Below are 121,896 nucleotides of genomic sequence, written 5' to 3' on the forward strand. Positions count from 1 at the left end.
AATTTGGCCTGTTGGCTTAACAGTTATTGAGAACCCTGTATGTGATTATGCAATCACAATTTCAGGGGAGTCAACTTTGAAAAGGCTGCGATATAGGAAACGCGAGTTGTCTTTCTCAATTCAAATTCGCCCTCTGGCGATATATAGAAAATATGAGTTGTCTTTCTTAATCTAAAACATGCCCTCTTGCGTCGTTTTGTTTACTTACGCGCACAGCATCTGAATCAGATTGGCCTTCTGTGGGGCCAGGTTTGGTGGCAGACGTCCGCTCGTTTCATTGGTTACCAGGGAGAAAACTATGTCAAGCTCAAAGCCCCCGAGATCCCTGAAGCACTTCCGGAATCCCTGGTCAAACATCTGGACGCATCGCGAAGGTGTCTGCGCATGCGAAGGGACGCTTATCGCAAGTACTACAAATGATAAGACCATTTTTTTAACAAGTGAATTGTGCGATTCCGAATTTATAACATTCAGAAAACGTTGTTTACAACTTTATATAGAGTTTATGATGCCCGTCTTACACGTGGCTCGTGTTCGCCCCCATCACCACCCACAACCACTTCAGGAGCATGTTCTAAATCTTCATCAAAACACCTGATACTTGTTGTCATTTTTCCATGAAATAGACCACCAACCTAAGAGGGTTGCTATCTGAGCGATTGTTTCGTAGTAAATAATTAGAATAAAAAGTTGTATCAGTTTTTGTGCTTTGATAAAAGTTTATGCTTAAATCAATCAAATGTGTTATTTTTAACATGAAACAATTCTTGAAGTTGCATTTGTGAATAGCAGCAAGGTCTATACTTTTGACAAATGTAGTGCATGTATAAGTAGACTGTAATGAATATGTTGATGTTTATTCCATCAATATTTACAAGGTTTTTTCCTTTTCTTTTCATACGAATTTTATAGTCAGCCTTACACGTGAGCGTTTTTTTTCTAATAAAGAATCATCATTATCAAACACTCATTCGAAGCTTATTATTACTGTTTATTCTAAGGCGGAAATCGGAAATATCCCGAAGGCAAGCACGTGGTTATCCGCGCATGCGCTTATACGTCATTAACTCTTTGCCAAACTGAATTTGACGCCATTTTGAAATCTTATTGGGTTTTTATTAGTTTTGCAAAATGTATACGAAAACTAAGAAACGCTCATTAAACAGTACCTATACTAAATAAAAACGTTTTAGTCCAAATCTAACTGTTTATGGTTGATTTTTTAAAAAGACAACACATCACACCCATTCAAAATTTATCTATATCAATGAGAAATGGTTGGAAAGGAAGCCTTTAAAACTTGAATTTAGTATGAAAGGTATTAAATTTAACTTTCCAAGGGACTACAAATGCGTCCAAATACGTATCTAAATGGTAAAGGGTTATACAATATAAAATAAAGAACTAAACTCGTTCAGTGCTGGAACCGAATTTTGAAGGTCTTTGCAAACAGTTTGGATCCAGATGAGACGCAACAGAACGTGGCGTCTCATCAGGATCCAAACTGTTTGCTATTCTGATAGTATTCTTTGAAAAAAAATCGAAGAAAATGCTAATTTTAGAAAATCAGCAGACGACATTTTAGCAGACGACAAATTTCCCAGCATGCAAAGGGTTAACAAATGTGAAGACTTACCGACTATTACGGCTCCTACGATCCACATTTCTTTTACGTTGTTTGTTATTTTACGTGTACGTTTTCTCAAATTGTTGATGTTATTTTAACACGATAATTCTTTGAGTAGTTTTTGTTATTCCCTGTTCTTAAAGAAAATATGTTATGATGTTGACTGGTCGAAATTTATGTTCTTTCTGATTCCCTCTGGAAAGGATTCGCCCCTTTTAAACAAAGGATGGCGACTTCGCAATGTTTCTAACACGCCACGCCTTTTGCTGTCAACGCAAGCAAATGGTGTACGTATGGATGACTAGTAAACGTTGTCTTATGATACGTTCGAAAGTCGGAAGTTAATTTTGAAAATTAAAATACAAAATTGCCTCCGGGTTTCAAAATTTTCATTTACATCGGCTTGTGTTGAAACTTCGATCTGTCAACATGTCAAGAAAGGTAGCATGTATCTTATATCGGGCAAACATGAACATGTATACAGCAAAATAAATTTTAATCTATTAGAATTTAGAAGAAGTGAGCTGGACATTTTGACGGACATTCATAACAAGTTACGCAACATCGTGTATTCCCTAATTTGTATGTATACGCAATTTGAACAGCAATTAATAACGAACGCTCAAACATGTCCGTAATAAATGCCAATGTTGTACATAGTCTTATGTGTATGGGTGTAACACCCCACCTTCAAAGAATACACCTTCAATTTGGGTGTTTATTAATAAATTAATGTTTAGACATTGTTCACACGTTTATATTTTTAAAATTTGTTTGTCTGATTAATTGACAAATCTACAGCTATAACGTTTTAAACAACAACAAAAAAACAATTCATAAATACGTTGCCTTGGTCGAATCACGATGGTTTCCTAATATCATATATATTCGCAAATTACTTAACGTTCTACTATAATTATGTTTTTATTAGTATAACCCGTTATACTGTATATATTGTAATCCTTTCTGTAAGTAATAAAGTGTTGTTTCAATTAAGAAAATATCATAACAAAAAAACATATATTACAAATGTCTATAACAATGTATGTTAAACTATTTTGAGAATACCGAACAAAACTTTTCGAAGATTCATGGTTAGGGAAATTCTGTGAATATAAATCGTCACGAATTACATTAATTGAGAGATGCTCCAAAAAGAACCCAGTCATGTGAACTGAATGGAATCAGAGAAATTATAACAACACCAACATAACAAGATCATTAAGATAGATGCTATAAATACGGGTGAGATTTACAACACATACGAACAAGAGCTATCCAATAATTCATAAGTTCATAATAATTGCATAGCATTGCCAGGGTACAGCACAGTAAAGACATGTGCACTATTCACTACATCCATAGTAATTAGAGTAATCTCTGAACGACAGTGAATCTAAAAAAGCAGTGGATGTGGGGCGTTTTGATCTTTTACAAATGCAAACAATTGGTTTGAAATTCGCAAATTTTTTGCTGATGACCGTAATGGCAAATTTCCTCCCTATACATGATTTGTCGAAAATGCTCAGATGTCATTAACTTATTTATGCCTAGCGTCTAGAAAAAAAAGGCCTTTGCAAACAGCGTAGACCCAGATTAAACGCCGCATATTGCAGCGTCTCATCTGGGTCTGCGCTGTTTGCTTAAAGGAATTCTTGTAAGAAATATTCTAAATATAGAAATTAATATACTAGACATCCCTAATTTTGGAAATAAATTGATGCAATTAAGAAGGATGGGAGAGTCCACTAGGCATAAATGGGTTAAATAACCATTTGCTTTAGACATGTTATTGCAGATGTTCAATTGCCTGCACATATTAATGGTAAAACTGTCCACAGGGATTCTTTGAACTAAGACATGTACATGTACATATGAGTCGTGTTCTGAGAAAACTGGGCTTAATGCATGTGCGTAAAGTGCCGTCCCAGATTGGCCTGTGAAGTCCGCAAGGTTTATCAGGAACGACACTTTCCGCTTGTATGGCAATTATAGTTTCAAGGAAGTCCTTCCTTACCGAAAATCAAGTTTAGGCGGAAAGTGTCGTCCCTGATTAGCCTGTGCGGACTACATAAGCTAATCTGGGATGACAATTTACGCACATGCATTAAGCCCAGTTTTCTCAGAACAAGGCTCAGAAAAGCTCTCAGAAAAGCAGTTTACTGCACCGGATTATTGCACAGATTCTCTAGGTACTTAAGATTCGAATAAAGTATTGAACACCGACAAGTAATGCCTGGACCATAATCTGTTATGTAATCGGATCTGTAGGTAATCGGATCAGGTGGATGAACGGAAGGACGGACAGACAATTAGACCGCTGTATACCGCCCTTTAGGGCATAATAAACGGATGTGAAACAATAGTTTCCTTAGAATTATGATGTGAATTATATGTGCCATATTCGCAATGATCATTTTAGAAGGTATTAATTTAAGATTTCTATCATAAAACATGTATTTAACTTAGTTCAACAGACATTAAATAATATATGAGAAGTGCTCTGTGAAAATGGGGTTTAATGCATGTTCGTAAAGTGTCGTCCCAGATTAGCCTGTGCAGTCCGCAGAGCTCGGCTCATATGTGTTCCATTCGTTCAATAATTGAATTAAGTTGTTCATACAATCCTCATTCCATCCACTAATTAATTTACTTCGCTTGACTACCTGGTAAAATATAATCGATTTTATTGAATGACTCATACTCATGTGTTGGGAAATAAGGAGTGATCATGGCGTTTACGTACACGCATGTGTGAGTCAAACGTTAATATCATAGCTTTGAACATCAATAGGATTGTCGAGTTATATTTAACTTCAAAACATATAACGATAGTTGAACAATGTTGTGTTCGCAAGTTGTGGGTGCGACGTTGTATATTTAGTTAAATCATCACTTCGCTTAGATAGACAAGTTTGAAATCCCTTTGTGCTGTAAATGAAATATATTCTCACTGACTGACATTCCCTGACAGTCTTAAGCTTTATTTTGCAGTGATATTTTTTCATGAAGATCATTATGTGTCAAACGATGTTCTAGAGGAATACTGACTGCACTTTTTACTCTATGAATTTAGAACAGATTTTACATGTTTCTTTAAATATTCAGGGTATTCCGATCACAACTTAGCCTTTAAAATTACCGGTAGGTTCAGTATGCGACGTTAGAAATAGAAGGTGGGAGTCTGGATAGCCTGAGTAATATTAATATGTTTGGTTATGGCTGGAAATGTTAATATTAAAACAGATAACGTTTAACATCAGCGACATTATCGTAAATAATAGTTTTAAAGAGCAGGTATAGAAGACATACAACATACTCATAAACATGATTATTATACCTGCGTTGCCTATTTTTAAAGGGATCTTTTCATGTTTTGGTAAATTGGCAAAATTGAAAAAAGTTGTTTCAGATTAGCAAATTTTCGTTTAGTTATGATATTTGTGAGGAAACAGTAATACTGAACATTTACCATGGTCTAATGTACCCATTTTATGCATCTTTTGGCAATTACAAAAAACCTGAAAATTATAAAGCGTTGCAACGCGAAACGATCGAATAATTTGGAGAGTTCTGTCATTGTCTTTTAGTTTTGTGAAACCAAGAAGATTGCTTATATAAAGTACAAAATACGACATTCACATGCTTGGCGGGATTGCCGAGCGGTCTAATTGGTTTTTACTCCAGGACTCCGGGGGTCACTGGTTCGAGCCCTGATGCGCGCTAATTTTTTTCCTTTTTTTAATTTTATTCTTGATTTTTTGCTTTTTAGATCCAATGTTTACATTTATCAATATAAAGCATTTAATGACAAACTTCAAAACATATCAAAATTTGTGAAAAGGCCCCTTTAAGGCCAATAACAATAATAATAAATAATTATAACAATAATAAATAATAATTTATTTCCCTGCAATGAATTTCCGTTGTTAGAACTTTTTATGGTCGGAAACGGTTGGTGCATATGGAATATATACTTTAAAGTACCTTTTTACAATTAATTTACTCAATAGGACATATTGTATCTATAGAAACAAAAATAAATTCTGACCAAATCAATATTGTTTAACCCATTCAATTCCTTTTTGAATTTAGTCGACGAGATTTACATAAGAAAAATTTATGCAAGGTATTTTTTAAGTAATTAAGTGCTAATTAATAACGAATAAAATTACCACACATTGAATTTGAAACACTCTAAGTACTATAAAATTATCAAATAAAATTAAATATTAACTATTATGATAATGATATTATTATATGTCATCATATCAGGTTTCATTGGAAACATGTTAAATATAACAAAACGTATCACTAATAATAAAAACGAATATTTATATATGTATTACTAATTACATAAATGTATTAATATAAACATCGCTAGTTCGTCATTAAGCCTAGTTTTGAACAAAATATGTGGAACGTTATTATTAAATGAAATAGTTTATCGATAACTGCCAAAAATTGGGATTGTCTTAGTGAAAATAAGAAACACGGGGAACTAACTATTCTAATAACAAAATAGTTTCGATTACCTTCTCATATAATGTGCAATATTGCTTTAAGCGTAGTCTTTACCGAATGCATTATGGGAATTATACAAATCCGCAGTTATATATTTCTCTGAATCTGTTAGTGTTAGTTCTTTTCTTAATTTGTGTTCCTTTTATTCAGTTTTATTTGCATGCACATACATTTCACACAAAGTGCTCAGCATATGCAAATTATTAATGTGTTAAAACTTTGGTATAGGGCCTATTAATAGACCACAAAATAACAAATAGTTTGGTATGGTCAAAAGATACCCTTTCTGCGAATGAGAAACGAAACCACGCGAACCTTTATAGCGAACAGGAAAGCCCCTGACTAGACTGTGCGAGTGCATGTTGCTTAAGACCCATTTTCGCATGACGCGGTTCATTTATCTTATTAAAGATCAGCACACCAATACTTAAAAGAAATAAGTTTGAATGAATCAGTTAAAAAGGATATCATTACACAAAGTTATTGAATTCGAACAAATAAATACATTTTGATGTCACTAAATGGATATGTTTTTTAAGCAGCGATTGCGTGTAAATTGATTAATTGCACTACGTTTCATTCGCAGCAAAACGAATTTAAAACGTGTTTATTGAATTATGACATGATACATTCAATAATGTTTGCCTAGAGGTATTCCAAATACTTAAGGCTAACTTTTGTTTCCTTTAATTGACAAATGACTGAACAAATTAGGTCATTGTTCATACGAGAGATCTTATCGCGATATAATGACTATTATTAATACAGTGGTAGTTAAAACAGATAAATACGGAAATAAATTACGCAATATATTGTTAACAAAATGTCAATTGATTTCTCAAGATGTTTCCCGCATTTATTGTTGGATGTTCGATATGATAGAATTCACGTTATTGTTCGGGAATTCATGATTAAACAAAAATGTTGTTGTTCCGACCTCATTATTCGAACAGAATTGGACAAATATTTTCACGAAAAGATTTATAAAATACAACAATACCATCATAATGGACGCATCTAACTGTTTTTCTTATTTCTGTGTTCATTTATGTGTATATTGTACATACGTTTTAATTCGCACCATACAAGGATATACAATAATAATAATCATCATAATAATCATAATAATCATAATAATCATAAAAATAATATTTATTATTATTATTATTATTTATTTATTTATTTATTATTATTATTATTATTATTATTATTAGTAGTAGTAGTAGTAGTAGTAGTAGTAGTAGTAGTAGTAGTAGTAGTAGTAGTAGTAGTAGTAGTAGTAGTAGTAGTAGTAGTAGTAGTAGTAGTAGTAGTAGTAGTAGTAGTAGTAGTAGTAGTAGTAGTAGTAGTAGTAGTAGTAGTAGTAGTAGTAGTAGTAGTAGTAGTAGTAGTAGTAGTAGTAGTAGTAGTAGTAGTAGTAGTAGTAGTAGTAGTAGTAGTAGTAGTAGTAGTAGTAGATGTAGTAGTAGTAGTAGTAGTAGTAGTAGTAGTAGTAGTAGTAGTATTATAACAGTAATTAAGCTATCTCCTATTTTGTAGGAAGAATAATTATTTCCACTATTACAGTTGTATTCTTAGGGTCTTGTTTCAACATAATGTACAATCGTAGTAGCGGTTTATCTCAATGTGGTCATGGATTTATAGTATATAGGATTAGCTAAGAGGTCATCGTTGTTTTTAAATAAAACCTTATTTCTTTGTCGGTTGGCTTCTCGGCAATGCCCAGTATTGTGAATTTCGTGTTAAATCCCTTGCGAACTCATTTTGTGTGGTGGCGTTATGGTCGGTTACGACCCTTTCAAGCAAACTGGCATTTTTCAATGTTGAACTTATGTCGCGCTTTACTCAAACACTATTGGTGCTAAAGTGCTTAAAACTTTATAAGCATTTGAAATTGTGCTAATGTGGACTTTTTGGACAAAATTAATATATCCACTGCATATCTTTTGAATTATTTGTACTAAGCTATGTTAAAAAAAATGACTATATAAAAGTGAGGGGGTGTATTTGTTCGACACAAACTGCGTTACGGCCCCTTTTCAATCAATGACATTTTGAACGTAAGCAGTATATAGCTTATTAGGTTTAACTAATTGAAAATTGAACTTTATATTCCTATTAATCACTATGTAAATATTGACAGCTGGACATGTTAATGAATTTGTATGCGAAATATATTGACTTCAGTGGCAAACGAGGATGGGGGGGGGGGGGTTCATCTGTGTCCTTCAAACATACGTAAAATTATATGTAATATATTTTATCTGCTTAGCAGGATCTCAAATCCGCCTAACTTTTCACTAGGATATGAGTCCATACCAATTTAAGCAATGGTGAAAAATAGGCCGATATTCCATGTCTCCGCGTTCCGTGTCCGTGTCCGCGAAAAAACGAAATGGTTGAAATCTGTTGGAGCTATTCCGCGTTCCGCGTCGGCATTTTTCGTCCGCGTATTACGTCCGTGAAAAATCGCTAGGTGAGCGATTTTCACGGACGCGGACGCAGTACACGGACTGCAGTCAACATGAAAGGTCGACTTTCAAGCATAGATATTAGTGAAAAAATAATAAATTTAGTAAGCAATCACCCTGAAATATACAACCAAGGTATGAAAGCATACATTTAGACAAAGACATTGCATCAAACATCTGGTAAAGCATAGCCAAAGAGATGTCAATTGATAGCGTTTCAGGTAAGTGAGAATAGTAATATGCGAATTTATATTGTATGCATATTGTACAGTCAATAATCGCTTTTCAAAAGACACATTATATAGTTCAAACAAGACATAACGCTACAATAAGTCGCTATTTATGTTCTTTTTTAGTATGCGAGTTCAAGGTTTGAAGCCTGCCTTATACGAATACATCAGTAATGTCTATCAATACAGTTATGCTAATTGTCATTAATTAAGCCTGTCCAGACTGGCTTATCAGCTAGTTTCGGCTTTCTGTTCTGTGGTATTGGAGAAATTAGCTTGACGCGGTACCTATGTCTGCGTTTCCGTCTATTAACATGCAGTACTGCCGCAGCAGTCATCATAAAAAAATGTGTGCTCTTCTAATAAAGACATCTAAGTTCAAGTACCACCACGTTTGGAATGAGCCTTTTACATCAAATGGTAAAACAATAAGCGAACGCATGGATTATATATTCCGTGCCAGTATACGGCACGCGGACACGGAACGCGGACGCGGAGCGCGGAAACGGATGCATGGAATACCGGTACGGTAAGGCCGGGTTTCCATGCATCCGTGTCCGCGCTCCGCGTCCGAGTTCCGTGTCCGCGTTCCGTATACGGACACGGAGTATCGATTCCATGCATCCGCTTATTTTATCCTTTCCGTGCAAAAAGCTCATTCCAAACGTGGTGGTACTAGGTTAGGATGTCGTTATTAAAATAGTACACATTTTTTTATGACTGCTGCGACAGTACTGCGTGTTAGTATACGGAAACGCAGACATAGGTACTGGAAAGGCTGAATTAATGACAATTAGCATAGTTATTTTGATAAACATTACTGATTATTCGCATTACAGACTTTAAAACATGTATGTAAACTCGCATAGACAAAAAACAACATAAATAGCGACTTCTTATAGCGTTAAATCTTGTTTGAAATATATACTGTGTCTTTTGAAAGCGCTTATAGAGTGTACAATATGCAGATGATATATATTCGCATATTACTATTCTCACTTACCTGAAACGCCATCAATTGACATTTCGTTGGCTATGTGTTTCCAGATGTTTTGTTGCAACGTCTTTGTCTTTGTATTCTTTCATACATTTGTATGTTTCAGGGCTATCCCTTACTAAATGTATTATTTGTTTACTAATATCTATGCTTGAAAGTGGACCTTTCATGTTGACTGACGTCCGTATACTGAGTCCGTGTCCGTGCAAAATCGCTCACCGAGCGATTTTTCACGGACGCAATACGCGGACGAAAAATGCGGACGCGGAACGCGGATACATGGAATAGCTCCAACGGATTTCAACCAATTCGTTTTTTCGCGGACACGGACACACGGACACGGAACGCGGAGACATGGAAACCCGGCCTAACAGCGACTTAACAAAATGCCCGTTTAATAGTATGTTATATAAGGATTATTAAAATAAGTGAGAAATGTATTTCGTTCAATTATGTGTGTTGTTATGATGTTGTGTATTTCATATAACCTTAAGTTTCTGTTTGTATAGATAGGTTTTCAATATTTTGTTACACCACTCGCAAACACATGCAAACTTAAATACATATTCACAGATGGGAGGTTGCTTTATATATCAACCAAATCCTGTGTTAGTGCTCTTAAAGAAAGAAAGAATATTATATTTTCAAAACGAATTGTATATACTTAATTGTTATGCTGTACATTTGTAAAATAGTTTATAGAATAGTCTAGCTTTTGAAAAGCAAATGGTATTTTAATGTATTAACAATATTGACAAGGGTAAATAATACCACATAGTCTTAGCTTCAGTAACTTATTTTAATAGAAGTAAGTTTTAACCATGTGGCATTAATCTGTTAGTCAATCATTGTTAAAGTATATACTTATATAGTCTTTTATAAATCATACTATGATTGGTCGCATACATGTAACTGTGCTTTTATATGTATTTTAATTGTATATGTATTGCGAATGAGACTTTAATAAAACATAGAATTGAATTGAATTGAAATTGCGTTAGGTTGCATAAAAAGCCATGTGATAACCATGTAATCTTTGAGGAGCAGTATATGTTGGCCTATTAAACAAAAATCGTGTTACTTAATACGAATCGCAAACGCCGCGGTCCCAATATTTTGAGACGTAGCCTTAAGTATTAAAGGGGACGTCCAACAGATTAATAAATTGACAAAATTAAAAAAAAAAGTTGTTTCGTATTCGCAAATTTTCGTTTTTGTTATGATATTTTGGAGGAAATAGTAATACTGACCATTTACAATGCTCTTAAATATCCATTATATGCATCTTTTGACGATTTGAAAACCTGAAATTTAGAAAACGTCATGCGACGCGAAACGATTGAATAATTTGGAAAGTTCTATTGTTGTCGTTATTTTTTGAGAAACTACGAGGATTGCTTATATAGGTAAAATTACACTCACAGTAAGCATGAGCATGGATTGACGAGTGGTCTAGGCGGGAGACTTTTAACTTCAGGACTCCAGGGGTCAGTGGTTCGAGCCCAGTCGAGGGTTACATTTTTTCCTTTTTTTAAATTGTATTCTTGTGTTTTTTACTGGAGATGTTTGGGTCAAATGTTTAAATTGAGCAATATAAAGCATTTAATGACATGCTTCAATACATAACAAAATCTGTTGGACGGCCCCTTTAACAAGCTGCTGTAAAATGCCAACGTATTCAGTTCGTTTGTTTTGTTTATTGAGATTTTCCGTAGTTTTTATAGTCTTTTTACCAGCATAAAATGCGAGCACTTACGCCATGAATGTACACCTTTCCTTGGGGCAGAATGTAGAATGTGAAACGAAACTGGCCATGAACATAATTCCATGTGTCATGTAGCCGAACCGCGCGATGTTCAAATGTACATGTTTATTTTAACTTCATCGACCACTCACAACTATCCAAGATTGGTAACAACAAGACCACTCACGGTGACATTGCCTGTAAAGTCTTTTGCGATACTGCTACCTTGCCTTCTTTTTTACACGATTTTGTAAGAGGCCTCCTGCATTATTTATATCAAAGTCATACAGCTATCACAGCGAATGATCGTAACTCTACGAGTTTTTTTAAAGTGATTAGTCAAGTGGACACTTGTTTACGATCAACTATAACCGTGGCGTATACCTGTTGCTATTGCCCTAGTCACATATAGATGCCGGATCAACACGGCAGATAAACGGATAGTACAGGATAAACACGGATCAACACGTCATCTACACGGGCCATCCCGTATCACTGCGCTGTTGGTATTGGAAAGTCTGTGTGTGCGCCGTGTTGATTGTGTGCTGATTCAGGAACTATCCGTATCAGCACGAGTTTGTCCGTAATGTCACCGTGTTGTCAATGGGGTGATGGTCTTTGACCAATGACGCTAAAATATCCAAACAGTCCACGGATAGTACCAGTGCTTGATCCGGGGGGGGGGGGGGAAATCCGGCTTCCATATATTTCCATATGCTGCTTTCAGCTCGTTTTCCGTTCTGATACAATTCGACAAGACGTCCGACGATTGTTACATTTATTTTAAACTTCCCATAAATGATTTACGTTATATAAGATTGCCACTAATGACCTTACGATATTATAAGACCTGATTACAAAAAGGTATGCTTTAGTTGGTCGGTTCCAAGCCCCACTTTTTGTTAACTTAAAACGTTTACGCTAGAACTTGGAATTTTCAAGGGCAGTCGTTTTATATCAATAAATTTGACCTGTATACAAAGTGCTATAGATAAAGATTAATCGTACGTAAGATACTGTTATACAATATAATATCATGCAAATATATGTAAATCAATAAAAGGTAGTAAGGTAAACAAACTCAATAAGACACTATTAACACAGTATCCGTGCCATATATTTAACTCTAGCTTATTGTTGTTATACTTTTTAGATTTATATATTCCGAACCCTAATTAAAAATTGCTTATTCAAGTAGAACTGGTTTTGGTATTTTTCTATAAAAAAATAAGATTTCGTAGAGACGTTCATTATATTTTAAGAACTCTGCACAAAATAACGACCAATAACAATCCAGCAAACGGCCCTTGACTTCTTCTAGCCAATGAAACCCCTTCGATGTGTTCGCCGAAAATCGCAAGGATTCGGCAAGGTCCGCCGCTTCCGTCGCGCATTTTCATTGGTCCTATAAAAATTGTAGAGTCATTAATCGGCATTCTGTCCAAATTCGCTACGAATTCAAGTAGAATGACTCCATTGGGCAGGAATTCCTCGTGACAAAGATTTCGGTTGTTGTTCTGACCTGGATCGCAGCTGTGAGCATCTGTTCCAAAGGCTGTAATAAATAAAGCATGATATTAAAGTATTTCCCGCAATACGAAGTTATGTCATACCGCTGCATTGGCATCTGTCTGATATAACACTGCCTGATATATTTGTATTTCCGTTCAACAGGAAGTTCTTATATCAGTCGATGATTGGAGGTATGTCATATTATTCGGAATCAACTATAAAGAAATCATCTTTTAATAAAATCGAATCAGAATCGAGTAAACATTCAGTTTGATACCAAAATGTAATATATTTTAAACACAAAATGCAACTCAAACAGCAAAACAGCATGTTTTACAAATATAAAGAGCAAGTGCTCATGGCGTCATTATTAACACGTTAAACGACAAAAATAATATTCTTTCCCGCTAAAAATGCAGCTTTTTAGCGATGTTTTCATTATTTCTTAAAAATCGGGAACGTAGAGGTATGATTAACAGAAAAAAGCAGGTTACTGTCTGATATTTTTAGTAATATATCAGGCTCGGCACGAATAATATATATGAGGAGCGTCGTGAGAAAACCGGGCTTAATGACAAATTTTCGATTTTTTGATTTTTACAGTTTCTAAAAGTGCAGTCCTTTCTGAGCGTAACGGTATGTTTGTTTTGAGTATCCGATGCAAAACGGCGGAATAATGGGCATTTAATGACGTCACATAATCCGTTGTTTTTATTTGCTTACGTTATGACGTTATATTTATGACGTCGTGTAATTTTCTTGTAGCACATACCTTTCACTATTTATAAATACTTTTTTATCACTTAACCGGTAACAACTTACAAAGTTATGATCAAAATATTTATATTTTATATTTTTATTATTCGTAACTACATTTTGTCTCCTAGCAACGATAGAATGTCGGCGATAAGACAAGCGTAAAATATCGCGATTGTATACGGCTTGTGGCTAAGTTTGATCCTAAACCAGTCATAATTTGTAAAATCTTACCGGCATAATTATAAATAAATGTATCAATTTCATGCAACGTTTAAGCCAAATATTATTTTCTAAATCGTTTTCCTTCATTTTACGACAAACTAAATATAGAGCTACCTAAAAAACTCTTAAATTTGCGATTTCTACTTGACGTCGAGGGCAGATTGTAGGGTTTGTTTTGTTTAACTTTCATTGTTCCTTTAATGCATAATTCTTCAAAGGGCTTATATATTATTATATATCATAATTATCATCATTATTATATTATAACACAACCAATACTATACTTTATGAATGTATTGACGTGCAAAGTATCAGATACAGAGATAATTGAAAACAATGAAATAGCCTCATAATAGTACACAATATGCAGAACAGTAAGTCATATCTGTTTCTGGTACGTACAGTCGCGTAATGTTCATTAAATACATTAACAATATGCACGTCGTCACAAGAGTCAATTTCCAGAGAAATAATCCTTCGACGCTGGTCGGACAAATCGGCTCACGGATAGGCGCAAGTATTGCCGGCGGTCTGCACTCAATCCAGCAGAGGGAACTGAGTGTGGACGCTCCACATTCTGGAACCGAAATGTCGGGTTTTCCACGATCTGCAATTCCTTCTCTTCTCCGTCATTTTGATTTTTGCAGTCACAATACCCGGCTTACTTTGGTCAAATCTAAGGTACTGGTACTGCCTGAAAGGTTTAACAAATAAATTAATTTATGCAAGTAAGCATGACAAAATAATGTAAACAAAATATGTCGACAAAAAATTCTGGGTTAGTAACCGTTACGACATCAATTGTTAAAGCGGGTATATACGATCTTGTCAAATATTTATTTATTAATATAAAATGTGTAAAAACTTATTATACATATATTTCAATATAAACTAAAATAAAAGTTAAGAAGAACATGTGTCGAAAAATGCTAAATAAGCCAGAAATTTAATTCTGAAATCGAAAAAGGATGTACAGCCGAATTCGCCAGCATGTATATCATGCATGTACGATGTGAATCTAAATTTAGTTTAACGGTTCATTTGAAATTCCTGCAGCGATATCGATTCATACGACACACGAACACTTACTAAAAAGACGAATGCATCGGTTATTGTAGGAAAATAATTACGAATTATCTTCGTCACAATCGGCTCGGGGCGCTAATTTGTATTTGCTGTGCTTTATGAAATTCATCTTAAATGTATCATTTTTCTTGCATATTGTGTGTTATTATAACATATTTGTATCAATATTTTACAATTCAGCACATATAAAAATCGTATATACCCGCTTTCAATTTTTACTTAACATTTGAACATTCAAGTCTGTAACACGTACTTACATTATTCCTGTAACAGGTTTGAAGTACTATTCCATTGACGCCATGTCCAGGTCGGGTACGAGACTGCCGTGTTGGTAACAGACGATTGGTCAAAAGGCGCAGTTAATTGTGCGATGTTGGTCGGTCATCACTCGCCACATAAAATAATCCAGAACGTTTATCGGTTCTTGTTCTGCCCTACAATGTATATGCCCTGTGTGAAATCTTTATATTTGCACTGCTTATATAATATACATGTATAAACAGGTGAAAAAGCTGCTGAATGATTCACTGTAAAAGTTCTCGTGCGCAAGCGATATCAGCGAGACAACCGCGCGCGCACAAACACATGCACACGTTATACATGCACATACATACGTTCAAATATAAAATGTACATACCGGGGCGATTGTCTGCATGAATGGAACACGTGTCAGCATCAGACCCGCAATTCTGCAGGGCCCAATCAAGCATAGAAAGGACAGCGTCCGGGCGATGTGAAGTCTTTCCGTCCATGCCTATCGTTTGGTCCTCGTCAATCAGGAAGTTCAGCTGGCGGGTAATACTGTCTACTCGAACGCCAAAGATCTTGACCTTCCTTAAAGTGAGGAAATATAGCGGTCCTATCTGGCGAGAATAGTGAGGTAGACTCACGTTCTGGCTAAAATCGAACGTGAAATGCACAAATCTGTCTGGACCTTCATTCGCCTCCTTACTTTTCCTGATGCAATCGTTGTATGCATCTCTTTCCTGAAAAATAACAATTATTTTTCATATGTTGAACAACTGAACAACGGCTGCAAAGTAAACAATTAAACAAGAGCAACACAATTGATGAAGCAATTATTTTGATACATATGATAATACAAATGTATCAGATATATGTTGTTTAGAAGACGTTTGGACACGACGAACTTTAAAAAATATTTTGTAAATTCTATAATTATTTCTCATTTACAAAATGCAAAACTATATAATAGTTATATGTCAAACATTATTACATTGTGTGCCAAAATAATGTGATTCCTGAGCGAGTCTGTAGCTGTCAATTTTTCTTCTTCCATCACAGCATCCATGACACCCCTCCTGAGTTTTTCGCACTTGGCTAAAACGTCATCACGTGTGCCAGCGATCCGGATGTGCGGTAAACTCGTGCGCCATATTTCCTTTAAGGCGGTAATTTATATGACCCTGGAACCAGCTTCCGTGCATAATGTCTGGTACTTTTGATGCAGGTCGGTCTTCGTTGTGTCAGATGTTTAGTACACAGTCGGAACGTTGTCTACACCTCTCGGGTCGGCTGGCTGTGGTAGACCCCGTTCATCCGCATAATTACGTATGAAGTGCACAACGTGCATGGCATCGTCATAACAATTAGCATGCTTTGGCTTTCTTCCACGGTTGCCATGAACTCTAGGCGTAAAACCATGTTCTCTGACATGTTGCTGTAATGCTAAAAGCTGGTGCTTACTGATGCCCAAGAACAGCATAAATGTTTTGTTTTACATACGGCACTCCCCTCTACCCTTAACTCCCTTGCTTCCCTCTTTTAGTTGTTTCCCCATCAACGTCTTTCAACAAGGACATTACGTTAAGTTCCTTCTCCCCTTTGGCCAACGCCCTGATATCTAACAAATGGTTAACAACCGTATAAAAATTAAAAAGTTTAACACACTCATGTTTACAACCGCATCCGTCCGACAGAAGCTTACGCACTTTAAGAAATGCGTCATCGTGAGCGTCGCCGGTTTTTTTTTAACATCCTCACATTGGTCGCTTTCATCTGCATATTCGTTGCGGACCAGGTAATCCCGGACCCTGGAAGCAATAAATACTTCGGGCTCTTCGGTATCAACTAAGGGCGTTTCATCACACAGCACTTCCTGTGAGTTGGCCGGTGTCCGACCAAAATGGTCCGACACTAAAGATTCTAGTTCCTGAATTTAAGAAAAAATAGAAATGTGTATATTATAGGCCTAATATCATACGTGTTGAAAATAACTTCATATGCATGTCAGTAAATTTAATATTAATTTTACTAACTTTCACCATACTGTATGCATAGAAGATTAACTACAGTCTTGAATTAAAATAATAGCGAATGAGCGATATTATAACGAACTTATTAATCCTAACAAATAAATGCATGTCATTTAAATATTAAAAATTGTAGTCACAACTGTTAATCTAGATCTTAATTGCATTTTGGTTTATACTGCGTACATAACAGCTAACTTTAAATGGACATCGCACGGTATTAAGTCACTTAAAAATCATTTAAAAAAGAATCATTTTAGCATGTTGCACTTTGCTTTTAGGTGATATTGTAGCGCTTACATTTTTATTAAATCACATTAAATCTAGGTAAGGTAGCGTGATTAAAATTCAAAAATATTTAAATAAGAAATAACATGCATGCAACTATCTGCAAATGATTAATACTACGAGTTAATAAAAACGTTCCGGTGCTGGGAATCGTACTACCGAATTTCAATTTCTTAGCGCTTCAATGCATCCATTACACCATAGGCTCAGCTGACCTTCACAAAAAAAATAAGGTTCATATATAAACAATAATTATAAATTGAAAACAAAAAACAATAATTATTAAATGAAAACAAAGAAACGACCATTTTGAAATGTCAAAACTAATGATAATCATATTTTTCTTCTAACAACGTACACTAATATTCGTTGCTCGTTTAAGCAATGTTAGTATTTATTTAATTGTCTATCATAACACCACTATTCGTTGCTCGTTTACGCAATGTTTGTATTTATTTAAATATGCTTGCAAACTACAAATGTACAGAAATAATACAGTTTTATAACGCATTTAAAAACTATCATGGCTTTCAATTTGGCTAAAGCAGTTTACTAATTTCTTAGCGCTATTGAACAAAACTGCAACATAATGTTTTACTTTCACTTCAGACGGTTCGTGTTATTGAAGCGATAGAAATTAACATATTTCAAACAGAAACTTTCATACGTGTAACACTACAATCATGAGCTACCAAATACTAACCTCCATTTATTCATCCATCATGTTATTCCGAAAATCACAACAATTCCGCGAATAACTATTTTTAAACCAAACACTAAAATATTTCCCGGGTAAAACAATGACGTCGGTCAAAGCGGGTTTTCCCCATAACGTCATCAATGTCATTTAGCCCGGTTTTCTCACGGCGCGCCTCATATATTATTTTAAGCCTTGTCTGATATATAACAAAAGATCAGGCAGTAACCTCTTATTCTCTATGTACGGGGGGATAGGATGGTTTCAGGAATGTTCGTCAAGCCGTCGGATTTATTGTCCGGGGCATATCTTCAAAACCATTAGAGCTAACCAGCTCAAACTTTAAATATAGATACAAACTCCAGGCAGCTACTATCGATAACCACTGCCATTACAATAAAGTCCTTCAATATCTGGATGAATCATTTTATGATTTACAAAACAAAGCATAATTGCAATTAAAAAAGTTTCATTGTTCATAAGCATATTTTTAGTGCTTATACTTGTTGAGCATATTAGTATATTTTCATCAAATTAATATTTGAGTTAGGTTTATGCATTATTGCCCCGAATATTAAAAAAACTGAAATACTAACAATATGAGTCGCGTTATGGGAAAAGGGGGCTTAATGCATGTCCGCACATGCTAATCATGGCCTACAGGTAAACTCACAATAAAAGCTGAAAGTGTCGTCCCTGATTAGCCTGTCTTTACTGGATCGGCTAATCTGGGCTAATATTTACGCATATGCATTAAGCCCAGTTTTCTCAAAACGAAGCGCAACTCACCTTTGATTTGTCGGTTATGCATGAGCCAACGAGCGGCCATGGGCTCCACGCCAGCGTTGTGGTAGCTGCTCATATTACTAGGCGTCTCGGTGCCGTAGAAGAGCTTCGCGTCCGGGTAGAGCTTATGCTTCCCAGTGTTCATCATCACGATGCCACCTTGCGGTACCTTGCCGTATTGCTTCTCCCAGACCTATTGACAGTGAGACGGAAAACGGCTATAAAAGCTTGTAAAATGCTAGTACCGCAATTCTGTAAAACACAATTTCGGCGTACCGTATGCATTATAGTACAAAAGCCTATCCCTCGTCATTTAATGATCATTTATCATCAACAGCAACATCATCATCCCCTTCGTCTTCGTAGTCTAGGACGTCATCACCATTATTATCAACAACAAAATCAGTATTCATCTGAGCATCATCTTTATTCTCATCATCATCAAACTCGTCGTCGTCGTCGTCGTCGTACGATTATCACATACAACAACATTTTGGTCACCATACTAATTGTCATCACCGTATTAAGCATTATTAAACTCATGCACCACTGCATGATCATGCACACTAAAAATGGAACACACTATGATACCATACTAAAGTAAGGTTGACACAAATGCTTTCCTATGTTATTTCGTACCGCAGTTTGGTGTTCAACTAAAATGCATCATCAATAATGACTTTTCTTATTCGCATACTCGTCAAAACTGTATTTTCATCTCTAAAAAAGTGTTGCGTTTAAAAAATTACATTAAACTGCATCCGTCGATGCATGCATATACTTCATTCATAAGTATTTACGTTCTCAGACGAAAAGATTTTCAAATAAAAACACGTACAAGAATGTCTTCAATGGTCAGCAGGTAGTCTGGGATCTTGGATGCTTTGTTCTTGATGTCAATCATTACGCCGGGACCCACTAGCTGCTCCGGCGGAATCTCATGCAGGTGCGCGCGGCCCTGGCTGTAGTGCGCAGGCGCGTCGACATGCGTACTTCCGTGCTCGAACACGCCGAACCAGTTGATTTCCACCCTGATGAAATATAAACGAACATTTCTTCAAATAAGGAGAGATTATTCAGGGATTATTGGATTACACGTAGCCATTTTTTTTTTGTATTTGGCTCGGTCACAACTCAATGTAAATAACTTCGCCAGTATTGGCAGATCTATCAATATGGCACTTAGTAGATTTCATGTTTACGTACATGTAAATTAAATTAGGGCCTACATTGGATAACACTTTGTCAGTGTGTTGTTTACATCCCCATACATTCTACCCTAGTCAACCCTACACAAAAGGCACACACATATCACGCCAAATTGATCGATATCGGAAATATCAGATTAATAATTTCTGCAGCCATTACGAAATATTTACTCAAAGTTGGAAAAACACGAGTTAGAAATTGAGAATTTTTTTTATTTCACACATTTTGGCGGTAGAAACAATCCGAAAGAGAATCACTTGTGTGTCATTCAATTTCGTGTAGTAAGCCATAATTTTACGTCATTGCAAAAGTGTCGTCCATTCTGTTGTGGAAAAAATATTATTTGAGTGCAGAATCGTTGTCATAAATACTAACAATTAATATATGTTTAATGTGTTTTATTGTTTGATTTATTTTTTTATAATTTAGTTGACACAGATCCATATAAACGAGAGTGACATTATTAAACAAATTAAGATTTAATCGAACTTCATTGAAATGATAAAGTTGTCAGTGGTACTCTACATAATTCAACATCTTGATTGAAAATAATTTAACCTTTAAATGGTGATTGAGGCACTTAAACCCATGTAAGCGTATAACTAAGCGTATCGAATGGCAAGCGTTTCGACGCATAATCCAAAGAAACTAGGTTTGTCATGAAAATCTAGGTTCTCAGAATGAGAACCTAGGTTCTCGCTTGAAGATTGCACATGGCTGCCAGAACCCAAGTTTTTATTCGATATCCTAGGTTTTCACGAGAACCTAGGTTCTCATGAGAAACTGGGTTTTTCATGAGAACCTAGGTTCTCATTTGAAAACCAAGGCTCTGGTAAGAACCTAGGTTCTCAGAATGAGAATTTAGGTTCTCATGAAAAACCTAGTTTCTTGGGATTATGCGTCGAACCGCTTGCCATAGTATCGTCCATTTGACTGCACGGATATAGGCCAATACAGTGACAATACGTTCTCTTCTTGATCAATAAACGAGTTATAAGACGAGAATGCGCGATGTGTTTATCCAAGTATCTTAAGAAATACATATCAGTAACATTTCAAGAGACCATTAAGCAATGTTTTTTCTTTCGGCAATGTTTTTAACTCAATTTGTTTATCTTCATCAACACTCAAATGAAAGTGATCCTTCGAACAAAAACGTAGACTTTAATTCCAAATATTGCAATTTTAATCACACGTGAGTCTCCTTCTGTGAAAACTTGGCTTAATAAATGTGTGTAAGCCGTCGTCCGAGATTAGCGTGTGCAGTACGCACAGGCTCATCTTGTGCGACACGTTAAGCACGTGATTTATGTAAAGTTTTAACAGAACGCGAGCCATATTATCAGCATTCCTATTTCGAAACCACTTACCAGGCTTTCAGTGATGGATCGTACCCGCGATGCATGATGGTAAAATTAAACACGGGAAACGTGCCTCCAGGCCCAACGGGTGGGTACAGCACATCCGGGCCGTAAATGTGGGTCAGGTCAACCACCTTTGCGTATGCGCTATTCGAATACAACACCACCATCAGCAGCGGTAACAACAGCAACATGATCACTTTGACGTCGATTGCGCAGCTCAGATTGGGTACTCACGGCTTCGTATGCGACGCGAAAAAACTCCGCTTGCGTTTACAGCTTATTCAGATTCACACTTCAAAGTAATATTATCTCTTGCTTTTTAATAATAATGTGAGCAAATGAATTTGAAAGCATGCAGCCTCAGTTTTTTATCCGTGCATATACATTTTCACCCAGATGTGCCTTCTTCAATACTAAAAAATAACTGATGTCGACCGAAAATGCAAATCATGATTTAAAGCCTTAAAGCTTCTCTCTCAGTCTACATTCAGATGCGTTAATTTTTTTTTTTAAAGTATATACACATGTACTATTCAAACAATGTTGGTGCGGGAGCGACTCAACAAGCCGTAGGCTTTAAATGAAATCGAGCTCGAATAAATAGGCTTAACCCTTTGCATGCTGGGAAATTTTTCGTCTGCTAAAATGGTGTCTGCTAAATTTCAAAAATTAGCATTTTCTCCGATTTTTTTCAAAGAATACTATCAGAATAGCAAACAGTTTGGATCCTGATGAGACGCCACGTTCTGTGGCGTCTCATCTGGATCCAAACTGTTTGCACAGGCCTTCAAAATTCGGTTCCCGCACTGAAAGGGTTAAACAAAAACATTAAATTTCTCGTTGTCATCTTCGCCATACCGTTTGTTATTAAACGAGTGAAGAATATGTTTAGCGGACAAAGCCCTCTAAATGTTCAGACCATAATTAAATAATCAAATTTATATAGAAATTACCATGTCATGCTTAAAACCGGATTAACGCCCTCGTTTCGCTCATGTGTTATATATGCAGAGAATAGCGCCAGTACCATACCCCTGTCACGATTTCTCAAACACATGGGAATAACATATATGTGAACACACAATAAATATTAATTAAGTGCTTACTTTTATATCGCTGTTTTCGCTGAATTAAATTGTTTTCAGTATTTTAGTAAAACATACATATTTTTTAATGTTATCGGTGTTTAAATTGCGTCTTATTTGCATTACCCGAAATGTATAAAAAATATGTGTGAACTTTACCACATAAATTTAAGTTTTTAATAATACGAATTATTAACATACGCGACGTCAGTCATTTATTTTTAAAGCAGAATGTTTACGCTGGCGGTCAATAGCATTTTAAGTGATGCAGCAACACTAAGCCTTTCCATGTAAATTCTTTAAAAGACAACTTTTTACAGAATGAAAACAATACAAATCAGTAAACCACGCTGCTTTAACAAACAATTTTAATCCCAACCAACGTGCGAAGTTAAGTAACTAAACGACGATATTTGATAACGTGTTTGTATTGACGGGCAAAGAAAGTGTGACATGTAAATGTTCAGACATACAACTTAAGATCAGTTAAAAGAACAACCATGTTTCAACCAGGTGAACGTGTATGTTTCAACATTAGGTATTCATGACTTAGCTTGTGCGATTTTGGTTCCAGAAGATTTGTGCAAACAAACGAATATTTACTCGTATTACTTTGTCTTGTTTTGATTCATCTTTAAACGAAACATTGTGTACCTATTCGTAAGAGGTCGATTGTTAAATACTATGGTTTGGGTTACAAGTTTGCTTTTCTTAACCAAATAGAATCTAGGTATTAATATTTACTATTTATGTTTAACAGTCTCGTACATGAGGCCGACTAGTAGATCATGCGCATTATGTAATGGAATTTTGAACCCGGGACCCGTATTGAAAATATCTATTTTCTTTTCAGAAAATATAACGGCCCCTTGAAATAACAGCCATATCTTATAGTATATTAATCAAACATTACAGAAAATGTGTTGGATTCATGGTTGATGTTATCAACAATCAACTTTCTATTTGTGAAATCTACACGGGGTCTGTGTATATGACTCCGCCGTCGTACCGTTTGTCTTATAGAAAGTGTCCAAATGCGAACCAAGGGAGATGACAGAAGTGATAACAAAGAATGTTTTCGCAAAGCGAGTAAGTTCTCTTTTATGTTTTATATTCCATTACATTTTATGACATACATAAATTGTTTATCATCTAACCATTTAGAATAAAAACAAACACATTTGTTTAGGTGTCATGACAAGCAGGGTATTTTATTTCTTGAAACACACGCACGGAGTGGGTGTTTGTATCTGACAGGGCTTTCTACACATAAATGCAAGAAACAGATCTTCTGACGATCGTATGTGTTCAATGAGCAACAGATATCGACCCCAATGGCACCGCTCAGTTGAAAAGTCTCGAGACGTCAGTAAACGTTGCGACATCCTTCTCATATATTTAAGAACTGAAACGATACTAAATCCATTCTGTAGAACACGTCGTTATACTTATCATTAAACATGCTCATGCGTTACATGTGAATAATTGAATATTATTAATACCCATCAGACGTCAAGCCTAAACTCAAAATCATACAATTGCACAATTTAACTACACAATTCAAAATCACAAGCCCAAACAAGGACGCCACGGCCCTAACAACCGCCCGTCCACCGCCGATGCCCAAAGCGCACCGAGGACGCCCCCTATGCCCATCCACAACGCCTATTTGCGAAAAGTACATAAAGTGAAGCATTAGTTTTGATAAAACAGCTGCGATAATTACAAGATTTATTCATTACCATCAATTAAGAGAAGTGCACAAGACTTCACGTACACCCCAAACAATAATCGGTGGTAACGAACGATTCAGGTGTAACCGCGAGCGGGATACGCAACCCTACTGCTCATTTTTCATTTTTCTTTTAATGGCAGGGGGACGTATGAGGACCCATGGCTCAAGACCGGTGTCTAGGTGCCTTCATCACCTCCTGAAACCTCTAATTTTAGAGAAATCTACAAATAATCAGCTGTTACTATATCGTAAACGTTAAGTGTTCTTTTTAGAAAACTATGTAAATCCCATGGTAAAATGTCCGGAACCAATGGCCCTTTCTATCTCAAGTCAGTCATCCGTCTGCTCTCATAAAACTCACTGAAACACATAAAACATAATATTAACATCAACACACAAACAGAGCATAAATAAATAAAACGATTTAAATCAAGTCTTCGCTCTACCCTGCTTGCCTGTCGAATGACTAAACCTACAAATCTGTGCACGAGGAAATCTTGATTTCCGCACCATTGGACATATATCACCTTCAAAAACCTGTATAACCAGTTTATTCATTCACACAACGATAATAAATACATTTATATTTTATATTCCATTACATTTTATGACAAACATAAATTATTTATCATCTAACCATTTAGAATAAAAACAAACACATTTGTTTAGGTGTCATGACAAGCAGGGTATTTTATCGACAGAAAAAGAACGGGGCAAAAAAAACAACGCACAACTAACAACATACAACACCAAGTACCATATATATTTACAAATCCAAACGAGAAGAAACAATTGTTTGTGTTTCATCCGAATCTCTCACGCAGTGATCCTAAGCTCCAACAGTCTTCCACTGCCCATGCTTTTTTAACACTATCAGATACACCGCTATTTGCAACAGCAGTTGCTTCCCCTGACCGAAATTAATGCAACCCGTAAACATTAGGTTTAAGTCAAATTTCACGAAAGATGTGGTGCAAAATATCCAATTGTCTACTGTAACTCATCTGCTTTGAGCCAACTAAAATGTATTTATTCATTTTCTTACCATTTGTTATGTTTCTAAACGAAACATATATTGCAATATCTAGAATAGTTTCAACCAAGATACATTTTTTCAAGTAGAAGACAGGGCATAAAACTGCATTTGTTTTACAAAATGTCAAAACTTGTTCGCCCTTGCACAATTGAACCATTTTACTATTGAAAATAATAATTATAGCACAATCCTCAAAAATCTTGTATCGCATCCTTTCAATTCAAAGTCCCCAAACCGCCAAACCCCCCAAAAAACGCACCAAACACACCGTTACACATCTAACATCAAAGAATCAAAGCCTCTACACATCCGCTTTAGTCACTAAGCACCTCCGAACCAGCGGCCCAGAATTGGTCCTTTTCAATCCATCATCAGAAAACACAACCAGACCAGAATTACAACGACCACACGATCCCACAACCCCATGAGCCCACGAAATGCCACACACAATCGCGTCTACCCCAGAGGCAGACAGACACGAAACACACACACCAACATTTTAAATTGACTTTCTGTAACAAAACCGTTTCCCTTGCTTTCTTTTTTGCAAGTATTTTCCAATTTGAAATAAATATTACCCTTGCTATCTTTTTTGCAAGTATTATACTTTTAAAACTATTATTTTTAACCCTTGCTTTCTTTTTTGCAAGTACTGTTTTTGCTTTCTTTTTTGCAAATATTCCATTCCTCGTGTACTGTACACGACTTCGTAAGCACCAGGTGCAAACGGACATACACCAACATGGTTTCTATACATACTTAATGGCTATACAAAAACAACATCCATTGAATCATTTCTACACATATAAACGTGAAAAATCCCAACTATACCATTAGTATAGCAAAACAGTCAAACCATTCATATCACTGATTCACATATAAACGACATATAGTATAGTTAAATTCGAATAGCAAGAACATTTCTTGAAAAAGGTCTTGAACTGAAACAGAGTGGTTATTACTCATACAAATAGTTTGCCCTTTGTCAAACACAATAATATCATTCTCAAAGTGCATTTGTACATTACCAGCCTCAAATAAGAATGGCCAAAATGCTGCACTAGGCCATCTGTGTACCACCAAAACGCCATATGCGTTGCATTCTAGAAAGTGCAAAATTGTTTTTCCTACGAGATAAATAGAGGCATCAACCAACTCAAATCGGCACCCCAAAACTGTGTAAAGCAATCTGCTTCTGTTTCAAAATCAAAGAATTTTGAATTATATCTTTAAGTATTTCCATTTTTAACAGTAGCCAAGCGATCAATCAAAATCGGACCCGAGCTACCATTTAAATACTCAAAGAAATCTCGTGAGATTTACCATTCATCTGTATTGCTCATTTTACTTATACTGGCAATGGAGTTTAATTCTCTTGCAATCCATTGCATTTCTAGTCCTATATTCATCTTCAAACACATACTAAAATGCTTAGTGCTAGATCATGTTACTCAATTTTAGAACTTCCTACCTTTACCAACTTTACACGTGATTCAGAGTCAGAAAACCTCTTAACAGCCCCCCACCCTTAAAAAAAATCCCATAGGCACGTAAAACTAGAACTACTCCATTAAGTATTCTATAAGTAGAACTTGTATTGCAATCGTCATTTGACCATATATCGTGAAAAATAAAACCTGACATATCAACAATATAAGCCCCACCGGCAAACCCACTTGCATCACTGTAAACTTTTAAAACTTCGACACATGTAGTTTTACTAAAATGTCTTGATTGTATGCCATCTATGCGACCTAACCAAAATCTAAATTCGGAAATAAATAAGCTATCTGGTTCAAGGGCTATAACTCTATGCATTGACGGTCTAGAAACGATTTCAGAATAAAGATATCTAGTCTTTACCTAGCCAGACTACCAATAACAGGCATCATTGAAACAATTTTCCCCGTACATCTAGCTAAATCCCTTGCCGAAACCATTGGCATGGAAGAAAATACATTTAAAAGAGTATTTTTAAAATCAGTTATTCTTCTATCGAGAATTTCAAAAGAAAACATTTGGATATCCCAGATTAATCCTACCCATTCTAGCCTCTGAACTGGTACTTATTTTGACTTGTCCTCATTGATCACAAATCCAGCTTCCGGCTTCATTCACGGCTACACTTGATTGACTAACAACATGAGGGATGTCTTTTAATTCTTCAATACAGCCAGTATTTTACATATCCTACAGCGACTCGTTAATATCTGCTAATCTATCTGCTTTAAAGCTGATTGGTTATTTACAGATACACATTTTTCAGGTAATTATAAGAATGGTAATGCGTAAGCGCCGACAATACAGTCAATTATATTAGGATTGGCACCAATGATTTTCCGAAAAAAGGACATGCCTCTTTAAACTACATTTTACAAGAGAGAAACGTGAGAAATGATACTTTTCTTCACAATGTGCGTATTATATGTAAACCAAACACGTCAAACAATTCTCCTCTATCCCCGAGGGCCTACCTTCTTGACCGCTACCACGTGGTCGCTACGTGTGTCCATTTACTGTGCCAGCCCTGTCCCCGCCGGCGAAGCGATCTCTCCTCTCATCCTGACTGTCCATATTAATAAATTACCAACGCCAATACGACACAAAAATAAATCAAATTTCACAATGAAATGTGGTTGAGAAAATAAATAAAACGATTTAAATCAAGTCTTCGCTCTACCCTGCTTGCCTGTCGAATGACTAAACCTACAAATCTGTGCACGAGGAAATCTTGATTTCCGCACCATTTGACATATATCACATTCAAAAACCTGTATAACCAGTTTATTCATTCACACAACGATAATAAATACATTTATTCTTATTACAGCTTTTTGCCAGCATATTGCATGTGTACACATACAGCGGATGATATTAAACAATAAAATACTAATAATAAAAATATATAAAGCTGAAAAGATAAATACCGGTACAAACTATCAGAGTATTAAAAAAAGCAGAAATAAACATATAGTTAATATTTCATCCGAAACATACACGTTGAAGTAAGCGTTATCCTGACAAAATGTCAATAACCACTTTACAGCAATACAACACGTTTTTAGTTCGATAAACATTACCTTTAATTTTCTCAAGAGATGACAAGAATAATATCAATAAGATTATATACCACGCTCGAGGACATTGTTTTCCGGAAAATAACGTTGTCCTAGTGTGGATTGATTTGTGAATACATTCGCTGAATTTATAAGAATGATAATGTGCCGAGTCGAGCTATAAAAAAACGGCAAGACAATAAATTGTGAAAATTAAAAAGTATGATATCATTGGTCGGTTGCAAGCCCTACTTTGTGTTTACGCTATAACTTGGACTTTTTAAGGGCAGTCTTTTAAGTCAAATAAAGTTGATTCACATACAAAGTGTAATAGACAAATATAAATCATACGAAAGATACAACAATTCAATATAATATCGTGCAAATACATGTAAATCAATAAAAAGCAAACTACAAAAACATAAATAAAACTTCAATATACGGTAGTGAAGTAAACAAACTCAATAAAACACTATTAACATAGTGTACGTGCCATATACTTAAATCTAGCCTATTGTTCTTATAAGATTTTAGCTCTTTATCTTTTGAGCCCTAATTAAAAATTGGTTATTAAATGCGAAATGCTTTTGTTTTTGTGTTTAAGTTTTAAAGATTCCGTATAGACGTTCATTATATTTCAAGAACTATGCTTAAAATAACGACCAATAACAATCCAGCAAACGACCCTTGAGTTCTTCTAGCCAATGAAACCCCTTCGACGTGTTCGCCGAAAATCGCAAGGATTCGGCAAGGTCCGCCGCTTCCGTCGCGCATTTTCATTGGTCCAATAAAAATTGTAGAATCCTTAATCGGCAGTCTGTCCAAATTCGCTACGAATTCAAGTAGAATGACTCCATTGGGCAGGAATTCCTCGTGACAAGGGTTTCTGTTGTTGTTCTGACCTGGATCGCAGCTGTGAGCATCCGTTCCAAAGGCTGTAATACATAAAGCAGACATCGATGTATTTCCCGCATTTCGAAGTTGTGCGGCGCAATATTACAATTTCAGGAAAGGTCGTTCGGTCGGCCGTCGAATTTATTGTCCGGAGAATATCTTGAAAACTATTGGAGCTAACCAACCTCAAACTTTTAATGTAGATACAAAATCAACGCTCCTACTAGCGATAACCACCGCCATCACAATAAAAATCCTTCAATATCTAAATATTTTTTTCCGTATTATATAATGAAAAGTAGATTCATTTTCATTATATTTTCAAAATAGTGTGTTAAAGTTTAAAGTCATACTTCAAAATTACCTCAATAAAAAATAAATGTAAAAATAACAACGGGAAAATGAGTGTACCACGTGGCTAAGCTATCATCACGTGGTTGGATATCACAGCAGTGATTTGGTATCGAACTATGCTCGGAACCAGTCAAATCTCTGCGCGGAGGTCGATATAGATAACTTTCACTGTGGGGAAATGACGTGCACAAGAGATATTTTTCTTGCTTTAACATTTTTACTATTTTTTTTTAGTGATTGCCCTCTCTTCATTGTATACTAAAAGTTTGTTTGGAGCATTTCTCTAAAAAGAGGTACATTCTTAAAAAAATACTGGTAGAAATACTTCGTACAGTGCATGAAACTTACAAGTCTTGCTTCTAACCTTTTGGAGTTGTTGAACTTAATTCATTTTTCAAATGCTCATATTTAAAAGAATTATTGTTCTTTGATCACATTTGCACTAACATTTTGTCTGGATAATGTTTTGTATATTGTCATCTTACAAGGCAAGTTTTTCATGCAGATATCAGAACAGTGTTGTGATGTATCCAGTACGGTACGGGCGGGTATGGTAAGTACGGATTTTACCCTTACTCTTTCGGAAGTGGGGTTTACAAACTGCGTTTCACGCGCTTTTCCGATCCAGTCGTAGACCGAACACGACGTGCTTTTAGGAGTAGGTATTTTCCCAGTCCCTGGCCAATTTATACAGTGTTATATTAAGATTACCACTAGGTTTACTTTAACATGTATGCTTTGAGTAGTTCGTGAACATTTTATTCCATACAGCAAATTACAATCACATATTCTCTTACAACGAATTCAAAGCGATATGTTGAGCATCCAGTTGAAACAGTATAAAGAACAACGGCAGCAACTAGCACAACAAAATTGAATCTTCGGAGCATGTTGGACAAAATACAACGTCAATGTTTTAACCATCATGTATACAAAATAGCATGGTATGCAACAATTTATTACATCAATTTATTTGGAACGACATTACATTAAAAATGGGCTCTCCTTAGAACACGTCTTTTAGTTATTCGAAAGTGGAAGTTTTAATAGTGATAATGAGCTTGAAAAATTGAAAAGAAGCCAACTGGCGACATTTTCAAAACTAATCACAATTGCATTAAAAAAAATTACATTGTTCATAAGCATATTTTTTGGACATATACTCGTTGAATTTTTTTATTTGTATATTTTCTTCAGTCAAACTCAAATTTCCATTTGTAATAGGTATATAATTCCCCGAATATTGAAAATACCTGAACTACTAACAATATGAGTCGCAATCTGGGAAAATGGTGCTTAATGCATGTCCGCATATAATTATCAAGGACGATAGTTTCCGCTTAAAGTAAAACCTACAATCAAAGTGGAAAGTGTCGTCCCTGCTTAGCATGTGTTGACTGGACAGGCTTATCTGGGGCGATATTTACGCATATGCATTAAGCCCAGTGTTCCCAAAACGAAGCTCAACTCACCTTTGATTTGTCGGTTATGCATGAGCCAACGAGCGGCCATGGGCTCCACGCCAGCGTTGTGGTAGCTGCTCATATTACTAGGCGTCTCGGTGCCGTAGAAACGCTTTGCGTCCGGATAGAGCTTATGCTTCCCAGTGTTCATCATCACGATGCAACCCTGGGGAATCGTGCCGTGTTGCTTCTCCCAGGCCTATAAAGTTTTAGGCAGCAAACGGTTATTAAAGCTATGTAAAATTCTAGTACCGTAATATTTGTTTATGCATCCGTCGATGCATGCATATACTACATTCATAAACGTTACGTTATCAGACGCAAAGATTTTCAAGTAAAAACACGTACAAGAATGTCGTCAATGGTCAGCAGGTAGTCTGGGCTTTTTGATGCCTTGTCCTTTATGTCAATCATTACGCCGGGGCCCACCAGCTGCTCCGGAGGAATCTCGTGCAGGTGCGCGCGGCCCTGGCTGTAGTGCGCAGGCGCGTCGACATGCGTACTGCCGTGCTCGAACACGCCGAACCAGTTGATTTCCAGCCTGATGAAATACAAACGAACATTTCTTTAATGAAGCAGATCTTATTCAGGGATTTTTGGAGTACACTTAGTCATATTTGTTAGTTTAAAGTAACGATCATGCCAAAAAAATATCGAATATTTCGTACAATGAAGCTAACTCATACAAAAATCATTGTTCCTTTTAGCAAAATACAAAATTTCAACGTTAGATGTTGTCTAGTAATTTTGATTTAACGAGATACAAAATGCTCGTTATTTTTTTTGTGTCACTAATAATTCCATTTTTATTTCCCGCGAAATATCCGAACATTTACGGGCGAACGCGAGATTGGATTCGGTTAGCGTCGGAAGCATGACGGCAGCAGATAGCTTGTATAAATTATGCAAATGAACGCAACCCGAATGATTCCGATCCTGACTCGATATCATCCACTAAACGAAAGTACATTACATCGTGGATCGATATTAAGATGCTTAAAAGTTGCCGAATGTTTGTATTTTAACTTTTTTACACCAATGTTATTCGTTTTTAGTGTCTTCCTATTGTAAATAACCATCGTATGGTACTGTTTGTTGTTGATTTTTTTTATATCGCATAATACAGTATGTATGTAGTATTGGTGAGCGTGATAGTGGCTTTAAGGCTCGGTCACAAGTCAATGTAAATTACTTGGCCATTTTGGCAGAACTATCGATATGGCACTTAAGTTATTCATGTTTGCGTACATGTAGGGCCTACATTGTTTTCGCAACAGAACAGTTCGTCATGGTATTATTTTACTACCTTATACATTTTTATCCTGGTCAACCCAACACAAAAAGCACCTCCAAAACACGGTCAACTGACCGAAATCGGAAATATCTGATTAACAATGCTTGCAGCCGTTACAAAATATGTTTTCATAGTTGGAAAAACATGAGTTAGAAATTGAGCAAATTTCTGTATATTTCAGGCTTTTTGGTGATACAAAAAAATGCGCGTGAAATTCACTTGAATGTCATTCAAGTTCGTGTATTAAGCCATAATTTTACGTCGCGTTTTTGCAAAATTGTCATCCATTCTGTTGCGGAAAAATATTATTTGGGTGCAGCATCGTTGTCATGTATACTAACAATTATTATATGCTTTATTTGTTTGTATTGTTTGATTTACTTTTTTAAAAATTAGTCAACACAGTTCTATATAAACACGAGTGACTTTAATAAACAATTAAGATTTAATCGAGCTTCATTCAAATTCAAAGTTGTCGGTTGTAGTCTGCATGATTCAACATCATGATTGAAAACAATTCAACCTTCAAATGATTAATGACGCACTTAAAGCGGGTATATACGATTTTTATATGTGCTGAATTGTAAAATATTGATACAAATATGTTATAATAACACACAATATGCAAGAAAAATGATACATTTAAGACGAATTTCATAAAATACAGCAAATACAAATTAGGGCCCTGAGCCGATTGTGACGAAGATAATTCGTAATTATTTTCCTACAATAACCGATGCATTCGTCTTTTTAGTAAGTGTTTGTGTGTCGTATGAATCGATATCGCTGCAGGAATTTCAAATGAACCGTTAAACTAAATTTAGATTCACATCGTACATGCATGATATACATGCTGGCGAATTCGGCTGTACAGCCTTTTTCGATTTCAGAATTAAATATCTGGCTTATTTAGCATTTTTCGACACATGTTCTTCTTAACTTTTATTTTAGTTCATATTGAAATATATGTATAATAAGTTTTTACACATTTTATATTAATAAATAAATATTTGACAAGATCGTATATATCCGCTTTAAAGCCATGTTAGCTAAAGAAACTTCAGCGTACAGTTTATATAGTATTGACAGACCTGTACGCTGAAGCTAACCCCGTATCGAAAGTCAACCAGAGTCGTAACATATTTATGTCACGCTATAAATCAAAGAAAGCTCATTTTCTTGGATACATTTCTACATATATTAGTGAATGAATATAAATTACTGCATCGAGGAATGTTTTAAGGTTCAGATGTTTCAAATGCATCTTACATTAGATGAAAATAACTCTCATCAGTCTGAAATTCACAATTTTGACGCCATTGTTGCTTTGTCACGTGACGAGTTTTCATTTGGATACTTTCGAATCAGTATCATTGCTCGACACCATGATGTCATGCTTTTTCTTTCGGCAATTTGTTAAAAGTCAACTTGTTTATCTTCATCAACACTCATATGATAGTGATGAACTTAATCCTAGTAGAACATACATTTATATTGATTATAACATCGAATTCCGCATTTACGAAGCAATCAACATAAAAAATACACTTATAAAAATAGATACAATAGTAATTTATACATTATTTAAAGCAATTTTAGGACAACACACTCCGCAATTACAAACCATTCTTGTTGATTAATAATTTTTATTACTTTCACGAAAAAATACTATACGGTAAATATGACATTGTAATATTTGGTCGTTTTTTTCACGTGCAGACAATGTCGCGATTCATGCTTTTTACAATAGACTTTAATTCCAAATATTGCAATTTTAATATTATGTGAGTCTCCTTTTGTGAAAACTGGGATTAATGAATGTGAGTAAACCGTCGTCCCAAATAAGCATGTGCAGTACGCACAGGCTCATCTGGGACGACACGTTAAGCACTTGAAATATTTTAAGTTTTTACAGAACGCGTCATATTATCAGCACTCATTTTTCGATTTCACTTACCATGCGTTCAGCGCTGGTTCGTACCCGCGATGCATGATGGTAAAATTAAACATGTTAGACGTGCCTCCGGGCCCAACGGGTGGGTACAGCACATCCGGGCCGTAAATGTGGGTCAGGTCAACCACCTTTGCGTACACGCTATCCGAATACAACACCCCCATCAGCAACGGAAAAAACAACATGTTTACTTTAATGTCCATTGCGCAACTTAGTTTGTGCATTCACGGCTTCGTATGCTTCACGACAAAACTCCGTTTACGTTAATAGCTTATATAGATTCACGCTTCAAAGGAATAGAGCTGTTCGCTTAGTAATAATCAAGTGCGTATAGATTCACGCTTCAAAGGAATAGAGCTGTTCGCTTAGTAATAATCAAGTGCGTATAGATTCACGCTTCAAAGGAATAGAGCTGTTCGCTTAGTAATAATCAAGTGCGTATAGATTCACGCTTCAAAGGAATAGAGCTGTTCGCTTAGTAATAATCAAGTGCGTATAGATTCACGCTTCAAAGGAATAGAGCTGTTCGCTTAGTAATAATCAAGTGCGTATAGATTCACGCTTCAAAGGAATAGAGCTGTTCTCTTAGTAAAAATCAAGTGCGAAGTTTTAAAGCATGTAACCTCAGTTAAAAATCTGTGCTAATAGTTTAAACCAGGATGTGCATTTTCCGATTACTAAAAAATAACTGATGTCGGCAGAAAATCTGCATTATGATTGAATTTCTTAACGCTACTCGTTCAATCTATATTCTGATGCATTCGACTATGATAAAGCCTATACTATTCAAACAATTTTCTCGTGAGCGATTCTACAAGCCGTAGGCTTTCGATGACATCGAGCTAACATAAATGCATATTTTTTAATTATTTCGGTATTTGAACTGTTTGGGAAAATTGCGTATTATTTGCATTACCCGAAATGTATGAAAATAATGTGTGAACCTACCCACACAAATACAAGTTTTAAAAATATTTATTTAATCCATGTAATTTAAAAACAAAATGTTTTCGATGGCGTTAATAACGATTGCTTAGTGATATTTTTACACACACTAAGCCTTTCTATGTATTGTTATCGTTAAACTATTCATTAATTTGAAAAAATACAATTATAAAATTAACCAAATCGCTTTAACAAACAATTGTAATGTCGGAAACGGGCTAGGTTTAGTAACTAGATGAGTATAATTGATAACGTGTTTGTATTGACAGCAAAAGAAAATATGAAATACTTATGTTCAGACATAAAACCTAAGGTCAGTTCGGAGAACAACCCTGCTTCAATAAGGTGGACGTGTATGTTTCAACATTAGGTATGCATGCTCTAGCTTGTACAATTTTTATTCAAAAATATATGTGCAAACAAACGAACATTTACTCGTATTAGTTTTGTCATGTTTGCATTCATAACTCATACGTAGTATGTCGACCGCCTGCGTGCCTTAGTCATGCTTTCGCTTACGGAGCGGGTTGTCCAAGGTTCTAGCCTCATTCGGGGAAAGTTCCTATATGACCGGCTGCCTACTTAGCTCTAGAGTTTCGATTGTTATAAAAAGTGACGAGTAAAGATGTTCATCAGTGAAGCTTTCCCATAAGTCAAAATTGACTGCATCGTGGCATGAATGACACTAACATACAAAAACACTCTACTAATTTTAAGTAGTCACTGTAAATGACTTACTCGTGTAAACGTTTTACTGCGTCCTCAATCCGAGATAACATATTAGTGGTACCGACTAATTAAGCTGTGATAACGAGATAAACGCCTCGTTGTAACGACTTATTTATTCGTTTTTAGTATATCATCATCCTATATAATATGATCATTGATGAAAACGAGGAATGTAATGCGTTGCAACGGAACCAATCATTAAAAAACGCAATTTACGGCACACACTCGTGAAAACGAAATACAATTGAACACACACATACCACATATGTGTCACATAAGTTAAGACATCCGTTTCACAATGACGTAATATGGTAAGTATTTGTTAACACAACTAGATAGTACATAAATGATAGAGTCGCTTTAAACGGACTAACTAGTTTAGGTAGCCGGAATTTGGTGCGTGAAAACATTATCCAGAGTTCGAATCCCAAAGGCTGACTATACGTTAAGAACTAGCAAACATGCAATAGACAGTCAATTTCTTGCAGTAGTAATCTCCTTTATCAGAACCAAAGACAAACAATAAAAAATACCTTTATTGACAACTTAAAACAATCAGTAATGTTCGATAGTTTTATGTGTGGGCCTACTTTAACCCGATACATATGAAACAATTTCATTCATTTAACCCTTTTATTCCTAGCGTCTAGAAAAAAAGGCCTTGGCAAACAGCGTAGACCCAGATGAGAAGCCGCATGATGCTGCGTCTCATCAGGCGCTGCGCTGTTTGCTTAAATAAATGAATTTCTGTAAGAAATATTCTTAATATAGAAATAAATATACTAGACATCCCTAATTTAGGAAATTAATTGATCCAATTTACAAGGATGGGAGAGTCCACTAGGCATAAATGGGTTAAAATAATGTTTTATAACTATTGATCTCAGTTCTTATCTTGGTTATGTTTGGTAAGGAAGCCAACTGTGCAATTTAGTTCTAGAGGCCACTCGTTAAATAAGTAAAATGCGTACCAAGATTGCTGTATTACAAAAATATTTTAGCCGCGTTCTGAGAAAACTGGGCTTATTGCATGTGCGTAAAGTGTCATCCCATATTAGTCTGTGCAGTCCGCACAGGCTAATCAGGGGCGACAATTTCCGCTTGTATTGTATTTTTAGTTTCAACGAAGTCCCTCCTTACCGAAAATCAAGTTTAGGCGGAAAGCGTCGTCTCTGATTAGCCTGTGCGAACTGCACAGGCTAATCTGGGATGACGCTTTGCGCACATGCATTCAGCCCAGTTTTTCTCGGAACAATGTTTATATGTACAAACGTTCACAAAATTATTGACAAGGATATATCACGTCGTTATATTTTAACATTAAATCTTGTTTTTCATATTTAAACATGATTGTTGATTAAGTAAGTAAGTTTATTGTAAACAAAGGCCTCCGGTCCATAATACATCATGTATACGTAATATAAATATACAGTTAAAACAGATTGTTGATTGAAATCCGGGGAAACATGAGTTAAGCATTACTAGGTCACGTTTTGCAACACTGCATTCGTGTCAGTCGTGTCTTGGCTTAATAAGTTTAACCCATTTATGTCTAGTGGACTCTCCCATCCTTCTTAATCAGATCAATTTATGTCCAAAATAAGGAATGTCTAGTATATTTATTTCTATATTTAGAATATTTCTTACAGAAATTCCTTTAAGCAAACAGCGCAGACCCGGATGAGACGCCGCATGGGGCCTTTTTTCTGTACGCTAGGCATAAATGGGTAAATTAAAGTTTACAGGCGAATGAATTTTCAAGTTTTTTTTATACAGTCTGTGCGTTTGAGTTACCGTTTTTTCTGGGGGGAGGAGTTGGGGTGGGGGGGGGGGGGGTCAACGAGCCTTTCAACTAGCGAATGCTTTAAACAATTGATTTAGAAAACCCAAAAGGATTTATTTCATGTATTTATTTGAAGCTAAAAGAACGTAGTCTGTATTGTCGTATTAACTTAACGAACGATTTAAATGTTTGTGAATAACAAAGTAGAAAAAAAGGTTGTAGGACTTTGTACCGGAACATTAACGAAATCAGTATATATGCAAAATCAATAAGTGTGTGTACAGTCAAAAAAAACGTTTTTCATGTACAATTGACATGCATGTTGTTATGAATGTCCCACAAAACAATTTCCGGATTTGCATCATACACTTTAAACTTGTCAATATATCGATGTCGCCAAAAGTGTGTCTTACTGCGGTATAAAGTAAGCTAGTTTGTATTTTTTTATATATGAAATTTAATACATAGAAAAATACTCCTTGGAACGAAATAAATTGGATTTTTTATCACGATAAAGTATAGTTTGCATTAACATGGAATAATTGACAGCTTTTCGAAATTATTTTTACTAATTAATCGGCAGTGTTTGAATAGCCTTAACTAATTACACCAGCAGAAAAGGGTTGGCCAACCAATTTAACCTCCTCTGGGACCTCAAAATCATTAGCAACAGAGCTAACAAGCCAAGCATGCTTTTTATAATGCTCTTATTTTACAAATTATTTAGGTGAAGCGTTCCAACCGAGGTATTATTTTACCGATTTCAAATGATTATTGTCAATTCATGGACCAATAATTTTAATATCGTACTTTGTCAGGGTGGTTTGGTTCTTTTTAAACGTAATGTTTTGAAATTTAGTTTTCAAAATCTCATATTTTCAAACTGTACACAAGTCTCTCTTAGTAGCTAGTGTGTGTTTCCTTTTAACGACATTAAGTACAGTAAATGGAGGAGTATATATAACGGGATTAGTTCTTGTTTGCATAGCTGGTAAGTTCATTGATTGTTTTGCATAGCTGGTAAGTTCATTTATCGTTTTGCTCATTTGACTTACTTAATGTTGTTTTGTTTTGTTTTTTATGCGATAAGCACATATAACCGAAAATATTAAGCTTTGCGTACGATTGGTTTCAACTTAAATCTAAAACCAGTCAAGCAGAGCCGGGTACGTCGTTCTGTAATACTTAAATCTAAAACCAGTCAAGCAGAGCCGGGTACGTCGTTCTGTAATACTTAAATCTAAAACCAGTCAAGCAGAGCCGGGTACGTCGTTCTGTAATACTTAAATCTAAAACCAGTCAAGCAGAGCCGGGTACGTCGTTCTGTAATATTTAGTGCCTTGCATAGCCGTATGTGTAATCAAGTTGTATACGATCGATATGTTATAATTTCTAGCACAGCTGTGTATGCCGAAAGTTGCATACGCTGTAACACCATTTTATATCGACACGATATAGGGACGATTTGCATATCTTCTTGATATCGGTATTTTAATTTGGTCCGACATGGGACATGTAACACGACATCCTGCGGTCTTTACATCGCAATCATACATAGATTTAAAATCACGACCCGTCATAGCGCCGCAGGTTCATTCCCCGTTCCTGTCGCATGTGAGCGTGGTAAGCCGTCGCCGTAGATGAAAGATGCGGATTCCTGCGGGTACTTCGGTGTCTCTCCATAGCATAAGACTACTCCAAAAATTCAATGCCTTTCATTGTTTCATTAATTTTTAAACTAAAATATCCATAATAACGAATACAGTTGTAACTAGTCATTCTGCTCAAAGTTTAATAGTAGAGTAAGTCAAATGCTGTTTACTTCAATGAAATTAATGAACAGCTTTTTCTGACTTGTTAACTTGTATTTGTTTTTTAACCAAACATTGTGTCAAGTTAACGAATGAAAACATCGGCATAGGCTCGTGGGTTATTCGCAACACTTATAACGATGTTTACTTACACTTGTGACATTATCAGATTAATATAACTCTTATGGGGAAAAATACTTCACTTTTTTTAAAATATCATCAGGTAAAATAGGAAAATAACATTAGGTAAATAATGAATGGGTTGCTTATACACCGAATATCTATATGTAACAGGGTAATCACACATACTAATCTTGATATGACGATGATTATGACGTCACGTCCGGATAAACAAGTTTTTAAATAGACGTTCAATTAATAATGGAAAATAATTAATATTTCGGTCATAAATAAACTAAATTAAACAATAATAGTGCCGAAGAAAGCTTGAAAAATTCTCGGGACGATTGAACTTTTCCGGTACGCAACACTTAACATCAAACAGCGTACCCTAACCCTAACCCTTAACACCTAACACATAACAACTTACGCAACATCTTATAATCTTTTTTATCCTATATATTTCCTTAGTATCGGGGGCTACTGCCCCAAACCCACGCTTTGTCAATAGTGGTAAACAATTGCGTACCGGTAAAGTTCAATCTAGCCATATTCTCTACATTTACATGTTAAAAATATTTTCGTAAGTTATTGTTGACGGCAAAAAATGGACAACGAAGATTCAGCGTTCACTCAAGACCAACCGGAAGTTCTTTCAAAAATCAAAATATTTGACATTAACGAAGCTCGCCTGTTGAGAAAAAAACTAAAAATGGACGAGAAAGAAAGGAAAAATAAATAATTACGAACATGCGCCAGTGAAAATCAATTCCGGCGGGGGCGAACAAGAAGATGTTGAAGTGCGAGATTACAGTTTGAATGAAAATGTAAATATGAAGAAGAAATTGAGATCTACTGAAAAGGAACCGTTAGAGATAGTAAAAACAAACGGAGGAACAAAACTTGTACTTAACACAGGTACTTAAGAACTGTAAAAATTTGCTAGCAATAAGTATTTTTCAGACAATTCACTTAATTATAAGTACTTATGTTAATCAGCAAATGGCAGAACATCAAATGTAGTGGAGCTTAGTTATAAAGTCTCGGATGAGAATAACCACGTGTACACGTTTAACATGTACCACATGAGTTCCTCATGCTTTATAAATGGTAGAAACGTGGCTCACTTCTTTGACACAGACCTTCCAAACATTCTCCAAATAATGAAAACTGACATTCAGTCAAATAATAAATCGATATGTGAATTAAATGAATACATGAAACAGCAAATATTGTCGAACTTGGGGCGTAAAAATCCCGAGCGCCAATCACCGAAAATATCTGTAACGTATGGAGTTGATAAACCTGACACGCTTCTAAACAGCAGTATTGAACAGGACCCCGAACAGTAGAGAATGCCTCCCGTGTAATTAACAATGACTCCCGAATAGTAGAGAATGAAGCGGTCACGGATATCGAGATAGAGACAGATTTACAAGCAAAAAGGGACACAAGTTTTGATATTGTTTGTGCCACCCAAACAGACTCGGTAGAAAATGCCATTCTTAAGGAAATGAAGATCATGAATGAACTACTGATAGATACAAAATTCCGATTAAACAATTTTCAACAGGAGACTACATTGCAACTTTCACAATTAAGAGATGAAATCGCAAGTGTTAAAAATACAAACTCTTTAGCTAACCAGCAATCATCAGATAAAGTAGAAACAATTAGTCAGAGTACGGAAAAACTCAGTAAAGGCATGAAACAAGCCAACGACGCCCTTCACAGGAAATTACAATCAGTGCATGATAATATCAAGAATGTAATACCATCTACAGCGAATACAGTATGGCGGAACAGTTGTTACAAAAATGAACGCAGTGAAAAGCTACAACGGAAACACTTCAATCAGAAAAAAGTAATAATTACGGAAGCGGACTTGAAAGAAAAGAAAGAGAACAGTCTCCAACGGAACAAATACTCGAAGTAAATACTGATATTGTGGACACGGCGGATAGAGCAGATACAACTTAAATAATAGATGACTCAATTCTAAATGGCATTAACAAGCGTGGATTGAATACAAATACACACATTAAAACTCTACCAGGACGGAAAATTAAAGACATTCGTGCGACACTGGATTCATGTGACATGACAAAATACAAAAAAGTGATTATATATATATTGGTGGGAATGACATGGCGGAAGGAGGCGACGCAACAAAAGCATACCGTGAGATAAATCAACTGCTACATGAACTTAATGGACATAACTGCACTGTATACTTGTGCACAGTTGCCCCAAAACGAGATGCAGATGTAGTTCCGCTGAATAACATTATTAAACAAATATGCGAAGAAACAGATGCCCAATATATCGAAGTGTATACATCATTTATTTATGGAAATGGTAACATGGCTAAACATATGTATGGCAGCGATGGGATACATCTGCACGCTAGAGGCTGCAGTACGCTAGTGGCTAACATAAACAAAGCCGTGAACATCATTAAACAGAAGACGTGCGGGCAACAAGATCGACAAGCTAATCGTAACGTAACCCCTCACTCAACTCAATCCGGAAGTAATCGATACGTTAGTTATGCTCCTGACCGAGCCAGTTCGAGAAACGGCGACTCACGTGACTATCAGTTGCAAACCGGAAGTTATGGCTACAAAAAATACGCATCCGGACGAGGCTCAAGGAATGGCTATTCACGTGACGGAAGAGGCAGTTTTCAGACGCAACCCGGCATTTACGGCTACAGATATCATGCACCAGGTCATGGCTTGAGGAATGGCAACTCACGTGACGGGTGCGATAACTCTCAGACGCAAACAGGAAGTAACATTCTCCGCAGTTACGCATCTGATCAAGACTCAAGAAATGGCGATTCACGTGACGGTAGCGATGGCCAAAAGAATAATCTACATTTATATAAGAGCAGTACTAATTATAGACAACAACAAAGACATTGTGAATACTGTCATTACAATAATCACAACACTTGTGAATGCAGACGATTGAGATCGGCTCAGTAGGAACGCGTAGACAGACACAAACATGTACTGATACACAACAAATTTAAAGCTCTTAACAAGATTTGTGAAAATTGTAATTTTAAGATTTGTATATGTAATGAATCCGAAATAGTGCTACAATATGGTGATATAGACCGTGTCGTTGGTGCCAGTTTTAAAGTTTCTGATTACTCACAACAATGTCATAATATGTCATGTAATAATGATGATGTTTCATTCTCAAGCCCTATTGCAAATAAAGGATTAAATTTTTGCGAGAATAAAGATGATTCAGCAGGGTCTACCTTGAAATTTTCAACTAACGGACTTCATATCGTAAGTTTAAATATTCAACACTTTTTGCCCAAACTTGATGAAATTAAGTACCTATTTGTTGTCTGAAAAATGTATTGTGGATGTCATTGGTTTTTGTGAATCATTTTTTAACGAAAATTTATATGATGCAAATTTAAATATTCAAAATTGTACATACATTCGTAAAGACAGAAGTCAGAAAAAGGGTGGCGGAATCTTGCTTTATAATACATTTAGGTAACCATATACCATTTAAACACAGGCCAGACTTAGAGCCTGAAGCGCTTGAATCTGTATGTATTGAGATATGCTTTATAAACTCAAAATCTTTTCTGTTAAAGTTTATCTATCGTCCACCTAATGAGACGCAAAAATGGATAGACAAATTTGATGCGTTTCTTGATAAGTTTGAGGGTTTAAACTTTGAGTATCACATATTAGGTGATTTCAATTTTAAATACTTTGCATACAGCAAGTCTTATGAATGCAAAATGTGGTCAAAAACTGTATTAAAGCATGGCCTCTTGCAACTGATTTACACACCAACCAAAATCACAGATAACTCGTCTTCAATAATTGATCATATATATACTAATCGAACTGACAGAGTAAGTACTACTTATGTCCCACAAATATCTATAAGCGACCACTATCCGGTATGCATGACAAGGAAAATTAACTATAAAATCTCGAAACAAGGCACTCACTCAAATATTAGATATATATACTTTAAAAAGATTGCAAAATCTGATTTCCAATTTAATCTATCGATTTCGCAACTAAATTTAATTGAAACTGTTCACGATCCAAATATGTCCCTTCAATCTTAATATAAACTTTTTAAATAGCGTTTTAGAAAAGCACGCCCCTTACAAGCAAAAGAGAATAAAAAGCACACATATGCCAAAATGGATAATCAAAGAAGTTATTAAAAGTATGTAAGATAGAGATCACTTCCGCAAAATTAAAGACTGGGACAATTATAAACTGTAACGAAATACAACTACGGCATTAATTCGAAAAAGCAAGAAAGAATATTACAACAATGCTGTTAAAAATGGTACTAGTACGGCACATATTTGGAAAAATTTGAAAATTATATCTAATAATGACAATGATCAGAACTGCAGAGTAAATTTTCCAAATAAACTTTTAGTGAATGGTGTACCATGTGTATGTTGAGGACAAAAGTAGGATCCTAATTGCCTTAAATGAGCATTTTACAAACATATCAAATTTTTCTGATAAGCTTAATTTTCATGAAGAAAACTTTGCTTATTTAATGTTATATTTCGTAAAATCCTTAAAACAGCATGACTTTTCTTTAAATTACATTACCCCTCCTGAAGTAAGTAAAATAATTGGCAATTTAAATGTTAACAAGGCTACGGGAATCGACGGGATCGGTGCAAATATTATAAAATACTGTGGAGAGCATATTGTTTTACCAATTACCTCGATAATTAATAATTGTATTCGTACAGGAATTTTCCCCGATTTGTTAAAAGAAGCGTATTTATTTAATGCTTTCCGGTGGTTTATAGAGAAATATCAGTGTATAAAAAATGATAATTTCACTGTTTCAAACAGTGAAAATTATCAGTGAAAATTATCGATAATTTTCACTGTTTACTGTGAGATGACGTCATTTTTTTTTGACGAAATGACGACATTATCCCAGCGAAATCCTTTAGCTAAACTCTTTAACAATGTATATAAACTGTGAAAAAAGCATAAAATAACAAGAAAATTTATTGGATTCGGTGGAATATCGATTTTAATTCAATCGTGATCATAGAAAAAAATATATTCACTCGTGGGAGCGCCACTCGTGACAATATTATTTTCTATGATCATTCGTGAATTAAAATCGATAATTCACCGAATCCAACAAATATCCTCTATGTTAAACCAATATAAAAAGACTCGGACAGAGAGGACTGTAATAGCTATCGTCCGATTTCAATTTTGCCAACTATATCCAAAATATTCGAAAGACATCTTTCAAATGAATTGAGAGAATTCTTTCAAATAACAAGAAAATCATTCTTGCCAAACAGCACTGATTCGACTCATTGATGAGTGGCTAAATGATGTAGATAATGGTAATTGTATTGGTTCTGTTTTTATTGACATGAAAAAAGCTTTTGATTTAGTAGATCATGAAATTCTGTTGTACAAACTTAAACTTCATCACTTGTTGAATGTTAACTTGTCCCTTTTGCATTCTTATCTGAGTCAAAGAAAACAATGCGTTAAACTAGAGACTAGTTTTTCTACCCCTCGAACTATTAAGAGTGGTGTCCCTCAAGGTTCTATTTTAGGCCCTCTCTTGTTTCTTATTTATATAAATGATATTGGGTTATTACTAAACCAATCAGACATAGACTTGTATGCTGATGACTCGACACTATATGCAACAGGGGGCCAATCCTTCAGAAATTCAAACTAACTTACAAAATGATATTTATTCCATTCAACAATTGGTGCAGCCTCAATAACATGATGATAAACCCTAGTAAATCAAAATGCATGCTTATTGGATCAAAACAGAAGATTAAGAAAATAAACTTTGACCTAAAAATAGATAATAATGCTATTGAAAATGTCACTAGCCATAACATTTTAGGACTTTATATTGACAAACATCTGCAATGGAAAGTACACATTGATAAAACATGCTCATAAATAAGCAGTAATATAACTCTACTTAAAAAGATATCAAATTATCTCACTTTTGATATGAAGAAATTATTTCATAATTCATATATTCTAACCTGTTTCGATTACTGTTTTACGATCTGGGGCAACGCTAATAAAACCAATTTAACAAAAGTTAATAGTATTTTACAAAAACGTGCAGCGAAAGTCATTCTACAAAAGCCAAATAGAACACCATCCAAAGAATTGTTTTTACAGCTTTATTGGCTTTCATTTAATAATAGATTTAAATACCACACGGCAATCTTAATATATAAATGTGTCAACAATCAGACTCAAGAATATTTAAATAATATCATAACTTTTTTTCAAAATCAAAAATATAGCTTAAGATCTGCCACCCATAACGATATTGTTTATACCAAAGCGAATACAGGTTATAAGAAACGAGCTTTTTCATACCATAGCATGGAAATTTGGAACAGTATACCGATTGGAATAAGAATGGCATGCTCTATCTCTGCTTTTAAAAGGCAATATAAAGCTCATTTATTTTCTAATCAATAATATGTAATGTATTGTTGTTGTTGTTTTTTCTAATCAATGATATTTCATGTGTGTCTGTCTAAAAGGCAAAATGTGTGTTATGTATTGGTGTATGAAAATATTGTTTGAATGTTGTACTTGTTATAGACCTATTTGTGTTTGTTATTTTAAGAAGGCCACATTGTAAAAAAGTATTGATTCATCTGCATAATATGTATAAGGTGTCATTGTCTTTATGTGTAACCTTCTGTAAATAAAGCTTTTATTATTATTATTATTATTATTATTATTATTATTATTATTATTATTATCATTATTATTATTATTCTTATTCTTATTATTATTATTATTATTACTATATGAGTACTTATCAAATCAAGATTATGCGAGAGATGCAGCATAGGGTGATGACGCTGTGCGAGAGATGCAGCATGGGTGATGACGCGTGATAAATTACAAACATTGCATTTTTTATGTGAGATATTTTCAGAAGCATCCATATCATTTTAAAATGTTCCGAAACATTGGATCTTTTCTTTATAACCACGTAAGAGTTAGTGGGCATTTTCAATTTGCCACACAACATAATCATGTACATAACATTCTGAATAGAGGTCTATTTCTGGTCATTGGTGAGTCAATTTTGCTGTATAGTATTGAATTGCTTTCTTGAAATATATACTTGTTTTATCTGTGATAATATTATTGTGATTTACTATGATATAACCTAAAGTGTTATTATAATTGTAATGTGTTAATTATAAAATGTTTCATACCATTATTTATATAATTAAACTACCGGTAAACTTGAACATAACCCACTTGTGTTATAACTACTCAAAACGGTTATATGTACGTATAGTAATAAAACATATATAAACATGTTTTACCTCTACTGAATCCGTAGTTGGACCGTATCTCACTAGACTTTGTCCAAGTGCTCACCAAGGGAGAAGACAGTAGAGATAACAAAGAAAGTTTTCGCAAAGCGAGTAAACTCCCTTCTATCCTCATGACAGCTTTTTTCAGCATATAGCGTATTTAGCGTGTTTAAGGTCACAATATACTAAAAGAATTCCTTAAAAAATTCAATGTAAAAGCAATAACTTTAACAAAAAATAAAGTCAAACTTTTGCGCATAGAGACTCAAATAACCATACCTTTTCTCGAAGAGCATTCCAAACCGAATAAAAATGATAGGTCACGCGACATGTAAGAAAGAACACGAATCAAAAGTCATTGTTTTACGGTCGTCTATTTACCGGCTTCTCGCCAGTTCATTTGGGTTTCCCGCCATCTGTCAAAGTCTTATGTAGTCTCCAACCTTCAGATAAAATAATGAATGTATATACTCATATGTACACATACTGCGGAGGATAGTAAACAATTAAACACTAATCATTAAAATAACTGAAGCTGTGTTTTCCGCGTTGAAAAGGTCGATACCAAATAACGAGTGTTTTAACACAAGCCGAACGGAACATATAGCCAAGAATTCATCAAACACATAAACGTTGAAGTAAGCGTGATGCGCATAAAATGTCAATGACCATTTCGCAGCAATTCAACACGTTTTTAATTCAATAAACAATGCCTTTAATCTCTCAAGAGATGAGCAAAAATAATATCAATAATAATTAGATGATATATCGCGCTCGAGGACATTGTTTTCCAGAGAAAAACGTTGTCCTAGTGAGGACTGATTTGTGAATACATTCGCCGAATTTATATAATGCTGATGCGCCGAGTTGTGCTCAAGAAAACGACAAAGACAAGAAACTGTGAAAACTGAAACATTTTCGTGTAAGTGCAGATATTACCCTGGTTAATTAAATGCTGCACTAAGTTTACATTTAAACAACTGTGATATATGGCTGCTTATCTGTAAAAAAAATGTCTGTCAAACCAAAATAACGCTTGTACATGATAAAATAAATCCTGTTTTGAACAGACTCGTTATCTCACCACAAACAATATATCTTAATGAAAATCTCTTTCACATCGAGTTTTGTTTTCGTATCATTTTATCCAGGGGGGTATTTATAGGTTTCACCGGTACTTCACCCATAAAAATACAAATACAAAATCATGCGACGTTTGCCCCTGAGTAGATACCGAATGTTCGACAAAAATGTATATGCTGATAAGAAATAAAGCTTCAGCTATAAACGCCAGAGCACCCGAGATATAAAATTCATTCCGTCTATGTTTGCACTTACAGATAAGAAATATAGGCGATGATATTTTGAAGTCGTCAAATTGTTTAGCGACCTTTAGGAGCATTCAAAATAACAAATACTTACCCGCGTATTATGCTCATAAAAATTATTCTTTACTGGTGCATGGTTCATTAACCCATTTATGCCTAGCGTCTAGAAAAAAGGCCTTGGCATTTCTGTAAGAAATATTCTAAATATAGAAATAAATATACTAGACATCCCTAATTTTGGAAATAAATAATTCCAATTTAGAAGGATGGGAGAGTCCACTTGGCATAAATGGTTAACGTAAACAAAAGTGCAAATTTATCATGTTTTCACCGATCACAATAACTCTCAAGCAAGTTTTCGCTAATGCGAAAGATTGACTAGTTAACACCTCTACACATTGTATTTACCCTTAGTACCAAGCTATATGGACACATACGATTCTCATGTGAGGTTCGAACCACGACCCTCACGCTCTGTAGGCAATGGACCAATCACCTGGGCCCAAGAAACGGATATGCGTTACAAACTGCGAATACTTTTCAAACAAAATCTTATCCATTCAATTAAATATGTCATACGGCCATCAATATCAAATGTGCGAGCTTGGGCTCGGATTGTTTCCCCGTTTCATTTTCCTGAAGTCAATACTATGCTAGTTCCGTTTTTAAGCCAACATCAATAAAAACGAACAAAACAATTAAAACCCATAAAAATATCTTTCAATAAACCAAATTGTGACACACAGGCGCAAATTAGCGAATGCATAAAAATTACAGATCACGGAAAGTCAATGTATTCGCCTACAGTATGTAAGTACGAGGTAAATCCGCATCAAGCCGTTTTGTGTTTGAACATTTAAAATGAATAGCGCATCATAACAAAAAGATCAAACTATGTATGTTATCTGAGATGTGTATTGTAGTGTGTTTGTGTGTGTGTACTCTCGTAATGTTTGATGGTGAGGCTGTGGTATGGGAAGGGGGCACGACTGAAGTAGCATTACTTGCATTATATCCAAAGTAAAGCGCTCCGCAGAAAATAGATACAACCCGGAGTGAACTATTTGATGAGAAGCGATCGTACTTCTATAAGAGCCGCGTTCTGAGAAAACTGGGCTTAATGCATGTGCGTAAATTGTCATCCCAGATTAGCCTGTGCAGTCCGCACATGCTAATCAGGGACGACACTTTCCGCTTTTATGGTATTTTTGGTTTCAAGGAAGTCCATCCTTACCAAAAATCAAGCTTAGGCGGAAGGTGTCGTCCCTGATTAGCCTGTGCGAACTCCACAGGCCAATCTTGGATGACACTTTACGCTCAAGCATTAAGCCCAGTTTTCTCAAAACAAGGCTCATATGTTTTAGCCGGAGAACATGTTGTCCGATTTTTCAATTCATAACCTTTAAGGGAATCGAATGTAAACATGAAATTGCTACTTACAGTTCAAATATATTTAAACTAGATAAGAATCCTGACTTGCGCGGGGTGTTGATAACATTTTACCAAACATTCTATTCACTCATAGATGTCGTACAATCCAATTTATGCTTGATAATGAAATAACTAATGATAGTGCTTCATATAAATATACAGTTGGCAGTGGTACTTGTTCGTCGAAAGTTATTTTCAAGCTACTGGAGTCATCAATATAAGAAAGCAACATTTTGCGGAAAGTTTCTTTTAAACCTGCATTCGTTTGAAAACTAACCACCTGCCAGACAATAGAATATATCTGGATATTATCCTCATGCCGACAGGTATTTATATGTGTTTTAATGTATGTGTGTAATGTAAGTTTTTTAGTTTTGTATGATCCAGACATGTTGACGTTGTACATGCTGTAAACATTTACTAGTCATACGCATAGACTGGACTATGGCGCCAGTCATTCGATATTGTCAACCGCTGAGATTTGCTGCAATGGGACGATAATCATTTTCCCCGGCCATACGCTGAGATTGGCTCGCATATGGCTCTATTCATACATGGTATTTATACGCTGAGATTGGCTGGAATATGGCGCTAGACATACGTCCTGGTAATACGCTAAGATTGGCTGGAATATGGGATTAGTCATACGCCCTGGTCATACGCTGAGATTGGCTTGAATATGGCGCTAGACATACGTCATGGTCATTCGCTGAGATTGGCAGGAATATGGCGCTAGTAAAACGCCCTGGTCATACGCTGAGATTGACTGGAATCTCCGCGTATGACAATGACGTATGACTAGCGCCATAGTCATACGTCATGGCGCTAGTCATACGTCATGGTCATACGCTGAGATTTGCCGGAATATGGCGCTAGTCATACGTCCTGGTCATACGCGGAGATTGGCTGGAAAATTGCGGTAGTCATACGTCCTGGTCATATGCTTAGATTGGATGGAATATGGCGCTAGTCATACGTCATTGTCATACGCGGAGATTGCCTGGAATATGGCCCCAGTCATACGCTCTGGTCATGCGCTAAGATTGGCTGGAATATGGCGGTAGTCATACGCCCTTGTCATATGCTAAGATTGGCTGGAATATGGCGCTAGTCATACGTCCTGGTCATACGCTGAGATTGACTGGAATATGGACGTAGTCATACGTCATGGTCATACGCTGAGATTTGCCGGAATATGGCGCTAGTCATACGCCTTGGTCATATGCTCAGATTGGCTGGGGTATGGCGCTAGTCATACGCCATTGTCATACGCGGAGATTGGCTAGTATATGGCATTGTGTACACACCGGTCTTACTGACCTGTGTACTAACGCGAAAGGAATTGTGGGTAGCACTTCTTTTACGAGTAAAAAGTGAAAGCGAAAGTAGGTCAGGTAATTGTGCTTCTGATAATCGCTATCAGTCTTAATAGAGATTCAAAATCGCATATAAACATAATTAAATAAAATTTCTTTAAACATCATTCCGTTTTAAACACACAATGAAAAACGTTTTTCTTTAATTACTAACATTTTCATTCCTACGCAGAACTACTTTGGCGGAAGCATAATTCCCCAAACAAGGGAATGTGATGCGTCTAAATATAGAGGTGACACTAACGTAGTGACGTCCCCATCTATGTATAGAATGGAAATATGGCGCTAGTCATACGCCCTGGTAATGCGCTGAGATTGGCTGTAATATGGCGGTAGTCATACGTCATGGTCATACGCTGAGATTTGCCGGAATATGGCGCTAGTCATAAGCCCTGGTCATATGCTGAGATTGGCTGGGATATGGCGCTAGTCATACGCCATGGTAATGCGCTGAGATTGGCTGGAATATGGCGCTAGTCATACGCCCTGGTCATACGCGGATATTGGCTGCAAAATGGCGCTAGTCATACGTCCTGGTCATACGCGGAGATTGGCTGGAATATGGCGCTAGTCATACGTTATTGTCATACGCGTAGATTGGCTGGAATATGGCGCTAGTCATACGCCCTGGTCATACGCGTATATTGGCTGGAATATGGCGCTAGTCATACGCCAACCATAAGTCAGCAATTCAGTCGTGCAGACAGTAGTGTTGTATCTATATATCAGATGATTTTCAACTTTGTGGGCGTATTTAAAACATTTAATAATCCTCCAAGCGCAATTCGCGTCAGGGTCATGGACCATTTCGAAATGTGTTCAACAACTCGGTCATCAGCCATTACAGCTTCCACGTCAAATTAGCTTACATTTGTAAACTCGAGCGTTTTTCTTGTAGCACGATCGTGTTGCCACCAGGGCGACATCTTACATTTCTGTATGCTTGAAACAACATGCATTACAAGCAGTTATGGACAGGCAGAACGTTTGTTACAGACAACTGTTCTATGTTTTGAAATAGCGTGTCAGGCAGGGAGCTGTCTAGATGAAAACTCTATCAAACATCACCACCATCATCACATCATTATATTCATCGTGCTCCTCATTATCGTCACCGTCTTTATCAATATTATCACCATAATCACCATATTAACAATCGTCACCGGCATCATTCTCATGTTCATCCTCATACTACTAACAGTGATAATCATAATCATCCACATGATTCAGTATCGCCCTATACACAATTGTCATCATAATAATCACCATCAGCAAAGGCGAAAACAACAGCATCAATATAGGACACTTGCATTTATAAAAGAATTTGTGTTTGTACAACTTAACAATTATTTTCTGAAATATTTGCAAATATTTTCTGAAATATTTGCAAACGAAAGTTCCCGGCGAAAACTTCAATGTGATCGACATTTGATGCATTGGCTGTCCAGATTGCGCAGTCGTTGGTACACTCGCTTCTCACCTGGGCGACCCGGGTTTAATTCCCGTCTCCGGCAGCATAGGAGTACTCCGTCTTTCGCCCCAACAACACAAGAATATACCAAAATTGATAAATGTTTCAGGAACAACGCAATAGCTGGTAAGTGCAGCTATAATTCAACATTCGTCCCATCTTACGTAGTCTAGTACGTTTATTAGGAAGGAGTGCAGGGGTACACTCCGGTTACACACATAATATAGCCTCTATGTCAGAAAGGACCTTTTTAACTTCGAAATACACACATTTGATGCACAAACCCGGAAGCCAGCATCTATTAAAATCAAGAATGACAAGTCTCAAAGTTAAAAATTATCAGGGTGCAGAGTCAATGGGGTTTTCAGGGGTTTACACACGGGTTGGACAGAGTGTAATCACATCGTATAGAACGTTATTTTTGCAAATATCTGAAGTTATTAAAATTTTGAAATATGAAATTAAAATTTGAAATAGATCTAGTGCATAAAAGACAGTTTTTCTTGAAGTTTGTGCCGATAGCTTAAGGTAGCGCACCCGTAATGGGCATCTATCCAAATATAATCTTATCTATTATTTTCTTAATCAGCATCATTTCACTGAACTACATGCAAATTTTTAGGTAGTCTTTCCATGCTTAAAAAAACAACTGATTTTTTCAAAACCACACCCACACTCGGCTTTTGTCCAGTTTATATGCACCCCTGGGGTATATGAAAGTTCCATAATTCACCCAGATTTCCAAATATAGACACGGAGATGGTGTGTACAGATGCAGTAAAGGTGTTTAAAGTTTAAACAAGATGAAAAAAAAATTCTTTTACAGGCATTTATTTTTTATAACTTGTTATCTATGGAGGAGCGCCATGAAATATAAGTGGTTTCAGGCAAGTAGAAATTGGGTTGGTTTAAAACAGTGTCTTTAAATTCAAAATAATATCATTTAAGTAATATTTTGAACTTAGTTTTTATAGATACACTATATACAGCAAAAATACCAAGAAATAAACTGATAAACCGTTTACTTTTTGAAATAAAAATAAAAATGCAACATGCATGGTTCGTATTTTCAGCAGTATATCACCCAATTTAGCCTTAACGTTGTTTTAATTTAAAAAAATTGAAGAATGTGCATACAAATTGCAACATATTTAACAATAAACATAGCTTATATGCCATATTAAATCAAATTACGTTAGAAAAGAAATAAAACGCGTCGCAAAAAAGTATACGTCGTCGGCAGGATTCGAACCTGCGCGGGAATATCCCAAAGTCTATCGCCTTAACCACTAGGCTGCGGCACCTAATATTAGGCTCTACGCTCTGGTCATGCGTGAAACGTTATCGCGTAAAATCAATTCAGTAAAATGGAATTTTTTAACGAGAGAACATACTTATTAAATAAAGTACTAGTAATTTTGATGTATTTCACATTGCTATAAGCAGCATAAAAATCTGTCTTTTATGCACTAGTTGAAATTCTTCAGAAACGTGTTTTTAAAAAGTTATTTTAAATAAAGCATTACTAACCGTCCAACAAATGCAATAAAGTAAACAGGTGGAATCCCCAAAAGTCACGTGATCCAACAACCTGTTAAACAAAGCAAATAAAACAATTCGGACTTGCGAAGGGATGTCCTTTCCGCCGCCAACGTCTCGAAAGGAGGTCTTCTACAACTGTCTGCTGCTTTGTTTTTCTCCATATTTCTTTGTTGGAGATCTTGTCTGGCCAGCGGATCTTGAGGATCTTCCTGAGGCAGGTCTTGATTAAAATCTGTATTTTCTTTAAGCTGGGCTCCCACTGCCGATCAGATCAACTCGATCAAGCCAGACCAAGCGGTTCTGTGCTGGTCTGGTTCGGTCGGCATGAGTGGTCGGGGGCGGTCGGGTAGGTCGGCATTGGACGGGCTTCCAACCCGATATTTTTTTACATGTCAAAAATATCGAGTAGCGGTCGATTAGGAAATGGATCGAGAAGCGCTCGGGAAGTGGTCGTGTATAAGTCGAGTAGAGGATCGAGTTGATCGTGAAGCAATCGTGTGGCGATCGGATTGACATCTTTTACACGATCTGTACCCGATTCGCTCGACCTCTATCCGAGTTATTTTAGCTCGCAACACGATCCACTCGACCTCTATACGATTTGATGTACAGATTAACTTGACTGCTACCCGACGGCTACTCGACCGTAAACGATCACTTCCCGATTGCTATTCGACCATACACGAGCTCATGTGACTAAAACAAAACTCGCGTGCAAAACGTCATGCTTGTCTCTCATTACCTTCTTAGAATCGGACGAGTAAACATCAAAAGATGCAAAGAAAGGGCAAAAAGGCGACCGATACTGCTTAAACTAGTAAAACTAGTGGTATCCTTTTGGGTCTTCTTTGTTGAGCTCCTGTAGTAGTTGCTCATATTGTCCATATAGTGGCCGTCGCGTAAGCCACAGCTTAACCCACACTTCCCTGCGTCGTGGCCGCCTACGCCTACGCATCTGAGCGACTTCCTTCTCCTCGAACTCTATTACAGCCATGGCCCTGACTCTCTGGAGCTCTTACCGTCTGGCCCACAACTTTAATTGTTCAATCTACATAATGATTAAAGTGATTAGTGAACAACAATGTTTGAAGTTTTTATTCTCGAAGTTTCAATAAACGACCGTTCGCGATTTCGTACGACAGTAGTACGACCATCACGATCTGGTCGTGTGAAGATCTGGTGGCGATCGAGCTGAGGTCCACTTGGTCGAGCGGAGATCGTATAGGGCTCGCGTAAAGGTCAAGATGATCGAGCGGAAATCGAAAAGATGGTCGAGTGGACGTCGTGAATGAGTCGTGTGGGGGTCGTGTGTTATCGACAAGAGGTCGAGAAGAAGTCCTGTATACCCTTTTTAGTCGAGCTTGGTCTGGTTGATCGGGAAATTTTGGTGATCGGGATGATCGAGTTGATCGGATCGGCAGTGGGAACCCACCTTTATGGTAGTTACAGTGGTTCGCCAGGTTATTATATGGCCACACACTTTTTGATTTTTCAGCTTCTAGCACTAAATACTGTAAAACTAGTTTAACGGGAAAAAAGTGAAAGAGATAAACTGATCGCGATGATATCATATGAAGGATGTTGCCAACGGCGAAATTAACCCATTTATGCATAGTGGACTCTCCCATCCTTCTGAATTGGATCAAATTATTTCCAAAATTAGGGATGTCTAGTATATTTATTTCTCATTTAGAATATTTCTTACAAAAATTCCCTCATGCGGCGTCTCATCTGGGTCTACGCTGTTTGCCAAGGCCTTTTTTCTAGACGCTAGGCATAAATGGGTTAAACAGATCGGTCATCGGGATTTATACCGAATTCCCGAGGGTAAACAAGCAAACGTGATGCATAAAACGAAGAACAACAAAAAAAATCTCCGAATCGATTTGAGCCTAACATGTTCATATGATCGCTTAAGTTAACTAATTCCTATACAAACCATAATAAATTGCTCTAAGATTGTTTTGTTTCTTTCATTTATTAAATTAATTGCAAGCATGTAGATTTAAATTCTATTCTGTCTCGGTCCAATTTGCAAGTAGCATTGTTCTTTACTATCACCTTCACTAAAATAATCAAATGCACTCACTCATAGGCAGCGAACCGTTCATTTTGTTCTCACTTCCTCGTTTCCCAATTGCACTTTAGCCAAGTTCAGAGTTGTCAGTATATATAGCATTTGTGTGTGATGGTTCGGATAGCCACATCGGATTTAAATTCATGTGAGTTTTCTTTGAAACTAAAAATATTCAACAAACATGTCTTGGAATTAGCCCTAGTTTGCTTTATAAGCTCCTATTTTTGATAATATGAGTGATTTTGAGAGTTTAAATTTTGCAATTCTGAACGAAATATCATCGTGTGTATTATCTTAGGATCTATGGAAATAATCTGATTTTAATTATTAAACTTGCGTTTAAGACATCTATCGTTTTTTGGATATAACTTAAAATCATTTTAAAATTAAAATAAAACGCATTACTTTTGCTCGGAGGCAACCTTTCATTGCTAGTGTAAAAGCAGTGTTATTATTTATTAAACGCACTCAGGTGTGCACGATTGGAAGATAACGAAGTGAAGATGACATGTTTATGACAGGGTGGTCGATGAATATTTTTAACAACGTTTTGTAATGGTGAATGAATGTATGAGCCGCGTTCTGAGAAAACTGGACATAATGCATGTGCGTAAAGTGTCGTGCCTGATTAGCCTGTGCATTCCGCACAGGCTAATCAGGCACGACACTTTCCGCTTTAATGGTATTTTTAGTTTCAATGAAGTCCCTCCTAACCGAAAATCAAGTTTACGCACATGCATTATGCCCAGTTTTCTCAAAACGCGACTCATATATTTAGACTGAATTTTGGGTTTGACAATTGTTCAATTAAGAGAGTCGGTAACTGTCCCAAATACAAAGAGAATATATATCTTTAGCTTTATCTCATGAACATAAACATCATTTAATTTCGGATAATACATGGTGCGTCTCTGCATATTGTGTTATGATTTTGTCTATCACAAGACAATGTTACCCATACAATTATATCCAATTGCTAAATTATTTAAAGAAATAAATAAGAATTTAATGAAAAATTCTCCAATATGCACTTTGGCAATCGAGAGTTGTATTTAATGCTATGTGATGAATTATTTAAAATTCTTTTGCTATTGAATACCTGATTATTTTCTCACAAAATGACTACTTTTTACAGTTAAATACCCCACTTGATTTTTATCCACTGTCTTTTATCCTTCGATTTTTAATTGAAAAATGTTAAAAATTAAATAACGCTTTTTATTCATGGTGTCAATTGATAACAGTAAAATACCTCACTTTGTTTAGACAATTATTAACCCATTTATAGCGTTAAGAAAAAAAAGCATTGGCAAACGGCGTAGACCCAGATTAGACGCCGCAAGATGCGGCGTCTCATAAGTGTATGCGCTGTTTGCTTAAAGGAATTTCTGTAAGAAATATTCTAGATATAGAAATAAATATACTAGACATCCCTATTTTTTGCAAATAAATTGATCCAATTAAGAAGGACGGGAGTGTCCACTAGGCATAAATGAGATAAACTGTATTGCTCTGAAAGTAAAAATATCCTTTATATTCAAAATAAATGCCTTTACTGTTAACTATCATTTCTGTGTGGTTTCTTGAGTCGTCTTTTACCAAAGGGACTACCAGAACATGTCACTGAAAGATTAAACCCACTAGATGGGTATTGGAGATAGTCACCTTTGTACAAACGTCAGATATAAGAACAGATTATTGTTGATCAGAGTCTTTGCTCAGCGTTCTATTATTCGCCATATCATTTTCCAGGCCACCTTTATATATCAATGTCATTTTATGATTCAAACAGATGACAAAACACCTAACTGTTATCCTTCACATTACACTTTTCCACCTTGAGTCTTTAACCGTTTTGCAGTTGCATAGTATTTATCTTTTTTGAGTTTTGAAGCCACGGACAATATTTATTGAAATCTAAGATAGCGGCGGAATGTTGATTTCCTAACCCATTGAACAACCTCCGCGCAGAAAGATGACTGGAACCAGCATAGCTGGATCAAATCCCTGACTATAAAGCCAACCACGTGATGAAAGCCGAGCCACGTGGTACAATTATACCGTTGTTATTTTTAGGTGTTTTATATATACGTAATTTATTTTTTATTATCAACCTAAACTTATACACTAATTTGGAAATATAAAAAAATGATACTACTTTTTGTAGTATAATACTTCAACAAAAACATAACAATCTACCAAATCTGGTAGGATTTTCTTGTGATGGCAGAGATTGTATGTGAGAGCATGGAACGACAACTCTGCGTGTAGATTGCCCTTTTAATAGGCAAATCATTATTTCCTCATACGGTCAGAAATAAGCTTAAACCGAGCCTGGAAAAAATATTTTGTTAACTTATTATTTATCGGTGATACCATAAAGCACACTAAAGCTAGTTTGCAGAATTTAATTGTATTCTTCCCATATACACCACAATATACCATCGGCAAATATGCTATAAATTCTGATATTAACACGGGCATGCCCACACGATTATTAAGACCGATTATATACTCACTGCCATTTTAATGTTCTGGTTTTCACCACGAAAATATCTATTCTTGACGTGTTTGGTTAAGCATTACGCAACGCGACAAAGGTTCCTGTCACTACCATGCTATTTGATCATAATACCAAACGCAAATAAATGACCCTAGATTACAATTGTTTACAATATCCATTTCATGGTGTAAGAAATTCTTAAATGCTTGTGCACTTGCTTAATTTGGTTAACATTGTGACAACGATTAACTTGTTCGTCAGCAATTAAATTTGTGTTAACACTGGTGTATGCTTTTTACAATACTTTCGGATATTATATTTTTCGCCATATACACATCGACCTGTACGTTAAACGTGAGGTAAGACTATAGTTTTGTTATTCTTAACAGAAAACACTAAAAATGGTTAGTTTCAGACAATTAAATTTTGTCGCATTAATATCATATGTATCTAGCGCGTAATGAGACTTCTTCTCACGTAAATGATGTCCATTTACATGGGCACATGTTTACTTAGAAACTTCACAAACGTACCAATCGCAAAACCGTGCGTTTGCTTTCCTGAAATATTCATTATTTTGTTTTGGTAAATAATTGGTATTTAACATTGCTATTGGCTTCGCGATTAATATGCAAATTAATATTATAAAGATAGGGATGTATAACACAGGTAATATATTAGTGCTTCATTGAACACATACATCAGTTATATTTATGAGAAAGAGTAAAACTAAGAATTGTAAGATCATCAAAAGTATTTGTGTTGTATAGACAATGGCTATTAAAATAAATGTTGAATATATTTTGAAAATAATATATCGTTATAACACCGTGTAGATGATGAGAAATGAAATCAACGAAAATCATGATAAATTCTTATTTATCAGTGTAAATAGAATATATTTGTTGAAACGTGTGAAAATTTGTGTTGTATTTGATCACGATTGAAACGTTTATATGATCTTTCACTGCAGTCAGCACATTTTCTTTTGCGTGCGTCTTTAACGCGAACACAAAAATACGCAATCTTCGCGTGTGCCTAATACAATTTCATGTATTCTTTATTAATATTACATCATATGATAACGCAAGTGTTGCTTACTTCTGTGGAAGGAAAAAATAGGCTTAGGTTTCTGCATCGTTGAAAAAATATACACCGAAATATTTGTTTATAAAGCGTTATTTTGCAAATGACGAATGAATGCATTGCTTAATTTCTTAAAAAAAACAACGATACATTTATTAAAATTCTCATTTTGTCGATGACATTTGGAGAAACTTTTAGTCAAGGCAGAAATAACTAACATCAACTTCTGTCATTCTTGAATTGTGTTCGCCCTATTTAAAACATAACTGAGATTTATGCTGGGAACTAGCGAATGTAAACGTTGTCTAGTATACGTTTTACGCATATAAGGAAGTTTAATGTAAGTTTTTATTAATGGACACTTCTGCGCTTGTGAACTCTGCTGTTATAAACTTATAAATAGAATAAGTCGCTCGCCATATCGTTGTATAGACGACAGCCCTCCTTTTGGAAATTTTTTACGCATTAAAAGTGTTTGTCATTTTGTTAATATTATATATATAATAACAGTTTTAATGCGTAAAATAATTTCCAAAAGGAGGGCTGTATTTATTTTTAAGAAGGATATATATATATAAGGTTAGTGATATACCTGCATTGAAACCCGCGTATTCTATAAAGTGCATACGTAGTTTGACTGTTAAATCATTATTTAACATCATGTGCATAACAGAAATACACAAATGAGCCGCGTTCTGAGAAAACTGGGCTTAATGCATGTGCGTAAGGTGTCGTCCCAGGTTAGCTCGTGCAGTCCGCACATATACGTGTCCTTTTGACATGAGTTGGTGACAAGAGCGACAGCCAATCTATAAGACTCCTTTGCATATATTATAGAGGATTTATAACGAAACTCCTCAGACAGAACCAAGAAAAATCTTTATCTTTATCTAAGCTTTTTCTTTTGTATGTTCAATTCACTGTTATAATGGTCATAACAATTTCTACTACGTACTTGGATCTTGAGATAGGCATTCAGAGTGATCTTTATACATTTTTCAAGCAATATACGTTGGTAGACAACGTTGATTATCAATGTGCCTACTGATTTCAATGTGTGCATTTCTTGTATTCAGTAACATATTGATGAACATAGTATTTAAATAAGAAAATCAAGATACCCCAACATTTTTTCGGAGATAGTGAACTGGTAATATCAGAAAGTCTTGACGTAATTAACGAAAATAATCTAAGACAGCGTGTAAGATTTTTGACATCGTATTGTTGACTGTTGAGACGGTGCACTAAAAACAAACGACTTAGTTATTTATTTGCAACAGTCGTTTTGCAGCATTGGCAATATGGTTAATGTTAATGAACGACTGCGTTGTCAAATCGTTGACTCGGACTTGTAGTGGTAAACAAACAACAGCAGTAGTCATTTTTTTCCAACTGATAGGACAATTTCTATAATCTCAATTAAATAAATTATGGCAAAATCGCGCAAAATTTAATAGAAAGAAGTAACGCAATATGTGACATTTTAATTTCTTATATGTCATTGCAAACATTAAAATCATGTCCAATGCCATTAGTGCAAACTTAATTATTTTTTGGCCATAATATGTTAACAATTATTTTCGCCGCTCGACTGAAGGAAAACGTCACTGTAAACATTATTCATGTAAATGAGTCGAGCACGTAAAGTATCGTCCCAGATTAGCCTGTGAAATCCGCATATGCTTAATCAAAGACGAAACTTTTATGGGTTTTTTTGTTTGTTTAACAGCTGTGTCTTCTAGACGAAAATCCAGAATTGTGAGATTACACATGCTAATCTGGGAAGACTATTTAAACATACATTAAGCCCGGTGTTTCCAAAGCTATGCGCATATGCATAAATTGCTGGCTGATGTACTGTTCCGGCATCAGTAGCGAGACACATGCGTTGTATTGCGACGTGCAATGACATTTGTAGGAGAATCTACCGGAAAACCACGTGGATCATTTAGGTCAGAAAGACTCGTACTATGTCCACAAAATGATATGGTCGCTACGATACAGTGCATCATTCTTTGCAACTTCATTGTGCACTTGACACATGTCATTGGCACACATTGTACCAAACGTTTGCTATCAAAACATAATGAATTATAGTATCGCTTTATTGGCAAATTTGCAACACGTTCAGTACCTGTAATAAACTTAATGTAGGCTTTGTATTATACACAATGTCATCCATTAAAAAGTTTTAAAGAATGCAACAACAGAGTAATTGGTTCCATAGACATTCATCGTCAACAGTTCCTGGTTTTGTGCTTATATAATTCGTAAATCAATGTGTTTCTACATGTACTTGGTTATACAGAATGGCAATACACTTTTGAAGTAGTTCAAATAATTACACATTTTTTGTTATGACATCTCGTATAAAAATGCGACTTCATTGTTCTCTGATTATTGCTGAACTTATTCAATGCATTCACCTGTGTCCAGTGAACCGTTTTCTTTTCATACAACTACAATTTGCCAATAATTGTTATTCGGAATTGAGTAGGAATAGGTTTTTTCGCCTTGCATACATGTTAAGAGTGTTCTCAATGCGAATATTCATGCAACACAATTTAAAAAAACATAAACAGTTGTGCTTGCTTACCGATTGGTTGAGGTCCGAATAAGGTCTTTTGCAATAGCAAGCATTCGCTAATGTCGGTATCTAGCATTGGTTTCTACAGGAATAGCTGACTCGTTGGATATAATTACATGTGAGTACTTTAATAAATGTGTTCGTTGATTAAAACTTTTAGTAAAGATCGTTTATAATTATAATGCAGTGGAATTTGCATGTATCCATAATTAGCTTTGCACAAAACGAAAGCTTATAAGAAGTGTAGTATTATTAAATGTAAACCATTTTGTCGCTGCAAAAACAAATAGTTTTTAAAATGTCAAGAACTTAATATCAATAGGTTGTCTGTGCTTATCAGTTCGCGCCCTTAAAGAGGCCTTTTCACGTTTTGTTATATTGACAAAATTGAAAAAAGTTGTTTCAGATTCGCACATTTTTGTTTAAGTTATGATATTTGTGAGGAAACAGTAATTCTGAACATTTACCATGCTATAATATAGCCCTTATACATGAACATTTTAAAGCGTTGCAACGCGAAACGATTGAATAATTTTGGAGAGTTCTGTTGTTGTCGTTATATTTTGTGAAACTACGAAGGTTGCTTATTTAAAGTATAAAAAACATCAGTCGTACATACTTGGAAAGATGCTTGAGTGGTCTAATTGGCATAGTTTTTACTTCATCCAGGGTCAGTGGTTCGAGCCTTGCTGAGGGTTACTTTTTTCTTTATTTAATTTTATTCTTGATTTTTTTACTGGAGCTATTTAGATCCAATGTTTACATTAATCAATATAAAGCATTTAATGACACACTTCAAAACATGCCAAAATCTGTGAAGAGGCCCCATTAAAAAGTTAAAGATATATACTAGTAGTTAACTTATGCCACTTAAGTCAAGTATGCTATCGCAAAGTGCCGTTGCCTAAGGTAGATAAACAAACATTGCTCATTCGGTCAAGCAAGATTGGTATCGCGTATAACTCGAACATGGTCGCTAAAACATAGGTAGAATTAATGTTAATTTATTGACGACTTAAAAGCATTTTATATAAAGAAGACTGAGTGGCATCTTGGCTCTGTTTGAACTCTTAAGAGCTGATTTGTCAACAATGTACAACCTTTGCAGTTTACTTTCTGTAGTTTAATACCCCCTCGACTGACAACGTAATATAAAACAAATAAAGACAAAGTGATACATCAAAATACCCAGACCTCTTTTGCAGCATTTGGTTATTATCATCATATTTATTATTTTCATTATACAAGTTGACACTACTGAATGTTACAGTTGTCAGATGTTACATGATGGGTCATAAATTATCGTATGACAGTGACGTTGTTTTTAAATGCCACTGACACTGAAAAATAATATATGAACTTATATGCAGTGAACTGTTATTTATGTTTTATCTTTTTAATTTTCACTGGGCAAGTTAAGTCGGAAGTTTGATCAACGAAAATAGACAATTAGAGAAATAGAACGTAACCTGTTGTGGTATGAACATACAGATCCAACAGAGTGTTACTTTGAAGCAATAAAACATAATAAGTTTAAATTGTGAACGAGAAATCATTACCAGAAAAATCATAATCATCATCGACAGCAAAGGCGACATGAACATAAAAATTTATTAAACGCAACATCATCAGGCACTTGCTTTTTAATTAGGATTATTTTAACAGTTTTCTTAAGATGAAAGCAATACTTTTAAGTGCCGTAAGTTGTTGTTTGTATTCACCGTATATTTTCCATTTGGCATTTCACGGTGTGAAGTTAATATTTGATCCAAACTTATGCACCAAACCGGAAACCAGTGTGGAATTGAAAAATGAAATATGTCATCGTTATCGTGTAGAATTTGCAAACTTATGATCCGCTGAAAGACAAACAAAAATGAATAACGAACAAAGAAAACATGCAGGTTAAAGGAGATTATTTTTTTATAAATATTGGAAAACTAGTTTTTCTGGTCGTTGGACATGAAAATGTAAGTTGTTGTTGCTGCTGTTGTGTAAAAAGAACTCACATTAACCCATTTATGATTATTAGATTCTCCCATCCCTCTAAATTGGATCAATCTATTTCCAAAATATGGTATGTCTAGTATATTTATTTCTATCTTTAGAATATTTCTTACAGAAATTCTTTTAAGCAAACAGCGCAGACCCTGATGAGACGCCGCATGATGCGGCGTCTCATCTGGGTATACTCTGTTTGCCAATGCCTTTTTCTACACGCTAGGCATAAATGGGTTAAACCCCAGAACTCTTCAACAACGGTGCCAGTTAGCTCATTTGGTCGAGAGTTTTACTACAAGAATTCAGGGTCTATTCCGGGACAAAAGTACGGACATTTGTTTTTATACCGAATAAGCATTCAGTATGTCAAATTATGACATGAAATGTTATTAGCATTTAGTATGTCAAATTATGACATGAAATGTTATTAGCATTAAGTATGTCAAATTATGACATAAAATGTTATTATTTCTAATAAGTGTGATTAATGTAATTTATGTATTGTAATTGTGATGTAGGTAATATTGAATGGTAAAACATGTTCAATATCTCTAAATCGTGCAACTAAACACTGTATGAATATACATGTACTTGAAAATGACAAACAAATATTATTTTAATATATTATTACTTAGACACACTTATTTAAATTCGCGTTTTGGCGATGACATTTTCTAGAAGGCGTTGTAAGTCAAGACACTAATTGGTTGTCCTACAAACCCAAAGTTTGTTGATGACGGGAGTGAATTTCGGTCGCCCAATTTACAACAGCCAGATTGATACTGGAGACAAGTGTTGTAAAGTTGTTTACTGTACGTTATATGTATGCAATGGACGTTTAACTATACGCTTTATTGAATGAACGCTTCTGCGCTTGTCAAATACGTTGATATAAATAGAATTATGCTGTCGCCATAGCTTGCATTTGAAGTTCTTGAATCTTCAGATTGGCATTCAGAGTGGCCTTAACATGTTTTCCAACAGTAAACGTTAGTAGACAACGTTGATTATCCATGAGTCTTCATAAGTGCATGTCTTTTATTCACCTATAAACTGACACATGAACACATTGGAGATGAAGTTACTCCAACAGTATTCTGAAAACTGGTTATATCAGAAAGTCTTGATATATTGACGAAAATAATTGGAAACAGCAGAGGGTGCACTAGAACTTTTGTATTTGCACCTGTTGTTCCGCAGTATTGGGGAGAGGGTACACGTCAATTAAAGACTACGTTGCCCAATACACCCTTGATGTAATTCAACTAATTAAATAATTATGGTACGACATGTCGTATAATTTTGCGACTGCATTGTGCCTTGAATGTCGCTGAAATAATTCACTGCATTCAGTCGTATACAGAGAACCATTTTATTGTCATGTTTCATACAAAAGCAATTGTCCAATAGTTGTTATTCGGAACTTAGTACACATAGGTCGTTCCGCTTTGCGTTCAAGTAAGAGTGACCTCAATGCGAATAATCATCCAACAATAGTTCATATAACATTAACCCATTTATGCCTAGTGGACTCTCCCATCCTTCTAAATTTGATCAATTTATTTCCAAAATTAGGGATGTCTTGCATATTTATTTCTATATTTAAAACATTTCTTATACAAATTCCTTTAAGCATACAGCGCAGACTCAGACGTAAGGCCGCATCATGCGGCGTCTCATCTGGGTCTATTCTGTTTGCCAAGGCCTTTTTTTCAGGACGCTAGGCATAAATGGGTAAACAATTGTGCATACCAAGCGATTAGTTGTGTTTGATAAGTTGAATTAATTGAATAAGATCGTATGCCATTTCCGTACATAGTATTCGATTCTACTGGAATAGTTGACTCGTTGGATACTATTCCGCGTGAGTACTGTTATATTTTTAAGTATTTTGTAACTGTTGTCAAATCTTGCTGATATTATACTGTGCAATGGGGAAGTATCCATAACTTGCACACACATGACTCTCCTATAAATTTCAATTGTACTTTAAGTTAATCCATATTGATCGCTGTAACACCAACCATTGTTTACGCTTAAAATGAATAATGTCGATAACAAATTTGTGTTAATCAGTTTTTACCCTTAAATGTTAAAGATATGAAATGAAATGCTATGTACTATAGTCAAATCTGAAATTGCACAGTTCCGCTAAATTAAATACAAAACATGCATCGGTCATTCGGTCAAGCATGATTGGTATCACGTCTTTTAAGGACGTGGTCGCTCAACAACTCTGCAATAAATGTAAAATTACCAATGTATTGATGCCAGAGGCACATTTGATATAAAGAAGACCGAGTCATATATTAGTATTGTTTTATCTCTTAAGAGCTGAAACGTTCGCAACAGTTTCCGATCCATGCGGCGTACGTTATGTGGCTGAAATGCCTTTTTACTGGCAAGATACTATCAGACATAAAGAAAAAATAGCATATAACCAGTCTTGGTTATTTCGAAATTCATCAAAGACCGTGTGACCAGTCTTGGTTATTTCGAAATTCATCAAATACCGTGTAACCAGTCTTGGTTATTTCGAAATTCATCAAATACCGTGTAACCAGTCTTGGTTATTTCGAAATTCATCAAATACCGTGTAACCAGTCTCGGTAATTTCGAAATTCATCAAATACCGTGTAACCAGTCTGGGTTATTTCGAAATTCATCAAATACCGTGTAACCAGTCTTTGTTATTGCGAAATTCATCAAATACCGCGTAACCAGTCTTGGTTATTTCGAAATTCATCAAATACCGTGTAACCAGTCTTGAATACCGTGTAACCAGTCTTGGTTATTTCGAAATTCATCGAATACCGTGTAACCAGTCTTGGTTATATCGGAATTCATCAAATACCGAGTAACCAGTCTTGGTTATTTCGAAATTCATCAAATACCGTGTAACCAGTCTTGGTTATTTCGAAATTCATCAAATACCGTGTAACCAGTCTTGGTTATTTCGAAATTCATCAAATACCGTGTAACCAGTCTTGGTTATTTCGAAATTCATCAAATACCGTGTAACCAGTCTTGGTTATTTCGAAATTTATCAAATACCGTGTAACCAGTCTTGGTTATTTCGAACTTCATCAAATACCGTGTAACCCGTCTTGGTTATTTCGAATTATCCATCAAATACCGTGTAACCAGTCTTGGTTGTTTCGAAATTAATCAGATACCGTGTAACCTGTTTTGGTTATTTTGAAATTCATCAAACACCATGTAACCAGTCTTGGTTTTTTCGAAATTCATCAAATACCGTGTAACCAGTCTTGTTTATTTCGAAATTCATCAAATACCGTGTAACCAGTCTTGGTTATTTCGAAATTCATCAAATACCGTGTCACCAGTCTTGGTAATTTTGAAATTCATCAAATACCGTGTAACCAGTCTTGGTTATTTCGAAATTCATCAAATACCGTGTTACCAGTCTTGGTTATTTCGAAATTCATCAAATACCGTGTAACCAGTCTTGGTTATTTCGAAATATCCATCAAATACCGTGTAACCAGTCTTGGTTATTTCGAATTAGCCATCAAAAACCGTGTTACTGGTCTTGATTATTTCGAAGTATCCATCAAATACCGTGTAACCAGTCTTGTTTATTTCGAATTTTCCATCAAATACCGTGTAGCCAGTCTTGGTTATTTCGAATTAGCCATCAACTACCGTGTAACCTGTCTTGGTTATTACTAATTAGCCATCAAATACCGTGTAACCAGTCTTGGTTATTTCGAATTAGCCATCAAATACCGTGTAACCAGTCTTTTTTATTTCGAATTATCCATCAAATACCGTGTAACCAGTCTTGGTTTGTTCGACCGATCCATCAAATACCGTGTAACCAGTCTTTTTTATTTCGAATTATCCATCAAATACCGTGTAACCAGTCTAGGTTATTTCGAATTATCCATCAAATACCGTGTAACCAGTCTTGGTTATGTCGAATTATCCATCAAATACCGTGTAACCAGTCTTGGTTATTTCGCATTATCCATCAAAAAACGTGTAATCAGTCTTGGTAATTTCGAATTACCCATCAAATACCGTGTAACCAGTCTTGGTTATTTCGGATCATCCATCAAATACCGTGTAACCAGTCTTGGTTATTTTAATCATCCATCAAAAACCGTGTAACCAGTCTTGGTTATTTCGAATTATCCATCAAATACCGTGTAACCAGTCTTGGTTATTTCGCATTATCCATCAAAAAACGTGTAATCAGTCTTGGTAATTTCGAATTACCCATCAAATACCGTGTAACCAGTCTTGGTTATTTCGAATCGTCCATCAAATACCGTGTAACCAGTCTCGGTTATTTTAATCATCCATCAAATACCGTGTAACCAGTCTTGGTTATTTCGAATTATCCATCAAATACCGTGTAACCAGTCTTGGTTATTTCGAATTATCCATCAAATACCGTGTAACCAGTCTTAGTTATTTCGAATTATCCATCAAATACCGTGTAACCAGTCTTGGTTATTTCGAATTATCCATCAAATACCGTGTAAACAGTCTTGGTTATTTCGAATCATCCAGCATATACCTTGTAACTAGTCTTGGTTATTTCGAATTATCCATCAAATACCGTGTAACCAGTCTTGGTTATTTTGAATTATCCATCAAATACCGTGTAACCAGTCTGTGTTATTTCGAATTATCCATCAAATACCGTGTAACCAGTCTTGGTTATTTCGAATTATCCATCAAATACCGTGTAACCAGTCTTGGTTATTTCGAATCATCCTTCAAATACCGTGTAACCAGTCTTGGTTATTTCGAATCATCCAGCAAATACCGTGTAACCAGTCTTGGTTTTTTCGAATTATCCATCAAATACAGTGTAACCAGTCTTGGTTATTTCGAATCATCCATCAAATACCGTGTAACCAGTCTTGGTTATGTCGAATTATCCATCAAATACCGTGTAACCTGTCTTGGTTATTTTGAATCATCCTTCAAATACCTTGTAACCAGTCTTGGTTGTTTCGAATCACCCATCAAATACCGTATAACAAGTCTTGGTTGTTTCGAAGTATCCATCAAATACCGTTTAACCAGTCTTGGTTATTTCGAAGTATCCATCAAATACCGTGTAACCAGTCTTGGTTATTTCGAAATTCATAAAATACCGTGTAACCAGTCTTGGTTATTTCGAAATTCATCAAATACCGTGTAACCAGTCTTGGTTATTTCGAATTAACCATCAAATACCGTGTAACCAGTCTTGGTTTTTTCGAAGTATTCATCAAATGCCGTGTAACCAATCTTGGTTATTTCGAATTATTCATCAAATGCCGTGTATCCAGTCTTGGTTCTCGAAATATCCATCAAATGCCCTGTATCCAGTCTTGGTTATTTCGAATTATCCATCAAATGCCGTGTATCCAGTCTTGGTTCTCGAAATATCCATCAAATGCCGTGTATCCAGTCTTGGTTATTTCGAATTATCCATCAAATGCCTTGTAACCAGTCTTGGTTATTTCGAATCATCCATCAATGCCGTGTAACCCATTCCACGTTGGGACCTTTTGTTTTACATTTTCTATATTAACACATTTTCACCCGTGATGACTTTAAGGATTTAAAGATTTATTATGAGCCGTGCTCTGTGAAAAAAGGGGTGTAATGCATGTGCGTAAAGTGTCGCCCCAGATTAGCCTGTGCAGCAATTAAAAAATCATAAAGGGTTTAAGTTTGACTATTTGCGAAGATAGATGCGTTTGTATTTTCATAATACAACCATATACATTCATCGAATTTATTGCAATACTCGTAATCATGTAATCTGCCGCACACTATTCGTGGATTGTGTTTATCAACAACTAACATCGACCGTCGCATAAACCCGTACTTTGAATGGTTAAATGAACAATGTAGACTGTAATTGATTATTCAAACGTGAATGCACTATCGAAATCATGATGTATAAAATAATGAGACTCTAACATCGACTATTTCCCCTAAATTCGACCGTGTTCATGCATCATGATGCATGCACACTTGAATATCAATATCACACAATCTTTGGCTCTATATGGGGATTAACAGCATGTTTGGTGACGAGCCATTCCGAAATCGTTTTTTTCTGATCAAACATTTGACCATCAGGCATATAAGCAATGACGTCAAAATGACTCACATTTTTTTAACAAAGCTGTTGCACGATCTTGTTACCCCCGGGGCGGCACCTAAACATTTCTGTTGGCTTGAAACAACATGCATTACAATCAGACAGGGACACGCGGGAATTGTATTACTGAGAACGTATTTATGTTTTTAAAACACGTGTTAGGCAGGCAGCTTCCTAGGTTAAAATACCATCAATCATCACCACCATCATCAACATCATCATCATCATCACAACCACCACCACCATCCTCCTCCTCCTCATCATCATCATCAACATCAACATCATCATCATAACAACCACCACTGCCATCATCATCACCATCATCATCATCATCATCATCATCATCATCATCATCATCATCATCATCATCATCAACATCATCATCATCATTATCGTCGTCTTTATCAGTTTTGAATTAATATTCATCGTCGTAGTCGTCATCTTCATTTGCATCTTCATACTGTAAACAATACACATCATCATCATCATGATCATTAACATATTTCATCAACCTCCTTATCACCAGATAAGGCGAAAGAGGCATTATCCTCAACATTATCAGCAGGCACTTGCGTCTATAGAATAATTTAATTTTAAACATTTCCTTTAGTTGAAAGCAATACTTTAAGTACTTGTTTAGTTTTTTCCTGACATTTTAACGAATGACATTTCCCAGTGGTGGCTTAAATTTGATCAACACCTGATGCCTAAACCCGGAAACCAGCGTCTGTTAAAATCAAGAATGACAAATACCGACATTATTTAGTATCATCGCATTTAGACAGAAATGACAAGAAAAAATGAAATACGAAAAAGCATTAATGTGCAACAAAATATTTTACACACATATTTTTTAAAATTTGTTTTCAAGCATGCCAATTTAGCTTAAAGTATGTCAAATTATTACACAATATGTTATTACTGCTTTGTTTAATGTTACAATAGCATTGTTCTCTATTGTCACTGTCACTGAAATAATGAATGCATACATTCATAACCAGTGAACCGTTCTTTACGTTCCCACTACTTCATTTTGTATTGCACTTTAGCCAAGTTCGCAGTTGTGCACGTTTTAATAGCCACATCGGATTTAAATTCACGTGAGTTTGATTTTTTTTTCAAACTAATACTTTTCACCAAACATGCTTTTGGATGTTGCCTCTTTTGCTCTATAGGCTAGTATTGTTGATATGCTGTTTATATTTTTTATTTTTAGAAGTTAAATGTTGCAATTCCGAAGCGTTATTTTATCTGTGAGCTAACTAAGGACCTATGGAATGTATTTGACTTTGATGATTGTACTTACATAATGAAATATTTCGTTTTATTTCGAATCAGTTTAAATACAAAACATAAACCATCTCTGCTGCTTGGATGCAATTTTGAATGAGAGCTTGCGTGTGTTAGAGCACGGTTTATAGTAAATGAATGTGTCTTGTTCTGAGAAAACTGGGCTTAATTCATGTTCGTAAAGTGTCGTCCCAGATTAGCCTGTGCAGTCCACACAGGCTAATCTGGGACGACACTTTCCGCTTTAATGGTATTTTTAGTTTCAAGAAAGTGCCTCCTTACCGAAAATCAAGTTTAGGCGGAAAGTGTCGTCCCTGATAAGCCTGTGCGGACGGCACAGGCTAATCTGGGACGACACTTTACGCACATGCATTAGGACCAGCTTTCACAGAACAAGACACAGTTAATTAACACAATCTAATGTGCGCGCTTTGTAAGATATGAAAGTGAAGATTACATAATTATTACAAAGAGATTGATGGATATTTTTAACAACGTGTGTGAACGGTTTAGTTTAATCGTGAATGAATGTACATTTAAATTAAAACGCACGGGTATTTTGGTGTGCCAGAGTGAGTACCTGTTTCAAAACAAAGAAGATAAGTCTCCACATCAATAAAATAAGCAGCATAGAAAACCCGACATGGATCCGTATATGGTTTTATGATTAAGCTTAAATACAGATAATAATAAACACTTAATCAAACCCAACTTTTATTTGATTTAAATGAAGTCATTAAGTCTTAAATAAATAATTCACGGACGTGTTAGTGCCCAATCGAGATTAACTTTTTTTAATTCACATTGATGCCTGTATTTTCAGTAAGGGACTTCTATTTTATATTTTATTACCTCCGTTAATGTTTATCCAATGTGATGCCTCCCATCACATTTCAATGAGAAACAATTAAAATTGACTAGCAAATAATTGTGTTCGTGTGGTCGAGTGTTGACATTGATTTACCTCAATTTGCGGGGACAATTATTTAACGGTATTACTCTAAAAGCAATCAAATATCCTTATTTTAAATAATAAAATGCATTTATTTTTAATTACAATTGCTTTTTTCAGTTGTCTTGTGCAAAGGTGATTAAAACACAATGTCGGAGACGGATTTAGACTAAACCCACAAGACATTGGATCACCTTGGTACAAAAGTCTTTTAATCATATTCAACAATTAGAGTTCAATTATCCACCATTTTGTTTTCTAGCCAATGTGTCCAATTCAAGGCCGTTTACATTGCATTAAACAACAAGACAACAAAAAGTTATACCAATCAGTAATCCCTTAAAGAACATTTTCCTTTTCAACTGTGTTTTATAACGTTGTACGTATGTAAAGGAAGTTTTAATGTTAGCTTTAATTAATAAACTCTTCTGTGATGGCTGTTGTTATAATAAGAATAACGTTGTCGCCATAACTGCCATTTGAAGTCAGACCCAGTTTCGTCATTTTTAAAACGCAAAAAACATAGTTTGTCATTTCGTTAAAAGTTTATTTAAAACCGCGTATCTGTTTTTCCTTTGGGTAGGAATTGCATACGTGGATATTCCAAAAGTCGCGGCTACAGAAGAAAACAACATCAGGTGCGTAATGTCAACGACACTTAACATATAAAAAGGAACTATTGTATGCAGGCAAAATGTCGCACGTAAATTTTTATTCTTAAAATTTCTGAAAAAATGAAAGAAATTCCAGTTATTTAAAAGGACCCTAAAATGTGAAGTGCTTGAACAAATGTAGTTTAATAACTGTGGTATAATTCGCAAAATGCACGCATAACATGCAACGATAATCAAGTACTATTTTCTGGTCAACATTCCGATGACGGCATTTGCGGAAACTAATTTCAGTGAAGACATTAATGTCATGTCATTCACACACAGACGTGTCATTTTTACATTTATTCGTTGAAAGAGCGAATTTCAAACGGCCTATTTATTCAGCATTTGTCCTTTTATGATAACGGCAAAATAAAACGAAAGGCATGTGAGGGCATAAGGAGAAAATCTGGAACTAGTCTTGAATGTAAGCATGCGATCATTTTCTTCTATGATTCAGGACGATGCGTTCATCACAGCGCTTTAGTATAGTAAATGTTATCATATTTTTTGTTTTTACTAGATACATATATAAAGCGGTATCACTTGGTAATACTTTTGGTGTTTCAGTTACCATATCTGATACAAATAATATAATCATATGCGGCCTTATTTAACCCATTTATGCATAGCGTCTAGAAAAAAGGCCTGGCAAACAGCGTAGACCCAGATGAGACGCCGCATGATGCGGCGTCTCATCAGAGGTGCGCTGTTTGCTTAAAGGAATTTTTGTTAGAAATATTCTAAATATAGAAATAAATATACTAGACATCCCTTATTTTGGAAAAACATTGATCCAATTTAGAAGGATGGGAGAGTCTACTAGGCATAAATGGGTTAAGTGTGTGATTTTGTTGTTCGATTTTCTCTGACAATAGATAACTGAAATCCTCTGATAAACATAAGGACATGTTGATTTCCACTACGTCCTGAGATCTTGAGATTGGCATTCAGAGTGGCTTAAATGCGTTTTCCAACAATATACTTTGGTAGACATCGTTGATTATCGATGTGTTTTCTGGTAACCAAACGTGCATTTCTGTCATGCAATGACATATTGATACAAAATATGAGCAAATTGAAAATCCAGTTAAGCACACAGTGTTCAGAGACAGAGAACTACTATTATCTGTGTGTTTTGATATTGTGGCGGCAAGTGACAATTTTCCAAGACGACAAGTCAGATTCGGTTTTATTTTGTGTTTAATGTTCAGAACGAACACTGGCAACCCATGACTTATTTTAATATAATTCCAACAGATGATCCGCAGAATCGGCAAAATAATACATATAAAATAAAAACTGAGTTGACCGATAATTGGTTTGTATCTGATGTGATTAACCCAGTTATGCGTAGTGGACTCTCTCATCCTTCTGAATTGGATCAATTTATTTCCAAAATTAGGGATGTCTAGTATATTTAGTTCTATATTTAGAAAATTCTTACAGAAATTCCTTAAGCAAACAGCACAGACCCAGATGAAACGCCGCATTATGCGGCGTCTCATCTGGGTCTACGCTGTTTGCCAAGGCCTTTGGTGCAACCTTAAAGTATGAGATTTAAAAATATGCGATAATATTAACGTAAGTATATTGCTGATTGTTCCAACAGATGATTCGCAGAATCGGCAAAATGATACATGTAAAATAAAAACTGAGTTGACCAATAATTGGTTTGTATCTGATGTGATTAACCCAGTTATGCGTAGTGGACTCTCCCATCCTTCTAAATTGGATCAATTTATTTCCAAAATAAGGAATGTCTAGTATATTTAGTTCTATATTTAGAAAATTTCTTACTGAAATTCCTTAAGCAAACAGCACAGACCCAGATGAGACGCCGCATTATGCGGCGTCTCATCTGGGTCTACGCTATTTGCCAAGGCCTTTGGTGCAACCTTAATGTATGAGATTTAAAAACATGCTATAATATTAACGTAAGTATATTGCTGATTGTAGTCTTTATAAATAGTTTATATATTTTGGTCATAGTATGTGGTACTCGTTCGAATGAAAAACAAACGACCACTTAAACAGAGCAGAACAGAATCGTTTATGTAGACTTGTTAAGCATGTTAAGCTCATTGTCATTTACATACATTTACAATAACAGCATGAGGTGTAATACAAAATATACATCATTTCGAAGAAAGATCAATTTACAATATAAGGAATAAACATCTGTACGCGTTCTCGTGAGAATGTTATTACATATTGACCGCATGATGTCAAACGTAGTTAAATAATGCAACACTTCTTACATTATTCTGCCCACAATTTCATAAGTGAGCAAACAATATATAGCAAACTTAATATGTAAGATAATACATAGGAAAATGCATAATTATGATGTCATATGAAGGACAGATATAATCGCATACATCCAATTTTATATCGCAGTGGTATAATTGATATGGTGTCCGCCTAGCGATCGGGAGTTCATGGGTTCGATCCCCACTGTGGGAACGTTCTTTCGATCTCCCCCAAACACACCAAGTACTGGTTCTAGGCCCAGGAAACAGACAATAGCTTTAAACTAACTTTATACTTGTGTGTTATATTCATTCGTAGTTAATTAAATTTTAGAAACATGATTGAGAAATGCTGATAACATTAAAACTGTTTGGTATACAATAATACCTCCAAATTTGTTGCAACTTTACCGTTATTCATACTTATGAGCCGCGTTCTGGTAAAACCGAGCTTAATGCATATGCATAAAAAAACGTCATCCAAGAGAAGCCTGTGTAGTGCGCACAGGCTAATAAGGGGGTACACTGTTTGCTTGATGGTAATTGTCATTGAAAGCAAGCCTCTTCTTAACGGATATCCAGTCCATGTGGAAAGTGTGGTCCCAAATTAGCCTGTGCGGGCAGCACCGGCTAATCTGGGACGACATTTTACGCTCATGCAATAAGCAGTTTTCGTAGAGCGATACAGTAGGTACTCAATTCTCGCCGGTTTGCTTTTTTCGGTATCATTAGTTGGACACATGCGTTGCGTTGCAAAGTTCAATGACCTTTGTAAAACGAATATACCAGCATTGGTCATTAATTCAGATCGTGTTGACATACTCATCTGGTCGCTACTATTAGATATATAATTATTTGCCAGTTAACCGTGCAGTGTTTACATGCCCTAGGCATATTATTGTAACAAACGTTTGCTGTCACATCAAACGGAACTACATCCTTTATATGTCCGAAAATTTACAACACCTTCCGAGACCTGTGATTTACTGTTTGGAGGCTTTGTTTTCGTCACAATTGAATATCATTTTAGAAAGTACAAAAACCATGCAGCAACGGATAAATCTGTTACATCAAATTGCTTCGGAAATTGGTATGTATTTAGCGGTTATATAACTCACATCCGTAAGTTTCTTCATGTACGTGCTAATACCGCACGAGAATACACCCTTGAAGTAGTTTAAATAAATACACTCTTACGTTACTACAACTCGGTTGTTATTTCATTGTTCTCTTAATGCCTCTGATATAGTGTAATGCATTCACTCGTGTCCAGTGAAATGTTTTCTTGCCATATTTCATGCAACTAGACTATGCCTATAGTTGTTATTCGGAACTCAGCGTTTTTTCCGGATTCAAATGCAAATATTCATGCGATACAAGTTCATGTAATGGAAACGGGAAAACAGGTTCGTGTTCCTAGTGATCAGCTCAGTTTCGTATAATGTCTATTGCACATTTGCCAAGAGTTTGATAAAATTGGAACATAAAATTTGTTTCTGATGGGATTGCTGACTGGGAACTATTTCATGTGAGTACTCTTGTGAACGTGTTTGTTGTTTAAAACGTAAGTACACTTCGCTAATATGATGCCGTACACACGACATGCATCCACAATTTGCACCTCAGGAAGGCTTATTAGGATAACAATTGTACTTTTATTAAACTTAAACCGTTGTGATCGCACACTTACGTGTGTGTAAAATACTTGAAACCAGGCATTTATTTGTGAGTAAAATACTTAAAGTCGTTAATTTATCTGGCTTTATCAGTTTTCACCATTGAACTTTTAAATATATATATAATTAAATGCGATGGACTGTAGTCAAGCCTGGTATTGAAAGGTTCGCTCAATTAAGTACACAAACAAGCATCGGTTATTCGGTCAAGAAAGATTGGTATCGCATTTTACCAGCACATGGTCGCTAAAACATATGTGCAATTAATATCGATTTACTAATGTATTGATGCCAGAGGCGCATTTGATATAAAGAAGACCAAGTCATGCATTAGTATTGATAACACCCTTAAAATCTGATACGTTCACAGCAATTAACCACCACTCGGCTGACTTTATGTAGTAGATGGATTTCCTTTCGACCTACAAAAGACAACCAGAAAATTCAAACAAAATAATATGTAGCTAGTATTGGTTAATTCGAATTGTTCATCAAAGTACCCAAACAACGTTTAGACCTTTTCTTTTACATTCCCATGTTCTTATTCTTGGTGATAAACTTGACAAGACAGTTTGTTATAGATGTCAATCTATTACACAATGGGTCATAACTTCTTGCATAACATTGCTACTTCGTTGTTTTCAAATTTTCTGACACTCAAATAATGAAATGCATTCACTCATGCGCAGTGAACCGTTCTTGACGTGTTCACTACTACATTTTCCAATGGGCGAATCTGGTCGGGAATCCTATCGCAGAAAATAAGAGACATAGAAGTCAGAACATGCAGATTTTAATGACAAATATTATTTTGAAGGTTAAAAAATGCTTTAATTTTGAACGAAGAATAATAAACAGCACAGCAAATCAACTTCTCCATTTTCATTAATATTTTGTTGTATATTTAAATTTCTTCACAAACATTAATAGTCAGTTGATTTTGTAAATTCAACAATAAAGGAAAGTATAATATTGATTCCACATTCGTTACTGATAAACAAAAATAGTACTAGTGGTTAATTTTTAGACCTTCAGCGATTAAATAATTAGTACATTAGTGCGTCTGCACGTGAACGTGGCTACGTAGCACGCTAATACACACTATTTAAGTAATTCGAATCATGACATGCTTAGGTTACAACGATTGGGATAACATACCATTTTTCTGTCATGCCATTGTCACAGGTGGAAGTAACGTACCCTGGATAGTATTTTTTTAGGAGCCTTATATATTCAAATAAATTTATAAAATCATGTTTAATGAGACAAAAATTGACAAAGAGCCATAAACAAAATCCCCACCCTCTGATATTGGAATCTTCCAATATCAGAGGTTGGGGATTTTTTATGGCTCTTTGTCAATTTTTTTCTCATTCAACATGATTATATATATTAATTTGAATATATTCGGCTCCTAAAAAAAACAATTACTATCCAGGTTACGTTACTTCCACCTGTGGTCATTGTCACTAAAATATTGAAAAGCATTTCATCGTGTGCATTGAGCCGTCTACTTTTCTCATTTCGTGCAACTACAAATTGTCGACAGTGGTTATTCGGAACTTAGTGAATATTGGTTTTCCGCTTATTTATTAGAGGTACAAAAATGTTATAAACCTACGGAGATATGAATTTCCCTTAAAAACTGAGTGACATGCGTTTTGATATTCATTCGGCACAGAAAAGTTAACAGAAAACAGTTGTTTGGACCCGGCGAATAGATATGTTCCTTTTGCACTTTATCCAAGCGTCCGCTCCTGTCGGAACTAATAATTTGTCTCTTAAGGAATTCCTGACTCGTAGGATATGATTTCACGTGAGTACTGCTCTTAAAGGGGCCTTTTCACGTTTTGGTAAATTGACAAAATTAAAAAAAATGTTTCAGATTCGCAAATTTTCGTTGTAGTTTTGATATTTGTGAGGTAACAGTAATACTGAACATTAGCCATTCTCTAAAAAATCCACTATATGCATCATTTGACGATTTAAAAACGTGAAAATTATAAAGCGTTGCAACGCGAAACGATTGAATAATTTGAAGAGTTCTGTTGTTGTCGTTATACTTCGTGATACAACGAAGATTGCTAATATAAAGTATAAAATACATCACTCACTGTATGATGACCGAGTTGTCTAAGCGATAGACTTTAACTCCAGGGGTCAGTGGTTAGAGCCCAGTTGAGGGTTACTTTTTTCTTTCTTTAATTTTATTCTTGTTTTGTTTTACTGGAGCTATTTAGATACAATATTTACGTTTATCAATATAAATCATTTAATGACAAACTTCAATACATTCCAAAATATGTGAAAAGGCCCCTTTATTGGGTGCGTTTTTGCAAACTAGTAAATAAAATAGCTAGTATCATGCTGTGAAATGGACTAGTATCCATAATGTGCATGCTGTGAAATGGACTAGTATCCATAATGGGCATGCTGTGAAATGGACTAGTATCCATAATGGGCATGCTGTGAAATGGACTAGTATCCATAATGGGCACAAAAGTTCATTAGAATAACAGCTGTGTACTTTTGTTAAAATGTAACGATTGTGTTCGATGTTGAATCAAACAATTGTTAAGTAGAAAATACGTTTCAGTATCGATACGTTATAAGTGTTTACCAGTTGGCATACTAGTTAAAAGATGCATATTTGAGCCGTGCACGGCCCTTATGTTTGTGCAGTACACTATTGGCAAGCCTGTTATCGCAAAAGTTCGGATGAATGAAGTACCTAAACAAACTTCGGTCATTCGGTCTAGCAAGATTGGTATCGTGTTTTACACGAATACGGCCGCTAAACCATCTGTAAAATTGATCTTAATTTATTAATTTATTTCTGCCCAAGGCGCAGATATAAAGTCGTCATATCTTGGCTCTGTTTGAACTATAAAGAGCTGATAATTTAACAACAATTTACAGCCCCTGCGGTTTACACTATATAGTTAAATTTCTTTTCGATTTGCAATGCAATATCGGACAAATAAAGACAAAACAAATGCATAACCAGTCTTGACTATCGAAGTTAAAGGGGCCTTTTCACAGATTTTGGCATATTTTGAAGTTTGTCATTAAATGCTTTATATTGATAAATGTAAACATTGGATCTTAAAAGCTCCAGTAAAAAATCAAGAATAAAATTTAAAAAAGGAAAAAAAGTAGCCGGTACCAGGGCTCGAACCAGTGACCCCCGGAGTCCTGGAGTTAGTCTAAAGTAAAAATGCATTAACCCTCTCGGCTATTCCGCCGGGTATACACATATTAAATATTTTATACTTTATATAAGCAATCTTCGTAGTTTCGTAAATTTAAACGACAACAACAGAACTCTCCAAATTATTCAATCGTTTCGCGTTGCAACGCTTTATCATTTTTAGGTTTTCAACTCGTCAAAAGATACATATAATGGCTGTATTGGACTATGGTAAATGTTCAGTAATACTGTTTTCTCACAAATATCATAACTAAAACGAAAATTTGCGAATCTGAAACAACTTTTTTCAATTTTGTCAATTTACCAAACCGTGAAAAGATCCCTTTAAATTTAATCGAATCGCTCATGAAAATACCACAACACTCGCACTGACTTTAGTTTTACATTCTCATATTTAGGATAGTGGTTATAAAACGTGAGTATACAGTTTGTTATAGTTGTCAAGGAATTGCATAATGAATAATAGTATTCTGGTATAACTATGCGACCGCATTGTTTTCTAATGTCACTTACAGGGAAATAATGAATTCCATTCACTCATGCGCAGTGAACCGTTCTTACGTTCTCACTACTGTATTCTAATGGGCGAGTCTATTCGCGAATCTGATCAGTGGAAGTTAAAAATAAGAAACATTAAAGTCAACCTCTTTTGGTAGGCAAATGCAGATATATCAGAAAAATATATTTTGAAGCAATAAAACATGTTAACGGTTTATTTTAAACAAGAATAAATACACATCACAATAAAAACCAATACTCTGTTTGCATCAAAGTTTTCGTTTTATATTTAAATCTCTTCACAAACATTATGCGACAGTTGAATTTGTTAATACAATAATAATGAAAGGTGTAATCACGTTTCCAGATTTCGTTCCAATGAACAATAGTAGTATGGGCTCATTTTTAGACCTAGACCCGCGCCATGAACAAGAATGGTAATAATGCAGTAATAATACACATTTAGTTAAGAGTTCAAGGTCAACTAGTCTTGTATAACCTTGCCATTTATTACACTTAGTTTGTTTAATGTTTAAGTAGGCGTTTGTATAACCGTGTCATTTATTACACTTAGTTTGTTTAATGTTTAAGTAGGCGTTTGTATAACCGTGCCATTTATTACACTTAGTTTGTTTAATATTTAAGTAGGCGTTTGTATAACCGTGTCATTTATTACACTTAGTTTGTTTAGTATTAAAGTAGGCGTTTGTATAACCGTGCCTTTTATTACACTTAGTTTGTTTAATATTAAAGTAGGCGTTTGTATAACCGTGCCATTTATTACACTTAGTTTGTTTAATATTTTACATAGACTCATCTATTGCTCTTAAGCCATGTACTCGCTGGTGTCGTCGGTACAGAGAATCCGTGTGTTCTTTGTATAAGAGGCTGACCTTTATTTCTATTTCACGTGAGTACTGTACTCAATATGCTACGCATAAATATGAATGAAGTGATAAAATCTGCCAATGATAGCAAGATACCAGTCGTTTTGCTTAAAGGTACATGTATATAAAATGCAATAGTTAACTTATAATATCGATTTCAAAACGAAATATTCTCAGTGAGATTATTGTTATATACTTAACCCTTTGCATGCTGGGAAATTTGTCATCTGCTAAAATGTCGTCTGCTGAATTTCTAAAATTAGCATTTTCTTCTATTTTTTTCAAAGAATACTATCAGAATAGCAAACAGTTTGGATCCAGATGAGACGCCACGTTGACGCCACGTTCTGTGGCGTCTCATCTGGATCCAAACTGTTTGCAAAGGCCTTCAAAATTCGGTTCCCGCACTGAAAGGGTTAAAATCTTGGTACTTGTAAACTTTTCAATTAAAAACACACATTTACATGAATCACCAGCATTGTGTATGCATTTTCAAAATATGTGCAATATATTCAATATAAGTTGTGCAGAATAATATTCGCTACACGAGACTATTAAAGGATGAGGGGACATAAGAAATTTTGCTTTTTTAGATGCATAAAAGCTTGATGAGACCATATGTGTAGTGCTGTTGCTTAAATTGAATTCCATCTTGTGTTCACTGACGTTGCGATGACTTTGTTCCTTTATTAAAAGACATGTGAGCCTGTGAGACCATTTATTAAATTATAACTATTGTTGTTCTGTAACTCTGGCTTAATTCTTCGTTAGTACAGCGATCTTTACAATTGGTTTCACTCTGACCAACACAGAAGATATCACATATTAGGTTACATTTTTGTTTGTAACACAATATAAATGAATACTTTTCATTAGGTTTACTTTAACAAAGTACTGTGGAAAATATAATTGAAAACGCGCGAACAGTAAAGATCTGACTATTTTCGACGATAGTTTTTGTATTTTCATAATTTAACCATACACATGCATCGAATTAAAATGGGCATTTCAAGTTTTGGTTAATTGAAAAAAATTATTTCGAATTCATAAATGTTCGTTGTTATGATATTTGTTAGGAAACAGTTATACTGAACATTTGCCATACTCTCAAATATCCATTATATGCATCATGTGACGATTTAAAAACCTGAAAATTATAAAGCGATACAACGCGAAACGATTGAATAATTTGGAGAGTTCAAATGTTGTCGTTATTTTTTGTGATATAACGAGGATTGCTTATATAAAGTATAAAATACATCTCTAATTGTATGAACACGGAAGGCCGAGTGGTCTAAGCGATAGACTTCTATTTCAGGGCTCCAGGGGTCAGTGGGTCGAGCCCAGTTGAGGGCTACTTTTTTTCTTTCTTTATTTGTTTTATTGTTGTTGTTTTTTTTCACTAGAGCTTTTTAGAGCAAATGTTTACATTTATCAATATATATCATTTAATGACAAACTTTAATACATGCCAAAAAACTTTGAAAAGTCCCTTCAAATCAACACCTGTAATGGCTGTAATCTCCCGCACTCTGCTCAATGATTGTGTTATCAACAACTAACCTTGATCGTTGCCTGAACCATATATTTAAACGATTTGAATGAGTAATTTTGAAGCGTATTTATTATGCAAAAGTGAATGCGCTCTAGCAATCACGATCTCTTAAATTAAATAACATCGACTAATTCAGCAAAATTGGATACGTTGGCCCTTAACATCCATAATAGGTCATCAACAAATGTGCAATGACGTCCGATAGTCCCTTCTGACTCCAAATTGAGAGATCAGTATCTTAAACAAACCTGTGTTGAAAACGAAAATGAACTTCTGCCTAATTGAATCACTAGCAGTTATATCATTACGGTTTTCACCGCTCCACTCAATTAACTGGAGTCATGTGTACGCTCAGCTCATGAGATACCCTCGATCTTGGACAATGTATGATACTAGTAACTAATTTAATTACTAGTATACATATCCATATCGAATGAAGGCGTGTGGACATTATCAACATCATGGGGAAAAGAAATTAAATGACATTTTTGCACTTGCTTGACTGATTTGTATGATCATTTATAAAAAAAAGAAGTAAACATAACAAGCCATTTACATTTTTAACCACCAGAAACAACTGCACGAAATATTTGGAAGTGATGTAAGGCTGTGGTTAGTAGTTCACAACTAAATTATGACAAGAGATCGTTGTCAATTATGCTATTCACATTTTATATTACGAGTTGTTGCAAATGTTTATTGGAAACAAGCATCCACAAGTATTTTAACACCATAAAAGTTAGAATCGCCAGAACGTGTACCATAAAAGCCAGAATAGCATATTCGCCTTTTCCCTATAATATCTGATAACAATATTGGGTTTCAATCGAGGTTATTTTATGAACAAACACGAGGGTTAAAAAGAACCACCTGACTATTGAAATCATTAACACGATCGTAAACAATGATATTTATTCATAATACCAAACGCAAATATACGTCAATTGAAAGTAAGTATTTACATTGTCAATTTCACGATGTAATAATTAAAAAAAAAACACTTTTTGCACTGTCAATTGAGAACGTTTAGTGGTCGATGGACAAATTGTAAAAATTATAACACGAGTAAGTTAATGTGCTAATGAATGGTTAAATAATAACGTAATGTGAGTAATACAAACACGTTTAGCGGATGCCAAGCTATACATACGAGCTTCTCTCTGGGAAAACGGGATTTAACCCTTTGCATGCTGGGAAATTTGTCGTCTGCTAAAATGTCGTCTGCTGAATTTCTAAAATTAGCATTTTCTTCGATTTTGTTTTCAAAGAATACTATCAGAATAGCAAACAGTTTGGATCCTGATGAGATGCTACGTTCTGTGGCGTCTCATCTGGATCCAAACTGTTTGCAAAGGCCTTCAAAATTTGGTTCCAGCACTGAAAGAGTTAATGATTGTTGGTAAAGTGTCGTCCCAGAGCCTGTGCAGTCCGACCTTTTTTCGTTTAAAGGGAGTATTTTCTTAGAGAAAATTCAGTTTAGACCGAACGTGTCGTCCCTGATTAACATACGTGGAATGCTCACGTCATTCTGCGGCGACAATCTACTCACATTTATTAAACCCTGTTTTCGCAGAGTAAGGTTCATACTCATTTAAGAAAATATACGTTACATATGCCGTATAGATAATTTATATGAGCTTTGATGTTGACATGTTCAAAGTATGGTTCTATGTTAAAATCATGATTAAACATATTGCAGTTAATGATCTGTCCTGCTAACGACAGGGACAATGTGATTGTATTAGCTTACGTAAATTAAAGAAACGCTTGATTAATTACAATAAGTTTAATTTATTGCTTATTCAATAGTGGTTTTGTCAATAGCTCTTCACAATGCAAGTTTTGTTTTGTATCATCCATCATACCTTACAACGGAATATTATAAAACTGTATATATGTACGAGATTTGATTCGAAACATCGAGCCGTTAGCCTACTTCTCTCTCTTATACAAAGGTTCAACTACAATATAATTTATGTTTTGCTATAGAAAATGTAGTAAGAAAAATAGGTGCAACTCTTACGTATGCGACGGTTGCGTGGAGGAAAAATTCACTCCTGTTTTTTAATGCACCCATATTTGTTCGCGTGCGTCGTTATGTCGTGTGAACGACTTACTTAGTCGAGAGATAGAAAAAAAGTGCATAAGTAGATAAAAGAGTAGTGCAATGAAAAAGAGCGATGCAGTAAATAAAGGAGGGTTTCCACCATATAGCTTAGTCTTTTCCTCGAGTTAGTATGTCGTGGAAAGGACATAGAAAACAAGAGACTGCATTAAAAAAGAGCAGTGTATGTCACCTCTATGCCATCGTAATAAACAAATGTAGTATATAACAGCGGTGGTTGTTTTTACACTTTGTTTCAACATCAGATAGGATTACAAAGAAATAGACAAAGCTAAATGAATAATGGTATTTGTCAATATTAGTAAGATGCTTTGATGCAACGCTGATATTATTGCCATTTTCGACCATACAAGAAAACAATCTTAATCAAGTGAAAAACCAGTAACACCTTCCTCAAATTTATAGTTTTCTTTGGATGAAACTAATGTCCGTAATGAGCCAATTGAGTTACTAGTTAATAAATAGGACCTCTGCAAAGAAGCCGTATATTGCTTTGCGCATGCCGGGCAGTCGATCGTTCGATCGGAAGGTCGGGTGGACTTTCGGTCTGCAGGTCCATTTAACTTATTTATGCCTAGCGTCTAGAAAAAAGGCCTTGGCAAACAACGTAGACCCAGATGAGACGCCGCACATCAGGGTCTGCGCCGTTTGCATAAAGGATTTTCTGTAAGAAATATTCTAAAAAAATAAAAAAAATATACTAGACATCCCTAATTTTGGAAATAAATTGATCCAATTTAGGATGGGACTGTCCACTAGGTATAAATGGGTTAACAATTTCGTTTCCACTCGATGTGTAGAGGACGCGTTGACAAACGATCATAAAAATGTGTAGATTGCTTACTTTGGATACAAATCAGACCCCAATAGGTCAGAAAATGTTGGGTTGTATCATTTAACGTAGACCGATTCGTTTCTTGGCGATATCTTAACATCGATTTGACATGCGACCATGCAAATTTGTAATGCAAATGCAATACTTAGTCTAATTAATTAGTGTCGACTTGTCTAACACGCATCGAAATAGCTGTTGGAGTATTGTATTTGTCGATTATTATTGGTGCTTAGCCTAAAAATAAAAAAGTAGCTCACGCGACTCTATTTCTCGCACTCCTTCTACGTTAGTCAGCCGACTGGCCGGATGGTAGCAAACAGTATATGTAATCGGTAATGAAAAATCACAACTTAACAATTCAACCACTGTAAGAACATAGGGACGCTGATTACCACCTGCAGTATCAATGACATTCACGAAACTTCATTGCAGTAAAGATAATAAATGAACAGAGATGGAGCTTACAGCGCTCAAGAACAACCAAGTCGGAACTATTTCGATTTATCGTTATATACTTGTCAAGAGGAGTATAAATATAAAGTATAGAACAAAACACGTTGCATAACCATGACGTTGATAAAAAGACTCCGAACGATAAATGTGAATGTGACGAAAATTGGTGTGTGGTATACTAGCAGATGAAGGCGGTGTAAATACGTTTGCCATGGTTTATATACGCAAGAATTTCCTACTAAAAATTGCTGTTGTTGCTTTAAAAAGATATCATCAATACAGAAACACGTACGGCATTTATGATACTACAAAGACAAACTCAATACAATTCAGGGTCTAGTATAAGCAAATTAGCGGTTGTTCTTTGGTGAATGGGAACTTTTTATCGCGCATGGTAAAGCTTATTATGTTTTTTAATATGTGAGAAACTTATAAATATGGAAAAAAATTCTCACCATCTGTAAAATGACCTCTGTATAATGGAGGCTGACTAAATAACGGTACTTCCGTGTCGTCTGGTGTGCACCAATTTCATTAAAGACATTAATTTATTGGTTTTAAGAGCGTTGGTAAAAAAAGTGGATTAAGTTCGCCATTTTTTTCTTGTTATTAAGTTTTTAAAGCCACGTTCTCGTGTCAAGCGATGAACGCTACGTGTTATGTATGTCAGTAAAAAAGAATAGAGGGATAGCGGTGTCACTTTTATATCAACTAGCCAAATCGAGACGCACGAAACTTAATAGCAATTGCAGTGGCATCAGTAGTGATGATTGTTGTATAAATGTAGTAGTAGAAGTAATAATATGAAACAAACAAATCTCAGTATTTACGTACTAACAAAACAACGCAACGAGTCATAGTTAAGTTGTCACTTTCAACGTGGCGCGCGGAAAATGTTTACTCACCTAAATCCAAATTCTTAATCATTAACCCATTTATGCCTAGTGGACTCTCTCATCCTTCTTACTTGGATAAATTTGTTTCCAAAATAAGGGATTTCTAGTATATTTATTTCTATGTTTAGCATATTTCTTACAGAAATTAATTTAAGCAAACAGCGCAGACCCTGATGAAACGCCGCATTATGCAGAGGCACTACTTCCCAATACTAAGTATTACCCAATATGATCAGCATGGTATCATCTAATACGCTGATAACGAATTTGTTTGCCTTTGCAGACGATACCGCTTATTCCAAGAATGGAACAAGCAGATGTATGACAAGGACGCAGTTGTGAACAAAGTGTGAAAACATCCGTCACGGTGTCGTCATGAATAAAACACCAGCCATTAACGAAGGCAGGAAATCTAATTGTCACCGTCAGAGATAATTGGATAGTGGAGTTTAACCGAGGATCACTGGTCAGTTTCCGGTCAAACTGGAGGCAGACGGATTAAACGATGGAGTTATTACAAAATGGCGTGAGAACATTGAAACGGTTAGTGGTGAATTAAATTTAGTTTTTGGTTGTTAATTTTTTACAAAATAGATTAAATATGTTCGAGATTATATAATATAACATTATTAGAAAGAAAACAACTGGTCGTTTCAAAACAATACGATACTTTCAATGAAATCTCTTTTTGTTTTGTTTTTCTATGATTCATGAATTATAACCATGATGATTTTATAGCGCTATTTAAATCTGTTTATTCAAAAAACATATTTTAAGAGAACAAAGTTAATGCCGTTTTTCACGTGTCCGATTCCAAAAAAACTAGATAAGGACAAAGTATCCCTATTGTTATAATCGTATTATATGGTGTCAGATCGAACACGCAGTAAAATAATGATAATTTAATAACAATGTTTTAGCACATTGCGAAAGAAAGAAAGCCTCGTGTTTAATATTTCTTCACACAAAAATAACCGGTGAACCTAACGTTGTAAACTTAACGAAAACAAATAACCGGTTAACTGATCGTCGTAGTAGGATAACCGGATCCTTGATTTCCATCAAATGTGTGCATAATGCTATTTAGCTGATATCAACTGAACCTACAGCTAGTCGACCAGGTTTCAATGCCCGTTCCCGTCAGAATGATTTTGTTGGTTGCCCGGACAGGCCGGGTTTCTCCCGTGTACTCCGCCCCCTAAACACCACAAGACAACTCTAAAATTGAGTCTTTCTGTATAATAAAAAAAACTTGAAATTAGAGGCTATAATTAAATATTCGTCCTTTTGAGAGTCAAGAAAGTAATTAGTTAACTGGATAGGAGTTCTGGGCCACACTCCGGGTCCTCAAAGGACAGCCTCAGACGTGGAAGGGCCTCATACACTCCGAAATACAAACACAACTGAACCTTCGCAACAATAGTCATTCTGAAATGTATTATACGTGTGTTCAAATTAATTATAAAACAACGTCCTTGTATTTCCGATTCAAGTTAATAAGCCGTTTAACAAATTGCAGTCACGTTTCTGATGTTTATTTGAAAACGCTGACACAGAATGTGGCCATTTAACCCTGTGCATGCTGGGAAATGTGTCGTCTGCTGAAATGTCGTCTGCTGAATTTCTAAAATCATAATTTTCTTCACTTTTTTTCATAGACCACTATCAGAATAGCAAACAGTTTGGATCATGAGCAGACGCCACGTTTTGTGGCGTCTGATCTTGATCCAAACTGTTTGCAAAGGCCTTAAAAATTTGGTTCCAGCGCTTAAAGGGTTAACCCATGCCTTTATATTCAGTCACACATATGGCAACGTCAAAATGCATCGCTATTATTTTATTCATTTAAAGTTACTACTTTACCAGTAAAGGTCTAGTAAATGTAGTTAAATGGATGTGAAATTTCGATTTTTCGTAAATAACAAACCGATTGTTTTATTTCAAACGAAAGGTATACGACATTTCTTCCTGCTACGAACATGTTCAGACGAATGCGGCAATAATCATAAAACAAAAATATCGTATGTGTTGACTGTAAACTTTCCATGTGTACTTTTGTATAAAAGAATTCGTGTTTAAAATTCGGTAATGCAATACATGTATATCGGTCTTTTTTTAAATGTGTTTGCTTTTCTTGAATGTTATGAATGTTATTCACGAAATGCATTCCTATCTCAATGATGACTAATGCGATTTGTGTAAACTTACTTGTTTTTACTATTGATGAATATTTGAAAAATGGAAACTATATTTTCGTTAAAAGACAACACAACGCAATTTGAATTACCGGTAGGTAGAATTACGAACCTTCAGCGTAAATGGATTTTCGAAAATTTCTATGATTGTTACGACCAACAAGACATTTTTGTTGATTGCGAAATATAACAAGAATGATTGGAATCAGACTAAATGATTGCAATTTAAAAAGAGAGGTGCAGTAAACAAGAGAAGAAAGAATTTTAGCTATCTCGAGATGCCGACGTAGCTAACTCGTGACCATGAGTCAGCTATTCATATGGTTGTCCATGGTGATCGTTATACAAAGGGAAGTAATCATCACAGTAAAAGTACGATTTGGGTATTCACTGCACCGCTCTTTTTATGCTCCCCCCCCCCAAAAAAAAAAATGGGGGGGAGCATATAGTCGCCGCTTCGTCTGGCCGTGCGTGTGTTCGTGTGTCCGTCCGTCCGTGAATTTTTTTTGTCCGGGCTATTTCTCAGCAATTAATGACCGGAATTCGAGTAAACTTTATGGAAAGCTTCACTACCAAGAGATGTGCATATTATCAGCCAGTTCTGGTCGGATGATTTTTCACAGAGTTATGGCCTTTTGAAATTTTCCATTAATTGTACATATAGTGCAATTCTTGTCCCCCCCCCCCCCCCCCAACTACTAGACGTTTCCTTTTGTCTGAATATATAGTGCAATATTGCGACAGAAAAAACTTTGGCGAGCATCACCCATCTCCGAAGGTTTCTTGTTTTAATTGCACTCCTCTTTTATTTAGTTTTACATTCCTCTTTTTCTATCTCGTGGCATTGACTTAGTAACTCGAGGCCACGACATAGCTAACTCGTGACCACGAGATAGAGATGAGGACTGCAATTTAAAAAAAGAGGAGTGAATGTCATTTCTATCCCACCGTAACTATGAAACTTGCGAACACCTAGAGGCCACATTGTTTGGCCCAAACATCAAGAAACTTTCTCTCAATACTTGTTGCTGTTGTTGTTTTTTCAGTTCATTCGGGTCTCAGTTGATCACTTAGGGTCTTGGTCATCTTGTAAAAATGTGTTGTTATTTTAATTTTTTCACTTCGCATTTGATCGAATGTAGCAAACTTAATGCAAAATTAACATTACGTTTAGCCTCTTTTTGTTGTATTTTCATCTACTTAACACATTAACAGATTATATATTATAAATGCACACAATTCAAACAAGAATGACGCCTTTTTCTTGAAATTTCATGCGTTTCCTAATAAATAAAAGTCAGTAGATGCACAGATAATAATGTGTGTGTAGTAGCAGGCAGATTTTAGGATGGTACCATAGCAACCATGATTTTGTCAGATATTTTCTATCAATCTTTTCAGTCTCCATTTTGATAATAAAACATCTGAATTTTCAAGCAATTTTGATATACTTCATTCGAAGCTTTCCTTTCCTGGCAAACACACAACCGTTCATTATTTGAAATTAAGATTGTGCAAAATCATTGGTTTTTACTAATTGTGTGTAGCAATTTACTTAGAAATCCTTCTAAAATGTTAATGTTTTTACACAAATGTTTTTCCCCCTCATTATTTCGACAACAAACGAAGATTTTTGTGACAGGACTGACCCAATACAGATAAATGACGTAAATATTTATTAGAAATTCTAATGTTTTTCCAACATACAGGGGTGGATGAATCTATAGGAATTGATAAAAATAATAGGAAAGAAGGATAATCAACGAATTAAGAAAATTTAGTCAAGGATGGAAAGATCAATACGGTAATGAAGGTATAAAGAGTAAAGCATTAGCACACACACATAAGCAGGGATTGAAATTAGAGATTGCCCGTGAGCCTGGGGCCAGTAGAGTTTGTCCTGGGCAACTCAAATGTAAAAGTGTGAAGTCCAGCCAGGCAACTGTCCTTTTCAAGCTTTAAGCAATTTAGTGCACGTTAACCTTTAATAAAAAATGGCGACTGTGGATTAATAAATAGTTTGGTATTATTAATTTATCAATGCCAATAAAAAGATTCAACTCTGACTCTTATTAAGACACAATACATATAAAGTGTGTCATGTAAGCAATGATGTCGTTAAGTTATTTATAACTTTTTTAAACAAAGTATAAGCAAAGACCTATAGATAACACAGATTGGAAACTTCGCGCCTTATCGGGCTATCTGTCGGCGGGGTCACGTGGTCGAGAAACTGATAAGAACACTTGGGATCAGCAGACGATTTATTCCATGAATCAATCGGAGTAGTCCGGAGATAGCCGGTGTATCACGATTGCGATAAGATAGCGACGCGTCAGTAGCAACGGCTACGATTATCGAGAAAAGTTATGCGAAAATGTTACGGCGCTATAGAAAGGCGGCTGTAACGTGGTAAATAATGATCCGATTTTCATAAAATTAAGTTTCATAGAAACATGAGTAATTATGTTTTATAAAATCTCGATTTTATTTACCTACAATAAGAATTCATAATGCCGCGATCATTGAAGCAATTGCGCTAAGAACTTCCAAATCGCGGCGAGAATGCTGTTGAATAGTTTATTTGAAAGGCTTTTGCTGATAAAATATTCTTGTATAATTTGGTATTTCAGACAGTTAAAACCTTATAAAATATTATTATTTCAAAAAGGATAGATATATGTGGACACATAGATCTAGGTCTCTGATTAAAACAACATTACAGTATAATAAATGCTATGATCGTTCAGGGACCTATACAAACAAAGTGTTTGTATAGGTCCCTGGATCGTTCGATCCAAAAACGGTTTTAGTTCGACTTATTTCAATATTGATTGTGTAGATTTTTTTCAATTGTTTAATTCTCTTTTTATTGAGATTTAATTCATGAGTTATAGGTTATTAAAGTTTTGTTTGTAATCCAGTTTTTTTCTTTTGGTAATAAAATTAAGCTTTCAGTATCGTGGGCTAGGATTTCGCGAAAAGAAACAAACAAAAACATTTCACGCGCGTGTTAATCGTCGGATCAATTAGCGAACTGAAGATGCTTTGTGTGTTTTTTCTTTACTCTTGAGAATTAATTAAAGGAAGGGATTCTTACTTCAATTATCAGTTTGCGTTGTTGATTGATTTTAATTGTGTGATCAGTGGCCGCGGCCGGCGAATTCATTCTTTATATGTCATTGTGATGTCCAATTAAGGTAAGTCTTTGTTGTGAATGTGTTAGATTTTAATATACTTGTTTATAATAGTACGTTATAAACACAATGAAATGCTGTATAAAACTGTTTAAAAAAGGCTATTCTCGATTGTGTATCTTATAAGTTGGACATACTAGTACATATTTTGTATTTTACATTTTTAAATTCTGTATCATTTGTGCAATCATGTCGCGTAACAGAGACCCTGATTTTTTTCGCTTGGAGTGATAGTGATTTAGACCTTGATGAGCTTTTTGAAGGGGACTATACTGACAATGACTCTGTTTGTACTGATAAACATAGTGTTAGTGTTGATAAGAAAGATATATATGTGTGTCCAATTTGTTCACGAGAATACAAGACTATATATATTTCTTACTGTAAGAGGTTTTGCAATTACAAAACTAATGAATAAGAAAACTGAGAAAAGTGCAAAAAATGAAAAGAAAACATCCGCCAGCCTGAGAGATGCTTTAAAGTCACTGAATACCGGTAATTTGAAATAAACTGGGACTATAGGTCTGTACCAGAAGTTTAACATCAGGACTATCAGTATGGGAATATTGAAACTAATAACGTGTGCTCTGCTATTGCTTACGCTTTTAACAATGACAATTTGTGGTTTTTATAGTCATCTCACAGCTTTTGTGTTTTAATAGTAAGCTCACAGCTATCTGTTAAAATATGTTTGTATATTAACTTGCATGTGTAACATTGACAGGAAAACTGGTAATACTAATAAAATAAGATATTAAATGAGAATTTAAACCCATACATTGTACTTTCATCTAGTTCTTTTATTCATACCAAGATAAACATATTACCCAGAATAAAAATCTTATTTCTTCAATTTGAGGTGAATAATGATAAAGTTTTTCACAATGAACCAAAGCACGTTTGACAACATGTGTGTATAATATGGTAAAAGAGCTTAAAATTGTACCATCTTTGTACAAGGCCAAAATCCTTTAAAATGAACATTATCCTCCAGTTTAATTAATTCCTACCAAGATTAACATATCACCAAGCATAAAAATCTGACTTAATCTATTTGGGATGAAAAATGAAAAAGTTTATCAAAAAGAACAAAAACACGTTTGACAGCTTTCTTGTACAACAGAAGAAAAGAGCTTAAAATTGTACCAACATTGTATAAGGCCAAATCCTTTAAATTGAATATTTTCTTGTAGTTTGTTTAAATCTATACTTAGATTAACATATTGCCTAGCATAAAAATCTTACTTCAACGATATGGGATGAGAAATGGAAAAGTTTTCACAAAGAAACAAACCACTTTGGCGACAGGTGTGAAAAATTATTGAATGAAATAACAGTATAAAATTGTACAAAATGTACAAAGGCAAAATCCTTTAAAATGACTTATTTTCGTCTACTTTTTATTAATCATACCTAGAATAACATATCACCAAGCATAACAATCTGACTTAATCGATTTGGGATGAAAAATGAAAAAGTTTATCAATAAGAACAAAAACACGTTTGACAGCAATATTGTACAACAGAAGAAAAGAGCTTAAAATTGTACCAACATTGTATAAGGCCAAATCCTTTAAATTGAATATTTTCTTGTAGTTTGTTTAAATCTATACTTAGATAAACATCTTGCCTAGCATAAAAATCTTACTTCAAATATATGGGATGAGAAATAAAATAGAAAAGTGTTTCAACAAAATACAAACCACTTGATTGAATGAAATAACAGTATAAATAGTACAAATTGTACAAAGGCAAAATCCTTCAAAATACCTCATTTTCGTCTACTGTTTATAAATCATACATAGATTAACATCTCACCTATCATCAAAATCTTACGTTATCAATATGTGATGCTTAATGAAGAAGTTTATAGAAAAATGCTTCGGGCCTTTCAATTTTTCAAAAATTATCGAAAATGAACGAATCCAGTGTTCTCTTTCAAATTCCGATAAATTAATAATTAATTAGAATAATAACTACCAAAACCTAAAGAATTATCAAGACAGAAAATAAATACTTATTTCTAATCACACAAAACATATTCAATGTGTCTTTTTTCGGAGACCGACTTTGCTCACTACGTAAAGTTCGTAACGTTGCGCTTTAAGGCATTCATTGCTCTGCAAACTGACAACCGAGCGCTAAAAACACTAATTAACACATTAATATTGTTAATAACAATATCAAGATAATATAAACTAACCAGATCATGCTCAGAATACCCTACGACATCAAATATTAACGACTAATTACGAAGAATAATTGTTTGCTTTATAAGAAAATGGCCGACAGCAGCTGGAACAGGGAATAATCTACAGGTACACCGGCATCTCCAAAATCAATGTCACGTGACCCGCGTCCGCCGATAGATATTATCGCATATCGCTATAGCGGAGACGAGAGATTCCAATCTGTGTTATCTATAGGTCTTTGGTATAAGATACGTGTGACACCACGGATTCTAGATTACAATATACACTCCGTGGTGACACTAACTGTACATGGTACTTGACTCGTTAGTCTTTAGCTGGGCAACCAAAATGATAAATATGGTTGCCCGTTTGAGCAACAAATGGTTAAACGTTAGTTGCCATTCCTGCATACGGGTTGTCGGATTGAGGAAAACAAATATCTTTTCACGCCTAACGTTAACAACAGATGCGTAACACGGATGTTGTTTCGATTGTTCTATGGCGTCAACAGGCCTGTGTCATTTGACTTGCCCCCTATATCATCCTGTCGTCTGACGTATGTTATATGAAGTGTCATTTACATCACTATTTGTTTGAAGAGTGATTATGGATGCCAAAATAACAACAAACATCGGCGTCCACATTTTTTGACAGTCGCTTCTTCTCCATTGACAAAAAATATATATGTATCGAAGTCCGAAAATAGAAATGTCATACACATGTTGTTTTTGTAATGATTGTGTTTATTGTCCTTCTTCCTTTTTATTAAACTCCGAATGTTCACATAAGTGTTAACATGAAAACTATAATTACCACTGAATGATATTCTCGGAAGTACTTGGCAATCTAATTTCGATACAAACTTAGGGGCGTAGGCGAATCTCGCGTGTCATTACAATTTGGAAGTGATACACTGATACAAAATAATTCAGTTTAAGTTCTTGTCGATCTGCATTCTGTCTCAGCGAATTCAGAATATTGCAAAGAAGGTCAAAGTATTAGCTGATTTTGTGTAAAATTAAGATTTTTTTAAATTCCATTCTTCCATCCTGTTCACTAATAGCCACTAGGCGCACTTTTGTAACCGTGTTACATCCATAAGAAACAGTTTCTTGTAACCTAATGACATGCACAGATAACTAGGTGAACTAATGGTGTACACCGTTTACCTGAAGTTGTATACAGTTTACTTAATGGTGTACATAGTTCACCTTATGGTGTACACAGGTAATGTAATTGTGAACACAGTTAACCTAATGATAAACACAGTTAATGTAATTGTGCACATCAACTTATGGTGTACACAATAAACATAATAGTGTACACAGTTCAACTGACGGTGTACAATGTTAACCTAATGGTGTACATAGCTAACCTAATTGTGTTCACAGTTAATGTAATGGTGTACAAAGTTAACCTTATGGTATACACAGTTAATCTAATTGTGCATATAATTAACGTAATGGTGTACACAGTTAACCTTATTGTGCACATAATTAGCCTAATGGTGTACATAGTTACCTAATGGTGTACATCGTTAACCTTATGGTGTACACAGTTAACTTAATGGTGTACATAATTAATCTAATGGTGTACACAATAAACATAATAGTGTACACAGTTACACTAATGGAGTACACAGTTAACCTAATGGTGTACATAGTGAACCTTATAGTGTACACAGTTCACCTAATGGTGTACATATTTAACCTAATGGTATACACAGTTAACCTAATTGTGCACATAAATAACCTAATGGTTTACAAAGTTAACCTAATGCTGTACACAGTTAACCTAATGGTGTACACAGCTAACCTAATGGTGTACGCAGTCAATGTAATGGTGTGCATAGTTAATGTAATGGTGTTCATAGTTAACCTAATGGTGCACACAATTAATCTGATGGTGTGCACAATTAACCTTATTATTTTTTACAGTTAACCTTATGTTGTACATCGTTAACCTAATGTTGTACACAGTAAACCTAATGGTGTACACAGCTAATGTAAAGGTGTGCATAATTTATGAAATGATGTTCATAGTTAACCTAATGGTGCACACAATTAACCTAATGGTGTGCACAATTAACCTTATTATGTGCAGAGTTTACCTAATGGTGTACATCGTTTACCTAATTTTGTACACAGCTAACCTAATGGTGTACACAGTTAATGTAATGGGATACACAGTTAACCTTATAACCTAATGGTTTACAAAGTTAACCTAATGCTGTACACAGTTAACCTAATGGTGTACACAGTTAACCTAATGGTGTACGCAGTCAATGTAATGGTGTGCATAGTTAATGTAATGGTGTTCATAGTTAACCTAATGGTGCACACAATTAATCTAATGGTGTGCACAATTAACCTTATTGTTTTCACAGTTAACCTTATGTTGTACATCGTTAACCTAATGTTGTACACAGTTAACCTAATGGTGTACACAGTTAATGTAAAGGTGTGCATAATTTATGTAATGATGTTCATAGTTAACCTAATGGTGCACACAATTAACCTAATGGTGCGCACAATTAACCTTATTATGTGCAGAGTTTACCTAATGGTGTACATCGTTTACCTAATTTTGTACACAGCTAACCTAATGGTGTACACAGTTAATGTAATGGGATACACAGTTAACCTAATGGTGTACACAGTTAACTTATGGTGTACACAGTTAACCTAATGGTGTACATAATTAACCTAATGGTATACACAGGTAACCTCACGGCGTACACTTGCAACTAAATGAGGTGAACATGCAACCTAATGGCATTCACATAAAAATGTGCTCTTATTATTCATAGTTGTACACTTTTAACCATGTTTCATTGTATAACTAGCGACGTGCACCGATAAACTAGTGCAATTGTAAACAACTGACGTATACTGGCTACAAAGAGATTCGTTTGCAATCTTGTATTTGTCCATACAAACAACGGGCAAACCTTCAGTCGTTTTGCATTGGCGTGGCTCCAGAAGCAGACTGGAAGTTATCCAAAATTGTTTCTGCAATTGGCTGCAAGACATTCGTATCCGCTGCATAATTATTATTAAGTATTGATTAAGTATGCAATTCAATATGCAATGTTATTTTGGTAACGATGCGAATAATGATGATGATGATGATGATGATGATGATGATGATGATGATGATGATGATGATGATAGTACATTCTTATAGTATGTTAGTAGTCATGCACTGTCCCCAGTCGCTATGAACGTCTGACCAGCAGTACACAAACATTAACTTTGCCAATATCAAATCCAGTTGCCATTGTTACCAACCATTATCACCATACTAACCGTTAGTGAAACCATACCAGCTTCATCCGCATGTATATCCACATTTTTACTCACATGTACGCAGTAAAATATTCGATCAATGGTATTAGCTACGGAATACCATTACGGCCATCGTGGTTACACATTAAAATCCAGAGGACGATAATGCGATAGTGCGATTAACGATGGCGACACTGCGATAGTACGATGGCGACAATACGATAGTACGATGGCAACGATGCGATAATACGATGACGACCGTACGATAACGCGATAGTACGACGGCGACAATGCGATGATACGATGGCAAAAGTACGATATGACTATCGCATTGTCGCCATCGTACTATCGCGTTGTTATACTGTCGTCATCGTTTTATCGCATTTTCGCCATCGTACTATCGCACTGTCGCCATCGTATTGTCGGACTGTCGCATTGGCGTCATCGTACTGTCGTATTGTCGCCATCGTCCTATCGCATCGTCGCCATCGGATTTTAAAATAGTGTTTTATCCAGACCGTTTTAGCCTGGTGCGGCGCCATGTCATTTTTTTGTAGCGCCACGCTACCCCCTTTTAAAGCCATTTAGCGCCACGCTGCCCTTTTCAAAGGCCGCCTCCCTGCCCTTTCATGAGCGCCCGCTGTTTTCCGTCCTCTATTGTTACGGTATGCTTGATCGCAAGATTTAATCGATAATTGTGCTCGCCGTGCGCCCGTATTGATAACATCTTAATTGCCCTTTGTCCAAACAACTTTACCGACTAGTATCAGAGTATGGCCCCAAGGCCGCGAAGATTCGCTCGGTTGTGACTTAGTCATGCGGGAATAACCCCGTGTCAATTTTTATCGAAATTATCAGTGGCTTACACCAAGCACACGTTGTCGGTAATGTGTACTCGTCCACGTGGACAGTTACTTCGGAGACTTCTATTGAAAACCTAGATTTTCTTCGTTGAAAATGTGCATTTCATGCATAATAAAGTAATGTCAAAACATTTATTTCTACGCGTAATTAAATTTTAAAATAAAAACAAAGAAACTGTATCTTCAATGTTATGGTCTTTTAGATAATTAATTATTGAAATAATTACTGTAACGTATTCTGATCAAACAAAATGCGAATCGCGTATTAGGCGGTCATATTATACAATTTTACGGTGTTATGCGCACATGTCGCTTATATCATTTTAACAAGATGGCGGACAATACAGCAAATCAATTGTGACTTTTTGCACAAATGGCAAATAACGATCGAATTAACGATGGAGATCACACATTTAGAAGGGTTACTGAAATGCAGGTGATAACGAACGATGCATAAAACGTTTAAGATAACAACAACATATTTATTAGTAATCTACTCAGTGAATGTCACGGAAACGAGTGTTAGCAAATTGTTAGCGTTCAGTTTACTCATTTTACTGGCAAAGTTAAAACCTCTGACAAGATTATCGTTAGAAAATTGGATAAGACAAACATGGTTTCATTTATATGTAAGTGGATCAGTGTATAATCAGATTCATATGCATATTTAGCTTTATTATGTTTGTCATGCTGTACAGTTTACTGAAACAGCATGCAACTTAAATGGAAGACATAGCACATAGCAAGGGAAATATATTAATAATATTAATTAAAATAAGTTAAATGCACCAATTACCATTAAATGTGCTTGTTTATAGTTTTATGTTTCTTTCAAAACCACTTATTCGCGGAACGTTTTTGCCCTTTTTTTTACCTAAACTGCGCATTAAAATGCGCTTTTTCAAAGTAATGCGCAATGCCCCCATGCCGTGGGAAAAACACTATAATATGTTAACACGATGGCACTAACGGTATTCCTTAATTTGCGAACACCAACGTGTTTAAATGATTACAAACATCGAACGAAGAAACATCAGTTTTGATCAGTGGTTGTTTTCGATTAAATGGAAATGCCGTTTGTTAAGAATAAAGTGTAAGTTTCTGTGATGGAGTTTACTGCAATATCTAACTTGGACGTTGGCACAAGCCATAAGCGTGTGATAACGATAATTTATTGTTGTTTTCGTATTTTTTTCGTTGTCAATACTCATTTGGAATACACAAATGCATCCATTCATGGCATTGTACTTCCAGACGCAGGCGATTTCCGTGGCTGGTTTATTACTTCACATATGTCACATATGGCATAATACCCAATTTCTCAAAACGCTGCTCTTTAAGTATACATTTTTGAATTGACGGATTTCTTAAAATGATATAGTTTAAAAAGAACTGTGTTGCCTGTTTACAGCAGGTATGACGTGTGATTATGTTGCGTGACGTTAAACTTTAGTTTAATCTAAGTCTCTTAGTTACTTAAGCTCGATTGGTCATTGTCGGCTCGTGTACTACTTACCTCGCTCGGTACTACTTACATGTACACCCGGGTTCTCTTAAGTATACTTACATGTACCCCGGTTACGGTAAATATACTAAATCGCACCCGATCGATATTAGACTGTACCCGAGTTGTATTCCCGCCCAAAATCTGAAGTCGTAAATCGCGCTACCGATTATTTTAAACAAACTTATCTTTTAACAAAATGCATCCACATGCTTTTTGAGTATGAGTTTCGATAATATAGAAGCCATTTTACAGAAAATTGACATAAATGTGGACGCTCTAACCAGGAGCCTAGGAAGACGGCCAAAATATTCTTAGCTTTGTCAACTTTAATCATCCCTGATAATATTCACGTGATAACCAGCCGCTGTATCGTGATAAGTAAACGCGGATTCCCATGATAATCACTTTCTAAATAGTAGGCGATAACATGCTTATCTTCAATTAACTAAATATTAAAAAATATTTAATAAAAGTTTTTATGCAATACTTTAGATGTGTGTTATTTGTTTGATCGTATTTACGTGTTCTCATTTTGGGGGTTTTCCCCGGCACCGCCATAAACATAACACACATGTTAACCCATTAATGTCTAGCGTATAGAAAATGCGGCGTCTCATCTGGGTCTGTGCTGTTTGCTTAAAGGAATTTCTGAAAGAAATATTCTAAACATAGAAATAAATATACTAGACATCCTTAATTTTAGAAATAAATTGATACAATTTAGAAGGATGGGGGAGTCACTAGGAATAAATGGGTTAAATCTAGCGTTCGTCTCAAGCCAAGTCAGTAGTATATTACATGAAACTGTTTGCGCATCCCTTAATGTAGGACCATATTCGATGGATGGTTGTTATAAAATGTTATTTATTTTGTGCGAAGAACCCAAACTTGTTTGGCTAGGTACGGCCCTGGTTGCGATAAACTTGAGTGCTGTTACGATAATATCCTGGATTGTTCAGTTGTCGTGTTATCGTAGCTCTAATAGATAAGCGATATACAATGCACACTTGTATATATGCAACACTATAAGTGATGGTGTTCCTATTTAGTATATATGAATTGGATATTGAAGTTACTTTGTGGCAATTTTCTCTACGTACATCGATTGTTTAAAAACGTTGGATCTAAATGCGAACACTATTACGATAAATTATTGACTAAGTTTAAGACAATTAGTACATATACTAATACTTATGATCGGACAAGTTCGGATATGGGTTTTAATTAAGACAATTACAACGTTTAAAAAAAACTATCGTGAACTTGTATAGTCATATTTGTTAACTAGTCAGAAAATGACGTCATTTGTACCCGTGTCTGGAACACCGGCCGTGTAAGTTAATCAACACCCTAGTGGTTAATATTTAAAATTATTAATTTTTCGAAAGCATTCTCCTCTTTGTATTAAAAAAAGAACACACAATTCTAAACGTGTTACTTTCCTTCCAGGCATAGCATTGCGAACATCAGTGAGGCCATTCGAAACCACATCCGCCGGGACTCCTATGGTGGCTTCGGTCGCCGCTCTTCCGCCAACATCGCTGACCTACCGCTAAAAAACGCCCACTTCGAAAGGTAGCATTTTATATATTTTTCCCACTTTTCTTTTAAGGCTCAAACACACGATGATTATAGTCACCTATATATTATTAATGTGAAATATAAGATTTATATGTAACATGTGATCCTTGAAATCACAATGCCCACATATTTCAGATCATTGTGTAATAGGATATTATTTTTATGCTTCGGCAACTGGTCTAGTCAATTTTAAACCATGCCAGTATTGTATTAGTTCACACGAGCATTTTCCCTGCCAAGATTTTGTTTTCAAAAATAATTTACAACACGTAAAAATGGTCTCCAAAATGTTGAAATAGTAATTAACTTGCTTAATCGCTTCTTTCATTTACTTTGTATAAATATATGTATTTTAAAGTAAATTATGTTGTTTTTGTCACAAATAATTTTCATTCAAAGCTTGCAATATTTTAACAATTAAATGTTTGCACTCGTTATTGCAATATGAAATAGTAAAGTAAAAAATATATAAAGTTTCTTATCATTGTACTTTAAATACATGTTTCTGTTCTATCATGGGATTCATAACGAATAAGTTAAAGCTGATACCGGCACATTTTCCAGTATTTGTTTATGAACCAATATTGTGTCCGAAATACAGTGTGCGTCGTATGCACAAATCTGCACAGAATATTGGGGTTATCCCAAAAGCTTACATATATGTGTTCATAAATGATTTTCCTTCTGTACAGGCGAAAATCAAATGCAATGTTGACGCTATAAAACTTATTCCATTGATTTTATGGTTCAACTTCAGCTTAGTTTCGCGAGAGAAATTTCCTGCCTCAGCCATAACTTTGCTATGTATCGATGAATTAAAAAAAAAACTGCAATCTATCATAACACGACGTGGAACCTGTACTACTCGCACCTTTACCTGAAAGGTCGAGGTCACGTTTACAGTCAAAAGATCAAAATGGGCCATAAAACTTGGCCGCACTTTATCGTTTTCATTTATCATTTCTTTACAAAAATAACATATTATTATGAGGTTGCTAAGTTACCGTTGAGACATAAGGCAACCCATAAGTACGTACAATGAAGTGCAAACAACTATTGCTCATGTTTTATATTATTATGAGGTTGCTAAGTTACCGTTTGGACACAATGCAACCAATATGTGTATTTTACAGCGTCTCAGTAGCGATTGTGCACCTATTCCAGAAGAAGAAACTTCAAGAGAGCGAACTGTCGAGTCTGCAGGAGTCAGTCCGGAATCTCCTGAAATCAGAGGCTGGACCTCTTGTTTACGACTTCTACAAGGTAAATAATCCCCGGTCGTTTAACACAATATGGAAACATAATAATGGTTAACATCATGGAGTCCGGTCCCAATTTTATCTCGACTAAACATTCGACATTGGGACACGTGTACTGACTAGGTCAACTTAACCCATTTATGTTTATTGGACTCTCCCATTCTTTTAAATTGGAACAATTTATTTCCAAAATAAGGAATGTCTAGTATATGTATTTCAATAATTAGAATATTTCTAACAGAAATTACCTTAAGCAAACAGCGCAGCCCCTGATGAGACGCCGCATCACGCGGCGTCTCATCTGGGTCTACGCTGTTTGCCAAGGCCGCTGTTTATCGATAATTTTCACTGTTTAATGTGAAATGACGTCATTTTTGTACGAAATGCCGTTATTATCCCAGCGAAATTCTTTAGTTAAACTCTTAAACAAGTTATATACACTGTGAAAAAAAATCATACAATAAAAATATTTGCTTGATTCGGTGGAATATCGATTTTAATTCACTCGTGATCGTAGAAAAAATATATTTTCTATGATCACTCGTGTATTAAAATCCATAATCCACCGTATCCAACAAATATCCTCTATTTAATGCACGCAATTAAAATCGATCAATTCGACAAGTCTTTAAGTCGACAAGGTGTTTGCATGTTTGATAAACATTTTTGATAATATGGTTGAGACAATGACAGCAATAAAATGCGCTTAACATATTTATTTCATGACTTTTTAGATTAAGCATATTGTTTCAAAATTCATCGTAGTCATTTCAGCAATGCCTCGAATGGAACATGCATGTATGTGCCGTGCTTTATCTAGAAACACTCACATCTCTCTTATGATATTTGCAATGAAACAATAATACTGAACATTTAATATGCTCTAAAGTATCCATTACATGCCTCAATTTACGCTATAAAAACCTGAAAATTATCAAACTTAACAAACACGAAACTACTGAGTTCTGTTGTTATCGTTATATGATTGCTCATACAAAGTATAAAATACACCAATCACTATATGAGCACGGATGGCGGAGTGGTTGAAGTGTTATACTTTTACTACAAGGATCAGTTGTTCAAGCCCTTTTAAGAACTACTTTTTCAGTTGCTTATATTTTATTTTAGTTTTTTAATGGAATATGTAAGTTCCAATTTTAACATTTATCAATTGTAAGCATCTAATGACAACCTACAAATCATGCCACAATCTGTGAATAGATCCCTGTAACAATCTGATATTTTTAAAGGGGCCTTTTCACTGATATTGGCATGTTTTGAGGTTTGTCATTTAATGTAAACATTTGCTCTAAAAAGCTCAAGTAAAAATCAAGAATAAAATATAAAAAAAGAAAAAAAGTAACCCTCAATAGGGCTCGAACCATTGACCCCTGGAAAGTCTACCACTTAGACCACTCGACCATCCTTCCGCATACAGTGTAGGAAGTATTTTATACTCTATATAAGCAATCCTCTTAGTTTCACAAAATATAACGAAAGCAACAGAACTCTCCAAATTATTCAATCGTTTCGTGTAGCAACGCTTTATAATTTTCAGGTTTTTCAATCGGCAAAGATGCATATAATGGGTATATTAGAGCATGGTAAATGTTCAGTATTACTGTTACCTCAAAAATATCATAACTAAATCGAAAATGTGCGAATCTGAATCAACTTTTTTTAAATTTAGACAATTTACCAAAACGTGAAAAGGCCCCTTTAAGACATTCGATAGCTGAACTAAAGGAGTAAGTAGACTGCGGTATTGCCGAGCGAAAATCGTTAATTTTATATTCCTATCCCACAAAAAGCTTTTTTAATTAAACCTTATTAAATTCTTTTCTTGCGAACAAAAAAAACTTGTACTGAATTTATCGCACACATTTCATCGAATATAATGCCTTTTCATAATGCCTTTAAATATTTTCGATTGACATATTCTTTAAGTCAATAATGAATTTGTGAATTCAGGAACTGGGATACTGAACTCGTTTCTGAAATGCTTCTTTTTGTTGACTCTGCTGAAAATAAATGTGAGTTTAAAGTGATGTACAGCGCGACTACGATGGGGTTTTAACACGGAAAGCGTAGAATCAATTTGTAGTTCTAGTTTTGTTGATTGGAACGAAGTCAACGAATTGTCTGTCAGGAAGTCTAAGAAGAAAAAAATCATAATATTTTTCGCTTACGACGTTTTCAGAACTGCACCGAACGATTGTGTTCAGAATAACAGAACAGAACAGACCAGAAAGTTTATCCGTATAACTTGAACAAGTCTTGTTCATCGTTATACATGTAAATACAAAACTGACAATATATAAGCAAGAAACACACGCATAACAATGCGAAAGTGACAAAAATAGTATAAAAAAATGTGTTAAATAAGGCGGATTAGGCCATTATATTACTAAACGTTTGCTTTCAACGTCTCAGTTCTCATTTTAAAAACTATCTTATGCCCTGCGTATTTATTGTTTCCAGGACAAGCTGGTAAAGAAGGGAATGGTCATACTACGGGAGAAAATAAAACTGGAAACCGGTGAGAAATGGTCCTTATAATATCCAGGGTTAAGTCTAAAACAATATTAGTAGCAATATCCGAATGATATTCTATGTTTAACAAGTTCCCATGCATATAAAAATATAACGATCACATAGTTATGTAAGTGGAATTTAAAATTATGACTGGTTATTACGTAAGCGCAAACCATTCCCATTTACGAGTTCACAAACTTGTTACAGCCACTTTGCCTCTTGGATTGGCTAGTGAGAACTATGCCTCTTGGATTGGCTAGTGAGAACTATGCCTCTTGGATTGGCTAGTGAGAATCTCATATCGGCCGCATTATGGAAAAACTAGGCTCAATGCATGCGCGTAAAGTGTCGTCCAAGATAAGTCTGTGTATTCCCCATAGGTAAGTCAGGGGCGACACATCCCGCCTTAACTGAATTTTCGAACAGAAGATACTTTCTTTAAACTTAAAATTTCACAAAAGCGGAAAATGTCGTCAATGATAAGCAAGTGCGGTGTGCACATGTGAATTTGGGATTAATTTCTATGCACATACATTAAGACCAGTTTTCACAAACGCGACTCATATAAGTACGTCTTTTGTGCTTTTAATGACGACTTGAACGCGAAGAAAGGTTTCCAATCTTCATACAATATCAAGTGTCCACATATTGTCAAAAGAATACAATAACATCTAATTTATCGCGACGATTGTATTCTGAAGTATGTGATTATGTGAACAAGACAATATAAAAGCGGGACTACATTTGGGACTGTGTGTTGTACATTTTAAAGTCGATTATTACCATGCCTTAATACAAAGCAGCGGGCCGTTTACTATAACGAATTGACTCGCACGCAACCTTATGTGCGTTTTTTTAATAACGTATAACATAAGCACACGGGCTTAAAGCCCGATTCAATTAAGAAATATACATGCAGAACAGAAAAATTATATTACATCTATAAGTTGATTTCAAATATATTATTTCCGTTTTTTTTTGTAAAGTGACAAATTAATCGGAAACGATTTTTCAAAAAGTGTTATTAGATATTTGATCACACAGCGCCATGGGCGCCGTTTCATCTTTTTTTTCAAAAACTGTAATTTTTATAACAAAAAAGTAATCGTTTTAATCGATTTCAGCGAAGAAACGCGATTTCGGTTTAGGGTATATCTCCGTGATTAATGTAAGTTTTAGACAAATGCTGGTAATGATACCTTTGATGAAGCAACGCACAAGTTCGTATATTGAACTGAGTTTTTTTCTTGCAGGCAAGTCTCTTCTCGGTAACCTTGGAAACCAATGGGACTACTTCTACTGTGAAATACTGCCCGTTATTCAGTCCTTGCTCTACCCCATCAAGGTCAGTATACATGAATATCACTATCGTTCTCCTTGCTCTACCCCATCAAGGTCAGTATACATGAATATCACTATCGCTCTCCTTGCTCTACCCCACCAAGGTCAGTATACATGAATATCACTATCGCTCTCCTTGCTCTACCCCATCAAGGTCAGTATACATGAATATCACTATCGCTCTCCTTGCTCTACCCCATCAAGGTCAGTATACATGAATATCACTATCGCTCTCCTTGCTCTACCCCATCAAGGTCAGTATACATGAATATCACTATCGCTCTCCTTGCTCTACCCCATCAAGGTCAGTATACATGAATATCACTATCGCTCTCCTTGCTCTACCCCATCAAGGTCAGTATACATGAATATCACTATCGCTCTCCTTGCTCTACCCCATCAAGGTCAGTATACATGAATATCACTATCGCTCTCCTTGCTCTACCCCATCAAGGTCAGTATACATGAATATCACTATCGCTCTCCTTGCTCTACCCCATGAAGGTCAGTATACATGAATATCACTATCGCTCTCCTTGCTCTACCCCATCAAGGTCAGTATACATGAATATCACTATCGCTCTCCTTGCTCTACCCCATCAAGGTCAGTATACATGAATGTCACTATCGCTCTCCTTGCTCTACCCCATCAAGGTCAGTATACATGAATATCACTATCGCTCTCCTTGCTCTACCCCATCAAGGTCAGTATACATGAATATCACTATCGCTCTCCTTGCTCTACCCCATCAAGGTCAGTATACATGAATATCACTATCGCTCTCCTTGCTCTACCCCATCAAGGTCAGTATACATGAATATCACTATCGCTCTCCTTGCTCTATCCCATCAAGGTCAGTATACATGAATATCACTATCGCTCTCCTTGCTCTACCCCATCAAGGTCAGTATACATGAATATCACTATCGCTCTGGAATAACGGGGGTTAATGCATCTGCGTAAAGTGTCGTCCCAGATTAGCCTATGCAGTCAACACTGGCTAATCAGGGATGGCACTTTTCGCCTTAACAGGATTTCTGCTGAGAAGAGAAAAATACAATGCAAGCGGAAAGAGTCGCACCTGATTAGCCTGTGCGGACTGCGCAGGCTTATCTGGGAAAACACGTCTCGCGCATGCGTTAAACGCCGTTTTCCAGGAGCGATACTCATATAGTTTAACGATTGAGATATGTGACGCCGCATTTGCGTGACGGGGCTCGTCCATGTGGCGAGTGCCATCGCACAGTCAGGACCACCGATACCAAGTACATACAGTTTTTCGAGTCTGTGTTACTTGATCACATTACAAGTCTGTTGGGAGGATGGATATCGTAATCGGAATGCCATCCTGATAAATTGTCGGTAAACATAATTCATTTTAATGATTATACATTGTACTTCTTGCAGACGAAAAGCTACTCTATACGGGAAGTGACGTTATTGGAGTTCCGGAACACAGTGTTGCTCAAATTGCCAGTGGCAGGTATTTCATTTTCTTATCCAACGTACAACTGCTACAATTCAATACTGAGGCAACTGCTTGTCTTAGTTTTTCGACCACTTGATCACTTGATCATCTGGCGATGATGTCGGCTCCAAGGCAATTAATTATTTGTTTACTGATGTTGTTTTTTCAAAAAATATTTAAGCGAGCGAACACAAACTATTTGAAATGTATTTTGTTTATTAGGGATATTTCAAATTTGGAAAAATGAACGATAATCACGAAGACCATACCTTAATTTTGTTTAAATAAATACATTTGAACACATGCAGTAGTGAATATCATTGCATGGGCTTCTTTCTTATAGTTGTAGACATGCTTGTATGCCCTTTATTATATACCAATCATTGTGTCTGCTATCAACGAATTTCCGTATTCAACGGCTAGGAAAGCTCAATAGTATTATGCGTTAATACATGTATCGTAAATATCCGTACCGTACCGAACGATATTAGGAAATCCCGTTATATTTGTAGACACGTACATACTGAGAACGTCATATATAGGATTCATGCGCTTAATTTTGTGCATGTGTTTTTTTTTCTTTTGCGTAAATGTTCCAATGTGAACAAAAAGGGCTACATAACGAGCCTGCATGATATTAGAAGTGTCAATACAACATCTACTAAATACCAACATTTTCTTACATTTCAGACGCGTTACAAAGCCTTCCCGACGACGAAAAGGCGCCCTCTTCTGTCCAGCAAATGTTACTCGTGCTACAGAGCGTCCGGGACCAAACCATTACAGAGAACTCTATGAAACTGGAGAAGCTGGTAGCGAGAGTGGTTTCCCCTTACCTCGGCATCCTCGGACTGTATAATGGCGGGACAGAGCCGGACATTCAGAGCAACTTCAAAATACCCGTCAGACTTCAACAAATTCCTGTGATAGGTAACACGATGTTGAAGTGTGTTAAACATTTCATTTTGGTTCAAAAGTTTATTATTTAGACAATAACACACGGCAGAGCTGGGCCGGACGTCTATAATCGGCCCGCTGCCGACATAACGGCCCGAGGGCTTTTGGCCCGAGGGCCGTTATGCGGCTAGGGTCGATAATAGACGTCCTGCCCAGCTCTGACGTGTGTTATCGATTATATCACATACTTCATTTTTTTTGGTCATTAACAACAATTTATACATAACCAGTATACCGTACTTTTGTTTCATTCAATTAATTTTGCAACTATATGACTTACTTCATGTGACGTTATTTCATTGAAGAAACTACCTATATGTAAAATCTCTGGTTTTTAGGATAACGAACGTGGAGGTTTTTTATTTAACAATTAAACATTTTTAAGCATCGAGCGATTTCAAAACGTATTTCGGATTTTGTGTTTGTCATCAGAGACGTGTTATCTACGTCTATGTTGTCATGCATAATTAAAACTATAAGCATCGATAGAAATAAAAGTAATCGCTTCAAGATTCGATTTCGTAAATCGTTTTTATTATGGGGACAGTGTTTAGCAATCGATGCAATCGTTTAAAAAAGTGTGATTTAAAATCAAAAGATAAACGGATAGAATAACAGAAAAAGGAATTACATATCTGTGTTATTTTGTTATTATAAAAACGGATTAAGGTTGTCATCGAGGTATGTGAGTCTTTTTCTATGAATTTTGCTGTTTCAGTGTTTGACGAATCTTGTTAAATCACAAATAGGCCTAGTGGCATCAATTTAATGTACAGATGAGTTTCAGTTTAAATCGATATTTGTATTATCCAAATCTTGTTCTACGTGTAATTGTAATTATGTTCGAATCTTTCATTGAGTTGGAGCTTAATTTTATTGAACACCTTTGGCCAAGACTTTATGTGGACGCCATTTTGTTCAGAAGCTCTAGTCGCGCGATTGCATTATTTTCTGATATGAAAAATCGGCCCGGCGAGCTGATATAATTTATATTTGCCCGCTAGATACGAATAACGGCCCGCTCGAGACGTCATTTTGTTACTATTTATAGTAACGATATGTGATATATTTTTTTAATATGATAACTTGTAAGTGCACATTTTCTTAACTGGTAAAAGCAGTTCAAAATATTTTGGTCAAATATCATCAAAATTATTCAAACGATGCTCGTTGATAATGTTGAGATAACAAAGCGAATTATATATATGTTTATTTATTAATACGGATTGGAAATAATAATTATTCATGCAAATAAATGCATGGGTAAACCTAGATGCCAGACTTTAAATCCAGCATATGGTTTGTGTATGGTTGCTTATACCAAACGTACCCACTATCACCGGGAAATTCCAAAGTTTGCAACGCTGGAAGTGGTTGCATGGTGCTCTGGTTTTATTTTGAGACTCTATTTCGCGCAATATGTTATCTTGACATTTTTTTGAGTAAAGAAAAATGTATGTCGTTGTAGTTACACAAGGTGAAAGTGACTCAGATGACGAGTCGACGACAAATGACGTCACATCCGATCAAGGGAACATATCTCCGCTCATATCCGGGCTCTCGCACCGTCTGAGCCGAAAACGCACTTCCGGTCTGCTACCCCACCCACTTTTGTCCGTAGTCAAGGAGGATCGGTCAACTATACGCAGATACAGCATCGCCACGTCCTGACGTCATTGATGGCGTTATCCTGCATCCATGTTTTAAATATCAGCTTGTTCTAGTGACGTCAGTGTCATTCAATAGCAAAGATGGCACGACAATAGCAATAGCAACTATTAATTCCGTGGCCTACTCAGGCGAACACTCGAAAGCACGTGTACATTGAATGGATATATTTGTTATCACAATATTAGAACACAGTGAAGATTGAATGAGTTTTTAGTGTTGTGTTCAGAGGTTGTTGTGAAACTACAACAATGATTGTGTGAAAGCCTGATCGCGTGATAAGGCGATGCTGTGATGCGTTCTATACAAGCTAGTCTATAGCCATGGTCTTAGACCTTCATTCATGCATGTCCGTACACAAATGAGCCGCGTTCTGAGAAAACTGGGCTTAATGCATGTGCGTAGTGTCATCTCAGATTAGCCTGTGCAGTCCGCACATGCTAATCAGAGACGACACATTCCGCTTTTATGGTATTTTTAGTTTCTACGAAGCCATCCTTACCAAAAATCAAGTTTAGGCGGAAAGTGTCGTCCCTGATTAGCCTGTGCGGACTGCACAGGCTAATCTGTGATGACACTTTACGCACATGCATTATGCCCAGGTTTCTCAAAACGCGTCTCAAATGTATACCATGTACCTCAAAGTATTCACGTTGTCACTCAGATAGCTTTATGTGTACATAATTATGTTTAAATTATTGTCGATCTACAAGTTGACTAGTTCACCCTGTGTGTAACTCGTACATTCCTTATTGTGCATGTATTTGTTTTTACGTGACGAGGAAACTGTCAATCCGTAAGTAATCAATAATTCATAATAATTCAAAATGAGCCGTACGTTTATGAGGGCCGGATTTAATATATCGTATAAACCCTCTGAACAAAGACAATCGCAAAACTTTCGTTGCGTTGGTGGACCAACCATGTTGATTGGGTCTCTTTTTTTATTTCTTAATTCTTTATTGACTGGTTTAGTTTAATTCAATTATTTAATTCAAGTAAATGTCGTTTCATTAAGACACATTTGCAAAAACAACAAATGTACATTATTAGCTCAAACAAAACAACTTTTTATTTTATAAGTGATTCCTTTTATTGCCCACGGCTATATGCGTTAATATGGATAATGATACTGTTCAGCCGTATGCGACATTATGGATTATGATACTGTTCAGCAATATGCGACATTATGGATTATGATGATGTTAAGCAATATGCGACATTATGGATTATGATGATGTTTAGCGATATGCGACATTATGGATTGTGATACTGTTTTGTCATATCTGTTATTATGGATTATGATACTGTTCAGCAATATGCGACATTATAGATTATGATACTGTTCAGCAATATGCGACATTATGGATTATGATGATGTTAAGCAATATGCGACATTATGGATTATGATGATGTTTAGCGATATGCGACATTATGGATTGTGATACTGTTTTGTCATATCTGTTATTATGGATTATGATACTGTTCAGCAATATGCGACATTATAGATTATGATGATGTTAAGCAATATGCGACATTATGGATTATGATGACGTTTAGCGATATGCGACATTATGGATTATGATGATGTTTAGCGATATGCGACATTATGGATTGTGATACTGTTTTGTCATATCTGTTATTATGGATTATGATAATGTTCAGCAATATGCAACATTATAGATTATGATGTTTAGCAAGATGCGACATTATACACTTATTTCATGGATGCGCGGTGAACAGTCAAAACTGTTTCCCAAGGTATCAGGGATGACTTTGGTACTGTTGCCCGAGGCCGATAGGCCGAGGGCAACAGTTCCAAATGTCAGCCCTGATACCGAGGGACAACAGTTTTGACTGTTCACCAAGCATCCATGAAATAAGTGCTTTATTACCTGATCAAATTTCCAACATAGAAATAACAGCAAACTTAATTTTTATTTACACACAACAGTAATCGATAAAATAAATAATTTTGACTGTTTAACTGTAAAATGACGTCATTTTTCAACGAAATGACGTCATTATTCCAGCGGGCAACAGTATATAAATATTACATGGCTGACAGGGTGACAGTAAATTTGTCAACTTGAGGAAATACTGTCAACCGAGGCGAAGCCAAGGTTGACAGTATTTTTCCGAAAGTTGACAAATTTACTGTCACCCTGTCAGACATGTAATATTTATTTTATTATACCGAATAAACTATTAAAACATGAACAATTAATATGAACCATGAACAATTTAAATATTCAATAATTGAATTTTGTTTCAGCAATGAACAACCATTAGTTTGTTGAGTGGTTCAGATTTACGGGCAGAGCAAAATGAACTTCGCTTTATTCGGCACCGACCTAGTAATCAATTTATCCCATCAATTTTCTTAGTTGTCAATTATTTCTTTAAAAATATAGATCTATTACAGAAACAGCTTTCCGTATTTTTTTTTAATCACTTGATTACGCAATTTATGACGTACTTGTGTGACGTCATTTCGGTGACGAAACATTTTGGGACAACAATATAGACGTGGTGTTTTTTTTTATTACAGTAAAATATTTGTTTAAAGCATCGAACGAATCCAAAACGTATTTCGGATTGTGTGTTTGTCATGCATAACACCTTAAGAACAGACACTGGAAGTGTATATCGTTGTAACTTTATTGTTATTAGCATTAGATTAAAGTTGCCTTTGAGGTAAGCGTGTCGTTTATACTAAATTGATTTTCTTTTTGATTCCTGTCAAAGCTTAAATAATGGCATTTATCTATTATAGAGCACAGTTTCAGCTGAAATCGATATTTTAATTACCAAAATACAACGGACACGCAAAACTGCGTACTGCGCATGCGCGAATGGGACAGTATAATTTTCGAACATTCCGCACGTGATTGCTAAGGCAGCGGGATACAGTATTTTTTTGTCAGTAAATTTTTTCCCGCTGGTGGCACTTGATTGCTATGGCAGCGGGATACAGTATATTTTGGACAGTAAATTTATTCCCGCTGGGTCTGACAGTATTTCTATGTCACGATGGCCTATGGGAGTTTAGCATTGTAAATAAATGTGAGGTATAATAATTCAAACTGTTGACCGGTCAACAGTTCGATATTCACCGGTAACAGTTCAAAACATTGCAAATGTCTTTTTCGACGAGAAAATAGCAAAAAAAAATAATTAATTATCATTTATATAAGACATCAGGTAATAATATAGATTATGATACTGTTCAGCCGTATGCGACATTATAGATTATGATACTGTTCAGCCATATGCGACATTATGGATTATGATACTGTTCAGCCATATGCGACATTATAGATTATCATACTGTTTAGCCATATGCGACATTATAGATTATGATACTGTTCAGCCATATGCGACATTATAGATAATCACACTGTTTAGCCATATGCGACATTATAGATTATGATACTGTTCGGCCATATGCGGCATTATAGATTATGATAATGTTTAGCAATATGCGACATTATGGATTATGATAATGTTTAGCAATATACGACTTTATAGATTATGACACTGTTCGGCCATATGCGACATTATAGATTATGATAATGTTAAGCCATAAACGACATTATGGATAATGATACTGTTAAGCCATATGCGTTATTAACGGATTATGATAATGTTTAGCCATATGCGTTATTATAAAATTATGATACTGTTTAATATTATGTTTATGATCTCTTTTAATAAATAAGAAGAACTGCTTGTCTAATTTCCATGGGTTAGCCTTTCGTCCATTTTTAAAACTACATATTTATCATTTTCCAATCTTAACACACTTTTTCAAGTGATCATTACTAACTCAATAAAATGTTATGTTTTATTGATATTGTACGGCGGGCCATGCCATTAATTACGGTATTTCTTTACAATGACGTGAATGTAAAGATATTGCCTTGGTACGGTTACACCAAACAGAAACGCAATATAAGCATGCTTAATTTCCCATTTAATGGCATCTACATCGTCAGCAAATATTGTACTAATAAGTTTGCTAATTATGATCTATGTAAGTGGGACTGTATGACAGTTCATCAGATAAGGGTACTGTCTTCTTTTTAAATGAAGGCGACATCACCAAGATTTCGTCTTCCTCGTAAAATTCTAAGCACTCGCGCCTCGTTTTGTTCGTTGGTTCTTTGTCTGACACTTGCGTGAATTCCTTGAAATCTTTGGAGAACAGAAAAAAAACATCGAATTAAATCACTACAACTTGACTATAATATTATTACATTGTATAACAACCATATAATTTTACCAAATAAACATCGACAATTACATACCAGAACCTCCATTTACAGACGGGTGACACATTTGTGAGAGTATCCACATCTCGCGACTGTCGAAGCATGGGCTGAACAAAAACATCTCACGTATATAGAGGATGTCTGTTTAAATTATACATGTATAAACTACAAACGAATTCATTTTTTATAAGGTGAGTAAGGTTTCAGATATTTTTCAAATACTTTGGCTGTAATATCTTATATTCAAAAGTAAAATTAAACAATGTGTTCTAGTTTATAAGTTTTTAAAGCAAAATAGTATTTTACAAGTATTACATGGATGTATAAATGAATGTATAAAAAATAATAAATGTTTCCGCAGTATCGACCTCCCGTTCACGCAGCACAATCTCGCTACTTCGTATCGCGATCTCACATTCCCACATCGTGTTCTCGATCTACATACTATCACAATCTAGCGTTCTCGGATCGTAATTCCGCTCCTTGGTAACGGGTCTTTGTTTTCTTCGGCTTGTAAACCACCGGATTACAATGTGATTCAACAAAATACCGTAGCGTAGTGCATATGATGTCCGCTTTGTGAACCACAGATCACGGATTTGATTCCCGCGGTGGGAGCATTCCCGGAAGTAAATAAAACTGGTTCTACACAGAAAAGGACTCAGGCTTCCGATGCAATTGAGCTTAACCCATTTATGCCTAGTGGACTCTCCCATCCTTCCAAATATGATCAATTAACGTCCAAAATTAGGGATGTCAAGTATATTTCTTTATTTAGAATATTTCTTACAGAAAGTCCTTTAAGCAAACAGCGCAGACCCAGATGAGACGCCGCATCATGCGGCGTCTCATCTGGGTCTACGGTGTTTGCCAAAGCCTTTTTCTAGACGCTAGGCATAAATGGGTTAAATACTTGGGTTTAAACTAATCGCCGGTGCCGACACGCCGTACCAAACGACTTCCCATACCTTCTCTGTCTGGGATTGCCTGGTCGTGTCACATCTACCTTGGTGTCCAAATCAGAGCCATTATATGTCGCGCTGTCTGGAAAATACACAAGAACATGCCAACGTATCCTTGTGCGCAAAGTACAAAAATATTTAAAATGAAGTCTCAAAGACAGAGACATTTTTGTAAAACATTTTGATGTGTATTGTGTTATTTAATCTGTTTGGTAACAGATGCCTAATTTTCATTTTTAATTGTTATAATAAGCAATGAGTACAATACATCCAAATTAATACGCTCAAGCTGTATGGATGCCTAGTTTATAATAAGTGCAGTTGAAACATTGAATTGGCACGTTGCCAAATATTCCGACATGGGGTACTTTTAAATACATCTCAGAGTGCGGAAGAATTAAGAAAACATTTGCGCCAGATACACGTCATCGCAATATATCGGATGGAGACAACGAGTGCTAACATAATGCCTAATGTATATACTTTGCTGTGTGATAAATACATTCTGAACATACATTAAATGAGCCGTGTTCTGTGAAAAGGGGGTGTAATGAATGTGCGTAAAGTATCGTTCCAGATTAGCCTGTGCAGTCCGCACAGGCTAATCATGGACGAAACTTTCCGCTTTTATGGTATTTATCGTTTCAAGAAAGTTTCTTTTTAGCAAAAATCCAGTTAAGGCGGAAAGTGTCGTCCTTGATTAGCCTGTACTCGCTGCACAGGCTTATCTGGGACGACACTTTACACACATGCATTTATCCCCCTTTTCACAGAGCAAGGCCCAAATTCATTCGGTGTTGGGTGTCCATCCATATGTTGGGTGTCCATCCATATGTTGGGTGTCCATCCATACGTTGGGTGTCCATCCATATGTTGGGTGTCCATCCATATGTTGGGTGTCCATCCATACGTTGGGTGTCCATCCATGTGTTGGGGATCCATCCATGTGTTGGGTTTCCATCCATGTGTTTTTAAGTTCGAATGTTCTCATAAGTCAATTTGTTTTCTTTTTCGAGTCAAAGAAATATTAAGTTATCTATAAAGAATAAATAACTAGCCGATATTAGTGTGCATTGTTAAGCCACTAATTGGCATTTATTCGAGTCGTTAATTTGGATACATACACAACCATACGTTTGTTAATGTATACCAGAAAAGGCGCACTAAGTATGAAGTATAATGTATCTGTGTAACTAATTATCATACAAGAAGATGAACAAGGGGCAACGGTTGCAGCTCGTAATTCTTCCTACCCTCATCAACACCAACATCAATAAAGTCTTATTCACTTACTAACATATGTATGTACTTAATATTTGACAATGAGTGTTTGCGTTCTGAATGCGCTTAAACAATGTTTTGCCGTACAGAAGCAACTTTTGTTTTATTCAATGCCCTCCACCGCATTACAGTGTCCGATACACGCGTTTGATCACGTATTTACATGCATTAACGGCTAATTTGTAACAACATCTTGTCCACTACAAAGTAGTACCTGCGAACCCGTCTGGGAGGGAAAGAAAGGAGTTGATTTTGGGCTCTGACATACACCACATCTCCATTGCGGTGAAACACGGACTGGAAAAGTGTGTTCAGGGAGTCTTTAATGTATAATTTAATGTTAAATATTATAATGCATTAATAATATATAATAATTTAATGTAAAATGTAGTCTTGTTTCACTCAAGAGTTATTTTAAATTTAACAGTATCATTAATAATCTTTGGTCAAAACTGTTTAGTTTATACAAAAAATCGCAATTACGATATTAATATATATTATAATAAGAGAAAACATCAATGAATTTATATCACAGTATGAGAACATAAACATGTTCTTGTACTCAGTATTCGCGATACCAACAACGACTAGATCATACATAATCCTTTTAACAGAAGAGCATATTATACAAAATCACTTCGCCTTACATTACACTGCTTCGAGTTAAAGCGACAATATAAATGGCAATATGTGATATAAAATAAGTTGAGTTACTATCGGAAAGTTTTTCCCCATTCGACTTCCGGAAATTTTTAATAAGCGGAAATTCGACCTAACCGAATATAACGATGTTCAGCCGTAATAGTTTTACCAAAAAGTGATGTCATTCACCACTTGCAGTCTTCGTCAAACAAAAACTAGTGAAAAACAACAACAACATATGTTTGAGGTCCACATAAACTGCCCGAACAGTTAGTGTTTCTTCTAGCTATAACTATTCTACATGCTCCTAAGTGCAATTAAAATGCATTTTAGCCACCAATACTAAAATGAAGAACGGACCACAAATATTGAATACAAAATATAATTACATTTACGATTACATATGGTCAATAACGGATTTGAAAAGTTCATGGACAATTGCTTTAAAGAAGCGTTTGAGACTTGCCTAATCGATTTCTTGCGATGGAAATGTGACTCGCTGGTAGTGGCGACAGCGGTCGTGCGCTCATCCCTCAGCCAGTCCGGAAGTTGGCTCTGTTCGATGCCCCGAGGTTGCGGCCTCGTGGTAGGGTTCAGGTGGTCCCGGCGTGAAGGGACGGGCTCGCGCTCGAGGCGAGAAGGGATGTAGTTGCTGTACAGATTATGGTCATGCGATTAATAAAAGTTAGAAACAATTGGAAATAGAAGTTGAATGTGTTAAAATAACTTTGAATTATCTATTGCCCTCGTACGAAACGTCAAATTTACTTGAGTCGCTGCACAGAGGTCAGTGTTTATCTTGTTCAGATCCTTCTTATAGTTTATTCTTATGCTATGCCACCACCCACAACCACACTTCGGTAAATCTATGAGGGATAGTTTTCCCGCTACAGGTCACGAACCTGCTACCGCAGAAATACTGAAACAACATTCTACTATGATCGCTGAATTGGTTTTCGGCTCAGGCACTACTTTAAAGTACGTCAGGTACTTAAAGTAAACTACAATGTACATCGATTAGGGAAAATATGCCTTAAGGCACATGGTCATACTCCGGTGTACTTTTTGGTAAATTGACAGTACCCCTGGTACTTTTAAGTAGCACCTGTGCCAAACATGACCCAAAACGAGCTCTGTCTTCACAGCTTACCTGGTGAATGTTATCCAAACATAAACATTCCTTAGTACACATTGTATCTCAAATAAACCCAATTGTGAATGAATATAGGACCTTGGTGTGAGAGGGAGACTCTAATTACATCGCAATGGTTCACGAGATCATTCGTGCCCCAGAGAGTGGTATTTCTGTTGCTGTACTTTTCGTCCATAACATTCACCAGTTCATCGGTTAATACATATAGTTTATTATGCTTTGATAGCTTTTTAATTGGGGCAATTGCGCTTTACCGGTACGCAACACCTAACACCTAACGCAACACCTTACACCTAACGCAACACCTAATAATCCTTTTTATCCTATATATTTCTTTAGCGGGGCTACCGCCCCAAAAACCCCGCTTTATCGATAGTGGTAAACAACTGCGTACCGGCAAAGTGCAAACTAGCCTTTTAATTTGAACATTGACGGTGGTAGGTTAATTTCTATATTAACTTTAATGTTTTGAAAATAGTTCTTGGCCAAATGCGAGCACTGGGGATTTTTAAAAACTTATTTAAACACTTCTTTTCGTGTTTGCTAGTTTTTTTTCTGGTGGTACTGCTGAAGTTTCATTAGTTTATTATTTCTATTGGTTATAAAATATACTGATACCACTGCTGCAACATTAAATGATAAAATGCACTTAGTTTATAATTAAAAGCTTTCAAATAACAACTGAAATCATACGTTTCTGAATCCAGATCGGGATAGCTTTGTCGGTTTGCCATGAAACACTCAAGACTGAATTGTACGTAAACTTCTGCGACGACTCGCAGAGTAAACAGGAATTAGCAGGTAAAATTAATTCAATCACCTCACTAAATAAGCGTGTTGGTATAAATGGCGTTGCTTGGGAATCGCGAACAGTCGTTTCTAACGCTTTTTACGTCATATGAACCAACGTCATGACGTAAACAATCGAAAAAGGCCCGCTACATCAATACATGTATATCGATTGTAGGACAAACGGCACTCGGGCTGTTTTTGCTTGCATTCCCGGACAATTGGCACCTCTTATATTAGTCGACCAAATTTTCTAACCGGACAATCGGCACCCACCTTTACAGCTGCAGTCTTTAAAAAGGGGCGATTTATGAAGCCCGTCAACATTTTGTTGGACTTTGTCATATTGATTACCGTAATTACCCTTAGTTTTTGGACCTTCAAAAATAATGATATGATATTTATTTTGCTTCTGAAAAGTTAGATACAAAAAATATTTAAAAAACTACATTTATACAGGTTTCCGAAAATTTAGAGACACAACATAATTGTGTCAGAAAATTAAG

At 35.6% G+C, this 121,896-nt stretch overlaps 5 protein-coding genes across 12 annotated transcripts in view; 1 reads left to right on the forward strand and 4 right to left on the reverse strand.

Annotated features, from left to right (window-relative positions):
* The window catches only part of LOC127831285 (uncharacterized), an 18,973-nt gene extending 17,309 nt beyond the window's left edge, over positions 1 to 1,664 (reverse strand). The window contains exons 1-2 of the mRNA XM_052356260.1: positions 1,637 to 1,664; positions 209 to 410 (exon numbers count right to left, since the gene is read on the reverse strand). Of these exons, the coding sequence (XP_052212220.1) occupies positions 209 to 410; positions 1,637 to 1,664 (230 nt within the window). The remainder of the gene's footprint in view (positions 1 to 208; positions 411 to 1,636) is intronic.
* Positions 1,665 to 12,357: 10,693 nt separating this feature from the next.
* On the reverse strand, positions 12,358 to 22,205 carry LOC127882279 (isatin hydrolase-like). Its single transcript, XM_052430834.1, has 4 exons — positions 21,796 to 22,205; positions 20,055 to 20,247; positions 19,220 to 19,409; positions 12,358 to 13,148 (listed from the first exon to the last, which is right to left on the reverse strand). The coding sequence occupies exons 1-4, from the start codon at positions 21,978 to 21,980 to the stop codon at positions 12,844 to 12,846; spliced, it is 873 nt and encodes a 290-aa protein (XP_052286794.1). The 5' UTR covers positions 21,981 to 22,205; the 3' UTR covers positions 12,358 to 12,843.
* A 6,419-nt stretch (positions 22,206 to 28,624) lies between these two features.
* Positions 28,625 to 34,917, reverse strand: LOC127882278 (isatin hydrolase-like). Its single transcript, XM_052430833.1, has 4 exons — positions 34,664 to 34,917; positions 31,761 to 31,953; positions 31,422 to 31,611; positions 28,625 to 29,636 (listed from the first exon to the last, which is right to left on the reverse strand). Exons 1-4 carry the CDS (start codon positions 34,882 to 34,884, stop codon positions 29,332 to 29,334), a joined length of 909 nt encoding a protein of 302 aa, XP_052286793.1. The 5' UTR covers positions 34,885 to 34,917; the 3' UTR covers positions 28,625 to 29,331.
* A 15,332-nt stretch (positions 34,918 to 50,249) lies between these two features.
* On the forward strand, positions 50,250 to 116,021 carry LOC127882047 (proline-rich protein 5-like). 7 transcript variants are annotated; one of them, XM_052430438.1, is made up of 10 exons: positions 50,250 to 50,505; positions 82,319 to 82,397; positions 88,522 to 88,781; positions 102,929 to 103,054; positions 104,194 to 104,323; positions 106,801 to 106,858; positions 108,108 to 108,199; positions 109,604 to 109,679; positions 110,355 to 110,594; positions 112,090 to 116,021. In XM_052430438.1, exons 3-10 carry the CDS (start codon positions 88,744 to 88,746, stop codon positions 112,290 to 112,292), a joined length of 963 nt encoding a protein of 320 aa, XP_052286398.1. In that variant the 5' UTR covers positions 50,250 to 50,505; positions 82,319 to 82,397; positions 88,522 to 88,743; the 3' UTR covers positions 112,293 to 116,021. The 7 variants fall into 7 exon arrangements, with proteins under 7 accessions (XP_052286398.1, XP_052286396.1, XP_052286402.1 ...); XM_052430441.1 differs by lacking the exon at positions 50,250 to 50,505 and adding an exon at positions 77,465 to 77,630; XM_052430436.1 differs by lacking the exon at positions 82,319 to 82,397.
* Positions 116,022 to 116,253: 232 nt separating this feature from the next.
* Positions 116,254 to 121,480, reverse strand: LOC127882048 (uncharacterized). 2 transcript variants are annotated; one of them, XM_052430444.1, is made up of 6 exons: positions 121,295 to 121,480; positions 119,915 to 120,100; positions 119,021 to 119,103; positions 117,532 to 117,607; positions 116,600 to 116,670; positions 116,254 to 116,486 (listed from the first exon to the last, which is right to left on the reverse strand). In XM_052430444.1, exons 1-6 carry the CDS (start codon positions 121,333 to 121,335, stop codon positions 116,311 to 116,313), a joined length of 633 nt encoding a protein of 210 aa, XP_052286404.1. In that variant the 5' UTR covers positions 121,336 to 121,480; the 3' UTR covers positions 116,254 to 116,310. The 2 variants fall into 2 exon arrangements, with proteins under 2 accessions (XP_052286404.1, XP_052286405.1); XM_052430445.1 differs by having other exon boundaries at positions 116,349 to 116,496.
* Between the last annotated feature and the right edge of the window lie 416 nt (positions 121,481 to 121,896).

This window comes from Dreissena polymorpha, chromosome 5 (genome assembly GCF_020536995.1).
Source record: "Dreissena polymorpha isolate Duluth1 chromosome 5, UMN_Dpol_1.0, whole genome shotgun sequence".
Classification (NCBI taxonomy): Eukaryota; Metazoa; Mollusca; class Bivalvia; order Myida; family Dreissenidae; genus Dreissena; species Dreissena polymorpha.

What these genes read in the sequence shown, in the direction of transcription:
- LOC127882279 (XM_052430834.1), bottom strand. Translation starts at nt 21,980, where the DNA reads ATGTTGCTGTTGTTACCGCTGCTGATGGTGGTGTTGTATTCGAATAGC. An exon ending in GATCCATCACTGAAAGCCTG is followed by an intron (nt 20,248 to 21,795) that starts GTAAGTGGTTTC and finishes ATATTTCATCAG; the next exon opens with GGTGGAAATCAACTGGTTCG. An exon ending in GCATAACCGACAAATCAAAG is followed by an intron (nt 13,149 to 19,219) that starts GTGAGTTGCGCT and finishes TATTTATTACAG; the next exon opens with CCTTTGGAACAGATGCTCAC.
- LOC127882278 (XM_052430833.1), bottom strand. Translation starts at nt 34,884, where the DNA reads ATGCACAAACTAAGTTGCGCAATGGACATTAAAGTAAACATGTTGTTT. An exon ending in GAACCAGCGCTGAACGCATG is followed by an intron (nt 31,954 to 34,663) that starts GTAAGTGAAATC and finishes GTATTTCATCAG; the next exon opens with GCTGGAAATCAACTGGTTCG. An exon ending in GCATAACCGACAAATCAAAG is followed by an intron (nt 29,637 to 31,421) that starts GTGAGTTGAGCT and finishes TATGTATTACAG; the next exon opens with CCTTTGGAACGGATGCTCAC.
- LOC127882047 (XM_052430438.1), top strand. Translation starts at nt 88,744, where the DNA reads ATGGAGTTATTACAAAATGGCGTGAGAACATTGAAACG. An exon ending in GGCGTGAGAACATTGAAACG is followed by an intron (nt 88,782 to 102,928) that starts GTTAGTGGTGAA and finishes CTTTCCTTCCAG; the next exon opens with GCATAGCATTGCGAACATCA. An exon ending in GAAAATAAAACTGGAAACCG is followed by an intron (nt 106,859 to 108,107) that starts GTGAGAAATGGT and finishes TTTTTCTTGCAG; the next exon opens with GCAAGTCTCTTCTCGGTAAC.
- LOC127882048 (XM_052430444.1), bottom strand. Translation starts at nt 121,335, where the DNA reads ATGGCAAACCGACAAAGCTATCCCGATCTGGATTCAGAAAC. An exon ending in CATCGCAAGAAATCGATTAG is followed by an intron (nt 119,104 to 119,914) that starts GCAAGTCTCAAA and finishes ACACTTTTCCAG; the next exon opens with TCCGTGTTTCACCGCAATGG. An exon ending in CCTCCCAGACGGGTTCGCAG is followed by an intron (nt 117,608 to 119,020) that starts GTACTACTTTGT and finishes TGTATTTTCCAG; the next exon opens with ACAGCGCGACATATAATGGC.